General features: G+C 38.9%; 1 protein-coding gene across 1 annotated transcript; it reads right to left on the bottom strand.

The window, feature by feature from the left end:
* Nucleotides 1-69,610: 69,610 nt before the first annotated feature.
* On the bottom strand, nt 69,611-129,920 carry TRIQK (triple QxxK/R motif containing). Its single transcript, XM_063421285.1, has 6 exons — nt 129,768-129,920; nt 118,518-118,556; nt 113,880-113,976; nt 113,311-113,391; nt 84,826-84,911; nt 69,611-74,838 (listed from the first exon to the last, which is right to left on the bottom strand). Exons 1-6 carry the CDS (start codon nt 129,918-129,920, stop codon nt 74,725-74,727), a joined length of 570 nt encoding a protein of 189 aa, XP_063277355.1. The 3' UTR covers nt 69,611-74,724.
* Between the last annotated feature and the right edge of the window lie 2,417 nt (nt 129,921-132,337).

Here is a 132,337-nt window from a genome sequence, read left to right as displayed (position 1 = left end):
GTTGATGGGCAGTGCTGTCACTACAAATGGGGTCCACAGCACTTCAGAACGATTAGAGCCAATTTTACTTGGGAGCCGTCTCTTCCAGGAGCTACCTATCAGTCACTCTGCTGGCACGTTGCAGTCACACTGCTATTACAGCCTAGTCACAGCCCCGTTACATGACAGTTGCTTGAGAGCACGGAGCAGTCCCATCGCACTTACTTTATATTGACAGTTGTACGATGCCACTGTCATATCACAGATATTTCCTTGTCATAACTTAGCGACATTGTAGTCACACGGCAGATACTTCTCAAGAGCATGCTGAATCTTTCACATGGAAAACTCTGATAATGGCAGTCACTGCTTGGTTATCTCTTACCTGTGGTTATGTCAAAAGCATTTTGTGGTGGTCATTTCTACTTGGTGCTTTCACCGTCACGCAAAGAACCATGGAAAAGTTGCCATTGCTGACTACAGACCAAGTCCTGGATCCTTAGAACCACTTCAATGTCAAATCACATTGGAGCTAATTATCTTTACAGGCAGTTTTATATTTGATAGATGCTGCTTAATCTCGCTGTTGAAACACTGTAGGCACTTCCTCTGAATTTTGAATTGCTGCCCTTATTAAAGCTATATGAATAATTAAGCGTATAATTCTGTTTGCATGTTTTCACAAAAAAAGGGAACCATCTTTTTACCAAAACATTCATCATATAATTTCTCTTCTCAATTTTGTCACCATTGTGTTGCATGTATTTAATAAGCAGCATGTGAGTTGAGTAACAATACTGCTCAAATGGCATAACCCTGCTCACTCATTGACTGAGGATTCCAAGGAGAAACCCTCACTGCTGCTAATGTTCCTTCAGTTTTTTTTGAACAAAATGCTGCACTGGAAACTGAAACAGATTTTAAGAGACATTCCTCCATGTGTATTTGAAAAGTAATCTTTTCCAACTATTATATCACAAGAATATTTAAGGAGGGAAAGAAGCAATGTATGGTCTAGGTGAAAGAGTTTAAAATGTCCATTTCTGTCAATGGAGATTTTGCCATTCCTGTATACTTATCTGAATATTACAAAATCTTCTTTTCCCTAAACCTCCATCACAACATACCAGGAGGGAAATTTTGTCCTAATTCAATTCATCACCAAAACTCATCAGCTTGAAGTTATTTCACCCCAGTCCTTCCTCTAGATAGATAAAACTTCCCAGCACAGAAGAAATAATAATAATTTAAAAAATACCCTCCCCCAATTTATTATCTTTGTCTGCCTTTAATACTGTAAAGAACTATTGATTCCATGAATAAGTTTCCAAATATAATGTCCAAATAATCTTGGGACTCATTATTTGAAGACTGGCCTTTGTCCATGTTCCCAGCCCTATGGTTGGATTTCATTAGTGATCCTACACATCGCAGGAGTTGTTGCTTCCCTTCAAGCACTGAGCTGGATAAGGCAAAATAATTTTTTCTTAGCTGTAGGTAACGTTTGCAGATAAATCATAGCTTCCATTTTATTTGAATTCTGTTAACTTTTTGCTGTTCCCCCACCTTGATTTTCCAAAAAGCTATTTGTTTGCTTTAAATTATCTCACAGATATGTGCAGGTCCTCCTCAGGAGTTGTTTCTATATGCTCAAAGAAGCAGCAGATTACGGTGGATGTCATACCACAGTATGACCATTCTGGAAAGAGGACTGATTTTTAATACAGGCTGATACACTGACTTTCTTTCCTGTATGTTGCATTGTAGCATTATATTCTAATTCTTCAGCTGGTGTATTTGGGATGTTCCTCTAAGTTCTTTCCCTATATGTCTTCTTTTCAAATGTTCTTGTTCACAAAATGAAAAGCATGTTACAATTTGCATCAAAATTTTGTAAAATTCAAAGACAAAAGCTGCCCTTGCAGACTCTATCACTGATACCGGTGGTGGCAATATGGATCTTGAAGCCCAGATTTTAAAATTACAATCCCTTTGCCTTTTGGCAAGGATCAGGCTTGAATATGACACTGTCAGTTGTATGAAAACTAGGACAAGAAAATGCAGCAGAAACCATAGAGGATTTGTATCTGTATACTTCATAAACTGTCTACTTGTGCCAGTCATTATAAATGACATAGGTACATGGTGTGCCAGTGCAAAACCACATTAAACAAGAAGCCTGATGTTCTGATGATGATCTAGCATTTATTCTAGTTCATACCCTTAACACTTTTACTCCTTTTTAGCTCTGCGTTACTAAGTCTCTTGAAATAAAATTGAAAATTAAATAATCTTAGTGCAAAGTCAAATTAGAAAAGAAGAAATAAGTATCAGCATTTAAGAAATAACCTGGGGGAAATGAGCAAATTGTACCACAAAAAAGAGATGTTACTAATACAAATGAAAAATAAGCTAATCAAGAAGAGGAACTTGAACACCCACAAAGGAGTTTGCAAGCTGTCCTAAATTTTATTTTATTCTTATGAATGTAGAGATAATATCTGATGACAAATGAACACAAAGCCCTAAACCCTACTTGTACCGTTATATGAATAAAATCACAGGAAACCACATTATGCCAACCTGCCAAGTGAAGTCTTCTAGTAATTTCCCTCTTCACAGCACATTGCATTCTTACACCATGGGCGTGCTCAGCTTGGAGCAGATCTGCAGCCACTCAGTGGCCTCCAGCTTCAGGATTTCTCCCAGAAAGCAAAAAGCAACAGACGTACCTGCAGTCTAGTTTTGAGGCTTTACATGATGGGGCAGATTTTGCACTAAAATAACTTGTGGTTTTTTAGGCATCAAGAACTCACCTCCAAAATTCAGACCTGAACCCATGAACTGCAATGTGCTCTATGCCAGCTTCAAAGAAGTTGCTCAGGAAGTAGACAATCTTTTCAGAACACTCCATCCCTATATGCAGTTTTCCTAGCACCTCAAAACAAACATATATTTTTTCTCACTTTGGAGGAAAATTGGTTGAAAGCATCTGTTTTTCATGCCTCCACACTTTTTTAATTTAAAGAGCAAACCCAGAAATATATAGCGGAACTAATATGGGCTACAGTCTTTTTACACTCATATGTACTATCTGTAACTGAAGCAATAAAACTTTCAAATACAAACGACCTTTTTTATGTCCACTTTTATTTGTCTACCATTCAAATAATAAAGAAAGTCTATAAAATAGCTCTACTCTGTAACTTGTGAAGTTAAATACAACTCACCAAAATAATGAAGGAACAACGTTCTTTTAAATATAGATCCGGTTGTAGCTTAATTAAAGAAGTTAAATACATTCCATTGCTATGAGGCACTTCACAGCGATACACAATTTATTATCTGGAATTAGTCATTGGGTGAAAAATAAAAGAAGTTCAATGCTTGCTGTTTTGGATTAAGGTAGTAGAAATGTAAGATGGTTTACAACCAATTTATTTTGTTGTTATTTTTAAACCATGCTAGCAATCAGTTTCAAGAAATTATAAGCAAAGACAAGGAGTTGATTCTTGGATTATTTTTGTTTATGCAGATAATTTAATTGTACTTCTATATATTTAAAAATATAAAAAAATATGGTAAAAATTCAAGTAAATATGCTTTAATTTTGAAAATGTTTATGAATAGATTTATTTATGCATTGAAAATACCTTGTATTTTGGGTTGAGCAGTATTCTGCTTGTCGCTTGGCATTACATGACTCGTGTGTGTAGTGTTTATTCTATATTACTCAAGTTAAAAGTCTATGTACAGGGCCTGTATAAATGTCATATAATCTACAGCAAGGAAATCCTGGACTATAGAGCTGGTTTGTCTCTCTGGTTGCACAAACACTGACTGGATGACTGACCAGCACCAGAGAAATGTCTGCACCCCTGGGGCCTTGGGCCTGCCATGGCTGAGGGTCATTGCTCAGCCAAGCTCTGCCCATGGCAGAGCACACATGCTGCAGGACTAGCTGGCCAAAAAAAAAAAAAAAGATTTCACAGGTCATGTGCCATGCAGACCTTATTTAACTCATTTAATAAAATAATTAGCTGTTCTGGAGTGGATATACAGATTGTGTTGATGGTTTCCTGAGTTTAAAAAAAACCCTTCTGACTAAATCTGACCACAGTTCCAGAAAAAAAAAACCAAAAAACAAAACCACAACCAAAGAAAACCCCCAAAAAAACCCACAACCAATACTTGCTTTACCCGGAAGTAGGATTAGAAGGTTTTGTCCAGAAAGTTAACTTAAAAATTGGAGATTGTCTTCCCTTTGTATTATAAGGATGCCATGACTATGCATTGCAGAAATTTCCTTAGTTATGTCCACAAACTTGCCCAAAGAAGCCCAAAGTTTGAAGAAGACTATACAATGATTTACTATTTGTTTTTTCAGCAACTAGAGAATAGACATGGGGTGAATCAGAAAATTCTGGTGTGATTTTTTAAAATAGTTTTAGGTAAATTGGGAAATAGCAAAACATCTGGAGGCCAGAGGGACAAGCACAAGAGGGAACATACCAAAAAGTAGGACTCACAATGCAGATTTAAAAGTCATGGTGGAACCCTGGGTACTAACTAACAATTGGGAGCCAAGAGGAAATATAATGTTACTGAGGCACATGTGACAAGACAGAAATAATGAAAACAGAAACTGTTATGCAATAACTCAATGCAGAAATTATTCAGTGCGTGAAAAGGGCACTTCCATGAACTATCACCAAATGCCAGAAACACAGAATGGCCAAGGTTGGAAGGCATCTCTGGAGGTCATCTAATCCATCCCACCTGCTCAAGTAGAAACATAAGTTACAGAACATGTACACCTAAAAAACAGAAAAGGAAAAAGGATAGAACCCTTGTTGCACAGGAAATCATGATATGAAGATCTCACAAAATAGCCCAAGCACGACAAATTACATGGCAAAAGTTCAAAATCACTAATGACTGGTGCATAAAGATGATGTGTCATAATGGCTTTTGCCTAAAGAGAAGGACTTCGTTTTGCCAACGTGTACCTCCCAACTTCAGCAAAAAAGTCATTGCATTCCAGCAGTACGTGATTGGATTGCATAAAGGTCACGATTACCTGCTGAGCCAAATGGGAAATGCAGATGAGACACCAGTTTCCTTTGATGAGCCATCCAATAACGTCATTGAAGAAATGGGCACAAAATCTGTCATCATCAAAACTTTGGGGAATGAAAAAATGTGCATTACAGTAATGCTGGCAGTGTTAGCAGATGGTATAAAATTGCCACCGTATGTGATCTTGAAGCGGAAAACAGTGCTGAAGGACCAGCTGCCTACTGGAATAATTGCTAGGTGTCAAACCCAAGGATGGATGTCTACAGACTTCATGAGGGATTGGCTGAACATCCTTTGGAACAGGAGACCAGGTGTGCTGGTGCACAAAAGGAGAATGTTTGTCCCAGGCACGCTCAGAGGGTATCTAACATCAGCAATCAAGAATATCATTGGAGCAAGGAATGCAGCCCTTGCAGTTGTACCAGGAGAAATGTCACAACTGCAGGTGCCTGATGTAGCAGAGAGCAAGCCCTTTAAAGAATGCTTGTAGCCTTCATGGCTCTTGGCATGGGATCCTGCTGTGACTTCTACAGGGAAAAGGAAGTCCTAGTGCAGCACAGCTTTGTCATTGGATCAAGACAACATATGATCAGATAAATCCAGATGTTGTCACTGAATGGTTTAGGGAAGACTGTATTTCAAATTCCATGAGATGAACCAATGATGATTTGAGTTCAAACAGGAAGATGAGGGTGATAAAGATACTAAATGTGGGAAGGAATTTGAAGATGGTGAAGAGAGTGACAGTGATGGAAATGATTGGGCCAGATGGAAAATTTAAACTGCAATAGTAATAAACAATTAAAGATGAAAATAGACTAAATGCAGGTGAATAATTAATGAAATTTCTATCCTTGTTGTGAGTTGGTTACAGAAATGTAATAAACCTCTTTGTTTATAACCTTTTTATTTAGGGATGTTATTTTTAATTCAACATCATTTTCCCTGGGTAGTATGAGATATTGTTTATAACTTAAAAATGTTAGTGAAAACTTTTAATAGACAATATTCTGAGAAAGCAGTATTAGATGAAGAAATTTGAGGAGCTAGCAAAACCTATTTACCAATCTATTATGTAAAAAATAGCTAGTTTTAACTAGCTATTTTAGTTTTAGTCCAAACTATTAACCAATCTGTTATGTAAATAGAACATTTGTCAAATTATTAAAAAAAAAGCCAACAACAAACAAACCACTTTTCAACTAGTACTGCTACTGAACTTAATGATAAATTTCTCCAGTTTGAAATGACAAGGAAGAGGATTTGTTGTGAATAAGGGTTCAAAGGCTTGTCCATTGTTTTTATTTCACTGTTGAAATTTGTCAAAACTCAAAAAACAACTCAAGTATTGCTTTGGGAACCTGTAAAGTGTGTCACAAAAAGGCCAGCCTGGTTCTCCTCACTCAAACCAAAACCAACATTGCATACCTTCATCTCTGAAAAACTGAAGATCTTGAGAGTTCACAGATCAAGCTGCTTCAGAGACAGCTGAAGAAGGAAGTTACCTTCAAGACTTTGGTCCTTATTGAAACCTTGCCAGAAGAGATCCAGCTCTTGTGTCTTGACTTTGTGCAGTGAGGCTTTTGTCTACAAGCAGCAAATCTAGAAGGTTAGAGCTGAAAACCATGAAATTCTGACCCTGGAAATCAATAGCCCAGCAGATGCCAAAGCTGTGCTGTAGAACAGTTTAAAAAGTCAGTGTCCAGCTTGAAACTCAACACTTATCTGTGCTAGGAATGGCCTTTTGAGGCAGCCTCCTGCAACAAATGGCACCACACAGTTGCCTGTGCTGGAGAAAGTGAGAGGCAGAGACACCAGCAACAAAGTCAAGAAAAGAGAGGCGTGAGCCAACAAACTCTTTCCACTGACTTCAGTGGGGTTTGGATCAGGTCCCTTGCAAATACTTTCTAACTCAAAGGTCAGCAGTGGAAATTTTGGATGTTTAATATTAGTCTCTTTTTATAACAAAATATTCTCAGCCTAAAAATTTCCAGGTGTGCAGCATTTTTCGTGTTGTTATGTGCAGAGGATCAATGGTATTTTGCTGTGAAATACACTTGCACTATAACTGGTTCCCCAGTACACTTATTTCTTCAGATATATATTACCTTATTTATCCATTCCTATCAGATTTTAATTTTTTTTTTCCTAAACATTGGTACTGGATATAGAGAAGCCAAGAAAATTCAAGACAAGGCCCAAGGTTGACCATTTTTTTTCTTTCTTTTTTAATGAAGACTGCAAACCAGCACTGATGATTTCAAAATGTAGGTCTATAGTTTACAAGCACATCGACCTCCCTGCCATTCTGTGGTGGAACCTTAGAAATCACACAATGCCTGTCACTATTTTTCAGATATTTAATAAATCTGGCTTAATGATTTTCTGACAATTCTCTACCAAAATTATTCAGTCAGTCTGAGACCCCCTTTAAAAAAAAAAAAAAGAAAGAAAGAAAAAGAAAGAATAAAAGTCAAAACCACTGCTGTATGGATTCAATTTTCAGTCAATAAATTGTTGATTAATCTGGCTCATGGTGTATATAAACTCAGGTTTAGCTATATTGGTAATCATCTCCAGAGTGCCATACAGCTGCATGCTTTCATTTCACACCAAGGGAGCAAGGATTAAATCCCTAATGGAGAAGACATATAAACAGGTTTAGTCTCTGCAACAGGCACAGTCCCCATGGCAGCATATTTTTGTATACAGCATGTGAACGTGTGGAGAGGAAGGAGAGGCTGGTTAAAAAAAAAAGAAAAAAATAAGGTGAAGGGTGACAACAGAAAGGAGAGGGAGAAATCCAAGTGGAGTGGGCAGTAAGTTTAGCAGGGTGTATTGCTGTTTTTTAGGCACCTCTACCAGCCACACTCAGGTGGCATAATAAAATATCTCTCCTCCTCTGAGTGACAACATATGTAGGGTGACAGTCTGAAACTCTGAGCTGTTGTGTGCAGGCTGCTGATAGCCCTAAACTCCTAACAGCTCCATGAGCTCATTAGTATGCCACCCTGACCATTAGGTCTTCTGTAAAAGTGGTTTTACCCAGACTTGTATTTTCTGTCATATAATCTTCACAAAGCCGTCCCAAGATCTCTAATTCTGTGTTAAACAGAATGTATTTGTAAGGCTTTCTTTTTTCTCAGAGAATTTTAATCCCATTTATTGCTTTTAAAATGACATTTTTCCTTGCTGCATTTAGCCTAGTCCAAGGGGAAAAAGAGAAAAAAAAAAAAGATGCCAGATGTCACGGGGCCAATAAGCAGGTGGGCCGAAGCTTCTGTACCAATTCAAACTGGCACCGCATCAAACCTGGTGGGTATAACCTTTAATTCAGTGCTTCCCTGGCACCAGATCTAGTGCCATCTGCTTAGCTTTGCTAAGCTGTGCTTGTTTCTGTGCAGGGACGATGCCAACAATGCAAACTGTCTCCTACATGTGCAGGGAATCATCGGTGCAACTAGTTTTTCAAGACCCATATGGTGGCATCTGCAAATGTACACTGTCAGCATTGCTACTTGTACCACCCTTCGTGTTTAAGAATGGAAGGAGAGAGCCCTGCTTTGCAATTCACATCAAGCTGAAAGGATTTTCTCTCCCTCTGCACTCCTGCTTTTAGGGGCAACTCTGGGACAAAGAGAACATGCAGCTTTAAAAGAGGAAGCAGTATAGAAATCAGGCTTGGGAACTGAGAAAAATGAAGAAATATTAGGCAAAAAAATGATGATTTTATAGAAACCCTCTTAAATTATTGCCTGAAAACTTCCCCAGTGTAATTAAAGCCAAAAAAATCACTGTATCTTGACTCTTGAGGCTATTAAATGGGTTCAGTTCCAAGTCACCCCAAGACATGAACACTTCCACTTGTCAGGAATGGATGTTATCCTATCACCTCTTCTCCTTGAGGTGGTACCATTAGAGGGACAGAGTAGGTAGAGTCTGGCTTCAGCACAGCTACTTTGGTGCTTATTCCAGGCATTAAGAAGAATGGCTACTCACACAGAGTGGGGAATGAAATGATAAGCCTATGCACAAAGACGAGCAAATCAGAGCTATTCAAACTCATTTGAAGTTCTCCAATTTAAGTTTTCTTTGTCAAGAGAGCAGCAATGCTTCCTGTTAACTGCAAGGACAGGGTGGGGGTTGGTGGGGGGATGGTATGTGGCCATGGCCAGCTGGTGCCTCCTCCTGTCCTCTCCTGTCCTGTTCTCTCCTTTTCTCTCCTGCTGCCACACACTCTCCTCCAGAGCACAGGCTTCCCCAGCACTTTGCAGAGCCAACAGGTGTGTGTGTGGTTGGAGGGGGAGGACACAGAGGCACCATCCTTGCTCACACCTCTGAGCACTGGCTTGGCATTTTCCCCTCCATGATTTGGCCACTCAGACTTTGCCCCTGGCTCTGATATGTTCCCACCTATCACTTATGTCAGTAAGCAAGTCCCCGACACTCTGCTCTGCCAACCATCACCGAAACACCTCTGTGCAGTCAGGAAAAGCACGTGTTGACCACAAAGAGCAGCTCTCCTTACTGCAAAATGATTAATTACTCTCACAGAAGGCCAGAAAAATTGGCACTGAGGGGTTTGAACAAAGGCCCTTCCTTCAGATTGCAGATGCTGTGGTGGAATGGTAAAATACATTTAGAAGACTTTTTTTCAGTAGAATAATTTTCCACATTTGATTTTGTGGACATTTTCTATCTATCTAGCAGTCTTCAAAAAAATCACATTTATATAAAGCATAATTCTACTTGACAGGGTGGTTTTAAAGCAAATTCTTCTTCCCTTGCTCCATGTTCCTCTGATTCCCAAACAGGCCTGTAGCATTTTTAAATAAGGAAAAGGTTAGCCCAGCCGTTGGGGAATTATGAAGCCTGCTACCATTTTCCTTTGGCACCTCAAGAAAGTCTCTATTGCTATCACAATATGGGCTCCCCCCTCCTTCCCCCTAAGTGTCATTGCACTCCCACTGTATCAGCAGTATTTCCCTCTCTGGGTCAAATTCTGCTTATAGGTCAAAGAGGAGGCAAAAATTATTCTTAACTTGCCTGAAAGTTATGAACCTTCACAAATTCATAGCCTGGTTTCAAGATGCTTGGACTGAACATGTAACAAAATATACTGGTAATTTTTAATTCTATCAGCTGGGTTGTCTTTATTTAGTGCAAGATAACTGATCAGCACCAAACACAGCTGCAAGCCATGTCATTGGTAATGAATGAGGACTTTTTTGTTGCTGTTGTGAACTTGCAGATAGCTTTAAACTGTGACCTTTAAATCACACTAGTCCAAAACTGCCATTTTTTATTTTTACATTCCATATGTTCCTTTCCTTGACATTCTAGCTCCTGAAAAAAATTATAATTAAAGATTATAACTAATAGAAATTAAAACTCCCTTTATGGAAGCACCAGTCTCTCTCAGGCAGAAGATGCAAGCAGAAGAAAGATTCATTTATTACTTTGACACATTGACAAAGAATTTATGCCACAGTAATCTGGCTCTAAGACTATAATTTCTTCCTCTAAAAAAGTTCACTATGATTGGTATACAAACTGCATGAAGTTTCTGAAGATCTCATCATGCATACTTTTACAAACAGACATGAAAAATTTGCACTTGTTGCAAGTTTGGTTTGCATGTTGCTAGAGCATTGCAGAAAACAGTTAATGGCCCAAACCCACTGCTTGCACTGTTAAGCAGCATTTTTGTTTTTACAAGGAAAGATTACTTGCAAATACTCCCTCTTGTGATCAAAGCTAGAAAACCAATGGAATTGTTTCCCACTGGTTCAAATCTTTCTGATTGACATTGTTCAGGTGTTACAAATAGCCTCCATGCAGGATTTTTAAGCCCTTCCATTATTTGATCCTGTAAAAGTGATGGTCGCTTTCAGAGACATAAAAAAAGGCTCATTCATATCCTGATGAGGCATTGCTTATGCTGAGCTTCTTATTTTGTTTCATTACTCATGTGAAGAGGCCATATTTGAAAGGACATATTTGTTTCTCCTTTCCCAGTTGATAGAACAATACTTTAAAATTGCATTGCTTGGTGAGTCTTCAAGGAAATAAAGTAGTATTTAAAACAAAACATCAAAGATAATTTTTTTCCATCTTAGTGTCTTCATTGAGTTACAAAAATATACTTTATTCTAATGTAACTGTCTTCCCCCTTGAATTTCACCCTTTGACCCAAAGGAGCCACTGGACATATGAGATTCAAAATACCTGCCCTAGATTTTCCAGAAGAGAGATTAAAATGCATACAAAGATCTAAAAAACAAAACCAAAATACATAACTCATGCTTTAAAAAGCTCTTAAGCTGCCTTTCCCTCCTTAGTCTAAAAGAAATGCTTGTCTTAGAAAATGCATTTTAATCCCATGGAATGACATCTGAGTTTTCACTCAGAAACTTCAAGTTTGCAAAAATCCAATTGTATCTCTTAACTAAGTTTTACTTTTCACAAAAATATTAATTAGGCCACTAATTGTGCCTTGCGCAGATTTAAGTCTTAAAGTTTAATGTACTGACATCTCACTGAGAGTTTGCCATTAGTACATGCTCTTTGTAAACTCACCACTCACTAGAGGAGTGCCACCATTGGTTTTGTTCTATCAGTCACCATGGAAGAGGAAGGACACTTCACAAATGAGATCTTAGGAATGGTATGATGAAGGGAATTTTGTCTTGTTTGTTTTGGCAATCATAAAATGTTAGTTAAGGACAAAAATTTGCTAGGGAAATTAGAAATTAAATACCCAGACTTTGATCCATTTATGCAATCTCGCCAAGGTCTAGTTGTCCTTTCCAGCTACCCAAGGTAAATATAAAGGAACTGTGATCACTCATGCTTTTCTATGGGAGACCAAAACTGTGAATGGATCTGGATTTTCTTATCTTCCTAAAAATTGCGACATGAAATGTACAGGCACTGTTGCACAGTCAGTGGAGAGCCTCCACCCTGAGCCGCAGCCGACCGTGTCTCTGGAGGATCCCGGCTCTACGTCACTCTCCTGCCCTTGCAATCCAGTGCAGAGTTTTACATGGTTTTGCTCCTCTGGGTTTGCTCCTGAATGCTTTTTCTGGATGATGTTACAAGTACCACCGAAGTGCCTGAATCAATAAAAAGCTTTTGCACACTATTTTACTACTACCTATTCTAGGTCATCTACATTCTATATCTCAATCTATAAAATAACACTCAAGCCTTGGCCAGTTTTCTTCCAGGGTCCCCAAGGCTCAGCAACAGAGTGCAACATGCTCCAGAGTAAGAAATTATCAATAGAATGTGCCCTCAGTATTTTTGTTCATCTCACTTGTTTGTGTCAAAAGACTAATATCAAATTATTTATTTTCTTTCTGTAAGCATGGAAATAAGCAACCTTGGTTTGTCTTAGCTTCTAAATGAAAAATCCACAAATAAACCAAGTAGAATAGAGCAGACAAGGCACAGCCCTTCAGCCCAAATTTTGCTAGAGCACCAGACTTGCATTTCACAGGAAACAACGGTGAGGGTAAAACCCTTTAGTGCTTTTCACACTCCACTGAATACTGTTCTAGTATTTAGTGTTCTGCATGTAATGTTCTGCATTTTCTTCAGGGGTGTTAAAAAGCACACACAAGAAACAGTCTCTGGGTTTTAGAAGTTCGGAGGACAGCAAGGCTGGCTTCCTGCAAGCAGGGCTGACCTTTCTAAAGCATTTATTCTGGCATTCCAGGGGCTGAATAATCTGAGAGACAGACATAGAGCACATATAAATAAATGAATCACACAAAGGAATATGAAAATTCCCATGCAGGATATGCCTTTTGCAACATGTTAACCCTTTCTGCAGAGAATTTATGGACAAAGATGTTGTGTTGATGGCTCCAGTCATCTGTGCTAACTCTGCCATAACTTCATCCATGTGGAGTGAACTATGTCTTCAGCAATGTCTGGAATGTTCCCACATCTGCTTAATTTGTTTCAGAAATGCCAGCAGTGTCACAAAAATGTTCATCTACATAGGCTTGTACAGGGTCTCAAACTCTGATAAATACTACTACTTATTAACCAGTGACATTATTTTTGTATATTTAAATCGATTAAACACAATGAACAACAACAGAGACAAGAAAAGTATAATCCCCACTGCCATTACATTCCCATTTAAACAGATGTTTCCTTTCCTTGTTTTATAGACTGGAAGAAGTAAATTAGTTGCAGAGTTTGACAACACATTTTTACAGCAGCTTACAAACTGTTTAAAATCACTAAGCAGGAGTATTAGCATTGCATTTGCTCCTAGGCTACTATGGTGGTGAAATAGGTTTAAAGGCACTTCCTAAAGCCTATGAATGATTCAAACCCACTTAATATGTAAAATCATATATGCATGCCCTCTCTCAGATACTACATGCTATGCCTATCTGTGAAGGAATACCCACCAGCATCTAAAGTATAGTCTTTATTTCTATTGAGGAGAATTCCAGCTCTGATTGGGATCACTTGCCAACCACTGTAGAAACATATAATCTCTGTTCACAAAGAATTTATACTAGGATTGTAAATCAAAAGGCAAAAGGAAGATTGAATCAATGAACAAGAGTGTGAGAAAACCAGGAGAGGCTGTAGCATCCTAGAATACTGAGACATGTAACCACTCTCAAGATCAGGTATATATTGATCTTATCAGAGTGATTATCCTGTTATGTCATTCCTGGATGGTAAAACCTGTCCCTGCTTGTTATGTTGATAATTATGCTCCATCCTGACATGCTTTCTGTCCCCCCCGAAAAGAATAATGATTATCAAACCACCCTGGGAAGAAAATATTAGTATTTATTTGCTGTCAGGAATGCCAGTCACCAAAAAAAAAAAAAAAAAAAAAAAAAAAAAAAAAAAAAAAAAAAAGGGAATTTTTGATGTGGAGTTGCACTACCAAACTGTTATAGACAAACACTGAAAAGCATAGGCTGAACATATTTTTATAGAAGGTTGTCCTGGTTCTCACAAGGACAGAGTTAATTGTTGCAGAGGGGCATGGCTAGGACCTGGAGGTTATTCTATATCACCTAACTTTCTGGGCATGGAGAAGGACTGCCTTTTGTGTAGGGGTAGGGTGGTGGTGGTTCCCTGTGGGATAGTGGTGAGCATTTGCTTGTGAATCCCTCACATCTCTTAAACACCTTTGTTATTAAATATCATTGCTCTTACTGATAGTTTTCTTATCTAATTGTTGGATCCAGTAAATTGTTCTTATATCAATCTGTAATTTTTACCTTTTGTGCCTCAAATTCTTCTCTCCAGCCTGTTACAGGGGAAGGGGAGGAGTGAGGAAGGGAGGAGTAAAAAACTGGCAAGTGGTTTAGAGTGGCTTCAGTGGGAACAACTAAACTGGAGAACACCATTTCTAAAGCACAACAAAGGTAGATTCCCATACTGCCAAATGCACATGTTTCAAAGAAGAATACACAAAACCTTGCATTTAATTCTTGGCCTCACTTATTGGGTTAGGTCATGCAGCAAACATTAAAGGTGGAGGCACATGAGTAAATATCCAAAGGTCAGATCTATCAGCAGAGGAAGTTTGCACAGAGGCAAACTACCAATTTTAGGTATGCAGGAACAGGGAAAGATTTGGACTGAGAAAACATTGAATTACAGTTCTTTTGGAGATGACTGAAGTATTGTGCCAAATTAACGCTTTCTTTTCCTGAAAGCTGTCTCATGACCTTTGGTGAAGGAAGTGAAAGAAAACTCTATCCTGCTACAACTTCAAACCTCTTCTGCATGGCAATAACACTTGCATTGTGTCAAGGACTACCTGGTCTAACAGCCCCCACACCCCTATGAGGTCAATAAGCTCTTAGTTCAAAAGACGGAATCAAAGATTGATAACATTCAGTCTGCACCCATCCTGAAGCCTGGAGGTGAGATAACCCATGGAGGTGAGATGGAGCAGATCAGAGAGCTCCACATTATGGAAATGGAATCAATAACTCTTTGTTTTCTTAAATCAGAAGTTTTCTACATTGAACAAGCAATGCTTCTCTTAATAGCTTCTGTCTTTGCCAAATTTGCAACTTCAGCATAATCTCAAAGAAAACACAGACAAGAAAAACCCTCTGTAGTGCATGTAACAGCCTATTCAATGCAAGAGGGAGAGACACTGTGGAATCAAAAGGGGACAGCATCTCAGAGAAGTCTCCAGATGATGAGAGAACTCAAGCAGCTTAAACCTGTTGTCAAACACACTCTCTTTTATCCACTTCTGCAACTGAACGGACCCATTAGAGGAATGACATTAAAATACAGCCTTCTGGACTAGCTACCTGCCTGAAACTTGGCATTAACCCTCCAACAATATGATTATGAGGAAGATTCAGGAGACAAACTATCTGTTCTTCACAACAGAAGCTTCATATCAGAGACAGTACAGCCGTATGACTGAGCAGACGGAAAGTTTGGGACACAAGATACATGAGCAAAACTTCAAAGTAATTTAAGAAAATCTGAAGCCTGCGGAGAAGAAATTCAGGTGAGGCATGTAGGTGAAAAATACCATCTTAAGAGGGAGAATTGAAGAAAAGCATGTTTGGAGTTACAGCAAGAATACAAGGACAGGAAAGTACTGGCACAGCTAATGCAAACGGTCATATTGATATATATGTCTTGATCTATAACAACTCCGGATTTGAAATTTTGATACATTTAAAAGAAAGGCAAAGAAGAAATAACATTTAATTGGTTTGAATGAAAATATAATACTTAGGAAATGAGAATTGAAATCTGACTAAGAAAACCAATGGTCCCATAGAAGAATAAATGTAGATCACATTCCTGCAATTTAAATTGCAATGCCCAAAGCGACTCTAGCAGTGCTGCCATGGGGCCTAAGAAACCTACAATGCAGCTCGGTGCTCTATGTGTACCTCTCCCACAGCTCTGCAGATCTGTATGCTAAGAGAAGCAGCAGAGAGGGCAAGGGAAAGTTGAAGTACACTGGGGGTTTAGTTACAAGAAAGGACCAAACAATCACCTGTAAATTATTTGGAAAACAATCAAATAAAAACCAAAAAAAAAAAAACAAAAAAAAAAACAAAAACCAAGCGAAATCCTCACATGAATGATAATGACAAAACAGGAAAAGAAATTGAAAAGCAGTTAAGTGGTGCACTCTGAAATGTCTCCACTGAATTATGATAAGTATGTATTAGCTGCAGTATGTTTATCTATGTCCACAAGAGAGGATTAGCTGCAAACATTCTTCTGAGATAAACCAGAACTATTTGGTGTTGGCACTGTTAAATTTTTGTGATATGCAGGTGTTTGAAGTATGTGTGCAGCTTCCTCATTGGTTTTGATCCAGGTATTTCCACTGAGAGCTTTTTTCACACTAGATGTGACGAGGTACATAGAACAATGGCAACCACTCCGTGCATGTAGCAAAAATAACTTTACTCTCATTGAAGCTTAAAATAGTTTTGTGTGTTAAAGGCAATGAATGTAAATACTCCCTTTGTCAGAAAAACTTGGGGCCAGTGAATTTCACCCACTTCCAGCTGGCAGGCATCCCCACAGGCTGTACAGTGCAGTGGTCCTTACAAATGGATGGCAGCACAGCTGCCCCATTTCTGATAGGAAAAAGGGCTTGGTGTGAGCAGCGATTCAGGGGCTCTGGGAGATGCAGCCTTGGGGAGGAGGGTGGGTTCCTACCCAATGTCCTCCCCAGTGCCTGGTATCTTTGTAATGCACCTGTGCTGCACCAGAGCTCTTCACCCAGCCCACTGCAATTTCTGTCCTGCTCTGAATGGCTTCACACCAAGTCAAGATCTGCTGTTTGTCATCTCCCACCTCTTCCTGTTCCCAAAGCCCTTCAGCTCAGCTATGTTCCAAGGGTCCAGTTTTTCGAACCCTCTTGAAGTGACAGGCGTGGAAGATTTCTCCAGTGACTTTGAAAGTCACCTGCCTTCTCTCTGTTTGGTGTCTTTTCTGATGTCCTCTGCATCCTTATTTCCCTAAATGTGGTAGCCATCATTAAGCAGTACTTTAGGTATTTATTTCAGAAGTGGTGCTGTATGTGACATACAAAATTTAGGCACAATTTTGGTGACTCACTCCAGTAGCCTTGCTGCCAATCTAGACACCTGAAGAGAAGGTCAGTTAGACAAACCCCCTTGTGAAATTTTACAACTGCACATTTTTAACTTCTCCAGTTTTCACTGAAAAGCAATATGTTCCAATTAGAGGATTTTTCCCAACAAATAATTTCCTACATCAGCAAACCTAATCCCTACTATGACTTACAAGTATTTCATCCTGCCAAAGGATTTCTTGTAAATTGTTCTTCTCCTGCCATTCCTGCTGTTCCACAACTGCTTGGTCTACACTTTACATACCTAAGATATTGAGGCAGCTCTCCACCTTCAGACTGATTCGTGTGTAAGGCCACTATAGACTTTTACACTGCATGTTTTAATCCTTTTTCTTCTGTCTGCTGAAAGCCACATTCTTAACCCCTATGCAATGTGACCTTTTTTTTACATGTAGTTTCCAGTGTGTCAGGTGGTTTATTTTTTTAAATCTTCGCTTATCAGTGTTCCAGATTCTGAAACGTACTGTTTTGTTCTATGGTGCAATGAGACCTTGAAATCTCCAACTATTTATCTACATGCACCCTTCTCCACTACACTTGTCTTTCATCACATCCTGTGATTCCCACTGAAATTTTGAATTATCTATGAGATCACATTGTTATTTCATGGCTAGTAACCATAAAACATGTTTCATTCTTGTTTTCTTAAAATCTCACATTTAACTTCTCATTGAATTGTGCAGTTTTTAGATGAAGACATCAAGGGGATTTTGGCACTAATCTTGAGATGAAAGAACTATATTTCCAAACATTAAAGATTACAGGTTACTGATAGGTTTCAATGGACTGTGGATCTACTCCTGTGTCTCTTGAGTTAATGGAATTTTTACTTCTGGTCATGGCTGGGACTCCATCTGGCTTTCATTAACTGTAATGCTAGAAGCATTAAAAATTCAGAACAACAATTTCCATTAATAATACACCTAAAGTGGACAAAAGGTTTGCCTACACTAATTACAGGGCAAGAATATATGTATATGTATATAATGACTTGAAGATAAAATTTTGACACCTTTAACCTGCTCATAATTAAAAGAACAGATTTATTAGTGCTGCTAGAAGTTTAAAATAACTATGTTCTAAAGGAAGTTATGGACTTATATCTTCCTAAATTTTATTCTGAGTCCTGTAAACAACAACAAAAAATAATTTCAAATGCCTCACATAACAATACATTATTAAAATACTCTGCTATGCATCTTAAAATGACAGAACAGAACAAATTTGCCACAAAAATTAGTTAAACAAAACTAAGATATCAGCCCAGAAATCTCAGCAGTCTTAATTCTGCAAACTATTTCAACATGTCCTTTAGCCCTTCCACACCAAGCACAGCATTGTAGCACACAACTAACTATTGCCAAGAATGTCACTGGATATGGAATGGAACTGGCTATCGGGGTTGAGATCCACCATACAGAACATCAGAAAAAGATCAGCAGATATGCACTCTGCTCAAGACTTTGGAACTACCAGCCTGAACTGTTCTCTCATCTCCTTTTCCTCTGTAAGTCTGTAGGGCATTTTACCCACTTGATAGGTCTTATCAACAACTGAGACTGAGAGCCACATGGTATGAAGTGACTTTTAGATCTCTAAACAATTAAAAAAACTACAGCTTTTAAAAATAAATATTTTTCATTTTTTTTTCTTAATTCCTATATTTTGCATGAGGATTCAAGTTCCATGAAATTTCAAGACTTTATTCTGAAATAATCTGAAAGCTTTTCATTCCCAGTTCTACTTTCCTGTATGGTAGAAAATTGGTCTGCTTAGAACTATTACCTTTAATCAGTTTTGTTGTATTTTCAAATATACCTTCTACTTCCTGGTATTTTTTATTCCCCTGCTGGACAAGAACATTTTCCTTCCCAGTTCTTTTTCCTATGAGGCAAACACACCAACATATTCCAATCTCTTCTCATAAAAGCAATCCATCATTCCTCCCAACAACCATTATTCCAGTTTGAATTTAGCTGTCCTCCTATGGGCGACCAAAAACTGTGAAAACTTCTCTGTATGCTCACAATGTGTCTTTAGGGTGAGACATGAGACTCAGCTGATTTATGTAAGGGCAGAGCCTGCCACCTTCTCAGAAGTGTATCTTGGATTTCTCAGACATATCCTGAGACCATCATTTCCTGCCATTGAGCTTATCAGAGAATTCCTCCTAGCTGCCCCTCTAAGTGACTGCCCTTGCACATTTTGCCGTTGAATTACTGCTCTTTTCTGCTACTCCAGTCCTCTAGGTAACACAGATCTTCCTGCATTATGCTTCGATCTTCTCCATATTGACAAAACCTCCAATTTTGTCTCATTACCACACTGCCACTTTTTATGCCTTTGTCATTACTAAAGCTATTAAGGAAAGGTATGAGGAGAGGAAATAGTTACCAGAGGGAAAACCTGAACACATAATTTACTGTACAGCAACTGCCCACATGCATCCAACTACCTGTACTGAAACAGAATAGCTCTCTTCTATTTATCACAGTGTACTGAGGGGCAGGTGTCTTGCGAGAAATAGGTACTGTGCTTAAGCTGCAAACTCACACTCTTGCCCATGATGGTCATGGTAGCCTTAATTGATTAGGAATCCTTAATCAGTCCCTAATGATCCCTCAAGAATCCACAATACCTCCTTCCAGCCTGATGATCCCCTCCAAGCAAGAGCCATTGCATGATTATGTTGTCCCCATTCAGCTCTTTACCTTTTTTTTCTAAATTCACTGCTAATCCTCATTCTTCCTATTGCAATTAGTAAATTCCACTGGAGCACTATGTGAGATGCCCTACTGAAGTCCAAGCAGATTTGACCTACCCCATTTCCTAGATAAGTCAGTCGGGAAAACTGACGAACCTCCAATTGCCCAGATCACAGTTTTTCCTTTCTTAATATGGGTTTATATTTCCTATTCTCCATTCATGCTTGCTATCTTTTAATTTATAAAAAGAATGGCTATCAGACTCTTATTGTTTCATGTGTCATTAAAAATTAAGTTCTTGTTTACTCCTGATGCATGATGAAACTAAAATTTTCAGATTCTGATTTTATCTCAACTGTAGAGATTTCAGATCTCTTTTTCCCCGGGGTACCATGATTATTATTGAATCTTGAATCTTGAAATATTCGTTATTACTGAACAATGCGTCAATAACTAGGTATTATTGAATAATTATTCATCTTTTCTTGGCAAAAACTAGGAAAAACCCAAACATTCTGGGTTTGATCCAAAGCTAAATCTTAACCTCACTCCCTGCAAAGAAGAATGGCTTTCTTTTTAGTTCTTTTGTTAGCATTACTACAAATAGCTTTCTGCTGTTTCATAGAATCCTAGAATACTATTATCTGGTCCAAACTTTCTTGGCAAAAGCATGGTCTAGACAACATGGCCCAGAATCCTGTCCAGCTGAATGTCACACTGTCCAGTGTTGAGGAACCCACCATTTCCTTAGGGAGATTGTTCCAGTGGCTGATTGTTCTCATTGTGAAGTGTTTTCCCTTTAGCGTCCATCTAGAATCTCTGCACAATTAGAATCACAGAATTACAGAATGGTTTGGGTTGGAAGGGACCTGAAAGATCATCTAATTCCAACCCCCCAAGGACAGGGACACCTTCCACTAGACCAGGTTGCTCAGAGCCCCATCCAACCTGGCCTTGAACGCTTCCAGAGATGGGACATCTACAGCTTCTCTGGGCAATCTCTTCCAGTGTCTCACCACCCTCACAGTAAATAATTTCTTCCTAATATCTAAGTTAAACCTACTCTCTTTAGTTTGCCCTTGTGCTCTCATGACATGACCTTGAAAAAAGTTCTTTTAAAAGTTTCTTATAGACCTCTTCAGGCACTGGAAGGCTGCAATAAGGTCTCCCCAGAGCCTTCTTTTCTCCAGGTTGAACAGACTCAGCTCTCTCAGGCTGTCTTGTTTTAAGTCTTTTTAGCTTTCAATGTATTTGTACCTGATGTATTTTCTACATTTTCTCCTTAAAATTTTTAGAGGGATTTTGCAGTTTTGACTTTAACATTTCCCAGGGCTCATCCATATTCAAGACAATGAATTTTTAAATGCAGCACACTCTGCTAATTCGGTTCTTAATGTCTTAAACAGTAAATAAACCTTACTTAAGCACCTATTTTTATTTAGATTTTGTTTGATTCAGAAAGAAATCACTGCTGATCAGAATAGAATACTATTGTCTGAGACCATAATTTTTGTAATGTTCTCACTGCTTATACCAGTTCATAAATTCTTGTTGGTCCAGTGATTTTGTGGCAATAGGGCAGTGACCACATCCAGAAAGAACTGCATCAGGCAAAACTCTTATGTTAGGCTGGCTCCTTCAGCTGTGGCTGAAGTCTTCTTTAAGGGCACAGCCCTACAGTTCCTGGCAACTCTCCCTCTATTCAAGAAGCTGTTTGTCCATTCTGAATCTAAGTGTGCTGACTACCACTATTACAGCCATGTGGAAAATAAGGTGTTTATTAACCTTCTCAAAACCAAGTTTATTCCAAATGTGTTATTTCATGTGCTGTATTCATTTTGAACAGTTTATTACACTACTAGCATTTAAAGTCTTGCACTAACTTAATTTTTTTTTCAATTTTCTTTGAGCAATTTTCCATCCACTCCTATAAATTGTCCCATTCCAAGCTCAGGTTCTCTTTGAGCAGGGTTCACATAAAACGTTTCAGGTTTCAGGTTTTCAGGCACACAAGAAGTGTGCCCTGAAGCCAGTAGTGCCAGCCTGGGGTGCATCAGGCCCAGCATCACCAGCCAGGCAAGGGAGGGGACTGTCCCACCCTGCTCTGAGCTGCAGCAGCCTCACCTCAAGTCCTGTGTGCATTTTGGTGACCACAACATAAAAAAGACATTAAAATATTGAAGAATGTTGAAAGAAAACCAATGAAGATGGTGAAAGGCCTTGAGGGGAAGCCATATAAGGAGTGGCTGGGGTCACTTGGCTTGTTCAGCTTGGCGAAGAAGAGAGTGAGAGGAGACCTCATTGCAGTCCTCAACATCCTCACAAGGGATAGGTACTGATCCCTTCACTCCAGTGACCAGCGACAAGACCTGAGGGAATGGCCTGAATTTGTGTCATGGGAGGTTTAGGTTGGATATCAGGAAAAGTTCTTCATTCAGAGGGTGGTTGGGCACTAGAACAGGCTCCCCAGGGAAGTGGTCACAGCACCAAGCCTGACAGAGTTCAAAAACTGTTTGCACAACACCTTCAGACACTTGGTGTGAGTCCTGGGATGTCCTGCACAGAGCCAACAAGTTGTACTTGATAATCCTTGTGGGTCCCTTTCAACTCAGAATATTCTGTGAATCTAGGTTTCCCTTATCTCTGGATTGTCTGCTTTCATAATCTGTATCAGGAAAATATATTTCTCCATTTATGGTCAAATACTTATTTCTTATAAAAGGCACACATTTTCCTAGTCAAACAGACAATACACTGTATTCCTCCAGCTACTTAATCAGCTTAAATGATGCTTTTCTTCTTAGTGTCCATTCTTTTACAACCTGCTATTTCCTTATCTATGAGTTCAAGAGACCTATATGCACATAAGAGGAGCTTTCATTTTTGGATTGTAGAAATGGCAGGAATCTGTTGGGATTTTTTTCTCCTAGCTGGGGAAATGGTTTCATCAAAATGGTTTTCTCATGTAACCAATCATCAAAGTATTTTCTGAATGACTTTTTGTTTTGAATAAATAACTGCATCCCAATTTATTGTAAAACATTTCCACTTTTGATACTCAGTTCCGTAGTCTGAAAAACAAACTCCTATGATCAGAAGCTCTTTCTCCAAACCCAGAATTTGTTTTCCTCAGATGAATTAGTTATTTTTCATTAGTATTGCCAGCAAACTAAATGCATTAAAACAGCAGCTGAACATGAACAAGAAACAAAGTTTTAGTTACAAAATTAAAAATACTGAAAATATTTACAAAAGCATTTTCTCAGATCTGATTTTTTGTATTTATCTCTTTTTGATCCAGCCAGCCAACATCCAGAACACACTGACATTCAGAAAGAGTAATAGGAAAAAAAATCAGCAGCTAAAAATCCCAAGGATCTAGTCACTTCAGGAGGAATGGTGTTTTGAAGAAAAAGGCTGGATTTAGAAACTATATTCTGTTTATTTTCTCTAAATGAATTGGACACATCTATAAAAAAATAATACAAATTTTTATCTGTTGAATTAATTTAGGTAAATTAATTATAAAACAATTATCTGAGGTTTTTATGTCATGCAGGAAGTGTCATTTATATGCCAGTTGTATGCAAAGAGAGAAAAGGTTGCCCTCTTAATTTATTTTAATGCATGCAATAATGAAACATGATTTAATTGAAACAAAAGACAAGAGGATGAAAAGAATTTTTTTTCTTTTTTCTTTCTTCCCCAGAAAAATCCAAAACATTTGCATTCAAGGCCTTGAAGCATTTTCACATTATAAATTATATATTTATATGTAAATGGACTTCTGGCTTCTGTTCAGAATATTTGGTAAATTGAATGCTAGATTCTGCTGTCTTTATCTCCATTGAGTTGTGAACTATTCCCTGAATATTCCTATAGATTTCTAAAGCTTTGCATAACTTAAGCTACCATATGTAAGCTACATGTGAAGGGGTTTATGACAAAATATGTGCATCTGTGAGCTTTCTACTCCCCATTTGAAAAACAGTGTTTCATACCTGCAAAGCTGAAGCAGTTGAACCTTGAGATCAAAACAAAAGGTTTGGACTCCTCTTTTAATCTTAGAAAATTTCTCCATTGGCATCTCCTCCCTTCCATGTTGGCATGAATTCCTGATAGCTTAAAATCAATGTTTTCAAGGAAGAAATGGTAAAGGAGAATTAAAGAAAAATCCTGATGTACGATATACTTACAATAGTCTAGGGATTGACAGGGAATACCCTAACCACTGAGCAAAATTGTGATCCCTCATACAAAGGGGACACAAGTGCAGGAGGGAAGGAAACCAATTCAGAGGATCTCACAAGGTCTTTGTTTTGCTCAAAAATCCCAGACTGAATCCAAGAAATCTTTTCTGAAGAAGCCACTTCATATCTTCACAACTTGAAGGTCAATTAGTTGTTTCCTGGAAAAATTATTTTGTCAGTGCAGTTCCTGAGTAGTTCCTAATTATGAGCTTTATTTCACAACCTTCCATAATGATTGTGCTGGAAGGACAACAGGTTTAAATTACTCAATTCTGACTGCACAAATTGACTTACCAAGTTAAAGGTGACTCGCTAATAAGAGCCATAACTTCAATATCAAGGAAGTGTAGGAAGACATATAGCAGAATACACTTTACCATACTTCTTAAAAAGGGAGAAGCAATATATTACTGAATCTTTTATTGATAGTGGAAGTCTGAGAAAATGACAATAATGTGACAATATGAACAATAATTAACCTGGTTGCCATTTTGAAGAGTTTACCTTTCCTAACTATTTCTTACCACAAATAATTAATAAAATATTTATTTTGTTGACAATTGATGCATATTTTCATTATACTACTTCTCATTAAATTTTGTGGTTGTAAAAAGAAAAAAAAAAAAAAAAGAGAGAGAGAGAGAGAAAGGATTTTCCTTTGTTTAGAAAACTGCAGCTCTCCACCTAGAGATCTCGAGTTTCAAGGGAAAAGCATTCCAGGTGAATGTTTGAACACAAACCCTCTTCCCCAAGGCCTTTTTAAAGAAAACAGTTCAGTGGTTTCCTCTTTGGAAAACATTTGAAGTACTGCAGTCAGAGACCTCATGCTGCCATTCATTTGTCTGGGCTGGATACTCTGTCACTACATTTGTCTCCACCACACTAATGATAAAAAAGCAAGAGTATATTGTAGGACAGCATAGAAATATCCAAGTAAGTTTAACACTGGAGTTAATTAAGCTTTATAGCATATTATAATGTACAGGATAGAGCTCCACACTCTTTCTGGAGCCTGGGCCACCTCAGTTCCTGCTGCCTCCACAGTGCATTGTGAGAGTCCATCCAAGCACCAAGAGCGTAAGAGCAGGGAGAGAGATGGAGGTACCAAGACATCAGCTCCACCTAACAAGTTCTGGTGTATGCCAAAAGTTGACATTTTCTTCTCCAAAGAAAAGAGATCTCCAGCAAAATTGTTATTTCACAATTTGTTGATATAGATACAAAAATCTGACACTAAATGATAAATCTGATACTGCAACAATGACACAAGAAACAGGAAAAATGTTAGTTTGCTGTCACATAAAACTATTAAAAACAATATTTCACAAATACAAATCTGATAGAAAGTCTGTTGGTTTCCATATGTAGATTTCAGAACACTACTTTATAAAAAGCTTTGTTTCAAAAAGCTACAAAATAAGCATTCTTGGTTGGGGTCCCATCATATAATTTTACAGCAGAATTTAAGACAGTAGCTCTGCTTGTCAAAAGTTGCAAGAGAAAGGTAGAAGCTCCTGCTGATGACTTAAGATGGAAAATAAATTCTGATTTTAAACTCATGCTTTCTATTTTGGAACATGTATTTGCATACAAAATGGGGTTTGTCTCATTTGAGCAAGAAGCCTTTGCCTTGCAACAGGGAACAGGGGGTGAGCTGTGTTGTGAAGCTCAGACAGTAAATCTGGAGCCATATTTTAGTACTGGGCTACCCACAAGCTCAGAGACACAGCTGATCTCCTTCAATCTGGAGTCCCTCCTGGAGTGTTAGTAAATAACTAACTGTTCCACTCAGGCAGGTGCTGTTACAAGGCAGATTATAATTACATCTATGCTGTGGTTGCAAAAGAAAAACACAGTGCCTTGAAAGCTTAAAATTAGAATGACTTCAGGTTCAACCACCTCTCTTTAAAATGTGGACTACAGCAAAACTAGAAAGCCCAATAAAATAAAGTATCACAGCCACCTAGTATAATTAAAGTGAGTCATCCAAAAGATTTACTGGTGACTGGTATAATTCCCCCTCAATGGGAATACATCAGATCTGTAGCTAGCACTGCTACAAGCACTGTTCCTCTCTCTGGAGTCCAAAATAAATATCTCTGTTGCATTTTGGGGCGTTACAATCTCCTGCAGGTCAGTGCCCTCTTCAGTGTGACACTAAACAGAAAAGGTGAAATACTGTCAATGAGAGCTTTGCTATTGACTTCATCTAACCCAGGGCTTCATTCCAAGTGTTTCACCCACTCTTAAATTTTAATAACACTTATCTTATCTATCCTAAGAAATTTAAATGGCAAAACAACATCTGACATGCATGTAAATCTAGAAGCTTGGAATCTGGGGTGAAGGAAGACAAGTTCTCAAAAATAGGTTCCACATTCGCTGAGGTATGCTCAGCGTGCTGTGGGTATCTCCAACATCTTGGTGCTTGATCCTACCTTTCCCCAACGTCAAAGGCAACATCTCTTCAAATTCCCACGGGAAATGTGGTAACAGGCACACAAAAATGAATGAACTCTGCCTTTCTGTGCTATCCTTCATAAATCACCTTTGTTTGCATAAGGCCCAAGGCAAAGTCTATTGAAATCAGTATAAGCCTTTTTCTTTTGGATCAAGTCCATTATCTGTGTTTCTCCTGCTTCTTTCTCTTTTGGCTGAAATGTCACATCTCACTTAAGCATAGAAGGGTGGCCAACAGAAGAGATGGAGCCAGCTACAGGAGTGTCATGAGAATACATGAATGAGATAAGTATATTCATAGAAAGATTCGTTTTAAAACAGAGTAGCAGAGTAAAGACACATCAGTTGCTCTTGCACACTGATAATTTACACATTTTACACATTATTACTTTGCTGTTCTACAGCAAAAAATGTAGTTACTATAGCAACTGGTTTGTCATATGACCAGGATTCTATTTTTATTATCACTCAAAGGTACATATTAACATGCATAATATACGGACTACTTATGGGGACTGAAAACATATATATTAACATTTTAAACCTTGAAAGAGACAATCTGTGCTAATTTATTTTACAATCTGCATTTTTTTATTAGGTTACCTATCTAAAGACTCACAAAGGGTGATGCAATAAAACTGTCCTAGTGAACTCCTGCAGTTTTCTCCTTTGTGGTACAGGAGACCAGAGGTATCTAGGAGGGTTCAGGGCTCCTGAGAGTTCCAGGGCACTGCCAAGGTCCAGATGGATGTTTCCAAGAGTTTTGGCTCCTGTGTAGCTTTATCACCAGCTATCACCTTCTTTTTCTCCCTTTTTGTGCTATGCTCCTGAGAAAGCTTATTTTTTTGGATGACTGATGTTGAATGAATCAAGAAGACATCTTAAAGCATCAGTTTCTGTTCTCAGTTTAACATACAAATTGTTTCTGTAAAGATGTCGTCCATCTGCAACAGACACAAATAAACCATTTCCCAGTATCGAGGGCTCCTAGAGTCCCTTGCACAAGACAGCTGATATGACACATTTCTCCTTGCTGTTAAACAGAATTTATCAAACAGTGGGTTTTCAGTCCAGTGGACAAAATGAGTGTAGAAGGGGATATTTAGAGAAAAAGTAATTTTAGAAAAGGGGTGGGAGTGGGTAGTACAGTTTTTCTTCTTATTTGACTTCAACACTGACAAATTTTTGGTGGTGTGGGTGTGGGGAGGACTCTTAATGAATTTGAAACTCCCATTCTGGGACCAAAATACCCATGCAATCATTTACTGCAGGAGCCAGGGAATATACTCGCAGCAGAGCTTCTCAGGTTGCACCACTTTACAGTTTGTTTTGGAGGCCAATGCAAAGCACTCCTATTGCTCTACTGAGCCTTAAACTACTTAAGATTGTAACTGGTTAGGGAGGGGGAGGGCTCCCAATTCAAATTATTTCAACCTTTTTACTCCCTGTGGAGACTTAACATGCTGTCAAGCCTCCTCTGACTTCAGCTGACGGCAAACTTAGATGGTTTCTACTCCAATATGTGGTTTTAACCTTACAGATCCCTTAACACAGAACTCCATCTATACCATGCCCTACAGCCTTCAGCAAAGTTGTCCATGGTGCAATTCTGAACTCTCAGAGGTAACGCTGAAGTATAACTCAGGTTCCTTCATGCTATGGGAGGCTTATAGGAATCAGTCTGCATGTCACTGGCTTATGGGTAGCAGAGAGAGGCGACAGATGCGGAGCTGCCAGAAGTCAGAAAGGAGGACTTGTGGTATTGCTCCTGCATATCTGAGCTCAGAGAATCAGGTCAGTTCTCAACATCCTGCAGGAAAAAAAGTGCATCTGTCTCTCAGCATGTTCATGTCATCCGTGGAGCCTTCAGTTTGTGGTTGATGTTGCAACTGATGTTCACTGGCTGTGTGACTGTGTTGCTGGTTGCCTGGTGTGGCTAAAATTATTCTCACATTGACCCAAACTTGAGTACCAAAGGAAAGTGTCTCTCTCCTGGTGTCACACTGCTGCAGCGAGTGACTTCTAGGGTGCCTACCAGTATTTATCACATGAAAAGACATGTAAACAGCCTTTGCAAAGAGACCACATGAAATTATCCTCTTGCCTGACTAAAAAAAATGGTCCAAAAGCCAGCATCCCAAAAGGTTTGGGATCATAAACCATGTCGCAGCTAAAGAAGGTTTGTCCTATTCAGTGGCTAAATGGTTTTGACATGTGAAAAAGACCTTGCATTAGATGGCAGCTCTGATATCTTAGCATGAGAAATTTGTATGCAATTATTTGTGCACGAGGAGAGAATCATGAAGAATGCCTTTTACATAAATCCCAGTAAATGAATCAAAACTGCTATCGCATGAAGCTATGTTTCCATAACTTTGCTATTATCATGATATACAACAGAAAGCTTCATTATCTATTTACATCAACACTCTCACAGGCCAGAATGCTTTTTTGCTTTCTGTTGCCATCATGTTGTATTATGTATGGCAATGCCATAGCAACCCAAGATAACACAAGTAGTGTAGGGCAACTGTGTAATATTTTCTGGCTTTTGTTTTGAATGAGACAGAACACAGCTACCCACTCTATGCAAGCTATACACAAATACCAAAGACTTAGCACAATAAGTAGCAATTAGCAAACCAACAGTTCTTATTGCAAGCTAACATATGTCTCCCTTGCATTCTAAAGGTTCTAAATCACTGAAGGGTACCACTGCAGCATCTCAAAGGACTGAGCAACACACATGGCAGTGTAGTTCATAGGTTTGGTGTATGTCACCATCCACTGATGCATGTTTGATCTAACTGAACCTACGTATGAGATATCTGGGCATCCATGTTGTATCTATCCCATCTGAACTGGGTCAGGTCTTGCATTAATAGGCTAAGGGCTGAAAATACCTTAGGATCTGTTTATTTGGCAAGCATCACAGCAGTGCTATTTGTGATAGAACTCGTTGAGAATAACTAATCAATATGTGCAGGCAGAGTGAAATGACATTTTTAGTCACCTGAGACAATGAGTTCAGAGTACTTTCTCTGAAACATGCACTGATTACCATGCCATGACCTTGTGTGAATAATGTATTTGGGCAATCAGGCACAGGAAAGTATAGGGAGTATGACCAACCAAAGTACCAAACTTTCCTCCTGCTTGTTTAGCTTGTGTCCTGAAATCTCCCTGATACCCTGGGGATGATGTAATCTGCAAGACCTCAGCTTTTCAATATATTGAAAATATATTCATATAGATTGTCCATTGCTAGTGGTTTGATTTTGTGTCTGCTATCTAAAAATGACATACAAGCCAGTTCACACAAGCAATATACACTCTTGTGTAGTTCATTTGCATTGAGTGGGTTTTTTTCCCTTCTTCATTAGAGGGTTTTTTCCTGTGCTGAACTAAGTTACATTGGATGGGGATCAGATGACCACCATTTTGCAAACTCCAACCTATAGCTGCTATAGATGCTATGCACAGAAACTAGACATCTAAAAAGATGTAAAAATGCTTTTATAAGCAACAATAAACATGGTCTTACCCGCCAATGAACAGAGGTAAAACGAATATGCCTTTAGAGTTACTATTAAGCATCATTAAAGTTGACTTAGGTAGCTACTGAGCCAATGTTGAGGTGTTTGGGTGGAAGCAACAAGCATGTCTGGGCAAACAGGTAAGGTCTGAAACAGGTTCTTAACCCAAAATACAGAAGCATGCAAATGCCCTCAGGAACTTAACTTACATAGATGACAAAGCTTTACTGACCTCTGTGTGTAGGAATGGATGAGGCTGAAAGAGAAAGAAATGTTCTTGGAGGCAGATGAGGCAGATTTGGTTAGTGCCAGAATTAGGATTGCAGTGAGTCTCAGTGGAAGCCCATGTGGAGCAAAGGGTGCTATCTTGGATAGGCTTAAAGATGCAGATAAGAGAAGACAAAGTAAAGCCCCTAAACAATCTGGAGTAATTTAATCTCCCTGTGTCTATGGAACAAGATATTGGTATTTTCTTGAAAGCAGAAGTAAATGTACACACCTGAGTAATATGTTTTTTTTCCCTTTACTGGTGTGATCTGTAAAATGTTCAAATTACTGGATAGTTTCTTGAGTTAAGAATGGAAATACATTTTATAAATATAGTTAAGTCACAAGATTATTTCACAACAATTTTAAAAGAGCTCATTTTCATAGTGTAGATGAAGCCAGAGTTAATTAGCACTAGTCACCAGAGAGTGCAGTAACCCACCTAATTTTTTTTTCTAAATGGATTGCAATTACTCCCCCAGTAATACAGTGATAACAAAGTTTAATACAGAGAAAAAGTATTAACAGCATCAACAATGCATTTTGGGAGAGTAGTAACTAAAGGACAAATTGAGTTAAGTTTTTTGTTCAAATTTGAAAAAAAAATTATCCTAATAAAGACAGATACTTTCAACATGGTTTTCATGGTTTTCTTTCAACCCCAAAAGACTGAAAAGATTAAAACCAAGAAATCTTAAATAAGCATTAAATACCTTTATAATTACATACATCTGCATTAGTTTATACAGATGTTTACAACAGGGAAGGCAACATTAGAACAAACAAAGGTCTTTTTTCTATGTATAAGCAAGAAGGGCCACACGTTCAGAAAACTGAATAAAACCTATCTATTGTCCCTGCAGGCTGGACGTTTGGGGATTTTTTCCTGTTGTTCTGCTTTTTAATTCTGGTATTTCATCTTGATACGGCTTGCTAGCAAGCAAGTCTTAATAACACTGTTAAAGAATCAGATATCCAACACTGCTGATGAGATCCCAACAATAACGGGAATGGCTAAACCATTCCATAGCAGTACAGCACGGTCAATGCAAGTACAAGGCTATACAAAATCCAAAGTTTTCATTATTGCCCCTAGAAAACAGTGAGTAATGCCATCACTGTCCTCCAGATCAAGCTGCAAAATGAAAATAGTCTTGAAGTTCATTCATCATTACGTTTTAATATGTGATGGAAAGATAGGTTGCTCTATTTAGCTCAACGGGCAGAACAAGTCTCTCAAAAACCCTGCTGTAGGTAAAAGCTGAAGTCTCCAGGATACAAAACACTTTAGATTTGTAACTACTTTGCAAAATATAGCATTTTGTTTTCCAAAGGACTATGTTAGAGAGACATGCTGTAAAAATCCAGAGATGCTGCCAGCAATTAGGCAGTTGGGTGACCTAGAAATCTTCTCCGTTACACCTGTGTTTGCTTGCCAGCTCTTCATGTTCTGTCCTGAAAGACTGTTTTGTTTTTGTTTACACAGCTCTTGTAGGCAGAATGAGTAAGCCTTTTTTCCCTGCATTTGCCAGGTTTTACTGATACAATATTGGCTTCTCCATTTAGAGGCTTTGGATGGGCATTTCAGAATATTTGGTTTGACCAGAAATCAATTTTCGTGTCACCTAAAAGAAAATATCTTTTTAGAGCTGAAAGTATTCGGAGCTATCAGTCAGGTAAAATTGACAATGAAGTTTATATGTGGTTTAGAAAAAGAGCTCTAGATGTAAACCTTAGTTAATCTGAGTCAGGATCAGTAGGACACCTGCTAAAAGGAAATTCCTTGTGGAAAAAAAAACCTTTCCCAAAAATATCCCCAATTTCACATCTCCCTCCTTCCATCTACCACTACCTTTTCACTGTAGGTGTTACGTCTGTTTTGCTGAGATATTTATAATCTCCCCATTCAAAACCTTCCTTTGGGGGTCTCAGGCTGAGCAAGGAAACAAGGCAATGGGGGATCTCAAAGGAGAAGCAATTTTATTTGCTGCCTGAAATATTTTGGCAGAGACTCATTAAGCATGCATGGGAAGAGCTTAGGCAACTGCCTGAGATATTGTGATAGCTCCTGCTCAAACTGTCCAAGTATGTGGTCCTCACTGAAGACAACAGCTCAAAATTCAGTAATTTATCTTGCCTCTTGGAATAGCAAAGATAAAAACTGTACATTTTTTACATATGGAGCACTTTTTCACCTGCCATTGTCTGAAAAGAAAACAAAAAAGGAAATCATTACAGGGTTTATTTCTAATTTTCAGAATAACTATTTTCCTTTGGGAGGGATCTAAACACAGTGTGTTCAGAGTAAGGGGAGAAAGCTTCAGAAACCTATAAATTCCAAACAAATATTTTAAAAATACATTTATTTGTCTCTCGATCAATAGATATTAAAGCAAACTGTAAAAAGAAATCGTTACTAAAAGTAGAGATATAAATACAGCAGGAAGTATACATTTAAACAATTATAAAAAGGAGAACTTATATTGCCAATTTCTCTGCAAGATCATCAAAATATATTAAAGATTCAAAAGCTTAAGACTTCAGCTGCAGTATGTTCTTACACTGAATATTCAGAATCTTTAAAATAAAGGTTCTACTATTTAGAATAATATACACAAAAAAAAAGTAAAATGATGCTGCTACAGAAATGTTAACACTTCCATTACCAGAGCTTGTAATTTAACATATTCCGCTAAAGAGTAAGTTTTTATAGCCACCTGGAGCAATCAGCAGAATTACCAGAACAATCAGAACAGGTTTATTGACATTAGATTTTGCATTTCATGTCACTTCTCACAGAAACTGTCCACTACTGAACATTTTTAGACATTTTCAGGTCCTGCTCCAAAATGCTCTGAATTTCATTTTCTGAAAATTTCTGGAGGTTTGAGAACAAATGATAATAAACTATTTCACACTTTTGAAGTGGGATCAATTTTATTTCTTAGCAGATTAAAATTAAATACTCTAAAGATAGTCCTTAGTTTGCCACAAACAATCTACATGACTATATTCAAGCCACTGAGTCTAATTTTCTGTGTTCCTATAGATAGCAAAAGATACTTCTATACTTGCCAACTGCAGTGCTTTGTGCATATACTTAGCTATCATCTCACAGTTCTTCCGAAATCTATGAAAACCTGGAAAGACACTGAATGCATAAATGCTAACTATCCATCTCCTTTTGCATCCATTTTCAAAATGCACACAATCCATATCCAAAAAACTTTAGGCTGGAAACAGGATATGCTCTAGGTATTAGTTTCGGAGGAACTTAGTGGACCATAAATTTTACAGCGTATAAGAAGCAGAAGCCCGCAAATACCAGGCAGACACTTGCTCAGTTTAAGACCAAAATAATTTTTTAATTTCCTAATGTAAGTCCACACTGTTGTGTGTACCTCCAAGAGACAAGAGTGCAACCTCTGCACAACTGAGGCTTCCCTCACACTGGAGTCATCCATCCATCCATCCATTCCTCACTCCCTCCCTCCCGGCAGGGCCCAACTGTGCAAGCTGCCTTCTTTCACACAAGGGGTGTGCTCTGCTTTGAAGCAGTTCATCACCTGGATAAATAATGCTGCTTGTTTTGACAGCTAAAAAAACTATCACAGTATCACTGCCATGCCACTGAAGATGTCAGAAGCCAGGCCATTTCACTGTGCTGAAGTGCTTTCCCTTTTATTGCCAGGCTTATAACGAGATTATTGAAATGATTCAACAATAGTCAGGCTGCAGCTATAGATACTTGTTGAAAGTAAATAATAAAAGCATTTTATCAGAATTGCTGTCATTTTCCTGTTGAGGGATACATCTGTTTCATAAGTACATTTTTATGTGTGCCTGCCTTATGTGAACCTGCTCTAATTTAGTTACACTGATAGGTACAGTTGTAGCTTTCTTTCTAACAATATTAACTGATGAATAGGGCAGTCATTTTCAGACAGCAATTTGCCACAGCTACAGTCAAAGTGGATTGGTTTGAGATTGCAACCTAGCAAGAACTAGAATTTTATTATTATTGTTGCAGTTACTTTGCTGTTAGGTTGGCGCTTTTTTCTTTTTTTTTTTTTTTTTTCTTTCTTTTTTTTCTTTTTTTTTTTTTCCCCTGTTTTAGCAGGTTACTTGTTTGGTATGCATTCATTTTAGACAAAAATCCATTGCAAGGACTGAACTAAATGGGGGTCAAAAGCATCCTTCTGGGAAAACCAGTGGTAAAGTGCAGCCAATAGGAAAAAGGTACAGACAGCATCACCTTTCTTAGTCCCAAACAATGTCCAGAAATGCAAATCCTGATCATTCAATGCAGCTGTCCAACAGACATGCAAACAGTCAGGGACATTCTTAGCAGATGACCGCTAAGGAGAACTGCAAAGCAAGTGGATGCAACATCGCATTTCTGAGGAGAGGACTCAGTACCTGTACTTGGAGGTGCAGGGAGAACACCTGCAGTTTTGAAAAGCAAATGCATTTGTACTCAGATCAAACCTCTAAGCTTTCCACTTGATAAGTCCAGATGCTGTTGTTCAAAATAGCAATCCCACAAACCCTGTCCAAGCACCTAAAGGCAACTAACCTCCTACTCAGAAGCACTTGTCCACCTTTGCTGCCAAGAGTCAACTTGATTTCAATTTTCATCCAGATTTAGCTGACAGTGGTCTGAAACATAAGAAGTTCCACCCAGAAGTCAGTGACTTTATAGAGGAAGGACACCTGAACCAACATCCCCTACCTGAAGAAGATCAAGGTTCAAGACCATAGGTTCCCTTTTCTGCTTGACTTCCTGGCTAACTGGCCAAAACACTGCCAAGTGTCCTGGGCACTGGTGGCCTGGGGCTGCCAGGATCTCTTACTTCCACTTTCCAGATCCTTTAAGCACCAAACCTGAGGTTCTGCAAACATAAAGATAACTGTATCTAGTTTCATGTTTGTGTGCAATAGGTTTTCAGCCTTCTCCTTTCCAGGAGTGTAAGTAGGGAAATGCCTTGTTCTTTGAACACTCACAAGGAAAGCCCCATGGAGCTTTTCTCCCAATGCTTTCCTCATAGGAAGCTTGTCCAGGAAGAAGAGTTTTCACCCAAGTCTTCCCCAACACACATTACTCCATCATGCAAAATCGCATCAGACAGCAGCATCCACCTTGCATCTATTTCCAGTGGTTAACAAGTCAAAGCAATGAGCTATGATAAGGAACAGCTCCAGGAGATCTTGTGCATCTCCTCTTCAGTGGAGGAGTGGTTACAGTGACACCCCCACCCCACCCTTCCTGTGTGATGAGGCACAAGGAGAAAGGCGGGCACAAAGAACACGATTTTATTGCTACACAAATAATTACTTCTTCCTGGGTTCAGAGGCTCTAAAGGCTAAATTTATTGGAAATTAAAATGAGCCAATAAACAGTAAGATAAAACAAACACTGAATTAACAGCTTTTCAGCATATAATTTCCACTGCTATGAGTTTACAGACATCAGTGTTTAACTTATGTTACTTCTCCCTAATTTTCTAGATGCCTATTCTTAGCTAGCAAAATTTGTGTAGTGGGGAATTCTGTTGAAGCCCTCTTTCCTTTAATTTGCAAGGAAAGAAGAACAAGAGCTCAGTCAGCCTCCAGAGACAGTGGATTTTGAACAATATTGCAACTTGGCAATAATGAAATCCTTTCATCCTCTGTAATGTTTGCACCTGACAGTTAAATTCAGAAACTCTCAATTACTGGAACCTAGAAATATCAAAGTGTGCTTCGATATTGATTGCCGACACCACTCCAAGAATATCTATTGGAAGAAACATTGGCATAGGCTGCCCATCTCCTCCTCTGCTCCCAAAAGATATGGGGCAGTAAAACCTTACAGGGTGAAGGAAATTGCACCATTGCAAAGCCAACTTGGACTGTGTCAGAAAAAGTTTTTTATCAACTTTTATTTTTCAATATCCTCTGTTTTTCTTAAAAAAATACTGCTTTCCCTCACATTTATCTCCATCCTCTTCCCCTTTTAAATAATTTCAAAAGGAGAAGTTAAGCAATCAGCCCTGAGGGAGCACCTAAGTCAAAGGTTACCTTCAGAGGTATTTTCCTTAATTTTATTTCTATAAAAATACGCAATAGAAACAAGTTCTCTATTCCACAACAGAGAGGAGGGGAGAGCTGCAGCTGCATGAGCTCAGAGCCCTGGCACGAGGCAGGCTCTAGAGGAAAGCCCCCCACAAACCACACTCCAGAGTGCCGAGGAAGAAATGAGCTCCTCCCTGCTCCTGGGAGTCTTGCCTCTGCTTGCTTTCACAGGAGCTGGCAGGAGCACTGATGGGAGCCTCCACAGAGCCAGAACTTCTCTCCAGGATATGAGATTCAGCACAGCGCTGTTAAACACATCCTGAAAATCTGCCACATCTCATGAAAAAAAGAATTGGAGGTGGTTTCCCCTTCTCCTCTGCAGAGAGGGAAGCTCCTAATACTGTTTGTATTACATCCAAATATCTTCTTCAAACAAAATATTTCCCTTGTGAAGCAGTGCAGCCAAAAACCTGGAGGAAACCTTGGTACAACTTTTCCTCTGAGATGACAGTCCTTACTGGGAAAAATAAGAGCATAATTCTATGACCGGGGAAGACATTGACATTAGCAATGTGGGGTGTTAGATTAACAAAGGGAAAATACAGTTGAAATGCTATTGTTTCTAAAATAAAATCTGATCTCTTTGCTTGTTGGTCTTTTTCAAAAGACTGAAGACACGCTTGAATGTTTTATGTATACACATGTTGATTTAAAATAAATAGTTGATTTATGCAAATACATTATGTATGTTAGGCATTAAAAGCCTAACTAATTGTGGAAGTTTGTTTATTTTACCCAGGAAAAATAGATAAAGATCCTTGAGGGTAGGGCATTTTTCTTCTCAGTCAAAGATCAGCACAAGGAATCCTGGATAATACCAGAGGTTCCTGGACAGCACAGCTGCATAAAAGGTAGGTTACCTGTCTTGTCCCCATTGCATTATTTGCTATCACTTGTGTTGATAAAGATACGCCCATCTTTTTCTTCCTAGTTAATTCTCAAAGCTTTGCTGCTCTTGCATTTAAAAAGAAAATTTCAGTAACCAATAAGGATAATTTGCTGTGCTTTAGAAACCCAACTTAATTGGGCTCTCTGTTTACAGTTGTTGTACAGCCAGCTGCTTGTTGTCCTTTTCCAACTAAAGTGATCACACTGAAAAGACACATTTTGAAGCTTTCTGCCCTTCTCCTAAGTCATCTGGCCTGTGAGCAGAGGAACCAGCAAAGTCTCTTGTCCTAAACATTACTTCCAGCAACCCACACTTACATTCACATCCACCACAGATCTTCCCTCAATACCTTCAGTTCCTTCTTCAAGTCCTCGCACTGGCTGGGTCTCATCCCCATCAGATGGACAAATCAGTAGTAACTTGTGTGGTGGCTTTTTGTGGAACAGGCATCCAGCAGTGTGTTGAGGAAAACACATCTGTTCCTCCTCTGGTGCAGCTACACAGCACACAGCTGCTGGGCTCATGCTGCAGACACACTCTCAGTTGAGGAATTAATTTTGGCTATCCTCTTCTATCCACTTAATAAATTTTCATTGATTTGGTACATTCAGATCTTTGAAGTCAGTTGTGGTAGAAAGTGGTAAATGAGATCAAGAAAGATAGGGGAGATGAGAGGACTAAGATTTTGTGATTGCTTAAATCTTTTCACATAAAGCTAAAAATTCCTACACTCAAAAAACATCTTTTAAAACATATTTTATCCACCAAACATTCTTTGTAAGTGGTTAATGTGCCACGAGGAACAGAAAATCTGGAAAAAGATGTTTTCAGACTACTTTTCTTGGGCCCAGCGTCTATTTTTTCATTTCCACATTAAACAAAAAAGCCAGTCATATGTAGGTTAATAAAGTGAACACAAGGGAGATGTACCTCTAAATTGGAGCCAGACGGTGAATAACAGAGCAGGAATGTACTTAAACCTCAGTACCAGCTCGTGACAAGGTCTGCTCTCTGTCTTAGCCCATGGATTTTGGAAAAAAGCTTCAGGAGCTACGAGAAAAACTTTCAAGCTGACAAATACTCCTTGGCTGGAAAAGGCTCCTGTTTTAATTCAGCACAGATGTGACTTTTAATGAAAGCATTATGGCTTTGCAGCTGCACGGATGATACAAACCTTTTTAAAGGAATAAATGACTCAAAATGCTTTATTTTCACTGCACCATTATGCTTGACCTTTGCTGGGGTACAATCCTAAAACCAGTTACAATACTGTTTATGCTTACCTGTCTCTTATCCAGTCTAATCTTGGGAGAAATGGGGCAGTCTGACTCCTAGTAGATGAGGAAAGAAAACAGCCCCTACCTCCCGTGTAGGACTTAAGACCTTGCAGGATTAGGTGCCTGGTGAGTATAGACATCAACAGTAAACAAAAAGGAAAAAATCTAAATGCACCAGACAGGGAACTGGAAAGAAATACTGGGTCACATTAGCACAGAGTCACTAGATGACTGAAAACTAGGTCAATGTGAGGAACACTGGGAGCTTTTGCTACAGCAGTCATTCTCCAGAAATTAAGCTGGATCCAAGGGCTGGCTATTTGGCTCGCATTCAGACACCTGCTTCACATAGGCACAGGGGTAAATTGTAAACCTAATTTCTTCCCTTTGTTTCATGTCTTAATTCTGCTGGGCAAGAGACAAAACAGCCACCTGTGTAATAAACTTTTTTCTTTTGTTTAGTCAGGTAGCATCTTTTTTATCTCACCTCACTTCTGTCTGATTAGGGTCCAGTAGTTTCCTTCCATGCAGCAGCATCTCTGGGGGTAATTAACCACACGTACCTTACAATGGGATAAATCAGCTCCTAGAGAGAGGCTGTCTCTTTCCACCTATAGAAGCTCAGACCAGACAGCTTTCAGATAGCCATTAAGGTGCAGCAAATCCCACCCTTATTATATATAACCCCCGTGAGTAATTAAAAAAAATGCTGAAGATCAAGCGCATCTTTTCCATCTCACAGAACAAGCATGGTTGCTCTGAGCATACAACCTAAAGGTAATTTTAGGTAAAACTTTTCAGTTCATCTTCTTTCCTGCTAATGTTTCTGTAGATTTCAGATTTGTTCCCCTACAAGGAAGAAGAAATCAACCCCCTGTGGTCAACATTTTCTTTCACTCAAAATGCCCTGTATTGACACTGCACTAGTCTGGCCCTGATTCAGCAGAGCACTTACCCATTTATTTAAAGACTGCTGAATCAAGGCCAGAGATACCATCCTGTGCTCAGCAGTGAACTAATAATCCAAATATTGTGGAGTCAAGTTCAACATGCCGACAAATTCACATTTATCAACTTGGATTCCTGGAAGTCTCCACATTTCTGCAAAAACTTTGGACTATCACTGATTATACTGTCTATACTGGAGGTGCAATATGTTGCGTCTTCTTAGATACTCAGTAAAGTTTTAAAAAATATTTACTGATGCTCATGTAAATCATCGGTACAACAGCCTCCAACAATTGACCCATAAAATGTGTATAATATGCAGAGCATGTGGAAATAAAGAAAGCATTGTAACAGACCAGTTCATTTCCTAGGGTAGCTAGAAAAGGAAATAAGGAAACCCTGGACAGCTGATGAGAGAGCCTAAACAATTCCGTTTAAAGGGAGAAAGTTTAAAGTTATTATTCTTTAGCAAATCATCCTGAATGAATTTCATCATTCTTGATTCAAATGTGGTTTTTTGACACTTTAATTATAAAGAAACCGTTCCTGAACCATACAATATGAACAGAAATTCCATAAGTTTAAGTAAAATGCTATTACCAGCTCATTTTGCAAAATTCAAAGCCTCACTCAAATTAAACAGCTTTTCCCTACAACAGATGAAACGAATATTACAAAAATTAAATTGTATGCATGGGTTCAGGAATATTTTAATTATTTTATGCTTTCTATACATATGTATGCGTGTATGTGGTTGTCAAGAATGCCATGCTGGCAACTTGCAGTTTAAAAAGTAATTTTTCCCCCCTGTAAGATACCCTCTTCTGTTTTTGGAAATGAGAAGCATTCTCCACAGCAGTATAATGAAGCAATGTTCGTTAAAAGAGGATATGTATGTAACACATTTCTATTAGCACATTACAGCATCCACCTAACTAAAATACAGACAATTCTATGAATTCACCTAATTTTTTTGCTTGCATTCTCCTGCTCCTCATTTATCATTGAGCTACCACATTTATAACACATTTGGACAAGTTTGCTCGAGAATAAAGCACAACCAACCTGCACAGTACAATGCTTACCTCTCACCCCTTGTCTTTTTTTTCCCTTCCCTTTTCTAGTCACAAGTCATTTTCACAAGCTCTGACTGATTAGTTGTCAGTTTCCTCCCCATTTTAAATTTAACAAAAAAACAAACTTGAGCTCAACTTGTTTTTCTTTAATAAATACATGCTTCTATGATTAATCCGGGGTGAGCATTCAGGTATTACATAACACTCTAGCTCACTTGACAACATTTCAGCCTGTAAATCAGTTTCTAAACTTGCATGACAAGCACAATTCCTATGACATTTAAGCTAGTGAGTTGCTTTACAAATTTATGGACTCCTCTCTTCCTATAATGCTAGAAAAACAGGACGCTTTAGTGCTAAAGTATTTTGATTCCAAAATGTTGCAAACTCTGTGTCACATTTACAGGATCTCTGTTCCTCTGCCATACAGTAAATATTCAGGCAGCAAAAGAGCACTGCAGAGGGTACAAAACATAAAATTAGAGAGACTGTAAGAAGCCCTTTTCAACACCAGCCACAAGTGATTTGGAGCCCTTTGCTCTACCACATATAAAGAAAACAAAAGCAAAAACCTTAAAAAAAGGTTCCCTTTCCTTAGGGAACAGAACAGACATCTGTAGAACTTCTTTCTTATAAGGTGTCTTCAACTCAATATTAGCTGAGGAAAAAACGAAGATGATAGTTGCAAACAGAAGCAAAAGCACAGCAACAAACCCAATGTCCTGTATTACCTCCATTTTCACATTCACGGTAGACTAATTAAAAAAAAAAAAGTCTTGTTACACTGAAGGTAAATATGGCAATATTTTTATCCCACTGGCATTAAGGCAGCTTAGGCTCTCCCTGAGTTACTCAGTTCCTTAGTGTACCTCCTTTGTCCAGCTGTATTAAAGTACAGCGCAAGAAGGAGTGTATTAATTCAAAATGCACAGTTGTATATACACAGACTGACCTGATTTATAAGAACAGTCTTCAGTAAGTACTTAACACCTTGAATCTCCAGCTCAGCTGCACTCAAATGACTTATATTGGACTCAATTCTCACCTCAGCTTGCTCAAACACAAAACTCCCTGTGGTTTGAGGGGCTGGTGGCTAATCTAATGCCAACCAATTAATGAAAAATAAGAGGTAAGATACCAGCTACACTGAAAACCACCAACCAGCACAACAGGAAACGAGGCTGAGTGAAATTATAATTTCAGAATGCTATTAGTTATTAGCAACTGAAGAAGGAAAACAGTCTTGTGGTTAAGAACCTGTAACAGGACTTGGGACCAGACAAGTGACCTGCTTCTTGGTTGTGATGAAGTTTCCCTGAATAACTTTGTCCTGGCCAATTCCTCTTTTATATAATTTTCCTATACATGACATGATTATACCTACACCTGTTTGTCTTCCTGCTTCTCTGTCCTCTTTCCTCACCTTCACCCACAGAAACAGTGGTATGGCAGGTACTCTCTCCTAAATGCCTGTTACATTTTTTTTTCCTTTTCATGAATAAATATCCCATATATATATCCAATTCTGATATCCAAAGTAATCAGAAATGCAAAATTTGACAATAAGATTTAAAAAAAGAGAAAAAAACCTGTTCAAATTGCAACAAAATTGCTGAAGACTCAGTGAAACTATATCTTTATGCTATTCATAAAACACAAATGCTTTGATGCTTTCAACACTGTTCAACCTCACTATATCACAAGCCCTGAGCTTGACTGTAGAAATACTATTTTTTAGCAATATTGAACTGCACAAAACTTTCTCCAAATAAATAGAATCAACTATGAATTAAACATTATTCAATCTTAAATAAGTCTGCATATATAATTTTACTATAAAATCAATAATATTTTCCATTTTCTTATGAAACAAATAGTCAGCATTTTTCTTTAAGCAAGACTGTCTTTTGCTGAGGTTCTAGGGCTTATATTATGCAAAACATCAAAGTACAGGGCCTACTTCATGAATATATATACTTTTTCTTCCAGCAACCTCAGCAATTATAAAACTTGCCTGATTTTTTTTTTACTCTGCACTGAAATACATTAATTGAATGGATGATATGCACGCTTGTTAGACCACAAGGGGCTGAGTGACCAGACAAAAGCCTTTTTTACCCTTATCAGGAGTCCATGCCAATTGGTCTACTGAAAGACTTAAGTTATCTTCACACAAATATAATCAATGAAATTTAAATTTATTATTATGTAAGACAAAAACACAGAAATGCTTGAGTACACCGGAAAAATAAAAGCTTTTAAAATAGTTTTCCTCTTTTTTAGCAGTCTGTACAGCATGACATATCCCAGCACATTGACTACATTAATATATGTATGCATTAATAGATCAATACCCAGAACACACTTGCTCATAATGCATTACAGATGGTTCTCTGCTAATTATTTACATTTTGTTGTATGGAGGCTGTGCTGCTTACTGCTTTGATGATTCTTTGAGTTACTGTTTTGATGACTCTGAATAACTTTGAAGACTTCAAGGTGATGCTGTGTTCTACTTACAAGTCTTCTCTTGTTCCTATATATGTGCTTAGCATGCAAATTGGAAGATTTCCATTTACAGGCTAGACACTAAGTGAAAAACAGTCTGTATCAGATCATCTAAAGAATATAGTAACCTATGCTTCTTATCCATTGCTTATATACTTGACCAGTCAATAATTCAAAATCTAAAAATTATTCCTCTGCTTGCAATATTTGTGTTGCTTTCCTAGGTCTTTGTGAATAACTATGTTCAATATCTATTCCAAGTTTTTCAGGAATAAATCTCACACACTGATCTACCTTATTAAGTATCACCCTCTGTAAATTAGTTTTCTTCATCCAAAATCTTATTTCTTTATAAAAAAAAGATACCTTTGGGAGAGAAAATTATATTATTTAATGTAATTGAAAAGAACAGTGCTATATTTAACAGTAATAATATTATTGATTCATCATTCCAAGCATGTACCTTTTTTAATATACCATTTCTATTGTTTAGATAGAACTATGAATTCAGATTTACATATTCTTTTCTGATCTTCCTGAAGGAAGAATTCTATAAATCAGAAGAGCAAAACATTTCAGAAGTGGTCTTATAGGAGTGGAAGAGAATAGTTTTTGAGTTTAAAGGTGGAAGAAGGCTTCTGCAAAAACTTCCAAATTACTTTGTTCCTCTGAGTCACTTTAATCCCTTGCAGAGAATATCTTCTGGAGTGACCTCCTTGAACCTTGTGACCAAGGCAATAAAACACCAAAAGACCTAGAGATTAGAAAAGAGAGTCTTGAAACTGAAAAGAGTGTTCCTCAGGGCTATAAGTTACACCAACAGAGTGAGAATGAATCCCAGTGGGAAGTGAAGATCCTGTATCCTTACCATTAATTATCTGCTTCGTAATCTACTCCCATTATAATTGTAATACTTTCCAAATGCAGCTCTCCTTTCTCATGCCTGCAGCAAGGCACATTGTTCCCTGTCTGACAAAACCAGTCTTTGTTTGCGAATCACAAGCTATGTAAACTGCATAGTAGTCTTTAAGAAAAGAATCAGATCTTTGTTGTGTTTACACTACACATTTCTTGTCAGTGTTTTATACAAATGATTTGCCCATAGAACCCCACGGATATTCTGATAGCACAATTTAAGAAATACTGATCTACATGTCTAAATGCTGTTTTATTCCTTGCACAGCTTTACTCACCCCATGTGTCTTCATTATTAGCTTGTTCCTCTCTGTTATGCTTGTTCTTTCCTGTTATTTAAAAATAAAGAAAATCAATTTTATTCTGGGGTGCAACTGAGGACACCAAAACCTTGCTCAGAACAACCCACAGGAATAATTTAGACCACAGACAAATACAATGCATATGTTTCAGAAGAGGAATGTGTTTAATCCTGCAGATCACACTGCTCACCTCCACTGCGTGCTCGGAGCCCTGTCCACTCACCCAGCACGAGCTGCTGAGCACACTCCTGCACAAGCCTGTCACAGGCACCACAGCCAGAGCCCCTCTTTACTGCCTGGCCACCCCATGCCATGCTCTCCCTGACACAGGCACCAAGTGCTGTGCTCTCTATTTGCAGAAGACCACCCTGGTCTTGCCAGGGTTGCTCTGCCTCTCTCACTGAACATGCACTGATAACAGAGCATCACTCCCAGACATGGTCCTGGGCCTTGAAAAATACAGGAAAAAAGTCTCCAGAGAAGACAATAAGACATGAAATGCACGTCTGCAATTTCACAACAATGTCAAATTTAATTTTATGCCAATAATATGGCCAATATATATATGGCCATATATAGTGTACACAAATTTTAGAGGTTTTCATAATTTTTTGCTCATGTTTTTTCCTTTTCCAAAGAGTCCAGAATTACTGGAATACTTACACTCCCTCAGTTGGCAATGCTATTTTTGCTAAAGCCTAACTCCTGATTATATCAAGTATAATTCAGCAATGGCTCAGCTGTTAATGAAATATAAGAAAAAACATTTTAAAAAAGAACGAGCCCTAAGGTTTATGAAAGGATTTGTGGGAATTGGGGAACAATTACTATTCACTAAGACACTTGTTTTGCCAGCTGCATACATATATTCTATCTCCATGAAGACCCCTAATCCACAAAGCTGAAACAGTCCTTCAGGAAAGGTAATTGTTTTGAGGGGTTCATTGTTACAAAGGCAAGCAAGATAATCAAGAATTGTTCATTTATAATTGTATCTTTTAGTAATAGATATGCTGGCTTGAATCTGGAATGTTTCAAAACTTTTTTTTAGATATTCAATATCCTTTTTGCTTCTTTGCTTTGATTTTTTTAATAACCTGGTACATATTTTACCTTTAAAGTTTGCAGTTTAATTTTCTAATACTTTTAAAACACAGAATAGAGGTGGCAATAAAGTAATCATTTTACATTAAACATCAGGAGAGGAGCAATGAAGTGGAATCAGTGTTCAAGTCCTTCATTTACAAAACACTTTTATCCCAAACACCTGCACCTTTCCCCAGGCTAAGGGAGCATTTTGACTCAGAATGTTAGAGGGTCTAGTGCATTATCACTTCAGATCACCTACAGCCAACTGATTCTGGGTGCCAATTAATGTTATTACCACCTAATCAAATGCTACTTAATGCAAACTGTGAGCCAAACCCTTGGCTTTGTATACAGCCTGAGATTCAGAGTTGAAGAGAAGAAACCATTTGTAAAGGGCAGTTTACAACAACTGCAAATACTGCACTAGTTTCTAAGCCAAGACAGAGAATTAAAATGAATTATATTTATTTCAAGAGGGATATCTTATTATGATTATTTCCAAGGTATTATATGCAAAGGTCATATTGTTAAAAGTATCACAAGTTTAGAGGTTTCAAAAGCATAAAGCTAAGTAGGACACACTCCCTGTTCTGTAGGAATATTCACAAAACTGGAGTGGGGCAAGGAAGGGTGGACTTGGTAATCTCCAGAGACACCTTCCAACCTCAGCTGCTCTATGATTCTCTAATAATTAGCCTTCAGATGGTAGGCATGCAACTGTGATATACAACCAGCTATGGTACACAGCCTTGTGCCCACTCACAGCCATGTGAATGGCTGCTCACATACCAAATCCAAGGTATCTTCCTTTTCACCTTCATCTTCTTGAGAAAACACCTTAATCAGCAGCTGGTAATCGAAGGTGACATTTTCTGAATTTCTCCTGTCTTCTCTGTAGGTGTTACTATGGTATTAATGGTAAATGAACAGACACAGCAAGCTTGGGCTTCCTGTGCTCAGGAGAAAGCCTAAACACACAAGGATTAGCCACAGCTTTGCTACACTCATCATATGAAACACCAAAATTTGCTCTGCAACATGTTTTGGAACTCAGGAAATTTAATATTTCTTTCCTGAGTGATGTCAGAACCATTGAACCTCCTTGTTTTTTTGTCCCAGGAACTGCCAACAGCTCACTTCCAGATCCCATAAGGTCTTCAGACACTTGCAGCTGTCTCCTGAGAGGTTGCTGGTAGGGCGTCCCTGCAAATGAACAAAGAGGAAGCTAAACCTAAGACAATCTTCCCTTGCAGTCATTCTCCAACTTCTGACTCTGAGTAAAGAAAACAGCAGCACCAACTCCCCTGACGAGCATAAGCACTGGTCAGCATAACCTTTCCCAACAGATCAAAGTTCACTAAACAGAACATACACAAGCCTTCTGTAAATTCTGATGCGGCAAAACCTGCAGTAGTCATATGATAAAAAGAACTAATTAAGCTTTCATTTTCCAATTTACTGTCAAATTCATGCAAAAGTTCTGACAAAACTTCCTGACAGCCTTAACGTCTTTGTTCTATTCTTTGTCCTGACAAGGAATGACACAAAAACATGAGGTCTAAACCTTAGTGCATGGTTTGGCTAATTTATCAGAAATGCTCACATACTCATTTTTGATCCAGATCAGATGTGGACTTAACAGACCCAATACTGTCCTGTGTAGTCACCACCTTCCTGCAAAGAGGAGTAAGTGCTTCTCATATTCTCAGCAAAGACCATCCTATGCTTTCAGGATTTTGTGTGTCAGAGCAAACAGTACACTTCTCCCCTTCCAACTCAGTTTCAGAAAATCTCGCACACAGATTGAAATGTTTCTGATATCTTTCTGGAATGCCATTAATTTGCATGGGAGCTGGGCTTCAGTTGTTGGGCCTGTATAATGTGTTGGGTTAGCTGCAATCCATTCACAGAATATGTGATCACTATCTCATATATTATTTGAAACCCTGCCAAAACGTACTTGAGAAATAAGTTATCTCACAAATTATTTCTGAAGAATTTCTTTTCTATTATAATTAAAAGCCCACTTTATATACACGAGGCATCTTATTTCCTTAATTATTATCAAACAGTTCCTGAATGGTTTATGCATTCATCCCCAAACACCCCAGCCTGTTATTCCCCACTGGAATATAACATATGCTGAACAATAATTATATGAATATCTAAATGACAAATATTCTTTTCCAATATCTATTTGCTGACCAAACTTCATTATCAATTAGGCAAGGCTAGAGAAGTTGCCCATTATAGGCAGAAAAGAGCAGAGTCATCCCAGCAGATATGCAATGTGGTGCCTTGAGCATGGGCACACTTTGGAGAATCCATCTGCATCTGTAGCTGATTTACACTTGACATCATTGCTGAGGGTTCTCCAGCTGGAAGGGCAAAGTCCACCAGAAGACCACACTGGGTCCCCAGGCCTTGCAGAATCCATTCTTCAAGTTGAGTTTGGTTCAAGTTCATTCATGCCCATATTTTAACTGCTGACACTCGCTTGGTCTATGTGGTCTTCTCTGCTTGCCTTTCAGATCCACCTTGAGAAATTTCTCTCAGAGTTGATGACAACTGAGTTTTAATGCCTACTGCTTTTATTCTTCTCTTTGGTACTATTTTCTAGTGAAATATAAACACAAGCATATGCATTCAAACAAAACCATCATTATTCTCCTTTGACCAACTGCCAAAAAACTTCAAAATTAATGGCATTCAGACCCTTAATAACACCTTTCTGCAAATTTGAATATGGCAAAAAAACACTCTGAGTTTTCTGTTTTAACTATTTGGATTTTATTACTGTGTTACACATGACAATCCTAACATACCAGGAAACCAATATTTTATTATATAATAACTTTGTTTATTAACATATTAAATTATTTTTGGAAAAGCTTCATGCATCTATCAGAAATCCCAAGATGTTCTTGAAATTGTATAGAAATAGGGGAATTACAGTTTTAATGAAAGAGAAAGGCGATAAAAGTCTGGGGCTTCTGTGTGCTCCAAATTCTTATCTAATCCTCAGTCTAACTGCATGAGGTCAGCGCCTTGATTCTAATTTTCAAAGAAGATAACAGGTAAAGTCATTGCCATAATAATAGCTGCTTTCAACTGACACCACCAAGGTAGATTCAACTCCATGTGCTAAAGTTTAATGTAAGTGGTTGCAACCATAATGAAGGCCATTGAAATTCAGAAGTAGGATATTTGAAGAGGTGGAAGCTGTGAAACTAACACCTAGAAACAGGTCAGGAAAATGCAAAGTGCAACTATTTTGTAATGTGACTCCATATTCAAAGTCCTTTTGACTTATACCTGCTTTTGCTGCAATGCTTCCCAATTAATTAAGAGGTATACGTGTAAAATATTTGTTTCAGAAAAACAGTCAAACTGAGAAAAATGTGAAAGAGTAAAAGGGGGGTTTTATCTGGCCAGTTTTTAAACAAACACAAAGTTAGTAATGCAAACTGCAGACTAAAGTTTAAAGCTTTCTGAAGTTTTGGCTTTTGGTTGTGGGGGCATTTTTTTGTTTTGTTTTTTTTCTTATTGAATTTCTTTTAAGGCTCTTGTTCTAGCCTATTAAGGAAGTGTGGTCTTGCTGTAATTACAAATGAAATTTTAACTCTCACTTTGAAGAAAGAGCACAGCCAGTTCTTTTTGAAGTGATATGAAAGATAAGTCCATGGAAAAGATAGGAGCCATATTTTGATGTAAGAAATATGTTGGCTCCAGAGATTCTTCAGAGAATGCTCAAAAGCAAACAAAAGCTGTTTGGGAGTTAGATTAATTTTAATGAGCTTCCAGGAACGTTTATGACATATCTGCCCCAGTGACCACAGGTGGATATCCCTGCTGGGTAACACTTGGCTGCTCCTGAATAAAACAGCGGAGAGCAAACAAACAGAAGAGGCAAAAGAAAAAAAGGAAGACATTTATGTCAGAGTACACTGAATGAACACCTGCACTTCACAGGCATGGGTAACTATTTACCACCTTCTTCCCTCGAGATAAATATCTACTAAGAAATTAGTCCCCTTTCTGTATCAGTGATAAATTAAATGAAACCCTTGAAGAGTGCTTGGAGGCAAACTTCGCATAGGTTAATTTTTCTTTTTTGTATGTCAGGAAAATAATCATCATGGGAGCCCCTAATTAAAAAGGACTCAACCTTTTGTGAACAGTCATGCTTGTTGCTTCATAACAGAATGACTATTGATCTGGACATGGAGAATGCAGTTAAAATAGCTTCCAACTTCAGTGGTTCAGCTGCTTGGTATCAGAGCATCCTAACAAGTATCCATCAGAAAATCACCTGTGTAAACTTCAAACCAGCCACAGTAAGAGAAACCACAAGGTATTACTACATATGAGAGAAAGGTCTCAACATCCTTTGCATCACTGCTAGTTTAGGAACTTGGCCCATTTGTCCAGGTCTGCCTCCCTTCCTCTCATTTGCAATGGTGATTTATGCATGGTGGGACTGGGCTTGTGCAACATATTTATGAGCCCCAAACAAGTCACCCAAACAGGGTAGCAGCCTGAATGCAAGCTGTATATGTAGTCCATGTGCCAGCTAACAGGGGAAAACAGCTAACAAACACCAAGAGTGCCCAAAAGCTAATTTCACAGATAGTGTAGAAGGGCAGCAAAATAAGCAGTACATTCTAGATACTGCTAAATAAAAGTCCAGAGCATGGGAAACAACCACTCTCCACCGCACACTACAAGCAAACTAGTGGCAATTCCATGAGGGGAGGCCATAAGTTCCTCCAGAGCTGCCCAGAGCAGAAGCTGAAATTCTGACCTGTCCAGCACACTATTGTTCACAGGCTGACAACTGTCCCCAGCAGCATGTGCCATCCTGCCCATGAGAAGTGTCAGTAAAACACCAGTGCCCTTGTGGTATGACAAACATATATGCCAATGCAGTGTTTTTCAAAATTGCTCAAGGACTCTGGAATAGCTGAAAAGTTAATTTCAAAGGCTAGATGTAGAAGTCATCCTAATGAAATTTACTTAAGTGTCCAATACAAATTAGCCACCTCAGCATATCCAGGAATTTTGTTCCCACTTAGTTTGAAATCATGATCATTGGTTGGACGTCAGTTCCTCTGGAGAGGACTGTTCATGTTCAGTGAGCATAAATGGAAATTAAACATTAGTCCAGAATAGCCATGGAGGTCAGATGGTTTAAACTTGTTTTAGATTAATCCGTGCATTTAGGTACTCAAGTATGCATATCTTGATATCAGACTAACAGTGCCCTGATCTTCTAGCCTAACCTAGGAAAATATTGTCTTCATGGGTTGAGGAAAAGGTACACCCACAATAATCTTCCACAAGATCTGCAATCAAGCAGAAGTCTGTACAGGAATTTTTTAGCTCCTGACTAACCCAAATGGGTCATTTTCAGATTTGCAACCTTATGAGCAAAGAGCAACTCACAGCAAAATCATAGAGCAGTTCTTCCTCAGGTATTAATCCCTTATTACTTTTTGTTTTGCCTTTAAAATATTCCAGAGGAAATAATTTCATTCAAGTAATATTAGTGTTTCTTTCCTTCTATTCATCTCAGTCCTCCCTTTACTTTCTGCTACACCATAAATTATAGCATTTTTGCTTCACCTTCTCTCCTTGTTTCATGGTCTCAAATGATTCTTTTTATAAGTAGTTGCACAATCTTCTGCACTGACTTGTATCTGAAGAAAACAGGTCTTGTATTCTATATTTTATATGCTAAACAAGGAGAAAAAGGATGGAAATTCCATCTATCCAGTGAAAAGATTTTTCACTCAGTTTCTACATTGTATCTACTGAACATGAGGGGTTTGCATTGAAAAATTGTGGATACACAGTAAGAGAAAAATACTTAGAGAAAGTAGCAGTACTGGTATTATTGCATTAATGTCAAAACAAATGTTCCATACTCTGATGGCAAGCAAGTCAATCCACCACCAAGGGTCAATTGCTTTTGCTGAAGGTGGCTTAGTTGTCATTAAAACAAATACACTGTTGTGACAAAAGCATCATAGGAATTATGCTCTGTGTCCCTTACAAAAGGAGCCTTGACATCCTACAACAAAACTGGACCTTTGGTACAAAAGGCCAAAAGCTTCAAATACTCTGTGTATGACAGAATAGAGCAGGAGAGGTCAAAGTGCACCTCCTGGTGTCTTATGGCCCCATAATAGCCCCTAGTGAAAAAATGGATTATCCTAGGAAAATTGCCATACACTACAAAGGCAGAGAAAGGATTCTCAATGTTCTTTGCCAGCTTGTCAAGGGAAATCCTGACCTCAAGTCCTCAGTGACTGAACAGCCAGGTACCCAAACTGCTTCACAATCAGCTTGGGACACCCCCTGTGCCAATATCCCATTTCTGACTGCGGCCAAACTCGAGTGCTACTGGGAAGTACATTACAGAATTTGAAATTCTGCCTCATTTGGGAAGCGTGGATTTGCAGATGCTTTCAAAAATATTGGAAAATGTTTATCTCACAGTGTGTTGATACCAAAAAGATCCCTGCTACACTGTAGTCATCATAAACAAAACAATATATTGCCGCAAACTAAAATAAGACAGTAATTCAATACAGAAATTTATAGACAACATGCAACATTTGAATTAATTTTAAAGACTGCACTTACAGTCTCCCTTGGGTTAAAGCTTTTCTAACACATCAGGAGAATCAAGCAAACAAAATCTATGTTTCTGCACAGAGTATTTTATGTTCAATACTTCAATATTTATGTATGGCACTATTTACCCTACACAAAAATATAGGCTTTGTGCTTTTCATTTATTCAACGCTTTATAATTGCTAATACCCATGGGTATATTACACCCACAGGTTTATTCCTCTGACAAGGCTTACCTCAGGAAAATGAAATTTTGCATTTTAAATTGAAGGTAGCTCTAATTTGCAATCGTAATGCATTGTAAGAGATTATTATGCAGTATGTGTGCCAAAGGAGCTACCTTATGCTGGTAAGGTACACCACAGTAAGGGTTCCTATGAATGAATGTGACACATGAGAATGAGGAAAAAGATTCATCAAGTAACTCCAGCTTCCGATTATAATAATTCCACACTCCTAAAGTAATTTTAGATGTGGCTGATTATCTGCCAGAAGCCACCAATCTCTTCAGCCTGGCAAAGAAACATCACTCACACACTACTCACGTGCAAAAACAAACCATGTCTTTGTAACTATGCAGAAAAAATGATGTCCCCGGGGTAGCTCCCTTTTTGAATGGCCTTGGTATTAACTCTGTTGAACATTTTATCAAGAACTCTTTCTGATTATATAGCATAAACAAAAAATTCTCAGTGCACCAGTTACTAATATTCAAATTCCTACTGAGCCTAGATCTATGCTAGGTGTCCATGTCAATGATCCTTATTCAAAGAAACCATTCTGAAACAAGTTGCTAATGATTTCCCCAGACCATTAGCAACTGAAATGCTAGGCTGCTAAACTACCATTGTTTAATTCTACTTCCACACCAGGGAAGCTCCTGGTTCATCACCGTCCTCCTCTTTCTTCTGAGCTAGGTGCAAAGTTTGGCTGTACCTTTTCCTGTACACACTCATGTACTGCAAAAGGCGTAAAAAGGCAAGGTTCACTCAGGATGATGCTGTATTAACTTATGTAGAGTTGCCTAATAGATATCAAGCCTAAACTGCTCCCTGAATCCCAAAGATCACTCCCACACTACAACAGCACACAGCAGTTAATAAATCTTCAGAGTGCTACCGTTTCTCAAGGTGTAGTTTGTTGTCCTTAATGCAGCAGGAATAACAGAGTTCATGTTCCTTGACAGCCTTAAGTGTCCTGCAGAAGGAGACTGCCCATCCCTCATAAACAACCACAAGGGTTCATAGGATTTGTGGTCTGAAACGGGCCAGATGCTCCCTCAGAGCATTTCCAGAGGTCAGAGGCAGCGATGCCAAGCGTCCTCTTACACTCGGTACGTGCATTGGCTGGTCTTACATCAGAAGAGCCTCTGTGTGAAAGCCTGTATGAAAACAGATCCCTTTGCCTTCGGGCATTGTTTGCTGCCAGTGATTGCAGCATCAGAGTCACTCTTCCTGATGTGGTCTATCGAGTATTTCCTGCTTAAAACTAATAAGCTGTGAGAGTGTTATTTTTTCCCCCACCTCCCACTTTTTCTAATTTTCACTGCAAATACAGCTTATTTACACTCTGTCTCTTTTAAAAATCAAGTGTCAACCAAGTGCTAAACTGCTGCTATTTGCCAACGTTTCATTAACACCTTATTAACTTCCAACAGCTGAAGGTGACTGGACCCTCACCTCTGTTTATTTCCTCAAAGTAACAGTTAAGTGAAGCATCAGGAAAGAGGCACCCCTGTAAATATGACTGAAAACAAACATGCATGCAGAATATAATCAGGCACAACTTCAGCCAGATCTGCTAACTGACACATCTAGTTAATTTTATGCACCGTCACATACTATCAAGTTTGGAGCTCAGATTTTTGTTAGAGATGATAATAAAGATCTTTGCTTTTTCCCTCTAGTCCATATCAGAAAGTGGCTAAAACAGAAATACAAACCTTGTCCAAATTAGGCCACCAGTAGTTTGCTATTTCAGTTTAAATACCAGGTACAAAGGTGTGATCCTCTTGTCATGTAAATCAGCAGAGTTCCACTGATTCCCTTAAAACCTGGAGTAGTTTACACAGCTGAGCCTCCCTCATGTGTATATACATTCTTCTGTATTGAATATAGATGTAGATATAACTGTAAAAGAAAGGAGGAAAAAAAAAGACAAGCCCCCAAAATAAGACTCCCTGAACAGGAGGATAGGAAACACCCTCCTTCAGATATATCTCTGAATAAAAGGAATTAAAGCTTTTTTTTCAGCTTTCCCCTATTCCCCTCTCCTATCACCCACGTCTGTGTTCTCATTTAATTTGAAACGAAAGGGACAGGAGAGCTTAGATATATATGTTTGCTATATCTCTCTCTTTCTCTGTTTTTCAAATCACAAAAAATCTTCCCTGCTGGGTTTGTTTGTTGTGGGGTTTGTGGGTTTTGTTTGTTTGTTTTGTTTGTTTGGTGGTTTTTCTTTTTCTTTTTCTTTTTCTTTTTCTTTTTCTTTTTCTTTTTCTTTTTCTTTTTCTTTTTCTTTTTCTTTTTCTTTTTCTTTTTCTTTTTCTTTTTCTTTTTCTCCCACCCTTCCAGACTATCATTTTGCACACCTGGAAAAAGTATCTGATTTGGTGCAAAGCAATATAGAGATTTTTTTGTTCCTCTGCCCAAACAGGCAAGGTCTTTGAGCTCCAGTAATACTGGAGGAGCTGGAGCTGTTATGGTTGATCTCCATATCATACTTTTATTTTTGAATGCCTTATTGTTTTCTAAGACTGCATCACACATGTATTAACTCTGGGAGCCCAGCTGTCAGAGTGCTAGTTATCACTTTTCATTGTCCAAACAGGAAGAATACAGATCTTTCCAATAAGCTAAAGAGAGGGAGGTCTCTTCTATGAATAAGCATTCAAGAACTTGGACTAATCAACAATAAAATTGTCATGCATATAGTAAAAACAAATCACTTTCTGAAATAATCACTGGAAAAGCTGGTAAATCACTAAGCAGTTAAGGTGAGAAGAGTAAAAGGCAAGGATTTGACTGGTATTTAATCAAAGGTTCCAAATTCCAGAAGTACAAAATATGGGTGATTAATAAAACGTGGATAAAATAAATGGGATGCTGGTGCCACTAACAAAAGTATTGTACCTATCTATCCATCCTAGCAAGGGTGGAACTCGGAATTATAGTCCTCATCTCAAAATATTGTGTTAAACTAGAACTTTTAAAAATATGTGCAAGGTCATAATCTGAAAATTAATGTAGCTTATCTAATTTTTATTTTTTTTGCATCTATCCAGGAACATTCCTAGATTTTACTAGTTTTGCTGTAAGCTAGCGGATAACTTTTAATCTTTTATTCTCTTAGTGTTCACTCTGTTTATGCTTATTGTTACACAGAGGCTTGTGTTCAAGGATTTTAAAAAGTCTGTAGGGTGGTATATTTTACTTGAGGATTGAAATGAATGCTTTGCTCTCAGATCTCCGCGAGTACATTGGACCAAATTTTGGTCTCATTATCACCAATTTAAATCTGGAATAGTTCCACTACTCTCTGTAATGTTACTCCCAATACATGCTGATTTAACTGAGTTCACAAGCTGGTCCATTGACCTAAGTGGTGTCAGTGGGAATGTACTGTGAAGAAAATTTGATCTACTAAATTCAAATCCTGGAGGTGTTGTTCTAGCAGCCAAGTTGTTTAGAAAGAAAACACTGAACAAGAATGTTGACCCTCCATCCCAGCTGGATCTCCATGTAAACTGTGCTCCTGCTGTAGCCTTTTAAATAGATCAGCAATTTACATTTTAAATAGATCAGCAATTCAAATTAGTGAAATGCCAGAAAGTAGGTAATGTGTAGTGGGGAGATTTAGCACTACCTGAAATTTCATCAGTGTTCAGCAGCATAACTCTCCATACATTTTCTGAGAGCAGGGACTGGATGGGCTGTAAGGATTTGGCTACTGCATGTCTACCCAGGAATGGCAGAGGTGGATTTTAGATAAAGGACAAGCAGAGATGGACATAGTGTCCCAGATTGTCACCAGACCTTGACTGGTGATAGCAGGTGGGCTGAAGCATGACTCTTGCTGGGGAGAAACATGTCAAAGAAGCATTTTGGACAACTGTGGGAGGCACAACTGTGTTCTGGCCTGGCAGGGTTTGCTTATGTGGATGTGTCCCACAGGTATTCAGAGTGTGGGGAATGGAGTATATGGAGCAGGAATGCAACAAGACGATGGCTCTGTGTTCCAATTTGTACTCCTTTAAATGCCCAAATGTTTTCAAGACTAGGAGGGATTTGCTCCTGGGAGTTCTGAGATCTAAAATGGATTTGGGTGCCTCTAGGCTTGAATTACAGTGGCCTGTAGGTCTTTAAATCATATTCTTGACTTTCAGTACCAAAGTCAGTGGCCCAAATCCCACCAAAGATAAATTACTGGCTGTGAGAGCAATGCGTAAACAGAGGAAAATGTGAAGGGAAAGGCCAGCTTAAAAGTGCACGACTATGTGGTGTTTTCTTCTGAAAGCCCAGCCCACGTCAGCCTGTGTTGTGCAGTGGCTCGTCAGGTCCTGCTGGACAGGGATGTGTCCCTGTGCTTCCCACAGAGCCGCGCACACAGCAGCAGTCACTGGCCCATGAGCGCCCAACACATGCTCCGTACAATAAACCTGTGGGATTACCAGTAAGGAAGAGGCAGCCAGTTCTTCTGAATTAGTGGTGGGAAAAAATACAACCGACACAGAAAGAGATCTTAATGGAATGTTTTGTTTGTTTGCTGCTTTCTGCGGCGCTTCCTGATTTATTTATTCCTTCCTTCACATATTTAACCGTTGCTGCTGGGCAGTGAAAAGATTTTGAGCTACATTACCTGCACTTTGGACCTTCAGCATTAATCTTACTGTGAATGGGCCAGATGATTTTAGGGTGATAAAACGCTGCTGCAGTTCTCAGGCCCAAATAATTTTCCCCTCAAAGAAATGGTGAAACTTCGGTACTTCTGCTCATCTACATCCCTTCCTTCACAGCACAAAGAGCCTTTAATTGCTGCCACCAATTAAAGGGTGCAGTGCAGGCATGCACCCCTCACCCCCACTGTGCCAGGCCCCTTGTGTCCAGCAATACCACAGCATTCCACCCGCTCCCTCACGGCCTGACACGGGGCAGGGCACTGCACACACCTCCGCGGCTGCCTCAAAAACCATCTGCGCCAAGCACAACACAATCATTCCTAATCCCTCCAGCTCTGGCACTTGTTCACCTCACGCCAGGAGGAGGACTAGGGGGCAGTTGCTTGGGATAAACAGGAATGACTGTGGGAGATCCTCTCAGGAGCGGCTCTGTCAGCGAGGACATTTGCCTCATTGACAGCCCCACGCAGCCTGTCGGCTCGGCTGCCGCTCTCCACAAGAGAAATGGCAGCATTTCAGGCTCTTAAGGGTGTGATTGATGGGTGTTGTCGGTCCCTACCTGTCAGCTCATTGCACTGACAGCAGTGCGGTGGCCCGGGGGAGGCAGCCTTACACAGCGCTGTTCGCCAAGGCCCTGGTGCTGCCGCGGCGCTCCTGGCAGGTGGCGATCCGCCCGGCAGGGCGGGGGAAGGGCAGATGGGGAGCGGGCAGCAGTTTTTGCTGGCAAGGGCAGCGACATCTCTCTCAGAGGTACCTGGAGACGCTGGAGCAGGGCTGCCAGAGCAGCTGAGGCTGCTGGCTGCTGCAGAGCGCTGGTTCAGCCCGGGGTTAGGACAGATCCTGCTGCTGCAGCTGCAGCTGAGGGGATGTCAGTGGGAGAAACTTGTGGGATGCTGGCACCGCTCCATGGCTTTGCATGTGCAACATTAAGCACGTGCAGAGGGTTTGCAGTATGTGCTCCTGAGCCCAAGGGATGACAGAGGTGATATAACCATTTACCCCCGCCTGGAGGAATCCCCCACAGATGCCCATGGCAGAGCTGGCACACATAAGTGTGAATTCCTTACCCCACAGGAGCGAGGCTCAATGTCATCTGACTGTTCCTCTGGTTTTGCATCTAACTGCATAGAAGAGGCTGGTCAGGAAAATGATTCACCCTAGGAACCAAGAGCTTTCTTTCTGTTTCATGTTTGACAGCAAGAGGTTTAAGGCTGTTTTTCAACATTGAAGTTTAAAGAGGATCTTTTCATCCATAAGAACATACGAAACCTCAGACCATTCAGCCAATGTTAACAGGAACAAAGCAACAGCAAGAAAATCCAGCTGCCTTTCAGCAGTCCACTCCCTTTCTGGCTGCCCCCTCCTCTTGCCCACCCTCTGCCCCTCCAAACCAGCAGTGGTTAACCTTCGAGCAGCTTGACCTGCCTCTCCCTGCACCTGGCTCAAATCAGCACCGACGCTCTCGGGCCAGGAAACCCCAGTGGGGCCATCCAAAGCCCAGTGAAGTCAGTGGAAATACTTCCACTGGCTTCAGGGGAGGCTGCATCAAGCCCAGTTTGAAGCAGAGACATCTTTCCTTTAAAACTTTTGCTCGACATTCGGAGCCCACCATGTCTGCGCATTAATACTTTTGGGTGCCTGCGAGGCGAGCACTGACGTCACAGCTGGATGGCTTCTCTCAGCTGGTGCCTCGGATAACAGTCTCACAGCTTCCCTTTCCCCTCCAAATCAAAGGCAGCGGCTGCAGCTGCACAGACCAGCGAGTCTGTTTAGTTTCTGTGGGCCAACAGCCACCAGCTGTAGAGGCTGCTGTGCTTTTTGCTGGATGGGAGCTTTTAATTCCAATAGACAATGTGTACAAATATTTCCCATACCAAAATTGTTCCATATCTTCCTAAGTTAATTAAATGCTAATTTTCTAATGAGGTGGCAACAATGGCAACAACCTGTTATCAACATGCTAGCTAGTGCCCGTAACCAACCGGTGAACACAGAACCCTTGCGCTGTTATTAAACTGCATTCCTGTATTAATTAATTACTTTTGCAGCTGTATTATTCTGAAGCTGGACACAAATGTGGATAGTAATTAAATGAAAAAAACCATTTATATCATTTGTAGATTCCAGAGTTGCTTTGTGGAATTTATTATTTCACAGTGTTGTTATAGAAACCCCTCATGTGTTTGCATGTCTGCTGTATGCTAGTTTAGCAAGAAATGGTGAAAGGAAAACTCAGGACGAAAATGCTATTTGTTGTGGTCAGCCAGCAGCCAAGTCCCACACAGCTGCTAGCTCACTCGCCCACCAGCAGGATCAGGGAGAGAATCCAAGGACAAAAGGTAGAAAACCCATGGGTTGAGATAAACACCCAGAGAAACAGGGAAAGCAAAAGCCATGAACACAAGTAAAATAAAGCAAGGAATTAATTCAGTGCTTCCCATGGGCAGGCAGGTGTTCAGCCATCTCCAGGACAGCAGGGCCCTATCACACATAATAGTTACTCAGGACGACAAGCACCATCAATCCAAACATGCCCCCCTCCTCCTTCTTCCAACTACTTTATATACCGAGCATGGTGCCACATGCTCTGGAATATCTCTCTGGTCATTTGGGGTCACCTTTCCTGGCTGTGTCTCCTCCCAGTCTCCTATGCATCCCCAACTTCTTCACCGTTCATGGCAGTACAAGGAGTAGAAAAGGCTTTGGTTCTGGATGAGGCTTGCTCAGCGGTAACTAAAACATCTCTATATGGCCAGCCCTGTGTTCAGCACAAATCCAAAACATAGCCCCATAGCAGCCACTGTGAAGAAAATTAACTCTACCCCAGTCAAAACTCTTCAATATACATTCAGCATAAATTAAGGTTTAAAAGTTTCCTGTCTTGTGCAATAAGAATGAAATCTTGGAGTTCAGATGGAAGGGTGTGCATATATCTGTCATGGCTTTATACTCAGAAGAGGACCTAGATGCTTAAAACCTAGCAGAGTTGGAATTTATGCGGTTAAATCCAAAAAAGAGATTCTGCTGTCTGCATCAGGGGTTTTCCAAACTCTAAGCTCAGCTGCAAGTACAAAAGCTTCCCAGGCATCTTGAATTTGGTCATACCCAAGAGCTCTTTGGTGTTAAAAAGGTCAAGTTGCTCAGCATCCACTTCAGGCACCACCTTAGTTCAGACACAAAAATATGTTCCTCTGTTTATCTTCCCCCAGGGCTGGTTTGAGCACTCCAAGAATTTCTACCAGAGCTCTGAAATTGGATTTTTCATAAAACACAATGGCAGATATTGATTTCTTTTGAAATATGGCTGCTGGAGTCCTCCCCTGGTCTAAGCTACTGTAGTATTTGAATGGCATACAAGAGAAAAAGCTCAATGCCTTACTATGCTGTCAGAGCTCACAGAAACACAGAGTGTCCTGAGTTGAAAGCCACCCACAAGGATCATTGAGTCCAACTCTGGCCCTGCACAGGACCATCTCCAAGAGTCACACTATCTGATCGACAGCACTGTCCAAACAATTCTTGAACTCTGTCAGGCTTGGTGCTGTGACCATTTCCCTGGGGAGCCTGTTCCAGTGCCCAACCACCCTCTGGGTGAAGAACCTTTTCCTGATATCCAGCTAAACCTCCTCTGACACAAATTCAGGCCATTCCCTCAGGTCCTGTCACTGATCACTGGAGTGAAGGGATCAGTACCTGCTCCTCCTCTTCCCCTCACAAGGAAGTTGCAGACTGCAATGCGGTCTCCCCTCAGTTTCCTCTTCTCCAGGCTGAACAGACCAAGTGACCTCAGCTGCTCCTCACACTGCTTCCCCTCAAGAATCTTCATGCTCATTGTTGCCCTCCTTTGGACACTCTCTAATATTTTATTATCTGTATTATATTGTGGCACCCAATACTGCCCCCAGCACTCAAGGTGAGGCTGCCCCAGTGCAGAGCAGAGTGGGACAATCCCCTCCCTTGCCTGGCTGGTGATGCTGTGCCCCCCAGGACATGGTTGGCCCTCCTGGCTGCTGGGCCACTGCCAAGTCATATTCAACTTTTCACTGACTAGGACCCCTAGAGGAACGTATTTCTCTTGTGATAGACTCTAGTAAATTAATTTCATCTCCCTGGAAGTCATTGTGAGATTTTCTCATCCCTTCTCATAGAAAAGGAAGGGTAATTTCAATCAGGACGTTGATTAAGAGATCCAAAAGGTGTTCCACCTTTGACACAGCTAGCACTTACTGCCATCAAAAGAGCATTCAGATGGTGGGAAAATGGACAAGTCTTCTTGATGGCATTGAGATTAAAAAGCTTATTAAAAAGCTATTCCAAAGTGGGGAAGGGCATGGGATTTCAGACTGGCTCCTTCCTGAATTCCTCATCTCCATGTCCTATCATTAGGTATGCTCCACCCACCAGCACCTCTATGTGCTGTTCATGAGCCCTGGACACTCCATCAAGGATCAGGGACTGAGAAATTGCATACATCAGCGGTAGAGTGTTGTGATGGGTAAAACCTCTTAAATCCTGGGATTTGTATCTTTGGGAAACTCCAAATATTTTTCTGCCAGTGGCCAGCATGCTTCAAAAGTACAAAGGACAAAACTTTCCCCACTGTTGGACAACAGATTGTGTTTATAACAGATTTTATTAGGAATAAAATTTATGCACTATGTTTAGATAACAAGGTAATGCACTTCCACATAGAATATTTTACAGCTATTCTCTTAAGGAATTTCATCACAATGAACAACAGGTGAGATGCACCTGTAAAACATTTCATTGAAGGCTTCACAGAGCCAGTGTAATGATGTCCTACAAAGGAATAATAAAGTCTGCCAGGAAAACTAGGACATAATGTAAAATTCATGTTAAATCTGTTTAAAACAACTTGTTTGCTGAACTCAGACAAATACCTCTGAACTGTTTTCATTGTGTTTACTACTGCCTGAGTTAAGTAAAAAACCACAGAGCTGATAGTAAACTATGAGTCTATTCACTCTACAGAATAGGTAGACAATTACCTCTGCTGTATTCCAGTGTGCTTCTTTCTACTCCTAATGTGGATGGAAAAATTCTTAGCATTCACCCCTAGTAGTTGATGACAATGACAGTAATAATAATGATAACGATTATGATGATAATAGTGAAATAATTTACATCTAAATAAAATGTTTCCATTAAATAATTCTTCAAACTTTGCAAAATGATGTAGCGGGACCACTTTACTCAGTTACTGAAATGCAGCCACCTCTGGAGTGAATCACAACATCTGCTCAAATACGGGTAAGGTCAATCTTGTATGATAGATTAGGACCAGGAGAAGGAATAAGTACTATTATGTAATAATGAAAGATAAAGTATTTGAGTTCAGGTTTGTAGAAAAACAATAGCTAAACCCCCTTTGCTTCAGAGAAAAGTCCTCCATGGTGTTTAGTAATTATTAGGTTTTTGAGTTTTGCTTCAACCTCATGGCAAAACCTTAAGCTGTGCAGTGATCCTAACATCATACTGGAGGAAGGAAAAAACCTGTCTGTGACCTACCAGCACTGTAACTTCCCAATGGCTGTAAAATATATGCTGAGGAGGTTTCAGGAGGGAGCCTGTTGGCACCATGCACTGAATGAAGTGAACCGCTTAAGATGTCTCTTTTCATCCCAACTTATCGCTTTCATCTTAATGAATTTGGTATAATTCAGCACAGTGGATTTAATTAAAGACATTTAAAGTATTTAAATTATTAATGATTTAATAATTAGAAATAAGTATTTTAATCAGTGACTGAATAATGTATATTATTAAATTCCTTTTTTGCGAATAATGGTCTAGGTTTATTCTTTTCCCTGTATTTTCAATTCAGCATATTTAGAAGTTGCAACTCTGTTATACTGGCTTGTTGCAAAATACAGTGAGTGCAAAACATCTTATTCAATGCAGCCCAAGAAAATACACATGCATGTGGGAGAAAGAAAATGACATGGTCTCCTAGAGCTCTGCTAAAATATCAGTGATGATTAGATACAGTGGTGTGAAAAATACTGGAAAAAAACAAATCACAAGTCATAAACAAACAGGTTATAATTATGCCAGAGAAAATTTACACTAGAGACAGGACAAGAGCTAATGGCATTAAATTGGATAGGTGTAGATATTAGTAAAAAAATTCTTTACTGTGAGGGTGGCACTGTGAGACATTGGAACAAGTTTCCCAAAGAAGCAGTGGATGTCCCATCCCAGCAGGCGTTCCAGGCCAGGTTGGATGCAATTTTGAGCAACCTGGTCTAGTGGAAGTGTCCCTGCTTATGGCAGGGGGGTGTGAACTAGATGATCTTTAAGGTTCCTTCCAGGCCATGTCATCCTATGCTTCTAAGCATGTGCCCACAGAGTCTTGCTCAGCACAATATCATGCATAATCATGTGTATTCATCCCTCATATAAGCAAGAAACATGGGCTAGCCTGGGAGCAGCTGGAGAAGCCCACACCCAAGCATACTCACAAGTAAATTTAATATTGCTATGGCATGAAGTGGGTCAGTGCATTACCAGACAGGCTGTTGCAAAAGTTGCCTGTGGCTCCACTGTGGACTGGCAGCAGACATCCTGGCAGGTGGTGGCCCTTTGGTGGCATATCCACACATCTGCAACTCCAGACTGCCTTCTGCTCTACAGACACTGCTGGTGTGTCCATTTGTTCACAGTAATTCAGGATCAGTTGAGAATCAGCCCTTAACCAAACCAACCTCTAAACTCCCTCCATTTCTGACCAGAGTTGCATTTAGATACCAGTATCCTGACAATTCAGCAAATCTGTGTCCCCTGTTGCTTCTGCTCATCCTGCCATGTGCTTGTGACTTGGTTTTGTCTCCAGGGTAGTGCTTGCTCAGGTCTACTGCAGAAACCAGCCCTGTCAATACTAAATCTATCTGGAAGGCTGATGCAGCAGCAGAAGAACACATCAGCTGCACTGGCTCTGCAGTGATTCTGGACTTCCCAAGCAGGCAATACCACTGGGAGAAGTGTGTCATGATGGTGTAACCATGAACAGACTCCTGCCTTCTCCAAAACAAGCTGCCTTGCCAGAGACATTGCACCCATCTCTGTGCCAGCCTCAGTGAATCAAGCCATTATCTGCGTGGGCTTTTTTCCCCCTTTAATGCAGCTGCCATATATCCAAAAAACAAGTCATTGGGAGCACAGCAGTATTAGTCAAATCAACTTTGTTTTTCAGAGGGATGAAAAGCAGTGATACAGTTCACAAGTAGGGAGTGTCAGTGGGTGGGAGGATTACACAGTTTTCCAAGCTCTTTTCTTCCATGTGAGCAAATTTTCATTCTTGCAGTGACCTCCTGCGTAATTGCTCTGAAGGTCACATGAGGTTTGTTTTTCCCAAGTTCCCAGGCAGAGTGAACTGGCCAAAGGCTTGGGATTCAGGCAGAGAGGAAGTGCTGCTCCTCTAGGCCATGACACTGCTGTGGATTTGAGGCTCTGGAAGAAGAGCCTGCTCTGCTTGCTGGTTGCATTCTTCATTTCAGTACCATCTATTCAGCCTTCCACATCACTGCTTATTCCTCTGCTGGGACATAGATGGCCCAAAGCTTTTTTCACTATGCTTTCCAAAGAGGAACAACAGCCTCTTTCCTGAAATACTTCATTCCAGTTCCACCTCCAAGGACAGCTGTGATATCTGCTTCTGTCTTAGGTTGCAATGCAAAATGTAACTGGGGGTCTGTATTCTATTACCATCTGTTGAAATCAGGTGGGGCAGTGTTCTTTATCTCTTCCTGGACCCATCCTCCCTCCAGGGGCATATCTGCTGTTGATGGGCCATTAATGCTCACTGCATGACTGATAACATTACATCATTCCATTGTGAGATGCTTCACCCAGGTGGAGGAGCCCAGCATTCCTACCTAGATAAATATCTGAGAGTCAGAACACCAGAGCAGCCTGTTCCCACTGGATTCCCAGACTGGACCCATCTACAGCACCACTGGACCTTCAGAGAAAACTACACCCTTCTACAGGATCATTACTTCAACAGAAATACATCTGTCACTTCAGGAGGACTGCAGCCACACATTTATTTGGACTGCTACCAACACCCTGACCAATAGGGTGTCATGTTGGGTTCTAACTCTGTCAGTGGGGGTTTTTTTGTACTACTGCATTTTTGTTTTAATTTTCCTAGTAAAGAAGTGTTATTCCCATTCCTATATCTTTGTCTGAGAGCCCCTTAATTTCAAAACTGTAACAATTCAGAGGGAGGGGGTTTACAGTGTCCATTCCAAGGGAGGCTCCTGCCTTCCTTAGCAAACACCTGTCTTTCCAAACCAGGATAGCTTCCAAATAATTAAGACAAGCATAAAGTAGAGGTTTTTACAGACTATCCTCTTTTTCCTCCTCATTAGCCTGCCAACTTCATCTCTCAGCCCATGCTAAGGTCAAGAAACACCTTGTGGGAGGACCAATATAAAACAAAGTCTCTCACAGTGTCTCTGTATTCCTCAAGACTTCTGAGATACAGGAGAACTTGACAGAGCATGAATATGTTGCTCATGGATCTGTTTTTGATATTTGGCTGTGAGGGATGTAATAGTGTGGTATCTATATAAGCTATAATTCAATGAATTGAGAGCTTTATTTCTGCAGGTCTCTAAACCAGGGAAGTTAGGTAGCCTACTGTTTTCTAATCCTGTTTTACCTTATTAAATTATTCTTGTTGGCTGGGTGGAAAGATATGTTACCCTGCAACTACCATAGGATGAAAGGAGACATCAGTAGTGTACATGATTCCTTCCTCAGACTCCATCAGAGCTAGGGCCTCCGTACTTCCTCTTCTAAGAGAATTAGCATATTTCTTACTGAAATGTTGTTGGGATTTCGGATTTTTTTTTTGTGGTGTGTGGTTTTTTCTCTCATATCCAGCTGCATCAATTTCCTGATTACAAGAATTAAATTGTTTAGTTATCTGTAATGTGCATAGACTTTTGTGAAGCTTTACAAAGGAACCTTTGCTGTTAGGCTAAGAAAGGTTTATTGCAGCACCTGCAGTTCCCATAATCCTGAGTTGTTAATGAACTGAACAACTTTTCCTCCTTCTTAGCATGAGAAACACTTCTCATGATCTTACTCATAAAAAGATTGCATTGGGGTCCTCTCATAAGTTTTCTTGGGTTTCTGCCATTGGAGGAGGGAGTCCATAAGCAGCAGCATCTGGCAGAACATCTGCATCAAGTCCCTGCTGACATCCCGAGGTCTGTCTGCCCAGGCTCACTCCTCCCTTCATACAGAACTTGACAGATCGTGTACCCCACTGCCAGACAACCTCAGCAAATACTTCTCTCTCCAAGGGAGGCTGTGTCAGTTTTTCAGTGTGTTTATCCTGTGTTACCTCATTGCTTACCTGATGGAAGACTACTCGGACTCCTCAAATTGCTTAGGCTCTCTGGAAGGAACCTGATGAAGAACCTTGATCTGAGCAAAGCTGGAAAGCCTGATCTAGGTGCAAAGATCAAACCTAGCCTTCTCCAGACCGATGACCAAGGAGTTTTAATTCTTTACAAATGACAGGAAAACTAAGTAACTAATCTAAATATCCATGAGTGGATGTGACAGATTTGCTTCTCGAGGCTTTGCAAGGAAGCAGCAAGAAAGTACTGAAGGTTCCCAGGCCAGCTCCATAGCTATTTGGCTGAAATCCAGTTATATATTTTTCTCTGGTATTCTACATCACTTTGAGTTATACATTATTGTAAATACCCTCTGGTAGACCCTTTCAAAGCAATTGAGTAACTCAATGTTTAACTAAGATACATTAATTTTCTTGTTTAAGTTCTGGGAAATACAAGATCATTTTTAATTTTGAGTTGGCAATGACAATCTTTAAACTAATGGTGGAGTAATATCTTTGTGGAAATTATTCTAGAGATCTGTACTGTAAGGAATGCTGGATCAATGAAATTTTCCTTTTGGTATTTGTATTATCTTTTAAATTGAACATGTTTGATGCCTATGGACAACTTCCGTGCCGCAGGAATGATTCTTATTTCCAAATGCCCTTTCTCATTGGGAACATTTTTTCTTTTTTTCTCTCTGTAAAGATGTATAAAACAGAATCTATCTTTTTATGTAGATAGGAATTAATTTAGTAAAAGACAACTTTTCTGTGTATAGGAGCATAATATGGTGTAGAAGAAACACTTGCCACTGTTGGTTCGAGGGTGCTACATTCAGAAGCAAACTGTGCTGCCTCAGATGTGCTGCCTCTCCATCACCCCATAACACTGACATAAGCCCAGTCACAGCCGTGTCTACATGAGAGGTTGAATAATGCATGGGAACAGTCTCTTGAGCATTTATTTTAGTCCCTTCATTTGTCCTTCAGGCATTTCCCACTCCATCCTGATAGCAACTTGAAAATTTCCTAAGACAGAAGATAAAACCCACTGACAGGGAAAAATTTAAAACCATTGCTCTTGTTGGAGTCATACATCTGATATTTCTGTGGAGAATTTATCAAATTTCATCATCACAGTCTTCAGAAAAAGTCATACATACTGCAAGTAATTCTTATTTTGAGGTTACCCTTAACCAAAGGGATGTAATTACCATTCTGTAACATTTCAGATGAGAAGCTATATTTGACTGAACTGTGCCACTGAAAAATAAGGCCACTCTTCTATTAATTAAATGCATCTGATGATCAGCTTATGAGAAAATAAAAAATTCAGATGCATTCTCATGAATAACACAGTCATGTTTGTAACTTATTTTAATGTGAACTCAGAAGCCTCCATGTATAAGTGGAAGGACTGTCAAATATAATTCACAAGAACAGGCTGCTCTTCAAAACATCTATAGAGTGTACTGGGAGAATGCTCCCACATATATTGCCTAACTTTAAATTAATTTGTGGCTTTGGTAATGATCTGAACAGCCACTCTACTCTCTTTTCTGTGTAGTGCATCCTGTTATTACTGGAGCAGCAGATACAGAGTGGAACAAAAGCAGAATACTGCCTGAGAGGAGCAGTTCAAGAAAGGCTATGATTAATGAGCAGATCCACATAAACATGGTCACCTGCAGCCATAAGCTCTTTAGGGCAGCAAAACCCCATGATACTTTTGTTAAGACAGCCCTGCCTTAAGTAGACAAGCACAGTACCTTAGCTCATCTTAAGCTGAAGGAAGTCATGATACGGGAAGTAGGGACAAACCTGAGTTTCACCATGCTAGCAGCTCTGAAGGTTCCTCAGGCAGGAAAGGCTAAATAAAGCTGCCTGAATTCACAATTTGCTGTCCTCACCAAGACAAAAAGGGTTTTACTGCATTACACAGCAACAGTGACTTGAGGCCTCTTCAGCTTCAGCCAGGTGAGATGGCAGGTCACTCCCCAGCCTGTCCTTGCAAAAGGATAAGGCAGCAGGCTCATCTTACCAAAGAGCAGTAGGCATGAGTGTGGCATTCTTTGGCTGGATAGGAGTCCCACGGGCAGTAAGCAAAACAACTATGCTGAACAGTTTCAAAAGGACAACAAAAGACAATTTTTATGGCACCTTCCTGAGAACCTAATAAATGAAAGTGAAAAGGCTGAATGTTTCAGCTTCTATTTACTTGTGGTAACAAATCAGGCACCAGTAATGGTAGGAGATTCACCCTATAGGTTAAGCTCTGCTCTATTCTTTTTGTAGCCTGTCCAAAACAATCCAGGACTGCAGTCCTACTCTAAACACCAGAAACTCCCCACTGAGCACGAGAGGTGCTTTAGGAGTGCAGAATCAGCAAAAGGGCTCCCCTGCCATTGCCCTCCGCATCCCTCCTCTCTGCTAACAGTCTGACAGAGAAGGTGCCTCTAGAGAAATGTGGACATTGGCAGTATCAGAACATTCACATTTAACTCTGTAACAGACACACAAAGCTACTCTAGCTTGGCATAATGTGACATTTTACACATGAAGGCAGCAGCATACTCGGGCTTATGCTTTGTGTAAATCCCCAAACACTGTTTCTTTCTCACTTAAATAGATGACGTGTTGATCCAAGAAGAAGCTGCTTTGCTCCAGACACCTTTATCTCCTTGTGGGCCTTTTGTCATCCCATGAAAAAGAAGTCGTGGTAGCTCTGACTTGGTATCAGACTTAGCTCCTCTTAACCAACATGGTGAGTTGGGAGGTGGTTGGCTCCTGGAAGAACTGGCTATTTTGCTGCTTCTATTTTCTTCCAGTCTTGTTTCTGGAGGAAGTGCGACAGAAAATGACATCTGTTTATCACCAAATTCCAAACTCCATACTCACCTCCTGTGGCTGCACTACTTAAAATTTCTACAATATCTTTGTGAAGTGGCAAAAAGAGTACAAAACATCTTTATGTTGCTCAGTTTTTCCACGCTTCAGCAAAATAAGCTCTTTGTAGATCATATTTGTAACTGACATGGACATACACCTTTTAGGGAGGGTTTGGGCAAGGCATGAACTGTGGTCCAGGGTGGACAGCTTTTCTATGCTGTATGTAGCTATGGGAAATAACACAACAGAATCAAGTCAATTGACTGACTAGTCATGTATTTATTTGTTTTCAACATGCAAAACCAGTACAACAATCATGGAAGCTAGGAAAAAATGTAGCACTGAAAAAAGTATTCATGCAGAATGAGTATTGTACTTGAACTATCCTCTACAATCATCAGTTAGTCTGTCCCAATATTTATAGTTCATCATTACAACTGCCAAAACTGGCAACCATCAGGATTGTTGTCTCAATTAAGGACAGTAAACAGATTGTCCCATTTTTTTAATGAAAAAACCTAAAATGTAATACTTCACAGTTTAACATGTTTATTCATTTAAACGAGCTAAAAAATAGCGGTGTGACATCTGCTTGAGAGACACTGGTACCTAACATTTTGGCTGTCTCCCCACTAATTTGATTGTGATTAAGGGGGGATAAAAGGATGAGTAGAGGATTCTGTCAATTAAATGAATAGATGAACTGCAAAAAATATTTTTTCACTCTTGGAAATGTGTAGAAAGAAATACATCTACAAAAACACATTACATAAGAAGATGATGGGGAAAAGTATTACAAAATATCTGTGCCGGCTCTTTCAGGGAAAAATATTGTAAGCAGAAGATCACAGATAATCTTTGCCAATTTATTCATCTCATGGCTTCACTTCCCAAAGTGCAGGCATAATCCATTGTAAATTCTTTTAGGATGCAGTTCCAACATCACATTTCTGCTGTCTTATTGATGTGCCATATTGTTATTTTCTTAGTCATAAGCACCACTAATTACTATGCTACTGTGAGTAGAACTTGAAATGTGATCAAGATCTGTAGTATCTTTTTTGTTGGCAGTCTAACTTGCCTAGTCTGCTTTTCAGTTCTCTACAGAGAATCTCCTGAATGCATTTGACCTTCACCAACTGGCTCAGTTGTGCCTTACAGGGACAATCCCTTATCAATCATCATCTACTGGGGGCTCCTAGCAGCATTTTCCTTCAGAAAATGGCAGCATTCAGAACTTGGCCCTAAGTCAGCAGATAAGCCTCTTCCATGGTAGCAGCTTTCATGGAAGAGGCATGAACAGTTTTGTAGGCCTTTCATTGTGCTTTCCTTTAGTAGAGTTGTTCAAAAACTATGTTTTCAAACAAAACTTTAATGTCAGCTGCTCTAGAGGACACCTAAGTAAACAGATGAGTTTGCTCATGTTGTAGCTACCTGCAGTTAGGTGTTGCAGCACAATCTCCCAGTCTGTGTGTCCTGCTACAGACCTGCTGCAGCTGGTCTGATCCATGGAAGGAGCTGATTCTGAATCACATGATGTCTGCGATATGATATGCAACAGTGAACTTTAACTACAGCATTCCTCAAGAAAAGTTTAAATGTATCTCTAGGGTCTATGAGGGAAATGCTTAAGATGCCTCCTAAGCTTCCAGTAAAACATGTTTATGGACTCTATGTAGTAGAGCTAGAGCCTTTCCCTGGCAATGTTCACTAGAAGCACCAATAAAAATACTAGACTGAGGCTTCTGTCCTGAGATGGTTTACTGTCCTGATGCTGGTTCTACTTTTGAAGAATCAAAGAGAAAAGAAAAATTGCCTAGGAAGATACACTGAGCAAAATCACTGCTGGAAGACTGTTATGCCTTCCTAGCCAGAGATTCTTCCAGACAGGACATCTGCTCCCACCTACACCACAAGCACTCAGTACAGGCATCTCCTCCACAACCTCTGCTAGAAAGAAATTCAGTTTACTCCAGGAGTAGAGGGCAACTACTATGTCTACCTTTTCCTTCAGGTGAATATCTTTGAAAAAACTCATTAAGCTGGCTTAGCTGTGTAAATTATTTGATCAGCAATCCATCTTTGAAACAAGCATATAAATTTTATATGCTTGTTACTAATTTTATAATAAAAAACTCTTGTACAATTGAAGGGATAGAGCTGCATGGATCAACTCCAAAAAGAGATCTGATCTGTTAGTATTGGATAGGATGCCAAAGGAGGAAGTTCTCTTCACTGTCTTTTAAGTATTCACAGGCCACATTTACTTTTAATATGAGTTTAACGGCTAGAACTGCCTAAAGTAATCCAAATATTCTAAAACTGACATCAGTGCTTACTTTTGAACAATGTGCTGTTTAGATTGCTTTTAAGTCCTTTCAAATGTATACATAATTCAGTGTGTTCAACATTAATAAGAGAACCAAAATAGAAAAAAAATCATTTATTAATAAAATAGACACTGAGCAACTCATACAAAGATAGACGGTCCAAAATCTAAAAGGTGTATTTCAATCACAGATATAATTAAGAGCAAAATAAGCCACATGTCCCATTAGGAGTTATTGTACTGATAAGAAGTGTACTTGCTGCTATATTTACCATATGTTTCCACACACACTGAACAGAAGTGTACCTGGTCTAAGCAAAAATAAATTTTCCTGTCACATGAGAATACCCTACAAAAAAGATGGACCTTTTACAAGATCATGTAGTGACAGCATAAGAGGGAGTTGATTCATACTAAAAGGGAGTAAGTTTAGACGAGACATTAAGAAAACATTTTTTATTCTGAGAGTGAAGAGACACCAGAACAGGTTGTCCAGGGAAGCTGTGGATGCCCCATCCCTGGAGGTGTTTGAGACCAGGATGGGACTTTGAGCAATGTGCCTTACTAGAAGATGTCTCTGCCCATGGCAGAGGTTTTGGAACTAGATGATCTTTTGCATCCCTTCTAACCCAAAGCATTCAATGATTTCATGATTCTATGATCTTTCATACAAATGAAAAGACCTAATCCAAACAAAGCCAATAGACAAACTGCACACTGGCCAATATGGACTCATAAGTCACACACTGGGGAAGCTGATAGAATCACATACATCACACTTCAGATTTGGTCTGATTCATAGTTATGGGAAATGGAATATTCCCGTTCTAGGAACTTCATGTTCATGAATTTGACAGTAAGAATTGCCTGCTTTTTAACACAACCAACTGAGAGAGCAGGTTATGAGATGACCTGCACAAAGGGAGTAACTACTCATCTTTCTCAGACCATTCATGACCTAGAGAGCTGTATGCTGACATTAAGGAAGGAATCCTTCCAGCATGCTATAGAACATGAAAACTGCTAATGTAAAATAACAGGAGAGGTCTGCCACTTCTGTGACATGTGGTTGGGTGTTGATGAAGTGAAAGGCATGTCACATCCAAGGAGACAGCTTGTGATACGCTCTTCCCTCTGGTGGAAGTTGGGCCATGTGTCAGATGATGCTCCACCATAAACTCAACAGGTTGCGAGGTGTTTGGTCATGTGTGCGACTAGTAGCGGACTGTAAGTCATATGCACGCACAAATGTTAAGATCTGGTGTCTGTAACAGTCGTAATTAAAAAAAGGAGATATATTTGCATATATATGTTTCTCTTTCATATATTTTTTGGAAGACTATTGTGCTCTGAATTTCTAGAGGAGTTGTTTTGCATGGCATAAAGTGAATGAAGACTATGACACATATGAAGTGGATCCTTAGAGACTCATGGTCATAGTTACTGTATGTTTTAAAAATTAACTGTATTGATCCAAGTTTCTTAAGTGGTGATAATGAGACTGTGTCAATTTAAAAGAAATATATTTTCCATTATAATATTTGCTGTAATTTATATCCCTTTGTCTTCAAAATCACTGTAAGAAATCTTAGTCAGGCATCTCGGGAACAAGACAGTAAATACCTCAGCTGCAATTAAACCTAACATTCAGCTCTGAAATTTATGTCAAAGGCAAAATCAAGCTAGTTCACTAACTGCAGAATTACAAAAAACTTTTCTGAAAGTCAGTCTGCCTAAATCTCCTTGCCACATTCAGCACCAATGGCTCTACGTGTTCTTGACACCAAACTGAATCTACACTGAATCACAGTCAGAGAAAGATTGACCACATTTTTAAGAGTATCAAAACTGAGTCTTTACATCCACAAGCTCAGTTATATGCCAAACTCAAAGCAGAACAGGATAAAGCAAGAATTTTAAAGCTCCCTGCAGCTGCTCTGACACATCAAATTCTTCAAGTAGCTTTTGGCTATCAAGGGGAAAAAATGCTATCTACAGTATCTAATTTGAAAGGTACTTTGCAAGAGCTGAAGGATGTAATGGAGCCAAGATTTACAGTTATTAGTACGCCAAAAAAAAAAAAAGTGTTTTCTTATTACTTACAGCCTCTCACATTAGTTTGATGATTAAAATGATTGTATAGCTGGAAAGGAATGTTTTTATACAACATGCCCCTAACAGGTAGAGCAAGTTGATACCACAACCATCAGGAAGCGCATAATTAAAATACAAATTTGACTTTATATTAATAGTAGACCAATACACTAATTAAAACCAAGATCAACTAAACTTTCTATTTACACTAGTTTAGACAGCACAGGAGGCAAAGAACTGTGTTTCAGAAGCATATGTGAATGTTAGAGCTTCTGTCATCCAGGTGCCATTTCTAACAGAACACATGTGTGCTGAACAGTTGGCAAAAGAATGAAAAAGATTACTGCAGCTATATGGGCACAGAATCTGGAATGACAGAAAATTAAGTCCATATAGAAGGTGACAGACTGCTTGTAAGAAGATATTTTTTTCCTACAATTTCTTCCAACTTCATGCATGTGCACATATGCACAAGAAAGATTAAAAGGGAGAGAAAGGACAAGGGGGTTTTGATATCTTTTAAACACAAATGAAGAAAAAGACTATTTATTTGCTATTTCTGCTTTCTTTTCAGAAAGGAACAGGAAACTAATTTGGTTATTAGGAAGCTCTGATTCCTAAATTTGGTCAAGGCAGACACTCCTTCTGTGAAGTCAGCATCAATACCCATGATAATAGTAGCACCTGTCTTTTGACATCAAAGTTCTCTGCCTGAGAGAAAAATAATGTAAACAATAAACTTCATGTATTGTACTGTTGCTCCTGGCTTTGGTGGTAAACACATACACCTGGCCAGGCATAAGTGTTCTTATTTTGGAGACTTGGAATGTGACTGACATATTGCAAAACTTTCTTATGAATTTGGACTGCAAGAAATGGCATCGTTTACTGTCTTACAGTGAAGGGACTGTGTGTTCCTATGCAGTCTTGTTGAAGCTGAAGAAATCTTGATTCATTGCATCTGCTAGTTTTCATCTGGATCCAGATCAAGGTCAACTTCATTGGAAACATTAAGATAAAAAAAAGCATAGAAAGCCAACAAAAATACCAATATAGCTGCAAGGACAAGGGCAACTTCCTGTAGAAATAAAAGAAAACAAAAACCTGTTAGAAATGATACCATATTTTCAGATTAATCAGGAATAAATATTACGTCCCTTCTACAACATGCATCAAAATAACATCATGCATATATAACTGCATAAGGCACTGATACTTTAATCATTTCTCTATTGTGGTTACCATTTCAAATCTTGTAAAATTCATTCACTGAATAAAGATATTGGTGAGTCTGATCAGAAAATGAATATTTAGCTTAAAAATCTTTAGTCTTACCTAGAAATATGAGCGTTATATCTTTTTATTATCCCATTCCTTATTTTTTAAAGGAAAAGACAGAATTCACAAACCACAGTTTTGAACACAAATTTAAGTTATGAATTTACACTGTGAATTTTGATGTTTTCTAGCAATATGTTACTGCTTTTTGCCAACAAATTTGTAATTTTTTAATGAAGCAAACACAGTATGGTGGAAGTCAATGAAAATTGCTACCTCTACCTCCCAACCTCCTGGCATGCTGCATAATATAGAACTACAAACTCTGTCAGAATTGGATGAAACTTTTCTTTCTTCCACTCTGCAATAAGGCAAAAAGCACAACAATTTGCACTTGCACTTTCCTCTCTTCCCCTAAAATATTGCAACTTTCTGCATCTTCCTTAATTAACAAAAAAAGAGACTTCCAATGCATACATGATTTATAGCAGCTTTCAGAAGCAGAAAAATTTTTTTATACTACACATTATACTCATTATGTGACTACCCATCATCCTAAGGCTGGACTCTGTAAAAATATAATCATAGTATTATCATCCTCTTAGTATTTCTTTTATTTCTTGTATTTATTATATTACTTTTATTTCTTTATATTTCTTTTATTTCCTATATTTCTTCCCATTTTGGTTCTTTCAAAGACACTATATTTTACATTTTTAAGTTTTTATTTTTCTGTAAGGCAGAGCACATTTCCTACACTGTTGACTCTCATTTTGCTAGACAATGAAACATAAAAGACAAATTTCAGAAAAATCCTTATGTTGCTTCAGCTCCCAGAAAATATGACTCTATAGCTAACAAGATCTACTGCTTGACTACTGATCGTCATGATGAATTTTTATAATTGTGCACTCAAGATGCTCCAAGGGTTAGTTTGTACCTCCAAAATCCTCTCTCCCTCTAAGGAAAGAAGTAAAACTTCCCCTCCAATTCTCAGCTTCATGTTAAGCTATAAAACAATTGCATCAGAACAATCCCAGTGTACATTTAAAATGAGAGAAGAAAAGAAGTTCAGTGATTTTATAACAACTGACCTGAATTGGTACAGAAGATGTCAAATCAAACCTACTCTGTCAGTGGGACTGAAAGGAGATGCCTACACTGAACCAAGACAACAACACACCCTTTACTGTCCAAGGACACAATCTGTCTTTGGTGTAAGATTCATTGTGTCCTCTAAGAGTCCAGGTGAATTCTTCCCAAAAATGACATTTCTCCTCTTAGACTAGAAGGGAGTGCAGATGGCACCTCTTGTGTGCACTGTGGGATTAATCCTACCAGCCTTTCTAGGTTGGTGGTGGCTCTGTGACTAGCATTGTGTTCATTGACATGAAGGAGTTAAACTGTGCATTTCATTTTTTAAAGTCTAGCCCATAATCTGGCATTCTTCTATAGAACAGCATTTAATTTGCATTTACATGAATGTATTATATAGTTTATCAGAATGTTGGATCAATAATTCAACATATGCCATCTAATAAATTTTGAAATACTACTGCCTTGTTGGCATATGTTCTATAGGAGCATATTCTTTATTATATAGAAGCCTTTGCTTTATATTTTATATGGATGATTGAGATGTACTTTAAATTTGTTTTACCATATTAAAATAACTCCTGCAAATTTGATGAGGCTGTTGGCTACAGATTTCAACTACATTTTCCTCTTAGAATTGTACCATCCTCTGAACTTTATCCTCCTGATTTCATGATTTTATTAAAAAAAAAGTAGGTTTAATTTACTCATATATTAAAGGAAAGTGATTTTTGCTTTGTTGCAGTTGCAACACTTCAGTATCTCACAAAAGGGCATGGCAGCATCAGACAGGTTTCATTTATTTCCTTGTATCCACAGCTGTGCTCCCAGACCCATCTGGCCACACAGCTACTAATCTTAAGAGGATGTAATAAACAAGTGACATACAACTGCAGGCTCCATCTGCTCAGGAGAGTGGACAACAAAACCCTACAATGCAGGCACCGCTCACACTTGACACAGAGAGCAAATTCATTCCAGTATTAAAAAGTTTTTCCCTTGTTTGGATGCCACACTTCCCACGCTTTCTGCTTTACAATAGGTTTACCTTTCCCCTCCCTTCTCCCCAGTCTCCCTTATAAAATGCTGTGGGTAGCAGCAGCTAACTTTTCAGGAACCTTTGCATTAAAGATTTGTTTCAAAGAAGTGGAACTGGGAAAATCTTGAGTTTTATTCTCAGGCTGCTCAGTAATTACTTGACAGAAGCAGTTCTTTAATTCCTCTGCCTAAGTTTCACAATGAGTAGCACTGTGATAACAATACTATTTTCTTTGCACAACCATTAGGAACTGGGTGGGTGGATCAGTATTTATTATCCCTGGGAATGAAAAGTCTTACTAAAACTCCAGGTTCAAAAATTATGCAAGAACCTTAATTCTGAGTTACTGAAAAAGGCAGAGTAACAAAAATCTAAAATAAATGGCCTTACAAAGGACATCTGGCTCTCAGCTAGGGATATGCAGTCTCTTAAGAATTGCATCCAGTTTATGAACTTTTATAAACATAAATTTTGAAAGGTAAATAGCAAATGAGATGCTATACCACTGTATTGTATTTGCAACAACAGATATATATTGTCATTTTAATTTGTTTTATACTTTTCAGGCTTTGTTATTTGTATTTTAAGTCATGCATAGAAATGAAATGTTAAAATACTCCCTGCTTGGCATATACAGCTCCCTTTCTCTTGCACTTTATGGATCATCCCCATCATCCTCTGCAAAATCCATTTACTCAAAGGATTTCACCATGAATAATTAAAGAATAGAGAAAAAGTCCTATAGAAATAAACTTAAAATGATCAGAGGATTTTTTTCTCCTTTTTTTTCTTTTATATCATGGTACAGAACACTAGGAAACAACATTCCTACTCACAAATCCCAATGTACAGTCATAGAAGCCTTTAAAAAGGAACAGAATTTTCTATTTTATTCTCTTACATGTAGAATAACATATGTAGAACCCTACTGATTTCAGTTTGGTTAAATTTTCCAGAAACTTCTCATAAAAGAAACACATATCATTACAGCATAATGTAGTTCAACTCTCCTATCATTTTTTTTGTCAGTTTTATGTCTCTCATGCCAAAATACTTGGATTATATCCTCAAATTCACCCTGATGGAGCAAGTGGCAGAGCAGGGATCTAGACAAGATTAATCAGGAGAAAGGGTGAGGAAAAAATTTTAGCTATGATAACACAAATCTCGACATTGTTTATGGCAGCATCATATCCTACTTATACAGAGAAATATCATACTTCCAGAAAATGTCAGGGGGGTTTTACATGTTTCTCATTTGTACTTCAAATAGAGTTACACCTTTTTTACCTGAAACCTGCTTAAAACTTAAGTGAAAGAGTACCACAGATTGCTCTCTTCGAAATGCTAAACTCTCCCTAGCTCTTTCTGAAGAGAGACAGAAAGGAAAATCATGCTGACCAAGGATACCTGTAAAAATAAATATATAGGGACTGACAGTCTTTTTATCTGATATAGCTTTTAACTGAAGACTTAAGGTGGATATTCACTGCAACCATGTTTTAGAGTTTCAAAAAAATCATATATATAAATGAATATTTACTTCCTTAATGCAGGACATTCTACAGCTAACAGAAGGCTACAAAAGCAATTTACAGCTTTTAGCCACACTTTTTAGGTTCTAAATTTTTAGTGTGAAAATTTCAGATGGAAGAAAGATCATTGTTGTCTCATATAATGAGAACAAGGTACTATTACAGAGTCATCGAAAACACCTGGCTATATGCCTACAAAGCAACAGGATTCATTTTGAAACAGCTAAATGCAAAATAATATATACAGGTAACAAAGATGAAGACAGCACTTATAAAGTGGAGTATTCTGCCTTGAAAAACTGTGGCTCTGAGACAGTCTTTGGATTTCATGGGTAACTACTCCCTCAGCATGATTTCTGGATGTACAAAGGTGGAGGGGTTTCCAGCAGGGAGATGACCGGTATTTATTTTATCATAGAGAAGAATGAGAGGTAGTTTGGTTACAGCATATAATTATATACACCTGTATTTAAGTAAAGCATTTCACTGTGTGGGGTCCTTTTATCCTGTTTACAAGAAACTTTCAAGGCCCAGCTGCAGTTAGATAAGTTCAGCCTTGAACTAAGATGCCATTTTCTAGGAGCAGGAATGATCGAACATGCTTCAGGAAAACATGGACTTCCATACCTATGAGTCTTTTATCATCTGATCTCTCTCAAAAAAGTACATTTTTATTTAGCAACTGGAGAGAATACTTCAACTTGGGCTTGTGTGAAAAGAAGGACCTGGCTGCTAGGAGTCAGCAAACTCAGCTCTCCCAGCTGCTCCTCTTTCAGGGCCCTAAGAAAACCCAGATTACTTCCAGAATGTCAGTGCTACATTCTGAACTCCTGAAGTATCAGTTATTAAAAGTAATAGCACCCCCTATGTTTAACTGCTCAGACTCTTTAATAGAGCATCAAAAGTTTTCTGATGTTGACATTTTCCTACAATTGTATTGATTTCATTTCCAGGATTTGAGGTTTTGCTGTTGTTGATTATTCTTTGAAGTGCTACAGACTGGTCCTAAGAAGAGGCATAAGAAGGCTTGAGAAAGATGGTCTACTGCTCCAAGCAGATACAGAAAATCCTTCTAAGATTTTGCTTGGTGCATCTTCTTCACATCTCAAACCACCATGGTTATGTGTTCATGTCAGGCAAGGGTCTGATTTTGTTCTTCTCTTTGTACGTGTTGTTTCCCCTCCCTTTCATTTCAAGGTCAGGGATCAAAGCCTGATTACAGGGATAACTGGGAATATCACACTTTATCCACTGGTGGCACATTAAGCTGCTCTGCATTTTGTGAGACACATAAGTTGAAGACCCAGCATTTTGGCCATTACAAAGTGCTTGGATTTTACAGAAAGTAATTGGATGAACTTTTATGATCTGTAACATATAGAAGTGCAGATCAAATTATCTAATAGTCTCTTGTGGACTCAGTTTCTACAAAGCTATGAAACTGTATCTTGGCAAATGTAGTTCAATAACTTAGCAGATAATGAACAGCATGAAATCAGACAATATCCTTTGCTGAAATACACTAGGAATGTGTTGTTATCTATTCCTACCTAACTTGTTCCAGATATGATAAAGTCTCCATAGTGAGGTATCTAACTACACAAAAGATTAAGCAGATATGCAAAAGAATGACAGACAGTAAGCTCTCACTTTCTTTAGGAAACATTTTTTCCTTAGCTGAATCGATGTACTGTATTGCTAGTAATTTTCTGTGGAGTGATATTCTGCAGTCAATTATATTTTTGCAAGTACTTTGCAAATACTACTGTTAAGATTTGTGCCTACCTTTCAAGAAGGGAGAAAACTTCATCACTTGTCCCATGGACCCCTGATTTGTTTTTGCAGCCTGTGAAAAAAATCTCTCCCCAAGAACTCCCATATCTTTTGGTCTCTGCATATCAAACTCCAGCTATCTGGGGGCCAAGCTTCCATGCTTCTCAAACCATGTTCTGCTTGTCACCCTCCTGCTAACATGTTTTCCTCATCCACTGAGAGCAGAGCTAGCACTGGTGGTAGAAAGGCCTTCCTGCTCTACTTGGTAAGGATGGGCAGCTGGGCTTCCACCAACACAAGTCCCATGTGGGGGGACAACAAAACGACCCAGAGAAAGTTCAGAAGCTCCCTTTTTGGTACTGCTACAAAGAATTTTGTCTTATCCAAATACCAGGAGACATACAGCATGCTGCTTTCACTTGGAGCTGTTTCTTGAGACAGGGGTCCTGCTTTTTGAAGAGACACAATGTATTTTGGCACTGTCTACATTAGTGTCACATATGCAAACAGAGCCAGTACAATAGCTCTGCTACAGTATTTAATCTTTAAACATGTTTAGAGAGCAAATATGACACAACAAGTAGTAGCATGGTCACCCTGCTTAAACTAACTTTGGATAGTTATTAGTGCTCAGCTGCTTCTCTGACATTATCTACACAGATAAAAATCCCTCATTGGGGAAATTAAAAAGTACTAAATGCCAGTGACTGAAAGAAACTTTGTTACTTTAAACCTTGCATTAAAATGACAAAGCAATCAAAGTTTGACAAGAGAAGCTAATTAGTATGCCAGCGATGAAATGTGAAGAATCTCCAAGGGATTGGTTCTGGAAAGTTTTATGTCATTTATAGGACCTTTTTTTAAGCTAATGTTGTCAGCTCTCATGGTGAAATACACAACAGTTGAATTTCATTATCCTCATAGAAATTAAGGACTAAAATCCCTTTACTATTTTCTAGTCCTCTTTTTTTCCTGCCCTAAATACTACACTAAGTTTTAGTTTACAGCCAGGTATTTAAGTTCTTCAGGACACTAATGAAAAACAATCCTAGGGTTATCAGTGATGCAAAAAAGTCTATTGTTTTAACTGGCTGTATGCTGCTTATTGTGTTTGCTTATTGTGTGTACGTATTTCACAAAACTACAAACATATTCCCCTTTTCCACAGAGTTCATACTTTTATATTTATCCTTCCTCTACAATATTTTTACTAGCTTCAACTTAGCTTTTTATAATAAAAGTTAATTTATTTTGAAATGCCACACACTGCATCATGTACTGAATAGATACATATATAAACAAATAAAATACATTCCAAATACAGGTATGTGTCTTCTCGAAGATTTACATGGTTTCTTCGCAAAGATTTACAAGAACTTTGGACATTCCTATTTTGGACATTTTTATTTATCACATTGCATTGTAGTTACATCACTTTTTTTTTTCCTCTCAACACAGATTGAAGTTAATCAACTGCTACAGCACAGAATTGGGGCCTACATAATAAAAAAGGACTAAAATCCTCACCTTTGGAAGGTGAATCATGTTGCTTATTACCATTACTCATCCCAGGGAAAATGAGGAGCTCTTAAAGACACAGTGGGGAGTGGAAATGGGTTTCTGCTGGCAGTGGCAGGTGAATTCCCTCCTGCCCTACCTCACCTCTCCAGGTGCCCCTAAACAACAGATATGAGGCCCTGGAATCTGAGGATCAGGGAGATGAGAAAGTCAATGAAGATCCATCCAGGTTGGAGGGGTTTCCTAGGGCAGGGCAACCTACCCCCCACATCAAAACCTCCTCAATTAAGAAAAAAACAAGGGTAGTAGTCATTGGTGACTCTCTCTTGAGAGGAATGGAGGGCCCAATATGCCAACTGGACCTAGCTCATAGGCAGCCTTGGGGAAATCACCAAGAAACTTCCCAGTCTGGCATGGCCCACTGGCTACTGCCCACTGGTTTTCCAGGTGGACACATACAAATTCCCAACAACACTAAGGATGATCAAGCAGGACCTCAGGATCTTAGGACAACTGGTCAAGGGATCTGAAGAACAAACTGTGTTCTCTTCTGTCCTGCCAGCTGCTGTCATACCAAACATAAGCTGTCAAGAATTATTTCAAAAATTATCCAGAAAACAACAGAGTAGTATTTAGGATAGATGTAGGGGATCATTGTAAAAAGACAGTACTTGGACAGCTGGAGGATCTTAACACTGGGCTGAGGAAAAAAAGCCATGCTTGAGAGAGGGGTATAGGTTATGGGGCTTCACAACTAAGCAGCCTCTCCAGGGGCAAGGAAGGAGATTTCCCTGCAGACACTCCAGAAGCATCTACTGCCCATGGTGAAGTTCTGCTGCTGGAGGATTGAGCAGGATGAAGAGCTGTTGCTGTGGGGTGGGAAGAGGTGCACCTGTATCCCAAGACATTAAATACACCTCATTTGCATGCTGAGCACTGCAGGGTCTGTCAGCAGAAGTGCAGAGTTTACTCTACAGAAATTGCCCATGTTTTGGTAGAAGTATTGTAACATTTAGTAAGCCTGAGGTTGCTGGCATTAAGCAGGCTCAGGGAGAAGGATGTAATCAAAAGCCCTACCTTCCTTCCCCTACAAGCAAATGCCCAAAGGGAAAGGTGCCCAACTTACCTTTCTTTTGCTTCAGCTGTGTCAGCTTTTCTCAGCAATTTTGAAGCAAAACAAATTACTGTGATCTATTTGATGATCTAGAGTTTGGGTTTTTTTAAGGTCCAGAAGCAGAAAAAAAAGTATTACAGCCAGAAGAAAGTATTTAAAAGAATTTTTTTTAAAAAGCAGAAGCACAACTGTAAACCTGAAACATCACACAGTGCAAGCAGCAGAACCCCAGAAACACACCCACCCATGGAGAGCACATGCACACCTTGATGGCGAAAGTCCCTTATTCACTAGTACTCTATTCCTCATTAGATATGTGATTATGCATATGCTTTCCCATTCATCCACATTTTTAGGAAAGAGTTACTTAAGAAAATAAGGAAATGAAACAGGTTTTAAAGGACCAAATCTCATACACTTCTCTCTTGTGAAAGACATGCAAGAAATGTGTACATTTTTAAAGAATTAGGCTGTACACTAAGTCTCCAAGTAGAACATCACTTTTAAAAGGTCACATCATTGAAAGAAAAATGAAAAGAAAAAGGGAAATGTAATAAGAAAGGAAGGAAAAGGAACTCAAAAGGTTAATAATCTATCCTTTAAACAAAAAAGGCAATCTACTTTTTCTCATTAAAACCTGACACACAGCACTAACTGAGGAGATTATGTTGTGAAAACATACTGCATCGCATGGTAATGCTTGATCGAGATCAGCAATCAGGAGCAAAAAGAAAGCACTGTTTCGTGATTATAATAGCAAATTCTGGAAGACAACCAAATACATCATCCAGCAGCCTAACAGCTGTTACAGCTTGGTAGTAATACCTTGGCATTTGCTATAAGCTATAACTTGAAAAAATTGATTTCTCATCTGCCAGAAACAAGAAAATGTTCTCCTTTTAACATTTCTGAACTTTCTTTTACAAGAATACCCAGATAATGGATGCTGGTTTTTATTTTCCTCAGGTTTTATTCTTGCTTTTAAGTTAATAGTGTATCAGACTAAAAAAATAAGTTTGAGGAAAAAATACTGTGGGCAACATAAATAATGTGTGTGTTCAGACAGATCCCGTTTTGATGAAACATTGGGTAGTAGATAACAGAAAATATTTCTAATTGTCCTTCTTGCTCATATTCCCAGCTGTGATCAAAAGTAATCGTTATACTTCATACTTACCTAAAAAGGGAACATTTTCAAAATAAAGTTTAGTACCTTTCCATATGTTTTGCTGTTAGTTAAGCCTCCTTTTTCCAAGTCAGAGGCACTACACAAGGATGCAGACTGAGACAATAATGCTGAGAATTAACGATACCTAACAAACCCAGTCTTTAAATTACTACTGGAATAGGATGAGAAGAGGAACATGGGAGATGTTTACTGTAATTTGTCTAACTATATGAAATAGTTAACAAAAATTGTTCTGTGTGGAGACAGGCTCCCTAAAACTGTCAATTTTCTGAGCACGCAGTACTTTAAACTCTAAAGTAAGCATGCATCATAACAAGGACACAGACTAAAAAAATCTTTCAGCATTTCAAATATTCAAGTAATTTTACAGTTAAGTAAAAGAAGTTCATCATAAATATTTTAGCTTCTACTTAGATTTTGAAGTGTCATAAACAATATCTCTCAGAAATCAATATTCACACAGTACATCTGTGGGGAAAAGAAACAAACACAAAGGTGGTTTGAACTATCAAAGAGGTCTCTACCTTTACGCCTAGTGCAGTTTTCTTGGCCTCTGCTTTTAATCTTGTAGCTCTTAACATAGGCCTGGTTTTCTTATAATCTTGTTTCCCTAGAGTAAAAAAGCATATTTAATTAAAATGATGCAAAAATAATATAAAGAACGTGAGCATTTATTTCAGCTGAAAAGTCAGACTTCACATATTTAAAACATCCCACAGTCCAGCATTTTAAAAAACAGCCACTCCGTAACACAGGGATTCAATCTGTGGAACAACCATGCTTAACACAGACAGTGACAGAAACAAGATCTGACAAATGAGTGTAGAACCTGTTACTCCAGAGTGACATCAAAATACACGTATGGATAGATGTCCACTAGAACAATCTTTAATAAATTGCTCCATAGGAATCAGCCAGCAGATAAGTAGATTATAAGTAGATTATATTTTTCCCTCTCATTGAACTCAAACCAAAAATTTTCATTAAATTTTTTCTTGGTTAGTCATCTCTAATGCACATATAAATGCGCAATACAAGACATTCTGGTAGATGTAAAGGTTCATAATTCTGAACTGGAACATTATTTGCAAGTCTCAGAGATATGGAGATCAGTCAAAGTAAATGGTAATAAAACCACTGCTTGACACCATCCGCTTGTCGAAACACTTCACACAAAATCTTCCAGATGAACTTTCTACAAGTTACAGGGACATTCTCTTGCAGCCACAGAGTGCAGCCCAGGGGTTGATTACTCTAGGTCTCTATGAACTGAGTTCAGAGGAGGACACGTAAGTATTCAGAAATGGTGGAAATGATATAAATCATTTATCTCAACTTAATAACGAGTCATAAAACACTTGATATTTCTCAGGGATATTTCTGCTGTCCAAAAGGCCTGTTAGTGTTGTATTATGAACTATTAACCATAGCTTCTTTAAGTTAACAGAAGTCAAGGTACAGATACAGTCACAAAAGGACAAGGAAAAAAAAGAATCTGTGAAGAAACTGCTCAGAGGGACAGAGCCTCAGTAAAACTGCTCTGGCTATTTTAAAAAGTCCTTTTTATTTTTTTCCCTCCTAATGTGTACCTATCTTTTTTTGTTCTTTATGCCTAATTCCAATGCTAAACTGTAATACTTCAAGCAGAGTGGCCTTTTTCAAATCACTAAGTTTACCTATTTGTACATTAGCTTTCATTACTGTTACAGTCAAATAGTTTAACCTTTCCTCTAAAGCTTTATCAGTGGTTTTATATACTAAAATCCCATTTATCCAAGCAGATGTGATTTTACATTCATAATCAATAATGCAAACTTCTCATTTTAGGGCTACCTTGAAAACTGGGATATTATACTGCAGTCATGAAATTCTCAAATGTGAATGCCTTCTTCCAGTGATACACTGGATTCATGGAAACACACTTCTGACTTTGTCTACTCCTTCTATCACCCCGCTCATACCCAGTACAGAGATCATCTGTGTAGCATACTGTGAATGCTGAATTCACACTACAAATTTGCTTTCATTATATAATCTCTCCTCAGTCCTATGGATTATATGTTGTCAAGGTCTCCATACTATTCTTTGGTCAGACATTATTCATAAAAGACTTGAAATACCTTAAAAATACTCAATAACAAATGGAAAAATACCTGAAACTATATGTATTAGGAATAAAAAAAAAGGCAGCATATATCTAAGGAAACTCAGAAGACAGAGAGAAGAAAGGATGACAAAGATGATTTATGTCAGATGCTCCAATATATTCATCCAGTCAATACATCTTATTAGCAGGATGGAACCACTGCAGCATTACTTTTCAAAAGTCAGTAATATCTGATAATAGGATGCATCAGGAATACAGTAATTTTTTAGAACAGCTGGGGAAAGACTTGCAGAAACCACAAAAATGGCTAAGTCATGAGATGAAGCCAGAGAAGGAATGAGTTTTTTCTCCCTTAAGTCCCACACTCATACTTTTGCCATTAAATAGTTAAAAGATGTTTCAGAATTTCCATTACAAATGGCAGGAGTTTATTACTCATAAAAATACACTCCAGGCTGAAATTTGGCACAGACACTCTCCAGCCTTGAATTTTTTTTGTTTGTTTGTTGGGAGCCAAGTTTCATAAGTGATGCAGCTGTTCTTACTTACTTGTGAACAAACTATAGAAATGTATCAATCTGAAATGTTTTAAGCATGAAAAATATCTTTGTTCAGAACTTTATAACTGACAAGCGCTAAGTTCAATCTCAGTTCTCATAATTCAGGTTTGCTGCTCTTCCATCAGGGGTAAATGAAACAAAGACAGTCAGAGATTTCCCTTCCAGTGATGCAACAGCATTATATAATGAAAACTAGAAAGCTTGGTAAAGGTGCATTAGGAAAGGGACACAAGTCAGCAAGTAAAACCCACCTCCCTTTCATTCCAGTGCCCATTCTCCCTCCTCTTCTCCATGGCTCAAGCGTGAAGGGGACATAAGCAGGGGCAAATATGCACAGAAGATCCAGTCTGTGAAACACATCTATGGGCAGAGTCATGTTTATCCAAATGAGAAAGCTTATTGGTGCTCCTTTCCTTGGTTTCTGGCACCCTGCTACACTTTATTCCAGTACCATTGCTATAGCTAACACTGGATTCTACTTACGTAGAGAATACTTCCAGATTTATATTAAGCCTTATATGAACAACTAGCCCTCCTATAACAAACAGGCTATTTTAGTGATTACTCTAGAGCTGGTAGTTCTCTAAATCCATGCACCTGCCATTAATTTACCATTCTCCTTGCTAAACGTAATAGCCAAAAGGAAAAAAATACAGTAGGGAAACAGTCTGAGTCCACCAAGTGCAAAAGTTTAAAAAGGGCATCTGTGGACTTCTTTTCTTTGTAATGAAAACCAGATTCAAGAATTGTACTAAAAGAGTCTTAAAACATGTGAACTTTCTGAGGCCTTGGGAAAGACATCTGCTCTACAGGACTATAAAGAACAATGAAATGCAAAGCTCCTGCCATGTGAATACTGATCATTACCACCTGGAAAACAAGCAGAAAAAAGTAATACAGGCTCCCTACAGCCTCCCTTCTTTTGGGCTTGCAAATTCAACCAGTTGGGATAAGTATATTCACACTCTCAACGTCTTCTGGTTTTATCTCACTTGCCCTGCAAGCTGTCTTGTACATTTATCTGTCAGAGTCATCAGTTTAAGCTATTTCTTTTTCTCAGGAAGTGATCACCACAGCCAGTTGAGACAGACTCATCAGACAAAGCCCCATTTGTCTGCTTTATCCAACGCCTATCTGAGACACCAAGTTTTCCTGATGGAAACGGCAAGAAGAAGCCAAAAAGATACAACTGGAAGATTTCCAGACCAAATCTTACTTTTCTCATTACTTAAACCAAATCCTTACCTCTTTGCCTAGTCATTATTGTTACCAATTTGCCATCTCTCAAACTCTAGTGCCAGCTTCCCTTGACTTTTTTGATAACTACCTCTATTTATTTATTTTTAAACAAATGTGCCACTTCTTTCCTTTTTCAGGTCCATCACTTCCTTTCCATTTTTAAGTCCAAAGAAGTACTCCATGATAAGGCAACTATTTTTACTGACTACAGCTCTCTGCTTGTCCTGCTTCCTGACAGTCCCTCCAAAGATCATCCCCCTTCCCATCCAGTGCTTGAAGTACCCTTTGCCTTTCAGAAACTCTGCAAAGCTCTCCTTGCACCTCGTCCCTTCTTCCATCCTCCTTTTCCACTCCTTTGGTGCCAAGGTGACCTTAGTAGCACCTGAACTGAGCTGTTATAGATCCTGTTTGGAAAGCTTTCCCCAGGTAGAAATGAAGACTATTTTGCTAGCTGTAGGATTAGAAAAGAATGAAGATAAGGGAGCTTTTTAGCTACTAAAATAGCTGTATTGTGAAAAATGACAAAGGGTGTCTCCTTCAGAGGGGATATTAGGGATTCATACAATATGCAAGGTGGGTTTGTTTCTCTTCACATAACTAGAAATAAAAATCTATGGATTTTGGAAGATTTTTTTTTAAAATTTAACTCTGCTTACAAGGGAAATTGAGATCCCATATATCTTCTATTCAATAATTTCAGTAACATATTAGAGATGACCTGATCTTATGTATTCAGTATTCTTTTTAATTAAACTTCCAATGACATGGTGATAAATACAAAATAACTAAATAATATGTATAAGTTCAACAAGTTGATTTAAGTTCTGGGTTAATTTTCATTTAGTCTACAGAATTACTGTGACACTGCAAGGTAGTATGCAGAACACTGTACTTCTGCATACATACCAAGCTCCTTTATAAATGTAACTGAGAAGGCAGGATGCTGTATTTCAGAAAACTGACTACATTTAGGATTGTGTTTAAAGATGCTTCTGTTTACGACACAACCTGAAAAAATCAGAATAACTTCATGAGAAAAAAAAATTGTATTTCCAACCCTTCCAGATATTTACTCTTTCATTCTAACAATAGCTCATTACTGCAATTGAATAACAGACTAAAGACTGCCTCTCTGCTTTTCAATTCATCAGGCTTAAGCAGAAACAGGACTGCATCTTTGGTCTTTGTTGATGCTGCTGTCCAAGCTTATTATCATATGAATATCTAGTTATTGTTTTATAAATGTTCACATTTCAGGAGCTCCCTGCTTTCTTTTCTCTCAGCAGACTTTACAATATCCACCTTCATTATCATCATGTGGCAGCATTGCTCTTTGCCTGCATTTGCTACTTTAAAAATTAATGCACTGCTATTTTCTGAATACTGTACTGCATAAGCTGCTTATGAGTACATTATGCTATCAAGCAAGCACATGCAGAAAAGCTTCCTAAACTGTTATTCTTTCAATGAAAATACAGCTGGTTCTGCTTCAAAGGCACTTCTTTTCACCTGCAAATGGACTTGCTTCTACACTTATTCCTCAGTTCATTGTCTTTTATTTGTGTCTGCAAATCTTTAATTGCCTTTAATTAGAAAGAAGTAAATTCAGTGCTTTAATCTTGCAAATACATTCAATCATAATTCTGTCTGGGATGAATACCAAGTTCTATTCACTGACTGATCTTTATAACAAAGGTATATAAATTTATTGTCTGTTTATATAGACCACATCAATTAAGCCACAATGGAAAACCAAATAGATAAGAGTCAAAATATTTGAAATGAGAAATGTGCAATCTAAATTTAATTACTCAGACAAATAATTTGAAGATGAGTTATTTACAGCGTGCCAAAAAAACCTGACAGATAGTTAAATTTTTTAATCAATGCTACAGATTTAAAACTCCTTTCAACACTTTCACTATAATTCGTAACAACCAACGAACTGCTGTCCTGAATCTTTCTGTGCTGGTATTATAGTCATACTCAAAACATTAGTAAGACATTTTCCATACATTAGCAATCCATTTCATATGTTAAAGTACTGCTTAAGGATCAATAAAACTACAACTAGAGGGTAAATTTTAATTTTCAGTAGTAGTTTAACCAAAGTACCTTACTGTAACTGATACTGAAAACCATATTAAAATATATACATATCTAATTAGAAACCAGAGACAGATTGTGGCAAGATTTACTGATGAACTGCAAGTGTGAAATCACACACCTAGTTAAGCTGAAATCAGTTGGTTTATTATGATTATTGATATGAATTACTGAAGGTTCCAGGAACTCTCCACAAAACTCCACAGAATAAACAGAACAAGAAAATGGACTTCTGGTCTTTTCAAGGTTTCCACAGTCTGACTTCAAGCATCCTGACCTTTTCCCTGCAGTAACAGGCGCAAGGGAGAATTAGATCTCATTAGCAGGGACAAAGACCCAAGATAGAGGAAGGTTCAGTCATGCCATCCTCCACAACCTCCTTATATGCAAGACACAGAAGGTCACATCCATTGTACCCGATTTCAGTTTTAAGTGATTGCTAGTTTGAGTCTCTCTTTACTTCCCATAGAGAGACTTCTCCAAAGAGTGAGTGACAGCAGCCTAGCACAGCCTAAAGAGCTCCCTGGTGCTGCCTGTTTTACTGTCAAGAACACCTAGAGATGTTCGGAACCCAAGTCAGGTGGGTTGGCTTCAGCTCTAAGTTTGAACAGATTAAATATGAACCAAGGAAACAGCTCTAAGGGACAAAGGGAAAAGAACCAGTTCCTACATAACTTTATCTCGATTCAAGATATTTACAGACATGGCCAAATTACCTTTGAAGTAATTATCTTGGGTATTACTAGTACTGCAGAGAGAAAATCACAGAGCAACGAAGGGACTAAATTGCATTGGACACCACAGCCTGAATTCCATCCCTGTTCAGCTATGACATGATGGTTCCAAGCCAGCTAGCTATGCCTGTGCCACAGAGCCACTGCACTCTGTAGCATAATTAGCACACGGCTTCTTCAGAACTGCTCTCATGTACCAGCTATGGCCCTGCTTTGAGCTACAGTCTCAGGGGATAGGTTAGGTTAGGTTAAGTTAGAAGACATTCCTGGGGGCCATATGATCCATCCCTCTGCTCAGAACAGAGCCAATTTTTAAACTGTATTCAACCTGAAAGTCAGCTCCAGTGATCCTGGGAGCAAGTGCAGCTGAGCTTACCCAGTTGAGTTTTTAGTATTTCCAATGGTAGAGATTCCACAACCACCATAAGAAACTCCTCCCAACATTTGCCCATCCTTCTGGTAAAAATATTTTTCACCTACCTACCAAGAATTTTCATGTTCTAACTTGCCTTTTGTCCTACCATTGTGCATTTTTAAGAAAAGTTAGGCTTCACCCTGCCTGTAGCCTCCTACTAAGTATTTGTAGACAGCAGTAACATCTCAGCTGAGCTTTCTCTTCCTGAAGTTGAAAAGACAGCTCTCCTAGCCTCTTCTTGTACATCCTGTGCTTCAGGTGGACATCCTGACCCTTGACTGGACTCACTCTAGTATGTCCATGTTCTCCTTGTTCTCTTGTGCATGTGCATGGCACTTGCCTTTTTCAACTATCAGGGACCCACTTCTGTGGAACAAGCTAAATGGCTGACAGCCGAGAGAGAACTTATTGCCTAAAGTACCTTAATGTCACCATGGCAATGGAACTGAAGTGCATCAAAGGAATTCAGCAGGGTCTGTAAACAGCAATGGACTAAAAGGTTCAAATCAGTTTGCACTACCATCAATTCCCTAACTTGAGAGTAGTTTGTTTTCAGTAGGAAGAAAGACAAGCATTTATTTTCTTACATGCCTTGGGACTCCAAAACTGAGCTCTATCATCTCTTACATAGTAGTACAACTTTTCTTTAAGTGCTTTTCTAAATGCCAACAAGTTAGGAGTCTGGCATGGAAGAAGAAGTATTTTGTAAAGTGCTTTGTAACACCATCGAAAAGCACAGAAGTACCTACACACCTGCCTCCCAAAGTGCAGGAATAAGTATTTAATTTTATGATCTTTGAGAGATTTTAAACCAGTTGTATATTCACTGAATAACAGAACTTCAACTCAGAGAAACTGTGAAACTCTACTCTCAGAGAATGAATCTTCAACATGCCTGCTTCATTCTGAAAATAACTATTTATTTAGAATGTTGAGGAAGCTCAGAAAAACAAAATGCCACAGGAATTTCAGCCCTAACTTCAGTAAAAATCAGTTCGCAAACCACACAGCAGTACCAGTTTTATAACCTATGTCTGAGAATTGGCAACACAGCCCTAGCTCACATCTATGGAAACAAGATCAAGCGCTCAAGTATTAATTGTTGTATTTTGTGTTATTAGTGTCACACAGATAAATTCAATGACCATTCTTTTTCCGAGAAGCAGAAGTGAGATTTTCTTATTTTTAATTGCTGTGATTCCAAAGGGAGTTTTTGGAGTCTTGGGTTAACAGAAAGATTTTTATATGTCTTATACCTACACAAGACTGTGTCTGTACTCAGAAAAGGCATGAAAACCCCCCACAGCCTCTCTATTTTATTCAGGTTTAATGGCAGCTCAAATCACTGACCATTTTTCAATCTTGAGAGACGGAACAGCTTGACACTAATAATACATTTGCAAAGGACACATCATCATTTAACACAACATTAAGTGCTCAGGGACAACTTTTTACTGTAGACACAATGTGCTCTGAGCTCAGGGTTGACATTTAATGCTACAAAGATAATCCAACCAGTCATTCATGAGGGGTAAATTAATTTTCAAGCAACTATATTTCAGCTTTAAGCCAATAAGAAGGATGCATTAAAATGAATAACTTCATTTTATGCTGTATGCAAGATTTAAAAACCCCAAAATATAATGCATTCTTAAGTACACCAAAATATACCAATTTAATTATTGCTGTCTTTCCCTGATTCCAAACCAGAAGTCTAGTAATATTTGTTAAATATAATATTCTGACTGGAAGCAGAAAATCCCTCAAATTTTCTGTGAGTTCCAGTGAATAGCAGCATTTCATTTAAAAAATGGCTTACATTTAAATTTTGTATTAGACATACTTTGATTGTAACAAGTAATTAAGAACATATTTAAATTAGCACCTTTTCTGATACTTAAGGAATATTTTTAAAATAAGCATTTAAGAAAATAAATTTAGGAAACCAATTATCAATAATGTACAGAACAACAAATAAAAACAATACTTTAAATCAGCTAATTATTCAGGTAATTTGTTTACAATACCCGTAGAATTGTAATACTTAATTATCTGCAAGACTATAATGAAAGATCTGAAGAACAGCACTAAAAATATTGATGCTTACAACTACCATTTGATAGGCAGTCCTTTTTCATGCCTCTCAGTGCTAAATTCTCTGTTGCAGTCCTGTGCTGAAGTCCAACAGGTGCATGGCTACAGCCATTAAAAAGTCCTGGCTCCATGAAAAAGGAGCTTCCACACACACAGTGGCAGCTCTTCAATTAACTTTTCCAACAATCTTATTTCCTACTAAAACAGACAACTATGAAAACATTAAACACCTTTCTTAAAAATAAATTAACACAATTAATTTGAAACAGATCACTGGGTGGGTATTTTACTTCTTTCTTCTCCTCCTACATAATATATAAACACATTACTTTGTACATGTTGTTTTGAGTACATTTGTACTACTTTGCTATGGAACAACTGCTTGCAGTTACATTTTCATATAAACAACCATATTTTAGTATAAATTCTGAAAATGAAAAAAGCAAACTAAAACTACTACTGCAGAGATGATTTAAAAGAGCATGTAGTAACAGGTCAGGAGAGAAAGGCTTCAAATTGAAACTGAGTACGTTTAGATTAGGTATTAGAAAAAAAAATTCTCTACTGTGAGGTTGGTGAGGCCCTGGAAGAGGTTGCCCAGGGAAGCTGTGCATGCCCCATCCCTGGAAGTGTTTAAGGTCAGACAGGATGGAGCACTGAGTAACCTCATCTGGTGAGAGGTGTCTCTGCCCACGGCAGGGGCTGGAACAGGATGAGGTCCCTTCCAACACAAACCATTCTATGATTCTGTGAAGCATTCACTATCAATGCAATTAAAAGCTATATTTTTATCAATCATTTGATGGGATGATTTTTGAGCAACAGAAACTATTGTACTATTTCTTTGATGATAAGAGGTGTGAAAAAGGCAGTATAAGGTATGATAAGAGAGACACACAGAACACAGTGAGTCTTTCTGCCTGATTCAGGCTGCACCCAGTTGCAATTTGGCTTACACTGATTTTATTAATGGTTGGCTGCAAATAGAGGAAATGTGATATATTCCCCCCCCCGAAAGTGGAAACAGATCTTATTGGTATACTTTATGTACATACTCTTCTTACACATTCACAGTCTGCCTTTGATTCTACTCACTGTTACAAACCCTTTCTCCAAGATTATTATTGTATAAGAATTTCTTATGCTTACTCAGTTTGTAGGTTGAATATTTATGCCACAGTTAAGAAACTTGCCCTTTTTCTGTTGCATTATATTCTATATTTCCAAGCCATTTCACTGATTTCTCAGATTTCGTTTGAATTTGCCTCTCACACATATCAAACTATACCAATAATTTGCAGGCTAAATTCATCATCCCATTGGCAATTAAAATACTGGGTCCAGACCACTGTGGATCTACTTTCAGAAAAGTAGAGAACAGCTGAGAACAGCTTTCGTATCAGTTTGGTACCCAACTTGCAATAGCTTCATATTTATATATCTCTAGTTTTTTTACCAGAATACATTGACAAGGTCAAGGTAAATGGCACCTCTTCCTCTTCCCCATCAATGGTAAGTTTGCTACTCCATCAGAAAAGAAAATTGAACTGATTTGACAAAACAGGTTGGCTGTTGCTGATCTCCTTGTTGGGCTGTGGATCCTTACAAGAACCTGTCCCTGTCCTGAAGAGCTTACTGTGAAGGGTAAGGAAGCTGCATTCAATAATTTATGAATATATATGTTCCATCTGTCTGCTTGTTACTGTGATGTTGGCTTTATAATTACCAGAGGTTAGCTCCAATAAATGCTGGCCTGTGCTTAGGCAGGAAGGTAGAAAAGTACTACTGATAGTTCTCTATTGAGACCACTTAGAGACAACAAAGGAAAATATAGAGACTGATAACCAGGTCATCCTATTCAGCTGCCCACAACCAAGCATATCCATGTAACAGATGTTCCACAAAATATCTTCTCTGCTCTTCTTATCTCTGCAACTAAAGAGCCAGAAATTTCTCCCACTGTATTATTAGTGTCTTTTGACCTTGAACAGAACAGGAGCAACTAAAATCACAGGGGAAGTCATTAAGTTATGTTTTTAGGAAAAAAATTCAACATACATGTATGTAATTCGAGTGCCAGCATCAAAAGGATGCTGGTCAAAAGGATGCAACTTCCTTCTTTCCTCACTGAAGAAAATCTGTTCAGCAGCCTTAGACCATCTGAACTATCAAGAAATTATTCCAGACCACATCTCTGGCATTAAACAGGACTAAACCAACCACTGCCTGAAAAATGTCTTCAACATCAGTAATTTTAAATTTATTCCTAATTACTCTGGTGTGTATCATGCTGCTGCCAGACAACACTAGTAACTCATTCCCAAAAATGGTTGCTTGAATAAGCACTGTATCACCAAGTACTGTAGCAACACTATTAAACCTTCTGGATAAAGAGTCACTGGTGTTTCAGAGAGGAGGATGTCTCTCTGCTGTAGTTGACATCACAATACCTGGCATGTCCAACCTTATTAAGTGACTGGGGCCAGTCCCTGGGGCATGACACAGTGGGACTGTGGCAGCACGGGAATCCGGAGTCATCCCTTCTCCCATGTCCAATGCTCCTCCCAGGAGCCACAGACATCCCCAACAATATACCTTCAACCTCTCTGCTGTGGGGCTTTGTTTAAAGCAGGGATGGTGACAACTACTCTAGGAAGGGAATGACACATTCTGTCACCCACACCTTCTTCTTCCCCAGAACGGAGAGGGCTTGGAGGTGGCACAGAAAACCCGAGCAGATAAGGCCATATGAAACACAGTACAGGACTTTCACCACAAATACCACATCACATCTGTTTCTATCAGCTTCAGTTTTCTGTTCTCACACACAATAGGATGGCACTATTTGAACAGTATTAAGTATGTATCTGATTTTATGAAAAACACACAAAGCCTTGCAGTAAGCAAAGATCAACGAAGTCGCACGATGAACCAGGGACAGAGCACCAGGGACGGTACAGCTCAGGAGAAGCTAGGTCACTTCTCTGTGACACCTGCTTTGTTGAGCAGAAACCCCTCTTAACGTTAACCTGAGAATTTGCTGCCAATTTTATGTTAATTCACTGGTCACAACTTGCTAAAGAAAAGCTTCCCAAGTCTGAAGCAAACAAAGCCTGGACTGGAGCTAAAACCTGTGGGGAACAGACTCAGTTTATGGATTTAGTACAAGTACAGGATTCATGTTTCTCACCTAGGAGCAGAAGACCTGCAAGAGCTGAAGGGGATATCCTATGAATAAGTCACAACCACGCTTGGAAAGTCAAAGGAAGAAAATACCCGAGTGAGGAGACCTGCAAGAAGTCAGGCACCCTAAGAATGGCACAAATGTGATCCTGAATGCCTTAATTTCTGATCCAGCCTCTTATCCAGTGGATAATGCTTTTCTCAGAATTGAAAATAAATAGAATGCTGTCTGCCAAGATGCAGTAATTTCTTACTAGTAAGTCATATCATTCTGGACCAGCTGTATATAACAAGGCCATCTCAAAATACAAGTTGTAATGTATTAATTCTGCCTAAGTAAAAGGTTTCCAGTAATACTGACAGCATTTGCAGTTCTCACTTCAATGAAGCACATTGCAAAGGATGCTTCGTCAGACCTACATATCACTGTCACTCCAGAAGTCAATGCACTGACAGTCGTAGCAGAGGTGGATGTTACAGGATACTGTGAAAGTGATTATGTAAGATAGAAAAGCAGATTTTTGGAGTCTCACTCCTGCAATGCAGAAATCAGAAGCTTTTAATGGAATTAGCCAAGAAGGGAACATCTCTTGTACACATCACCATTATCCCTTGGGATCCTAAAATTACTTGTGAAGAATAATCTCTCCAACTCACTCATAATTTTAGCACGCCTAAGAACTACGTATTTTCAGTTCACCCGTAATTTAAACTTCTTTCCTTCAACAGAAACACCACCTGACAGGTCTTAACTAAGAGTGAATGACAGCAATAGCAGCTTACTTAAAAGTGTAAAGGACATGCATATTTATGAGCACCCAGAGTAGTGGTTTACCGACCTGAGAACTAAAGGTGTAACAATATCGTGAAGGCATATTAGGAGACAGAATTTTACCTTCAAGAGCCAAACCAGGTTTCTGTCAGTGATGAGATGGCTGTTAAGGTAATAGGATAGAGGAGCCTGGCTAACTTTTAAAGTTAATTTTTCAGACCTTGAACTCCAGCCTTTTCCCTTTCTGAAGGCTCACAGAAAAGGAATTACATGTGTGTGTCCAGTAAAATAATGGCATCTTACTCCTGACTTCTGGACTGGACTTACTGCCTGACAGGTGGATGTCTGGAATCCTTCCCAAATACTGCAATCTAAAATACACAGTGAAGAATAGCAAAACTTTACTTCAAACCTTCTCTTCAGAAATTTTTCAAGTAACTTGTGTGTTGCAGTTTTTCCAATAACTGACATCAGAGTGATGGTAATGATTTTATCTGAGACCCTTTATTCCACCATTTGCATCAGGATCACTGCTCTGTTGATATTTTAATGAATAAAATCAGTTGGTTTCAGTAATAGCCTTACTTTGAACAACACTATATTATAGATTATTTAAATAGTGAAATGCACGTATTAGGGCAATCGATTCAAAGAATCAAGGGTTGCTCCTAGTATCCCCTTTTCCAAATTTTATTCCACAGGATGAACTTTTAAGTATGATGTCTCTTGTAGGAAACACACAAAAGATGGAAAGACTGTTAAGGAAATAATTCTGCCATCTGGAAAACTATTTGATTAGATCAGATAAAGCATGGAGCTGTCTTCTATTCCTGAATCTTCTATAAAATTACTATATGACCTTGGGAAATCTCTTTTCCTTGCAAGACTTTGGTACTCATCAAAAACTCTTGAGATCCTAGTCTAATGGTATAATAGAAGTAAAAAACACTCATGAATGTTATCCATTAGAGATGATTCTCTGATGGCCTATATTAATTTATTTTTAAAGGTTTTAAAATTACATTTACAAATATAATGAGAAATAATTAAACAAGTACCTGAAAAAGTAACTGAATCTGCTTCTGACCCTTAAATTCAATTTCTTATTCATTAAAACTATGTGTTAAATATTTATAAACCCACGGATAAAGCAATTTCAGTTTCTGGAATTAAAAGCATACAACATTAAACAGAATTAAACAGAAAACTAACTTTTAGCTGTGCTTTGTTCCTCACAAACTGTATGTGGACATTGCTCTGATCACAAAAGTCCTACGTGCCACCCCCAGTCCCTCTTTCTAGAGTTACCTAATGTGGTCTAGGATGTGCCACAGGACACAGAACATCAGCCATGCACCATGAGGTGCCCAGTGACTTGGTCTTAGTTCAACTTCATCATCTGTGAGACAGTCCTGATGCAAACCATTGCATCTCGGTGTCCCGAGAACACCCCCATCTCCCAGGTGGGCTCCCAGCAGACAGGACAGGCACATGAGAGTTTATTTGTAAACTCCCTGAATGGTCTTCTATTGACATTCCTCAATATGGCTGATTCTGTTCTTTAAAGACACCAGAAATTACACTTTAAATATACACAACTTGCAGAGTGAAAAACAGTCAATATATTTCTTTTTCAAAGTAGTTTTTCAGTTCCTTACAACCAAGAGTTTTGTCTCACATTTGGAATGAAATGTTTTTCTGAATGTCTCATTTTGCAGATAGATAGACAGATAGATATAAGAATACAGAACAACAACAAAAAAAGCCACAGGCCCTCCCTTATGGACAATTTTTCAACAGTTCCATTCCTCAGGAGAAAAGAGACACAACTTCACTTTCAGTAACAAACTTTCTGTCCTTGTGACAGACATGCTCTTCCTAAAGCCAAAAAAAAAAAAAAAAAAAAAGCCAGTTAATCTCACTATGCCAAGTTCTAAGAATTTAGCAAAGGGATTTTGCAAATGCAGGACAGATGACACTAAATTATTAAATCAGTATTACTACAACATTTGGGTTCAAATACTGTTCAAATGGCAGTCAAATCAACACACCACTGGGATATGTCAGTGACCAACAGTCCCCAGACATAAAAGTGGCCTTCATCACTTTCCACTCCAGGTGTTTACTCTGCTACAGCCCACTCTAGCCAATACATCAACCTGTTCCAAGATTTACTGAGAACAGATTTCTTCCAATGCCCCCCATACTGGTGTATTCTTCTAAGATCTGAGCAATTCTCTGGGGAAGTTTTCAGTAACTACTGCACACCCGAATGGATTTCTTCCAAAATGCAATAAACTAAGTTAAAATAATACTTGGCAAATGACTGATTTTGCATATGCTGTGTAATAAAGAAATAGGTGGAGAAAGAAAACCACCTAAAGGAAGCACCTCAGTCAGGGATGTATGCAGTGGAGACAGAACATCTTACCATGCCCTTATGCCACCACCTTTGGCACCTGCTGTAAACTGTTTGAAAATCTTCCTTCTTACTTATAAATAAAATATGTTCCTAGGTTCCTTGTCAATCTACAGACACTATGTGTTTTCCTTTTCTGTCACTCCTTGGAGATGAGCTAATTGCTAGAAGTATGTGGTATGAGCTCCTTTTAGTTTCCTACTGAGATTTTTTTTGATGACAAAATGCCTGTGTCACATCCTACCACTGGGACATGCTGGAACAGCTAGGACCAATGGGTAACATTGGAAAGTCCTGTCTAATATGCACAACTGGGGATCCTCTGATATACTGTACACTGTACTTGCTACTAGCCTGTTAAGTATTGCACTTCTGTAATACAAAGAACAAAAAGTGCAGCAGCATCAAATGAACACTCAACAATTTATTAAAAATCTCCAAAAAAAACCTGAAAAAATGATGCTGTGGAAATATTGTGATAGCTTCACCACACTTTGTTGAGAGCACAGGCACTAAAAAACAAAGTTCAGTGTTATGATCAGAACATGTCCCTTTTCCCTTATCCCTCTCCTCTCTCCTTTCAGCATGAATTTCATGTTCTAAAAAAAAAAAAAAAAAGCCTGTGAAATTCAAGATTATGTTGTCAGTTCTCCTCAAATCTTGATTTTGGTGAAAATAGTCAGTATTAATTTTTCCACAAGTAAAACTTCAGTCAGAAAGTTATGGTAATCCTTCCAAATGCATTCTCTAGCTATAAATATCTCAGAAAGCTGCTCCACTTCACAGTGAAACTTTGTCCATATGGAACATATGACTAGGAAGGACTTGGTGAACTACTGAAATCCAGTGCTTTGCTAAGAGAAGGCACGTGTATCATACTGTTTTCTTTAAAACTCATCATAGAAAATGATCAGTTAGAAAACAAATTTGAGCTTTCAGTTTGGGGGGGGGGGCTTGGGTTTTTTTCTGGTCAGTTTGTTTTTGTTTTTGTTTTTTTTTCTTTAGCCTACCAATAGGACATTACCCAAGAAACTCAATCTCCTGTTGGTAAGAAACTGCCTTCTGTTTCCTGTTATGTTTCTTTATGGACAATTTATACAGTTACGGATTGGATATATATGGACTGTGTCTTTCCCATGTGTTTCCTTGGGAAGTTCCAAAAGGAACCATATTTGTCTTAATTTGTATTCAGCTGTGCTAAACAAGGCTCTTCTTGGTCTTCCCTAGTAGTTCTTTCAGCATTTCTTTCACTTTCAATTTGTCTTTCTTAAACACAGATGAGCAAAACAGTACTCAGTACTTTGAACTCACTGTCCCCTATTTAATGGCTTTAATATTTTTTATCATTACTTTAAATACACACAAGGATAAAGTACACTTCTTTCATGATCATGAGTAATCACTAGGAACAAGGGAACCTTTCCACTGAGATTTCCAGCCGATGAATTGACATCACTGGTTGTGAACTAGCTGGTCATCAATGTGCACAGTTCTTTGACACCACTTTGGCCATAAACAACAAAGGGTGAAGAAACACAATTAGCTTTTCCAGAACCAAAATGTTGTTCAGTTTATCTTCATACTCATGGACTGGATTTTGCTGCCAGTTACAAGGATAAGCATCTGAAATGCTAAATTCAGTAGTGTGATACTTGTCCCAAATTTCCACCATGAGAAAATCCAACCTTCCTACTTATGGTCTCTTGACTGTAGGAAGTGTTTCTCTTCAGACTAAAAATTACCTGAAAGGTAGCTGAATAAAGCAAAAAATGTAACACTAAACTATGCTTTTAACTTCTCTTTTTTCATCTGTGACAGAAATAAGATGAGGAAGATAATCTTCTGTTGGATACATTTTTTCTGCTTTTGTAAGAGCCAAAATGTTTTATTCTCCCTCTCTGAGGAATACATGAAAGCATTTCCCTCTTTGTCCTTTTCATGATGATTACTCATTAGAATTCAATAATTTTCTCTACACAAACATAAGTTATTTTTCTTTCTTCCATTAAACCATTTGGATAGAAGCTCTTTCATGGAGTATATATACTACAACGTCTGTGGTTTTTCAAGCTGCATATCAAGACACACAGAGCCTCCTGTATTACAGACATGAGTCTTTCTTGTAACTCTACCAATCTTTTCCATCTGGTATTGTACTTAACAGGTGGATTTTCTGAGACACTTCACACTATGAAGCATGCTAAGGACTGTACCTTCAGTTCTGTTTGATTTGCAATTTATTCAATGTTTCTCTCTCTGCATTCTAGTTTGCACAGTCCTCATCCATTCCAGAAAAGACAGAGAGGACTGCAGCCGATCTTTTCTGTAAAACTATTTCTTCAGAGACAACCCCACTAGCCATTTCACTCCACTTCTTTCCACTGTTCAGTAGCACAACACCATTGTACTACACCTCAACATTATGGAAAAGGCTGTGTCAAAACCAGAACTGCATTCAGGTTTTGTTATGCCTTCCACACGTATGAAAGGCAACATCATTGCTCACTGAACACAGTGTAAAATACCTCTAAAAATACATGGATTTAAAGTATTGTAATTATTATTCATAAAGTAACACAGCCTGCAGGCCTGATCTGACCTACACAGGCCACTGGATTGAAATCAAAACTGATTCTGAGAAGCTGAGGGAAACTTACACAGGGCACAAATCCTTCTTACGCTTCCTAATCTGTTCAATCTGCATGTTATATGGAATAAAGACTCTTCCTAAACTCGGCTGATGTGTGGCTTGGCTTTGCAAAGTGTTCATCAGCAATACTGGCTCATGGCACTTGCTGGCCTGAGTTTTACCACACACTTCAGTTCCTGCAGTGTGCTTTGATATGTCTTAGTTTGTGCAGATGATGAAGCAGATCAGGGAGTTCACTCAACTCACAAACTGTACAGTACAAATTTTACTTCAAGCTGGATCAAAATGGCATACAAACAGCTCTGCCATCCCAGAGGATGGTATACTATAACTGTGACATGGTGGCAGGAACAAAAATAGAGAGGTAGGTGTTAAAGGTCACTTCGTAATGTTGAACTGTACCCTCTAATTATCTGGCTGCAGGTGCACCAGTATATTAGACAATATGAATAGGAACCAGAATTAAAGAGTATGCTCACTCCAATTGTTACAACAGTCCCTGACACATGTGCCCACTGTCTCTCTCTCCCAAGTAATTCCTACACGTGGCTCAAGAAGAAACTGAAAATTGCCTGGAGCAATTTTCCATAAGCAGTGTGCAAGCAGCCACTCTGTTATAGAGATAAAAGAGTTTAACAGTACCATCAGGGTTATTTGACCTCTGTGCCAGAAAGCAGTACAATGCTTGCTTAACCTACAAGTGCAGACATGAATCACCAGCCCAAAGTCTCACCCTTCACCTGTTAGAACAGAAGCCTATAGAGATTATTCTTACACATCTCCACTCAGTGCCTGCAAAAGTCCCCATTTACATTCTACTTTAACTTAAAATTTCTCCCTGCTCTTCAGCTCACAGTGACCGCAGGTCCCCCAGGCCAGGTCTAAATGGGCAGCTGCAGACTCCTTCTGCCCGTGATGTGAACTGGTAAGGTGCAAGCAGGAGCTGCATTGCCACAGTACACAGCACCATGGGCAAGTTAATTAGTGCTGATAAGACACAGGTCAGCACAAGCACTGTGCTCAAGAGGCCCAAAGCTGAAGGGTTTAGTGCACAGTGTGAGCTCAGATTTACTCAAAACAGCGTCAGTAAATCTGGGCCGCGCTCTTCCCAGTACGCTGTAACCTTGAGCTGAAGGGACCATGTCTAATGCTGAGACGCCGTTTCACTCCATATGCTAGTTCATTATCCAGCTCCTCTCTGTTTTGACTGCCAACAAATAATGATGTTTTTCAACACTTCTCCACTAGGAACTGAATGCACAAACATCGCATCATAAATGCCACCCAACATCTGCCAGGCAGTTACCATCTTCCCATGACTATCACCTAGGCTGAACCTAAGCAAATGATTTACTGACAATCTGTGTCACAGCCTCTTACCTATCGCACTCTAGATCACCCAAAAATCAATGGTTATGAAATGGCCCACAGCTATTCAGTTAAAGTATCATAGGAAAATTATTTCTAACAAAAAACACATTCATTCATTCTAAACTTACTGTTACTTAATTAATGAAAAATCAAATATTGCAACTGAGGATATCAGTTTTGGCACAAATCTTAAGATATTCACAGAAAATAAATGAATGAGAAGCCAGGCTCTTCCACTTTGCCTATTTAAAAGGTGGTCAAAATTCTTGAAAATACTATTGTTTGCTCTACGAGTTATTCTAGAACAGTAGCTTAGCTGAGCAAAATTCCCTCTGTTGGTTCCACAGTGAATAGGGTATCTATGTAACTGAGATAATGACAAGGATCAGATTTCAAGTAAATTATTTCAAAAATTAAGCAACAGATCAGTGACTTGCCTTATATTATCTGTAAATTTATTAACTGAACCCGGAGTGCCCAATCAGGGCAATTTATTTGTTTTCCCACATTCCACTTATTGTAGGGCTCTTGGTTCACTTCATGATGCTTTTCTGTACTGATTCAACTACTACACAAATGAAATAGCTCAAAATAACTTTGAATGTGTGAATACTTCCAATACTGAGTATTTTAGTCAGCCTTCACCATCAAGTAAAAGTAAAAGCTAGTCCCATGATGTTTGAGATTTCCGTAACTGTAATTCAAATCAAGCAAATCAAGCCTTTTCTTATTTTTATTCTAGAAGTTTGAGCTTCCTAAGACCATTCTCCCTCTGCCCTGTAAGTTCTTTTCTTATCCAACACTTTAAGCCTGCAGGCAATATGTAGAGCCAAGCAGACAATCCCATAAATAGTTCAAGACCTTGAAAAGTACAATGTAGCCAGTTCCTAACTTTCTTCCAAAATAAGGCATAATACAAGCAAAAGCTTCCACTGAAAAGAAAACCATTTTTAATACAATCCAGTTACAGAAATCCAGGACAACACAGACTTAATGGACTGCATGATAGTAATCACCAACGTGATTCATCACATTCAATTCATTACAAAAGCCAGATGACTATTCTGTGGTCATGCTTTCCCTGAACATGGACATCTAATATGTTCTTTTAAGGCCACAAATAGGTGCAACACCTGATGAACTACATAATGTACATGGTCACATCCTGAAGCATGAAATACAAAAATCCCTTCAGTTAAATCTCTTGACTTGATACAAAGTGACTCTTATGTCTTTCTTCTTAGACCACTGCCCCTGCAATGCTTGTCAGACTCCTTGCTGCCTTCATTACTGCTAGCCCAGACAGGGGAGGAGTAGCAGAGGTTTAACAGACCACCACTTTCCATGGTAGGACAATGGCTGGACAAAACTTAACTGCACCCAAAAAGCTCAGAGCTACTTTTCATAGCACTGTAGCTAAAGACATGCAGTTACAACTATGACTTATTCACCTTAAATATCTAACAAGCACATCCTGAGAGATGCAACTGTGCTGGGCATTTAATTCTCATGCCTGCTCCACTGCTTTGTTATGATGAAATGAGAGGAAATCCAATTTGCAGTTCACTGCCCAACTCTCCTTGCATTTATATTAATGCAATAGTACCTACAAATATAAGTGTATGCACCATATGTAGAGAATGTGTATATATGAACACTGTACACACTGAAAAATTATGTCTGAGATTTTTTAGAAATGAGTGTCTAAAATTAGATTTACATATTCACACTGAGATGAGAGTACTTTGAAGTCCAGCTTTCACACATGAGCTAAGATTTTCAAGGCCTGGTGAAAGATTTCTAAAAATGTTAAATTGCTCTGCCTCTGAATGTAATATATACATGCTTATATGTGTCTACAGTGAAAACTATGTATTTTGTAAAGGATTGTAAGAGTTTTTTCTCAGCTGGCTTTAACTGCAGAAATGAATTCATTGAAGAACTGAATGACGCTGAGAGTAACTACAAACATAAATATGTAACATTGCAACAGCCCTGTAGACACTGGATACCTTACAGGAATTGCAAGTGCTTGAAATAACACCATGCTGAAAGCCAGTTCAGCAACTGGAAATATGTCAAGTTTCACTCTCATTTACACCTATACCAAATTTGTAGCAAATTCACTGAATGAAGTAGTGATATTGTTGATGAGATTAAAATAAGAGCAGACTATGAGCCTCCATCTGTATAAGAGTACTAAACAAGAGTAGTATGAACATATAGTAAAAGCAGTATAATCAAACAAGCTCAAAGAAACCTTTGTGGAGATGGAATGGGAGCCAAGGGTTTGGATACACAACCTTTCTCCTTAGCTTCTCTTCAAGGTGTGGGAACAGATTCCTACAGTCCTCTGGATCTTCAGCCACCCCTCCCATTCTTGGTCAGACTGAGTCTATGTTTGCCCAACAAATGAAAACTAAATGATATCCACACAAACGTAAGTACATATCCAGATCTACCATCACCTTTTCAGCTCTCAGCCAAGGCAATAAAACACAGCTCTGCTGCTTTGGACTTAGAAACTATGTGATCACAAGCTGCATGTGCTTAACATCCATCATCAGTCTTCACAGAACATATTTAAAAACATCCCAATCATCACAAAATGTGGATTAAATTAGTATAGCCAGACTAGGCTTTACTTCACAGCAGTATTTTCCTCAGCTGCTCCCACTTTAGTTTCCAAAAAGTGATTCCACTGGCACAAAATTAAAATCAAAACAGCACAAACTGACCAAAGGATGCAGTTCATTTTTTGTGACACCAAAATTCGTTCTTTATAAAACCTCCTCCCAAAAAAAAGGAACTACACATGGTATCACTGGCCTGTCACTGTGCAGTATGAAACTTCGATTTCAAAACTTGCCAACAGTCACACATAATAGCAAAAGGAGGAATTTTTTCCCTACTTTTCTTTATTACATGCTTAGTAATAGATTTTTATTAGAAAAATTCAAGAGAGAAAATGTAATGCTCCATATGCACAAAAAAAAAGGTTACACCAGGACTGCCTATTTCTTGGGGTTTTTTTTCACTATAAACAAAGAGCAGGAGAAGACTTTCTGAGTAGTCAGTATTTGTTTCTGTATTTTTCCCCTCCTTTCCTTTCCCACAGTAAATAGGTGACTGACACTAAAACAGGGAAAAAAATATGACTAGTTAAAAAACAGACTGTAAATTTTTTATTCCATTGACATCTGTCCTGCTACATCCTTGTTTATGGCAGAGGAGAGCAATCGCAATGATGTAGATGTTGCTCTCTGGTTCTGTGCCTTTTCTTAACAGACAAAAGATAGAGGAATTGCTGTTTTGTGACAAATGTGTGAAATTTTGCAATTTTCAGTAATAATTCAGTTCAAACGTTTATTGCTGTTGCTGCTGTTATTTCAGAAATTATATCTAAAATTGTCATGCTGATAACAAGCATTTCCTGATCCAAAGCAAAACAATGACATTTCACTTCAAAGTATGCGATGTGTTTCAATGAAAAGTATCAAAATGTAACATTTTCCCTCTTTTTAGTCTGAGAAGGAAGGTTGGTAGTGGCCACTTCTTTTGAGTATGCAATGGCACTATTCAGGACAAGGAAGGTAGGGGCACGCTACCTCCATAAAAACACAGAGAAGGTAAATAGGAACACAAAACATAGAAAAGGTGAGGTGGGAGAGAGTAAAGACAACTCCTTTGGCAGAAGGGCAGGTGGAAATGGCCATCTGCCTCAAGAAGGGCTTCTCTCTGGAGACAAGAAGGCAACAGGTCCGTGCTCCAGCTGGTAGCTGGACGTGGGAACCCCAGAGATGTTTGTGCTGCCACTAGTCCCCAAGCTCTTCTCCATCTCAGGGCTCCAGTGACACCACAGCCTTGGCCCTAGGATGAGGCACCTTCTTTCTGGACAAGTCACCAGTCTCCACACCAAGGAATTTTTAAAAGGCCCAGCTTTACCCACAAAGTTTTATCTGTTATTTCAGGTGGGCACTGCTCTCTCCACTCTTGTGCCGCCACACCAGGACTCAGGACTCCTACCCAGCCCCCTTCCCTATAGCTCCATGTGTGTGATGCCAGTGAGCACCACCTCCATCACCAAGTCACTGTGCTCACACTACCACAGTAAGTAGCTTTGTGCTTTCCAAAACAAAAAAAGAATGTATTTTCACTCATAGCTTTTACTTCTTCCCAGGGGATGAGGAGCCTTATTTGCTCCAAAGAACCCCTGGGCCATGCCTATATGAGCTCCACACCCTAAAAGATCAAGCTGGCAAGGAGATATAGAGCAGACAATAGGCAGACCTTTGAGTCTACAAATTGAAGGTTGAATGATTGGCAAACAACCTCTCCTCATGAAAAATTATGCTACAGCAACACAATAGTAACGGGAGCCAAAAGTATGTCTATTCCTGATTTGTAGACCAGGTTTTAGTTATGCTATAATCCTCTCAGTATGCCTGCTTAGGATCCCACAATCACACAAGTCATGAACACTACCCACAAATCCTGCGGCTTCCATGCCGAGCAAGCGACACACCAGATGAAGAAGGATGGAAAATATACATGTGGAATTGTTCTGGGAACTTAAAAGCACACATAACAGTAAACAAAGCAAATATGGTACAAAACCTGTTGCTATTTTCACAGCATTTGTGGAGCAAAGCTGCATAAATGCAGAAGGATGCATACTGCCTCACACCTTTCCTCAGATTCCAGCAAATTAAGCACAGCAGCACAAACAGCAGCAGGGAGAAGGAAAGCTCCGCAGCTCTTCGGCTTCCCTGTTTGCTGCTGCACTACAGGTATATATTTGGATATGTGAGAGATGAGTAAGTGTTAAATTTACTTTTCCTCATGTCTCTTCTACAGCCTTGGCTGCTCATGGAGATTTGAACAGGGAGAGATTCCCTTGGTGCCATCCTGCCTCCTCCCAGCACAGCTGAAGTCAGTTTGAAAAGGTTGCTGTGGTTGTCCCCTGTCCACCTGGGGATAGGCTTCACGAAGCCATTGCCAGTTTGGTCTGATAACTAAAAGACTGCCTCTGCTCCCCACTGAGAAGACAGTGCCACTGTCAGATACCAGAGCACTAGCTTAAGTGGCACTACAGACAAATTTTGGCTGGTGGCAGGAGAGATAATGTCCTGGGGTGACAGGACATTTTCATGCTTTGTATCCCAAATCGTGGTTGGTTTTCTTTTTTTTTTGTTTTTTTTTTTTTTTTTTTTTTGTTTTTGTTTTTTTTTTTTTTTTTTTTATTTTTTTTTCCCCTGTTCCCGTGTGCCCAGTTTGTTTTGTCTGTGGCTGAGCCCCTCCCCCGGCTGCTTGCTTCTGGCTTGCTGCTAGCTTTAGGCTGCTTTTGCTGGCTTTGCTCTTTGCTTTCTGCTTTTTGCTTGTTTTTTTGCCATCTTTTTCTGCTTTTGTGTTTCCCCTTCTTTCCTTCCTCCCTTCCTTGAAGACATCGGACCTGCTTCGGGCCCTGATTCGGGAACGTCAAGGGAACACCCCCCGGAGTCTGCACGTGAAAGAAGCTTTGGCACCCTCCCCAGCAGAGACTGCTCAGCCTCTCTTGGACTGGTGAAAACATTTCTTGTCATCTCGGACTGTTTTCCTTGTGTTGGGGAGTGTTTTTTTCATTGTTTCTCAATAAACAAGTTTTTTCCACCTTCTCCTCTGAGGAAATTCCTCCCGAACCCGGTGGTGGGGGAGGGAGTTGTGGAATTTTGTCCTAAACTAGGACAGATGGCTGAAAGCCAGCTGACAGAGAAGAGCAGTATCAATCTCTGTGCTGGGGAAATCCTCTGAAAATGCTACTGAAGCAAACAGCAACCGCTAGTGGCACAGAGGCAAACAAGACACAAGTGATCCTGCTCTCATGGAGAAGAGAAAAAGGCAAACGGCTGAACTGAAGTAATCAACATGAACTTGAACCATGGCACAGGGCAAACATGTGGCACGCCGTATGGAAACTCAGAACAAAACAGAAAGCTTGGAACAAAATTAAATTAAAAATCTGCTTCTATTTCAAATTGCTCCACTAAACATCTAACTGAAAATTGTCTTGGAAGTTGATATGACTTTGTGACATGTTGTTCCTTGAAGGCTGCCATTTTTCATCAAAAAAAAGGTATGAAAAATGTTTCAATCTGGTTACCTTCTATCCAGCAAGGCTAGAAAACATTAAATTGTAAGCTAAAAAATAACATCACACCATTAGTCAGCAGGAGATAGCTATTCAGCCAACATCTATCATAATGTTTTCAACAATCCATAGTTACCAAATGCCTGGAAAAGAAGGCCGGCAATCACTCCAAGCATGGATTTTGAGCTTTAAATGCATTTGATAAATTAATTTTTTTAAAGACAGGCCCTGTGCAGCCCTATTTTGTTAACTGTTTCTAGATATAATCGACCTCAGAAAGGGTGATCAAATGTCCATCTGCAAAACAAATGAGTCTAGAGCATTAGGGCATTCTGTGTTCTGAGGAATCATCTGTTGAACAGCTTCACACTATAATATCCCTGCAAAAGTACCTAAGCCATGAAATCTGAGTCTTTATGAATGACTGTGTTTTTAAAAAACTCCTTCTGTATAATTTCTAATAAATACCTGAATGAAATCAGGCCAAGAAGAATCAAGAGGAGTTAAAATGAAGAATCTAGAGCATCTCTCCTATGAGGAAAGACTGAGAGCTCAGAGAGTGTTTACCTAGGAGAAAAAGAGTAGGCTCAAGGAGGACTTCACCAGCGTATATAAATATTTGAAGAGAGGGTGCAAAGAGGACAGAGCCAGGCTCTTCTCAGTGATGCCCTGTCACAGGACTGGAAGCAATGGGCACGCACAGGAACACGTAAGAAAAAACCTTCTACTTCTAGGATAGTCAAACACAGGAAGATAGCCTGTGGAGTTCCTATCCTTGGAGATATTTAAAAGCCATCCGAACACTGCTCTGGGCAACCAGCTCTAAGCGGCCCTGCTTGAGTGGGCAGATGGATGAGATGACCTCCACTGGTCCCTGTCAACCTTAAGCACCCTGTGAGGAATGCATGAATTATCACCAGTTACGCAAAACCATATAAGAACAGAAAAATCAAGAAGTAATGACAAAAAACCCCACACCACCACTTTTATATTCATTAGGGCAATATGGGACGATGTTTGTCAATAATACACCTATTTGTCCTATAACACACCTAAAAGCAACTAGAGGGCTCACTCCACCAAGCTCAGCTACCAGGCCTAAAGACAGCCCAAAATGGTTACACATAAAACTCAAACACACCTGCAAAACTTAAGTTTAAAATCCTATCCATAAATTTTCAAACTCCCCCTCTTACATTCATTAAGTTCAGAGAATTAATTTCCATTGGCAAACTCTATGGCGGTATCGGTGAATGACCAGAGTGGGATCTGAAACAACCTTCACCAGAACAAAAGGCAGAGCAGTCTATTTGTGCTCTCTGTCCTCTAAGGAGTATTATAATCACAGAAACACCTCCTAGGTTATGTAGTTTATTTGCCTGCCAGCATGACATTCTTCCCTAGAATAATTTTTAACACTTGCTTTTGCCAGGTTAAGAGCAATGTGTGGCACGTAAAGAAAATGAGTTTATGAACCCACTCCATGTTTTGCAGTACCCAATGGATGCTGCTGCTGCAGTGTATAACAGGGAAGGTGCCAAATTGTTCAGAGAACACACCAGGCCAGAACTGCTCAGTTAGCAACATAACATCATCTCTGAGTGCTGGACCCCAGTGCTAATACTCCTAGCACCTAGCTAATAGCACAGTGTCCTCTCCCCTGCTCAAGGCACAGGTGATCAGTCCTGGCATCTCACAGCTTTGACAAGTCCAGTTGTGCCATGCAGTACTCATGTGAAAGAAACAGCACAAGCTGTGAAACAGTGGGAGGTAATTATTTGAACCTCCTACTTAAATAAAGCTTTACACCTGCCCTGGTCTCTCCAGGTTCACCCTGCAAAGGATTTCAAAAAGCAACTCCAACCATGGTCACCTGAAAATGTTCACAAAAAAAACCAACAAAAGCAACCCTAAAGGTAGTGGCTGAAAAACAAGTGACCATGATGAAAAACAAGTGGAAAAAATGCCAAAAAGCTGATACAATCATCCTCTATCCAAGCATTCAGTTACACAGGATGAGCTGTCCCCAAAACAAGCTACAGGGCTCTCATTTCTCACCAAACACACTTGGGTGAAATATTTGTGGTGTCATCTTCTACTGGATAACAGTTTCCTTGAAAGGTTTTCTACACAAAACCTAAAAAATCCAAAAGCAGAGGTTTTAAACATTTTTCTATTCTATCTGCTTCTCATCCAAAAAGGCACTCACAAGCTTTCAGCCATGTTTCTCATCAAATGAGCCTAGGAAATCAGCTACACAAACTGCCCAAGATTAGGAAAGAGAGACCACTCCATACCCATCTAAAAAAATAAAATAGAAAATAATGCCTTACTAAAACTTGACCAGAAGTTAAAAAGACCACTAAACAGTTATATTAAAATAATCAGGCAGCACTAAAAAAATAAGACATTATAAAAATAAGACTGTTCATATAACCCTAGCTCTTTTACCATGAGAATGCACATTGTAAACAACCTTTTTCTCCTAGACACTTGTTGTTTTCTGCATATTTAAACAGATGCATGTGCTTAGCAACTGCAAAACAAAGTAATTTACTTAAACAACAGAGTACATATTAAGGTACTTCATTTTATATAAACTTTCAAAATACTGTGACTCTTTTATCTTATTTAACATACAGAGACAGAATCCTCATATATGCATTTCAAAAATAACTCACTTTTGCATTGAAACAAAGAAAGAGGGATTTGCATTTGCCCTGTAACTATGTGAAGGTACCTGTGTGCATGTACGCACTTCATATACATGTTACCTACATATGTACTAGGTAAGGATAGAAGAAGTCTTAAGGAAAAAAATTAACGTTTAAAATATCAATTAGTGTGACAGTAAATGCAGTTATACAACGCAAAGGTCTGTAACATTCAGTGTATCCAAAATTGCTATGCATGAGGAAAGTTATCGTTAGAAATGCCCATATATGAAATTAGAGAAAACCAGGAAAATCAGGAAGGTTCCAACACTTCAGAAACATTGTGAGGCCACTTCACTGCCGTATTTCACTAGTGTTTCCAAACACAAGCATATACTTTATCTGAAGTCACTCAAAATACTATCTTCATACAGCTGAATGAATTACTCAACAGCATATACAAAATGAAGTTTTTGAAGAGGAATGTTATGTTTTGTTACACTAGTAGGCCTTACTGGGGAAAAAAAAATGGTTTTGTTTTTATTTTAAGCACACAATTTTTACTTTCAAACTCTTACCTATTTGTTTCCTGTACTGGTCAACAGGAGTCCTTGATGTAGAGGCATCTTTTCTACCCATTGTTTTCAATCCAAAAATCACTGTCAGTATCAGGAAAAAAAAAAACCAAAACAAAAACCACAATATTATTCCTAAATAAATTACTAACAAAATCAATTGCTTATTACATCAGAATAATGGTAACAAGTAATATTTACATAATTTTACACAAAGACATAAGCCTTCCCTGAGTACAATGAGACACTGGAGTTAATCATCACTATTCTGAAGACTATTAGATACATTCTAAACATACCTTTTTCTCCATTGCATGGGTTATTAACATTACAGAATGCCTGTTAGTTTGAATGAAAATAAAGAAAAAAGAAAGGATTTAAACTGATTGCACTGTAATTCAGCATTTGGTACCACTGAATCACACTCCCATATAATTTATTTCTTCAGTAAACCAGGGAATGAATATATTGTGAGCTGCTTCCATTATTGAAATACATTTACACCACACACAGGAGTCAGAGGCAAGTCTAGGCTGTGTGCATCCACAGGTGAAATTGCTCAGAAAACCCACCTGCAGACACAGCCCTCCAGCCACCTTGAGAAAAGAGAGGAGCACATACCACAGCAACCCCACACTCCCCTATCTTTCTGCCATAGGCTCTAAATATCTGTGAGTGAAAAGGGAGAACAAGAACAGAGCTGGGGCTGCATGCATTTTACAGGCATGGTATTGATAGTTTAAATCACCTTCATTGCATTAAAGTAACAACCATCCTGACTCTTGAATGGGATTCTCATGTTGCACAGTCATGTTGCACACCTCCTCACAAGGAGGTGACACCAGGACTGCACAAGGAACTGCATAATCATCCATACAAAAGTGTTCTTGCTGGCACATTGGTGCTTCCACACCATTCATGTAACTGAGCAAGCATCATCTCAACAGTCCTCTGGCAAATTACTGATGTATCTTTTAACATGCAAAACCTTATGGTTTCATATTCATCCCTCACAGGGCTGCCACTCAAGTGGCAGATTCTACAAGCACGCTCATTTCACCTCTTTTTCCCTGGTTAGGAAATAATGGGCTGTTACAGTCATGCTTATTGCTCAAAACACTGGGATTGAACCATTTTGGCTGGGCTGAAGACATTACTTGCCACGGTGATGATAAGCCCCACCATCTGACGGCCTCTATAACACAACAGTCCCAACATCAACACCACTTCATGAGAGGACTGACGTTTTCGAGAAGTGTCAGATTTACTGTTCAAGCACAGGAGACGCACAGCAGCCAACCCCTGCCTTTTCCCAGTTGGCCCTGGCGAGCACCATGCCAAGGGCAAGCTTTGGCTGAATCATCCTGGGTAGCCACAAACCATGTGCAGATTGTGCACATATGGCCGTGAAGTATCTGCAAGAGCTGTACTTTTCTTTAGGCATACCCAGCTGTGCTACAGCAAGACGAGTGTCCCTGGTCGCTGCCAAGGCACGCTTTCTGGGAAGTGCAGCCCTGGAAGGCACTGTGATGCCAAATCACGGCCCCAAAAGCATGCCATGGCACTGCTGAACACTACTGCCAGCATCCCACATTTAAAGCATTCACCATTGTTTTCCCCATAGCTTCAAACATGATTTAAAATATAGCTGCATGCATGACGTCCACTACTTATTTGTGCATTTTAAAACCACAAAATGTATTATTTTATATTTATCTATTCTATAGGAATTAATGACATTTAATGTCTAGTGACAAATCCTTAATTTCATTTGCGGGACACATGGCATAAAATGAACTTGGGTGCTCCAAAGTCAACAACATTTTTTAAAACACACTCAGGAATAATAGCAAGGTAGAGAAGAGTACCACTAATAATCTGAATTGAAAGTTCAATTATAGTGTTCATATTTTTCCATACATTACTTTGGTCGAATTCAGAGAATACTCCCTCTTTTATGTAAAACATGTTAGCAGTGAACTGTAATTCACTGGGTTGTGTTTCTTTCCCCCTCTATTATGCATCACAGAAATTCTCTAGACTGGGTTGTATTTCATAACATTCACAATCATAATAATTAGAATGGAAAAATAAAAGTACTGTTTGAACTTTCAGCTAATTGAGGAGGTAACAGATACATTTTTATACTGCAAAACTAATTCTTGGCTTTTTAATGCCACTGTTAAGAGACTGTTTTGACTTGGCTTTTGCAATTCCATAGTCTACTAATGGTTTATAACAAAACATCAGCTGTGAAAGATGTTTGCAGTTTTAGCAATGCCAATAAAACAGAAGAAGAAAACACAGGCAAAAATGATTTCCTGACTTAGGCCACAGAGATATTCGCATTTGCCTGCGTGGCTCAGTGTCACCGACTCTCACAGCCAGAACCTCGAGCCCTCTTTGTTCTTCAAAGGGATGCAGTAATCATCATTCATTTCCACTGCTTTGATGGTTACATAGCAAATGCCTGAGAAACCCACGGAGACACTGGCACACCCAGCCCAGTGTCTAATAAGACAGCTATTTGCATAGAAGATCAGCCACAATTTAGAATGCGTTGTGATAGATGTGGAAAGGGAATAGCAGATCTATATTAGTATGTACCAAACTGAGATTGTTTTCACAATTTAATTCCTTGGGGACTAAGGCTCATCACCTTCTCTTGTAAAGAATCCCACATTCCCCAAGGATGCAACTTGCCATGAGCTAGACTTAAACTAAAATATGGATTAATAAGAGGCAATATTTATTATTTATGAACCTTGCTGTAGGAGTAGTTTTCTATGCAACTTTCTAACCATTTCTTGATAAAGAAAAAGCCTGGAATCTTTGTGAGTTAAAACACTAATTCCACCCATTTAAAATAGGAGTGGTCATCCTACAAAAATTGGTCATCTTTACTGTAAAAGAAATTTACACTCAGGTCTCTGGCCCTTTTGTTGCTTCTGGCATCAGTAAATGGAGGATCTGGTTTCTCCGGCATTTCTTTGCCATACTGAAGAGATAGGCAGCACACCATGCTGCATGCATCCCAAGCAGCCTTCAAGTCCCTGGAGTTTTAATGACTACATAACCCTTTAAAAACACTTGTAAAGGACCTTGTCACTGCTCCTTTTCCTGGCTACTGAAAATACTTGAAAAGCAATTTCAGATAATACGAAAGCAATGTGAGCTTTCCTGAAATTTCAACCTTTTATAAAAGATGGTTTTCAGAAAACAAAGCGAGGCCCCAGTGAATGATTTTTTATTTATTTCTGGTTCAGAGATACTACAAGATTAAAAGATCTTTGTTTTTGTGGTACCCTTCACTGTTTTTTCACCCCCTTTGGTTTCCCCTTTAGTAATTCACCTCTGAGAGTTATACACTCAGAAAAACACACAACTTTATTTTTGTCTTCTTTTACTCCTAAGTAGTGGCTGATAATAACTAAAACACATAACAAATTGCTTATTATCACCTCTAACTGTCAATAGTATTTTGTGAGATTAAAACTTGTTCTAAATGTCCATTCAAGGTCTGGATACACTTTAAATCCCAATTCACTGATTTTAATGTACACATAGCATCTTCTACACCAATTTAAAAAAAAACCTGAAGCAATTACTTTAATGAAATAGAAACTTACTATGAATGACTTCAGAAATACTAATAAAAAGTAAGAATAGGATCTATATATTCAGAGATTGCACTTTGTACATTATTGGTGCAATACAAATGATTAATAACAGTGATAAGCCTTAAAATGTAAAAGAGTAAACAGCAAAAGACAGGCATATCTGCATGTGTACAAACTCTCTTAGCAGTGGTATTTGATATCATGTCTGCACTCTTCAACAGTAGGTTACCTAACTATTAACAGTGGGCACATTAAAGAAATAATCAATGAAATGACTGCTTTTGTAGCTGAAATATAGTTAGTCAGCTGACAGACAAGCAAGTAAAACTTCAGGATAGAAAAAAAACCACTGCAGAATGTAAAGCTACTGGACCAAGTCTTTGGCATCTGTTCCAAATGCAGAAGTTCCTCATCTTTAATTGCAAATAGGTATCTACCTTAAACATAACTTCTTTTTTGTTTGTTTTGTTGGATGTAATGCAGGTTGATCATCTGAACTCATAAATCAATCCATAGCTGATAGTTTAATAACTAATGGATATCAAAATATTTGCAAGTTACAAGAGAGAAAAAATAGCCTTTTATCCAGCTCAGGTAAAATTCAAGGAGCACATCAGATCATCTGCAAGCATCAAGTTATCCCAAAGAAGTGGCAGCACTACATTTAAAGTGGGAAGCCATCTGCATGTAGGTATTTTGAAAATTGTTGCTGCTGGTTATTATAATTGGCTTTTTTTGTTGTACAGCTGAAGTACAGTAACTAAGGTCTGTCTACAGACCAGTGGAAGTAGCCAGCAGCCCAAATTGCTAAACTAATGCAGATTAATTATTTAACCATACTGTAGCCAAGAAAAAGAATTTTAAAATCTTTACTACTATTACTACCTTAAAAAATACTTCTACAAACAAAATACATTCATGTTCTTTCGGTAAGCCTTACAGTAGTCTTCCACTCCTCTGGAAAGTCTTTCTCAAACAATGAGACTATTCTTTCAAAAGCAAGAGTCCCCTGCCCATGGTGCTTCTTGCTGAATCTATCTCTGCTTTATCTGGGGATTTATTTATTTTTCGGTTAATAAAAGGAATGTAATACTACTTTACTTAATTTAAGCCTGAAAGCAGCAGAGGTGATTTAAATTTAATTAAATTTAGGAAAATTAATCAAAAACACAGGATCCGTAACTCCAGTCAGAACAGATATTAAAACAATTTCAATGTTCTACACAAGGACAAGAAACACTGTACCACATCCCAAGATTCAAATGATATAGGAACTACAGCTTTTACTCAGACGTGTATCAGGCTGTTTCACAGCTTCATGTAAGCACTAGGAAAAAAACACACATTGTTACTCCCAATTAGTACCCTCTGCACTCTCGGGAAAGGAGTTGCTCTGTTGTTTTTTAGGTATACTGTACCTACAAACTACACCAAATTAGCTCTGCTGTGATTTAACAAAAGAAATTAACAGGTGATAGTTCACAGGAATTTTGAGCATATTCTCATGAATGTTTCAAAATCCTAAGGCAATATATTCTGAAAAACTTATTTCATCAACAAGCCAGATTAGTTCCACTAAATCTCAGGAACATAACTGAGACAAGCTACACAGGAGGCCATCTCCACTCCCTTTGCAATGGGTGAAGAAAGAAATGTAGTGGTTAGGAATTCAAATCACCTCTGACAGTCTTGCCTTCTTGTTATGTTCCTAAACCTCCTCAGAGTGCCTAAAATTTGGTGGGATTATTTACACCCAGATATTTGAATTTTCTTGTCTAGTGAAAGTCTACATAATTTTGCTAAACATAAAATGCTTTTAAACATCTGAAGAGTTGAAAATATTATCCTTAAATGTACTCACAAATGCTAGGAAAAGAGTGCAAATTTCAAGGGTGAAAAAACCTGAATAAGATTTTTTAAAGGACTTCATATTTATGTAAAATTGCTTTCTTAAGCAAAAGCAGACTATTAAAAATGTTAAAAGATTCCTTCCATTCCCAGAAGAGTAGAGTTTGTCTCTGCTTTCTACAGGATGAAAATGTAGTCGGCCAAAACACACTTATAAAAGCACTACTTACACAGAAGAGATCTATTTAGCAATTGATGTTATTCCTGTTGTAAAGAAATAGGAAATTTTGCAGAACAATATTCCTAACTGTAGTGATTCCAAGCACCTTACATTTCATTTTCATTATTAGGTTGTTATGCCTTCAGAACAAGATTTCCTACTTACTTCAGAGATGAGTGGAGTTATAGCATGTGTGAAACATATATTCAATTAAATATGAAGACAGACCATCATCTGAACAAATTTAAAATTCCAAACGTTCAAAGAGGAACTTTTTTCCCTCCATTTTTATGAACCTGTGATGGCACTGATGTGTCAAGAAAATATCCTTAAAGAAGTTTTTGAAGGAAAAAAGCATACACGTGGTTCATTTCTGCCTTACCAAACAGTTCAAACTGTAGTACTTCACAGAGGGAAGAGTAATCTCTGCTGAGGGGAAAATTACACAGTAAATGACACCACATGCAATATTTCAGAGTAACATTGTTCAAAATAACCAATCTGTCGAAACATTTCTGGGGGGAGTGGGAAGGACATGGGACTATGGCAGAAATCAGAGCTAAAAAGGGTAGAAGGAGAACAGACATCCAGACCACCCCACTGCCCAGAGGCAGATCCACCAAGGATGGACACAGCTTTCATGGGAGCGCCTGCAGATGCTGTACAGACACCTCTGTGGCACGAGGTGTAGGGAGGACATCACCACCACCACACACAACAGACTGAAGCACAGCTCTCTGCCTCAAGAGTTAAAAGTTCATTGTGTCAAGAGCAACAATGAGAAACAATTATTTGCTCTGTCTCAGTAACTCACACGTCAGCAGAGGACACTTTTGCAGTTCAGTTAAATCCCAGCAATTTTACTCCCTCTTTGATCCCTGCCACATACCCCTTCAGCACTCATTTCCTTTGATAAAGTAGGGACTGACGTAAATAACAGGTATAAAGGAGGAGGACAAAGACCTGAAATTTCAAAATCATAGTAGTCTGCCTAAGCACTTCACTTCCAGTAAGTTATGAAGTTGCTATTCAATAGAGTCCCACATGGTTTTACTGAAGTCTTGCTCCGAAATCTCAGAGATTCTGTTTTGCCCTCCCAGGTGCTACAGCAAGGGAAAAGTGATTTCTTTCCCTTCTATAAATGAGAAATAAGGCCCTCTATTCTTCCCTCTTTAGTTTTGGGAACTGACAAAAATTCTACTTTTCCTAAATGCTACTTTTTTTCCTGGGACTGCCACAAGCCGCGGCCTTGCTATAAGCCTGAGTGCTTTAATTACATACACTTGTTAATTTCTCATTTGTAGATTTTAAAGCTTAGGCTCATTTTTGATGGAAATGAAATTCTGATTTCTTCCTCAAATGAGAAGGAGTATTCAGGGATTATCCCTTCCTTTAGTATATCCATCTTAAAATACAATTCTCAACCATCCACAGAACAGTGTTTCAAAAAGTTTTCAGTATTGCAAAATGGGATAATGACCTTTATTGAAAACAAATCTGTAATTTCTAAAGTTATTCACACACACATAAAAATTGGAACAGGTAGCAATTTCATATTTATCATGCTTTTGTTCCTATGCTGCCTTTCTTTTCACTTGCCTTACCTAAAAAGGCAGGATTTCAGAGTAAATTATTTAAAAACTGAAATCATTTTTTGAGGTAATATATCAAAACAAGACAGTTTGAAACTATTGTAATTTTTCCTTTCTTTTCATGCTCTCACAATGTCTATAAAAAAACTCAAACTTTTTTAAAATATGTGAGGCTAAGTCTCAGTTTTTCTCCATTAGTTCTAATATTGATATCCATTTTCCTTGATTATGTCTATCATTCAAGCAGAAACCCAACTCTCAGCAAATAAAATTATCTTAATAATTGAAAACCAGAAGAGAAAACAGCCACAAACACACCATGCAGGCACAAAGATGGGAGGCAAACAAATGTGCCCTTCTGTAACATATCTCATTGTAGTATAACACAACGTCCCATCACACAACTTCAAGTCATAATAATTGCCAAAATAGTCACCATATTTATAGCCTAATGATTGCTTCCCTTCTAACCCTGAGCAAGCTTGCAAAAGTTGAAAGCAACTTTCCATTTGCAGCAACTACACAAATGACAGCAGCTAATAATACTTCAGTCCACATAAACCTAATTGTAACACTTAGCAAAACTGAATTATTAGTTCCATTACTAAACCTGGTGTTCAAAAGGACTTAAAGGGTAATCTCTCCATCCAGCATTCAGAACAAATGTGCATTTTTTCCCTTTCTCTGAAGTTATTGCAGCTCAATAAGTATTGTATAGGCTGATCTAAGAATTAGGAAAAATAGTTTTATGCCATTTTTTTTGTTTGTTTAACATGCTGTATTAGGCATTCAGGAAAGCAACTAAGCTTTAAAAAAATCATCTAGTCCAGTCACCAGCCAAAAGAAACACTAAGTATAGGGAGATTTAATTCGGTGAGTTTTGTATTTATGTTTTCCTCCATTATTCAACTGATTAACGACACAGTAATCACAGAATCGGTCAGGTTGGAAGAGACCACAGTGTGTCATCTGGTCCAACATTCCTGATCAAGCAAGGTCCTCCTAGAACACATGGCACAGGACTGCATCCAGATGCAGATCTTCCCATAAAGTCCAGAACATAAAGCTAGCATGTATTCCATCAGCCTTAACACGATAGGTTTTTTTGTACTTTCTTTCTTTAAAATTGAGACAAAACCAGTAGATAACCAGTAGCTAACTTAGTGTTAACAGATAAAAGGTGAAGTTCAGCCCTGCAACACTTAATAATGAGCTTAACAGTCAGGCTTAGTGAACACAGACCCACAGATGTTAACAGCAGCATTTTCAAAACCAAGTCCTACTTGGTTTTGAAGGATTAGGCCATAACTGGGTGAAAAGTTTAATATGGCATAAATAACATCAGCTCAGTAGTTTCCAAAGTAGTTCAAAACAATAGGCCAAGCACACTCTCTGCAGATTTTATCTAAATTGCTAAAGGCTTGGCTCTCCTGAAAACTACCAAGAGATCCCATTAAAGCAATGATTTTTAAGATAAAGAACAAAGTAATAGCTTACATGATACCATCTCTTTGGGAGCTTTATGTTATATTTGGGCAAAAAGGGGAGTAGAAGATCACTGATATCTATCTACAATCTGAACCTTGAAAAAGATTGAATTAAATGAATGGATCAAAATCAGACTAAAACCCTTATATGCACCTAATGAAAAAATAAACTTCAATAACCATCAAAAAATCTGGTAAACTGTTTCCTTGTCTCATTTTAAGGCAGAAAAAAATTGTGGAGTGAAGCTGGGAAGAAAGGCAGCAAAATGAAAAATCATCAACCAGCAGAAAAGTATCAGTTGAAATAAAACATCATGTGAACAGCTGAAGATTTTGGATGAAACTCTTTGTGCAAAGGCCTGTTTGTGCTCTTTTTATGGCTCTTTCTGCTAATGGGAAGAGGGTTGGACGAGACTGCATCCACATCTCTTCCCTCTGCTCCTCAATAGTGTGCAGGTGTGTGTCATAAGGAAGAGACTTGGCTTCAGGGTTCATTGTCCAGAAGAATGCCAAAAGAAAGGATGACACTGAAACAAACACATTAAAAAAAAGTATTCTTTTTGTTTTGAGTCATTCAGTATGACTGAAATTCTGTTTACCATAAAAATACTAGTGAAATACAAAACAGAACACATTTTGATGGGTGGCTGCTTTAGGAGATGGCACATTTTTCAAGATCCTGGATTCTGACGTGTTAAAGGTTGGCCTTTTCTAGCCTAAAAGATACCTCTGATGAGAGATTCCTATACCAAAAAACAGTTACAAACAGAATAGTTGTACAACTGCTAAAAGACGTCATTTGAAAAGCAGTTGGTGAACATTTCATAAGGAACCTAGCCTGAGACAACAGCAGATGACAATCCACTCCATTTGCTCAAGTTTCCTGAGTGCATCTCTCCAAGCACCAGAGGTGTCCTCGGGTGACAAACCAGGACAAGGGGTTTGCATATGCCCTTGGCTAGAGTCAAGTTTATGCTTCTGCCATAAAGTTTTATTAGAAGGTGATTGCACTGCCTGAAATCTAGCCTTGTAGATGGCATACAACAACCGAAAACCTCCTAGAGCACACAGGAAAATGAGTTCAGATTGGTTTTCTTAAGAACACAGCACCATCACAAGAAACTGCAGGTCTGTTCTCTTCCTGCTACAACTGCCCAGTCTGGCCACTGCTGTACCAACAGCTGTACAGCAATGACGCTAAGTTTAAAAGTTTAGGAGAGCTGGGTCAACTCTGAAAGCAAAGCTAAGTTGCCTCTTCTTTTACCTTTCAGAAGACTTTTTCACATGCACTCAACTTTACAGCTATCCCTTTCCACAGTGATCTGTATATTTGTTTTAATAAGGTGAGTAAATAAAAATGTGTAACAGTATAGTACAAGGGAAACACCCTTCCAGCTCTTCACTATTTCCAGCAATGACAGTGCATAAATGTCAAGGCTCAAAACCAGAAGAGAGACAAGTTTAGTCAGAGAGTCATTGCCCTTTTTTCTACACATATTATTCCCTCCCCCTCAAAGTCTCCTTACAGTACAGTACATATTCTATAGAGTCCTTCTATGGTCAGGATACAGAATTGAACCAAGCCTATACAATATCCATTACTTATGTGCAATAAATGACAGAATACAAATGCTCTGAATTCCCTACTCTGCATATATGGCTATGTTTTAGTATGGCATCCACATTTACATCATAATTTCCACAGTCTATATAAACATGCATGAAGATAAACAGGCACTCTTCCCATGCAGAACTGGAAGAATTCATGCAGAAGCTTTGTTCTGTAAATTATTTCTGATGTATTTTAATGAAGCCATAAAAGATATTAGCAAGTGTGCTGGGAACTTTAGTTTTAAATCATTATGATCTGCTACTCTAACAAGTTATTAGTATTATTTAACCCCATTGGTGTACTTAAAATGAAAATAGTTTCAAGCTTTTTTCAATAGGTTTTGTGTCTATAATAATTTTTCCAGAATGCCATTCCTGTTTAGCCCGTTGGTCTCTAGCTTTGTATGCACAAAATGATACCAAAATAACCCAGGCTTTCAAATTATCCTAACTTTCAGAATAAAAAGTAAGTATCAATCTAAGAACACTTTGTTAGCCTTTTCACTCAAAAATACAGAAAGATTCATTCATAAATTAAATAGCTTGTCAAAAAATTCCAAGGAAAGCAACATCCACCCTTGCTTTTATCGTTTCATGATTTCAGAATAAATAAAAAAACAGTAAACCATTACTTGCTGCAATTCTTAGCAGTTCCATTAAAATAATACTCACGTTTATTGAAAAAACATATTCTTGAAAGCCCTCCTTGCTGCATATATACAAAACAAAATAGAAACAATGCTTTTCATGTCTTCTGCAAAGGGAAGAAATGACAAATTCAGGCAGAGTCAGCATAGCTTTGCCTAGGACACTAAACAGTATGTATGCAGGAGGGCCCCTGCAGCAACCAGGTGGGAGGCAGAGCTAACAGAGCTGGCTGAGGTAAGGCAGATGTGTGGTCAGAAACACCACGGTCAGCGTGAACCCAATCTCAAACCCACCTCCCAAGGGCAGTTCTACTAACACCACTAAGTCTGTGTCTTTCAGGACCTTCACCGTGCTTTGGAATTTTTCAGGACGTTTTCCATAGAAATAAAACTAGATGCAACATTCCTGCGCTGGTCTTTTTATTTAAACCATGCTCCTACCTTTCTTTGGCTGCACCAGCCCTTCTTGACACTGCCCTGCACTTGAATCCCCTTTGTCTATAGGACCTTCCCCACAAACTTCTAAGTCTTTCCTCAGCCACAGCTTTATAAGATAAAAATTCTCCATTCTGCACACACATCCAACATTCCTTGTTCCTCGAATGCACACAAATTACATTGTAACAGACTCATGTTACCATTATCTCAGCCATGCTTTAAGCTTTATCCTTTCTTCATCAATGCAGCAATCACTGAACTATTCATCATTTGCCACTACTGCTTGTATGTTTACACACAGACAACTGACCAAAACAACAAGCACATCACATCTGATGCAAATGCTGGGCAAAGTCCCCACAAGCTCTCAACCACTGCCAGTGGCCTCCCAGCCATAACCTCTGAGTGCTGGAAGCTCACCAGCTCTTTATCCATTTTATTGGTACAGTACAGTTCTAATAGTAAAATTCATTTTAGTTGAGTAACAGTAAATCAAGGACCTAACCAAATTTAAATGTTACCTATTTAAATAGTGTGCTTTCTGTTTGGCAGCCAAGACACAAAAACAAAACAAGTAAAATCCACTGCTTCAGGTTAACAATTTCCTTTTGGCAAGAACGTAAGTAATACAAAACTGATCTAGCAGTAAAGTAAGTGATGCAATCTTAATTGGAGGCAGAGTAACCAGCTCCTCAAACAATGAGAGCGACACACTGCCTACTAAGCAATTTCTATAGCATACATATGATGATCACTTTTAAAAGTAGACAGAAGTCAGTTTAAGCAGAGATGGTGATATGGGAAAGCCAAGCTTGGAAATGTCCTTCCCACTGACTTGGTATGGTGACAAATTGAAAATATAGGCAATTAAAAAAAAAAAGTTTTAAACATGTTCATCTTAAAACTACAGAGAAGTCTCATCAACAAGTTCTGGGTGTCTGAGAGGCTTTAAGGTGTTGCTGACCCGGGTGCTTAATCTCCTGCCACAGTTTATGAGGCTGTAAGAAAGGCCAAACAAACAGGGATATGTTCTCTGCTCAGGACCCAGGATCTGATTCCCACATCAGCACACAGCACCCTAAAAGAAATGTGAGTTCAGGTGAGGAAAGTGAACTGAGCTGCAGGTATTGCCAGCTCCTCCATCCAGACTGCAATCTGAGGGGTGGGGGGAAGCAACCAGCTGGCACCATCTTAAACTACAGCATTTAAAGCTTCCAGAGTACATCTGTCAGAGCCATTTGTGAATAAATTTCAGCATAAGAGTTTGTAGAATTGAGAACTTCATATGTAAAGATTACAATGAAAACACAATAGATAAAAGCACAAAAAGCTACAAAGGCTGATTGATAATGAAAATGTGAGAGGGAATTATCATGGGTAAACTTAACCTTTTCTTCATTTACACCACACAGCACAGCCGGGGAGAAAACAATTGAGACTTCAAAATCTACTACATTTTCAACCCAATCTGTTTTCCCAATATAAAAAACAGCTCATGACATAAAAGTTTATTATTTTGTTTCTCTATTTTATTTCAATAGAAATACATGAGGATTAATTTAACTTTCTGGCTAGAGGCAACCAACTACAGACAATGCAACCCCACTTTTAATTTTTTGTTTTACCTAAGACTAGAAATAACAGCATTAATAAGTGACTACAAACTTGTGTAGAAAATGGTGTGCTTCAGCTCATCCTCTGGATTTTAACTTTCCGACTATCATTCCCGACACTACTGCCAACATTTGCTCTTTTCCCCTCTCACACTTGTCCTTTCTGCTGTGACTTCTCCACCATAAGTTTCTGCTGTCAGAACAGTCTTTTCCTATTTATTCACTTTAGCTCAACGTCTAGGCCTGGATTTCTACTGCACCCTTCCTTTCCTATCTCCAGTCCTTCTTCAAAAACCCTTCCCAGTTCTGCCTCTTTCTGGACTGCAAAACATACTGAGTGAAGGATGATGATAAGAATAATCACAACACATGAATGAACAACACTTTGATAATATATGAATTATATTTAAAACTGAAAAAAATCTCAGGACACAATAAACTGTTTTACAAAGCTCCACTGTATCACTGCAGCATGTGTTTAAAAAGGCAGAATCAAACTTAAAAGAATCACCAATGCTGATTTTTAGCCCTGTGGCTAGAAAAACACAAAACAAATGAGAAACAAAGGAAATTAGCACAGTCCATGTCACGAATGCCTCAAGTAACTCACTGATTACAGGGGTATCTGTGCACAGCTAGTGACATAAAAGCACCTGGGATTCCATGACATTTTCCCATGACCTTCAAACATCATTCTAGAGAATAAAAATGTATCAGGAATCATAGGCTGTTGCAGATAATTCTGCAATATTAAAGCTGCATTAATGTAAGTTCTGTTTGGAAATACACACTCAAGAACTTGTTACTCTTCCACAGCCATACCAGTGACCATCTATGTTTGTCATCACATGAAACAACAGCTCCTTCCTCTACAGCAAACATCACAGTTTTTCTGGAACTAACTTTCCTTCTTATTTTCTTTTCCACAGGAAAAAAAACCTGTTACCTGCTTATTTTGTGCGTCAAAAGAGACTTCAAGAATAAACCAAATTACTAAAGAGCTGTAAGATACACTGTTTCTTCATCTCCTCTACAAACCATACCATAAGATTTATGTTGTATGTAATACTGCAGTGATATATGGGATCATCAGGTTTGTTAACTAAAAGCAGTTTTACTGTGCCTGTGATTGATAAACTATGGGACTATTAAAACATTAAAAATGTTAATCTTTGTAATAATGTCCTGGAATTTTTTTATATTAATTTAAACCATGGATCATTTTAATATTTAATCATTGTAGACTTCACTTAGAATGAGGATAGCCATTCACTGAAAAGCACTTCATTTTTTATTTTGAAAAATGATCAGCTAGTATTTATTCTGTAAATCTTTTCACATTTTTTCCTCAAGCAAAGTAAACCTGCAAGCAAATGAAAATTCACAAGAGCAGAAAAATTTAAGGCAGAGTTTGGGTCAGAAAACATTGACTTTCACACTTCTGTTTCCCAGGAGTAACTGCATTACAACAATAGTGTTGTATGAGAGTTGGGGGATTGGGGGAGGCTTCTACTGCAAATAGAAATCACTGGCTTCTTTGTCTACACCTTACACCCATCTACACTGCATTCTGTTTATGTATCTCATAACATGTAAACATTATAATTCATTTTCTCTTCACAACAGAGTGACTCAGCTCCCGACAATATTAACCTGGTTTAGATTTTTTTAACAGGCAACCCAATTTTGTAACATTAGCCCACTACTATCCTCTCCTATAATTCACAACTTGCCTAGCTGAATGCAAAATTTAGATTAATATGGAAATATCCCAAAGCAAAAAAATCCAACGACTTCCCAGTTATGATAAAAATCTCACATTAACTCAAAAATCCTAACTGCGATTAACACTAACTATGGTGTCTTGATGATGGTATCAATTCATTTGGAAAGGTATTTAAAATTATCTAACCAAAATTAACTCATGGTCTAGAGAAACAAACCTCACTGAAAAATGCATGGACAGTATCTTCACTGTGCTGCAAAAATATAATCCAAAGAAAACCCTTGTCTTGTTTTCTACATAGGGTCTACTAAAACTGGATGTTTTCTGGAGCTACTGCCATAAAGTACACTAAGCTTCAGATGCCATTCAGACTGGCCTGTAGGAATTTGGCTAAAATATTTGAATTAAGTAAATCCTACAGATACCCTGGTCGGTACCACAGATTAATATATTTGCTTACATGACTAGACTTCATTCTGTATTGTTGACCAATAGTGAGGCAGAACACAAACTGGCTTCCTTATCTGCAGAGGCCGCAGAGTCTAACAGCAAGAACTACGAAATCCAGAACTGGCAGAAGTGAGTGTAGCACCTTTCAATGCATACAAACTTACCCCACAGAGTTCAAATGTATAGAAAAACAACACAATCAACCAACCAAAAAGCAGTAATAAAGGCTTTACTCCCGACTTTATGAAGAAAGTATGTATCTCCTTGCACACTACCTTTCGCTAAAGCATGCTCTTAAGGAAAGACGTATGGAAAAATGGTCATTCAATGTGAGCAGTAATAAACTCTGGAACTCAGTTGCTTGTATCTGAAATGGAAGGCATAGTCCTGATTATATGACTTTATAAAAGCCACATATATATCTTTGTATGAAACTCAATGTAAGACTTAAAGCTAAATACATCAGGAATTTTACCACTGTTAACAGGCATCTCTGCTTTAGTAATCTGATTTGAAGTAATCTTTCAAAACCTAGATGTCTGAAGAGCTCCCACATTTGCACTGAAAAAGGATTTTCTATATTGTTTTTGCAGATACCAAATACTATTTTAAGCAGAATAAGATGTCAGTTGTAGAACATTGTGGTAATCTCTTCTTGGCTACATAAATCAAATTCAGAGAATTCCCAAGACTGTTGATGGACCTCTTGGGGTCTCTACTTGTGCTCCTCTACTCCTGCTCAACCAGGTTTAGCTAGAAGACTACACATAAACTATATCTGAAGTAGATTTACATCTTTCCAACTTCCACAATGACAGGAAAGAAGTCCTAGGGGGTAAATTGTATTAATGCATGATGAAAGACAATCATGTCAACAAAAAAGCTGGCTAAATTTTTCTTTAGGCGAGCAGACAAGCTATTTTCTGAACAATGGTTTGTCCCCAGCCCATTCTATAACAAAGAGTGAAGTGATTCAGCCAAGGATGACATGCCAAACAGCATTATCTAAGAAACAGTTCAATTTCCCTGGATTTGTAGAATTTTGTGTATCTCTTAAACATCATTTTATACAGTTTTCCACAATGTAAGTCATGTACCAGTAGCAGAGGCTGCACTGGAACTGTATCTTTAACAGCAGGTGCCCTTCCATTCTCATTAGCTCTTCAGGACTGAGCGTGGGCCCCAACAGGAAGGAACTCAAAACTTACGACATGCAACTGAATTACTGGGTGTGAAGGTGTGTGCTCTGCATACAGCCCAGTTACACCATAAGCTCTTTCAGAGGGGGTTTCTGAATCTGCTATGATCTGTCCTTGTAACTGTGTGGGCTGATGGAAGGTGGAGCAGCTTGAGAGCCACATGAGCAGTGTGCCAGAGAATGCCCTGCCAACACTTCACATTTAGAAGTTTCTGCAGGTCACATATTCTCACTGATTTCTAGCCAGGATTTTCTGAGCACAGGCATAACCAGAGCACTCTGCAGAGAACACAAAGGAGTCCAATGTACCCGGAACACATCACGCCTGCAAGGCAAACACAGCCAGCTCAACACTCCGGGTTGGATCAAATTTACTGCACACCCACAGCCAGTCCAACACACCCAGCAGCACTACACTGCACGTGGGGGGCCAGCACACAGAGCAGCGGATTGTCCAGCTCCAGACATCCTAACACCTCACACAAGACGGGTTTTCGCACACACACCAAACTACACCACACGGGCGGGATTCATGCGAGCAGTCGTGCTCACGAAGGAAAACCGTGAGCTACCCTCGCATGGAGGCATCACAGCCTCCGGCCGCTTCGGCCCCGCTGCCGTGTCTGCGCCAAGCCTCGAACACGGCCCCGCCGAGAAGACCCTGCTGAGGGGTTTGTTTCCCTCCAATTTGGCGGCCTGGTGAGGGTCGTACTTCTCCGAGGACGGAAAAGCAGCCCTGGCACTCCAGGGGTCCCGGTACGGTGAAACACAACACCGACCGCGGCACAGCAACAATTCCCACCCACGCCCAACATGGCGGCAGCACCGCCGACCCTCTCCCACCGCAGCCGCTCCAGCCCGCGGCCCGGGGGCGGGGCCTCCCGGACTGACAGCGCGCTCCGGCCAATCGCGGGGCCGCGCGCTTCCCGCCGGCCAATGGCAGGGCGGGGCCGCGGCGGTCAGCGGGCCGGCCGCGCGCGCCGCCGGCGCGAGCCCTCCCTGCCCGCGGGCCAATGGCGGCGCCCCCGCGGCGCGGGAGGGGCGGGGGCCGCGGCAGCGCCCGCTCGGGCCCGGCGGCCGCGGCCGCTCGCCCGCCCCGGGACGCGGCGCGTACCTCGGGCCGAGCGGCACAGCTCCGCCTCCGCCCTCCTCCCTCGCCGGGGCGACTTCCTGTGCTAGCGGGGCTCCCGCCACCTCCCGCCTCAGCGTCCCCGCCTCCCGGTCCCGCCCGCTGTGCCCCGGCCCCGCGGCACCTGCGGGCTGGCTCCCGCTGGTGTGTGGTACTCGAGTGTGTGGCAGGGTTTTCCAGGGAAGATGCTTTGGGGCAGGCTGAAAGCTCAGGCATGGAATGTTTCAGCATACCCCATTCACAGCTCAGTTTTTACCCCTGTATTTTTTGACTGTGCCAGAAATGTTGCTCCCGACTTGCGGAGCGAAAAGCAATGAGCCGTTTTCACCTTGTAGAATCACGGGATGGTTTGGGTTGGAAAGGACCGTCAAAATCATCTAGTTCCAGCACTTTATCATCTGCAATTGTAACACGCCAAGTGGGAACTTCACATTCAAAGTCCTAGAAACAAAACACATGAAAAATTATAAGTCCAACAGGTAATTCTTTGGGTACCCTGAGATGGTGCCAGGCCTTCTGCAACAGATAATTCTTCTGTACAAGAAGCAAGCCACAGACGCTCAGAACAGCTTACTGATTACTATTGCAAGTGCGTGCCTTGGTTCCTGCAAAATTGCACTTGAGTAAAAAGTGTAGCACTCCCCTGTAAGGGTAGATACACAGAAAAAGAAATATTTACCCCTGCAGCTTTGGAAGTGAAAGCCATACCCAGCTGAACTTTCCCATCTTTCTAGATGACATGCATACAGAGTGGAGAATGAGCCTGCAGAAAAGTTGATTACTCAGAATTTGTGTCTGACATGCATACCAAACCAGTTTTCTCCAGTCATTTTTACAGCAAGCTTAATAGATCCTTCAAATGATACAGCTTTCTTAGAAGGATAGTCTGTCCTGATTTTGAGTGATGAGACAAAATACTTTTTTTGGACCCTTTTCTTTTGTCAAGAAATTTTACACTAAGGATATTTAGCTTCTTTGAATGTGGCAGGTCATTGGACACAACTTCAAGTTTTCTTCCCAAGAAATCTTGTGCTCCTCTAGGGCTGAAGTTGTCACAACCATTTTGGGCACCTTCTCTATTTTGTTTTAACTTCTGTGTTCAGAATTTTCAACAATACTTTTATTTCATCCATACTCTTAATGGTAGAGCAGAAACCATATACATGAAAAATATTTTAATACTTCATTTTGTTTCCTTGATTGTTTTAATATGATTCACCTAAACCCAAATCATGATTATGCTCATGAGTATTTGAATATAATATTATGTAAAAAACAGCAATCACATTCAAATAGACATTACACATGATTTTTGACTGTGAAATCACAACCAAAAGAAAAATTCTGGGAAGAAATATCAGGATCAGTGTTCTTGGCTACATGATTTTGTATTATGTGAACCACTGCTGAGGACTTTGTCCATGTGAGCCCTAGTAGCAAAATACATCTGG

Source organism: Prinia subflava, chromosome 1, assembly GCF_021018805.1.
Source record: "Prinia subflava isolate CZ2003 ecotype Zambia chromosome 1, Cam_Psub_1.2, whole genome shotgun sequence".
Lineage (NCBI taxonomy): Eukaryota > Metazoa > Chordata > Aves > Passeriformes > Cisticolidae > Prinia > Prinia subflava.
This window is presented reverse-complemented; position numbering and strand designations above follow the sequence as displayed.

Bases quoted from the DNA above. Each gene is read 5' to 3' on its own strand.
- TRIQK (XM_063421285.1), bottom strand. From the start codon at position 129,920: ATGTGGCTCTCAAGCTGCTCCACCTTCCATCAGCCCACACAGTTACAA. The intron at 118,557-129,767 runs GTAAGTTTTGAG...CCCATTGCAAAG, and splicing joins CAGTAATTCAGTTGCATGTC to GGAGTGGAGATGGCCTCCTG. The intron at 84,912-113,310 runs GTAAGAGTTTGA...TTTTTACTCTAG, and splicing joins CCAGTACAGGAAACAAATAG to GGAAACAAGATTATAAGAAA.